This window comes from Macaca fascicularis, chromosome 6, assembly GCF_037993035.2.
Source record: "Macaca fascicularis isolate 582-1 chromosome 6, T2T-MFA8v1.1".
NCBI classification, from domain to species: domain Eukaryota; kingdom Metazoa; phylum Chordata; class Mammalia; order Primates; family Cercopithecidae; genus Macaca; species Macaca fascicularis.
The window spans coordinates 126,264,324-126,408,502 of record NC_088380.1 but is presented as its reverse complement, the minus strand read 5'-3'; the positions used below and the strand labels follow the sequence as shown (position 1 = coordinate 126,408,502).

Below are 144,179 nucleotides of genomic sequence, written 5' to 3'. Positions count from 1 at the left end.
CAGTGAAATAAATGGCTTTCAAATTGAGGGTATTTTTAAGTTTCTCCATTAAATATAAGTAGTTTTTTTGAACATATACTTTTAAATAGGCTACCTAGTTCTAACTGGATATAAAATGAATGGAGAATAACTGAAACGTCCACCCTTTATGCTGAATAAACTACAGTACTTAAATTGGGTGAGTGTGTCCTTGTCTTAAAAAAAACTTTCTATTAAAAATGATGTGCCCTTTCTTCATCTAATGCAATCCAAAGACTCCAAATAACTAGAACATGGAGATTCTTTATTTATTCTTGACAGAAACTGGGAATATCGGGTTTGAAATCATTGTACTTCTGGCCTAGACAACTCACCAACAAATTATGGTTTCAATGGTTACTACCAACAATGGGTTTTAGTCCTCAATTTTGCTAGTGATAAAAAAATCCTGAGCTTAAAAAAGGGTTTTTTTCTTTTCTTTAATTCCAGAAAATTATTGGATAAATATAAACTTCATTACTTTCTTATTGTTTTCAACAGTCAAATGCCACATAACGATGTTTTGGTCAATGACAAACTGCATATACAACAGCGGTCCCATAAAGTTACAACGGTGCTGAAAAACTAGTATAGCTTAGTGATGTCATAGCCATGTGGTGATGCTGGTGTCAACAAACCTACTGAACTGCCAGTCATATAAAAATGTAGCACATACAACTATATATGGTACATAAGGGTTATTACAAAAGGGTCAAATAGTTTTTAAAATGTTAAGTTTAGAAAGTAAAAAGTTTCCAGTAAGCTAAGGTTAATTTATCATTGAAGAAAGAAAAACACTTTTTAATAAATTTAGTTTCGCCTAAGTGTGCAGTGTTTTTAAAGTCTACAGTAGTGGACAGTAATGTCCTAGGCCTTCACACTCACTCACCACTCACTCACTGACTCACCCTGAGCAACTTCCAGTCCTACAGGTCCCATTCGTGGTAAATGATCTATACAGGTGTACCCCTTTCTTACCTTTTATACCACAGTTTTACTGTACCTTTTCTATAGTTAGTATGTTTTCATACACAAATGCTAACGACTGTGTTATAGCCAGGAACAATAAGCTACACCATATAGCATAGGTCTGTATCAGGCTATACCATCTAGGTTAGTGAAAGTGTGCTCTATGATGTTTGCACAGTGAGAAAATTGCCTAATAGTGCATTTCCCAGAATGTAACCCCATCATTAAACAGTGCATGACTGTATTTAGAGCGTCCAAAAGAATCTTTGTCATCATGGTTTTCCTTAATTTATTCCAATGAATGTTCCTACAAGACTCAGATGTACTGAATTATTTGCATGTTTTACCTCTACTATTTAAATTCTTGCCAAATTCCAAATTAATTTTATTCAGCATTATTTCCTATAGTCAAGCAATAAAAGAATATTGTCTAAATGCTAATCTGCTGTTTATTCATTTTCCTCGTGCAGCTCCAGTCCCCCAGAGTTTGACATTTCAATAAATCCTTAAAAGAGATTATAATGCTGCCTTGCTATACCTTGTTTTCTCCAAGAAAATAAATTACGAAACTTTCCCACCTTTGACCCTTTAAAAATGAGAAAGAAGTGTATCTTTCTGCCTATAGAAAATAGGCTTTGAATATGGAATTAATTACGAGCATCTGCCATAAAAAATAGTCCCTGGCTAAAAGAAAATGATTTCAATAGATTCTGGTGAAAGGTTTTCTATAATTTGTTTCCTTCAGAACAATCTGATCAGCCTCATTCTCATACGATGCTAAAGCAGAGAATCCCATATGTGCTTATGCAATATGCAAAAGGTCTTTGGATTTTTTCTGCAGCTTTAACTACAGCCCTTGGGTTTGCCTGTCATTGAAGGCAATCTGTGCATGGTTGATTGAAAATGCAATTCATGATGTGATTCTTCTTAATGTCACAAATTGAGAAGAGTGGTTAAACTTTGAGTCATGATTGGGGGAAAGAAGACTTAATATGCAGGAGCTAATTCATATGAAAACAGCTGATGAATTAACAGTTATACACAGTTGACATGCTAAAATAGAGCAGGTTATGTGAAAGAACCCAATTCAATCTTGTTATTTTCCTCATGCCCTCATTACCAAATATCCACATTGAGCAGGTAGAGGCTGTGTGGTGCACAATTGCCTGTGCTTTAAGGTTTATTCCACTAAGTAGTCTACTCCCTTCACACATACCAGGTTTACTCTACAACTGCCTGAATTCGTAAGAGCCTCACCATTGCCTCAGGTTGCCAGATGTTCGCAAAGCGTGGTCAGTTGTTTTTGTTTAATTTTGTTTTGTTTTGTTTTGTTTTGTTTTGTTGAGACAGCATTTCATTCTTGCTGCCCAGGCTGGAGTGCAATGGCACGATCTCTGCTCACTGTAACCTCTGCCTCCTGGGTTCAAGCGATTCTCCTGCCTCAGCCTCTCGAGTAGCTTGGGATTACAGGTGCCTGCCAGCACGCCTAGCTAATTTTTTTTAATTTTTATTTTTAGTAGAGACATGGTTTCACCATGTGGGCAAGGTTGGTCTCAAACTCCTGACCTCAGGAGATCCCACCCGCCTCGACCTCCCAAAGTGCTGGGATTACAGGCGTGAGCCACCGCACCTGGCCGGTCAGCCTTATCAAGAGAATTAACCCCTACAGCCAAGTCATTTCTACAGTTTGGCATTGTTCCACGCGTGTGGTAAACCCAGCATTTTAATGTGTACATTTAAAATGTAAATATTACATTAGAAACATAGAAACAAATCTAAAAAAAGAAGAAAGAAAGAAAGAGAGAGAGAGAGAGAAAGGGAGAGAAAAAAAGAAAGAAAGATTAAGAAAGAAAGAAATTAAGAAAGAAAGAAAAGAAAGAAAGAAAGAAAGAAAGAAAGAAAGAAAGAAAGAAAGAAAGAAAGAAAGAAAGAAAGAAAGAAAGAAAGAAAGGAAAGAAAGAAAGAAAAAGAAAGAAAGAAAGAAAGAAAGAAAGAAAGAAAGAAAGAAAGAAAGAAAGAAAGAAAGAAAGAAAGAAAGAAAGAAAAGAATCTACAGAAAAAAACTCCCGTAGGACAGCTATTGATTGGCTCAGCAAACAAATATTTCACTACAATCAAATCATGCATGCAAAACCAGTGTAAACCATCCTTTATATGTCAGCCAGTTCAGGGATTCAAACTCCAGAAAAATGTTTAGAGTGGAACTCACTTCCCGTCTCCAGTTTCAGCCCCACCCGTGGAGTGCCTACTGGCTTGACTGAATCCTTTGCTATCACTTCCAGTTCAGTTTGTGTCAGGCCATAACCTAGGGGCATTAGGTGAGGAAGTCAGGAGATGGCAGAAACCACAAGTCTAGCTAGAAAAGACAGTTGTACATGCAGATTTATAGCCATATGTCAATTTGGACAGGAACAGGAGTGCAAGGACTGACCATAGCCTAGGGAAGAAAGAGAACGTATAATAACACTTGAGAGGTTTTCTAATAAATAGGACAGGGATGGCGGGATGTTCTACCAATACTTCATGGCCCCACCTAACCGCAAGGGTGGCTAAGATAGTCTAGCTGTGTGCCAAGGATAAGAAATAAGTGGACTAGGAAATTAGATTTCATGAGTACATGGCAGTCTTTGGATCATCAGTCTAAAAATTAAATAATTTTAAGTCTATCCATCAAGGCTTCACTAAATCTAACCCTATTATGAAAGTTTTCTATTCCACTCATTCAGAGGAACATCAGTCCAACTTCTGAGCACAAACACATGTGTCTTGTTTGGCAAATAACAGCACTTTATGTTTATCCTATTGCTATCTAATTGTCATGTTGTTTTTAACATTCTAAGAATAGAAGTTCTCACTCCCGATGTTGACAATGAGCCACTTAAAGGTGAGCAGTAAGTATCTAGTATTTCTAGATCAGGTACACACGCGCGTGCACACACACACACACGCCCTGACTCTGTACCTTACTCAGATTAGGTATTTGAAAAGAATATAGTGAGTGACAGCATAAGGTTCTGGATTTGTAAAATGAAATCTATCATCTACCAAGATATGCACCTCCACAACAAATAAACAAACAGAATAAATATATATTATTGATAAACACTGTTGGGTTTACAATGCAGAATTTAGTGTTAGGAAAACTAAAGATGCAATAGATGTCAGCCACGGTCTATATTCTTAATGAACTTTGTAAAGAATGAATAGATGCATAAAGTAGTTTTATTTTTAGTTGAGAACTGGAAGTTCTACTTGAAATGGTTTGACTACATAAATTTATTTCCCGAAATACCTTTAGCATAACATAAAGGAATAAAAAACATTATAAACCTTAAAGGACAACAAAACTGGGAAAGGAGACAATAGCAAGCAAGATATTTCCATAAAACTTCAGAAGATGGGAATGAATTGAGAAGTGGTAAATGACTCAATGAATTAAAAAAAGCTGAAACCTAGACAGAAGGATATTGATTAGAGTCAGAATGAGAAAATCTTTAAAACCCTGGAAAGTGCTCAGGAATTGGAAGCACAGGCATTTTGGGAGGCAGAGGATGGGACTGTAAAAGGATTTATTAGATACTAGACACCTCTTCTACGTTGTGCCAGGTGAGTTCTCCCTCCCCTTACCCATCACTTTAAGAGAAGAGAAAATTTAATCTCTAGAGAAATTGAGTCCAGAAAGACTTGGGACTCAAGGATACTAAGCTCGGCAGAGTGAGACAAAGGTGCTGTGTTGAAGAAAGGGGATTAAGAGAATGAGGGACGGGGGTGACAGGGCATAAGTCAAGGGTGAGACATAATAATGACACTGTATTTCTCAGTGGCATGACTAAAAGCTGGAAGATAATGGAGTAATGTCTCCAAAATTATGAAAGAAAAGTATTTTCAAACTAGAATTCTATATCGAGCTAACTCAAAGTGTGAGGGTAGGCTCTTAACATTTTTAGATTCTTCCCAAAAAAATTATTTCCCACATACATTTTTTTAGGAACATATACAGGATGTGCTCCAAGTAAAGCTGTAAGCCCAGAAAAAGACACCATGAGATCCTGTTGCCTCCAGACAATTATTTAACCTTACACAGTTTTAAGGAAATTAAACTACAGTATAGACAATTATTTTGCAAAGGATCTTGGAATAAGAATTACAAATATAGAAGTGGGGATCTCTAAAATGGTAAGAAATAATGTTTCTCTCATGTTGAATTGAGAAAAAAAATTACATTGTATTAAATTTGTTTTGCACCAGCATTCAATATAATTGTATACTTGTGTGAGTTTTTCAGTTTCTGAGTCATGGTAACCTGATGAGCAATTTTTCTTTTATATTTTCATAGAAATACTACATTGTCTTAAAGAGGACATAGGATAGGAGCCACCTTTAACTCAATCATCATATTAGTTAAATACCTTTTGTTGCATAATATATGCATCTTATTCATGCTATTTTGGCAAATAAAGGAATGTATTGATCACACAGATTAAAAATTCATATAAATGAATTTATGAATATAAATCTATATATGATAATATGTATTTATTTATATGAATTTTAAAACCATATATATGGTTATATATATAGTTATATATATGGTTATATATATATAGATGGTTATATATATAGATAGATAGATAGATGGTTTGAGCCCAGGGTTTAAACTATATCAGCAAACCAGGCTCTTTCCTTCTCTCTACTTTGTTCTCTGATATAATGGCTTATTCTCAGGCTCTATAAAGAGGTAAGATAGTCAGTCTATGCCTTCCATGTTCAATTCAGCAGAAAATAAAGAGCATCTCTTGTAGAAAGCATCCTTAAGACTCAAAGAATTCACTTCGATTGGCCCATTTCAGTCAGATCACTTTACCTGAAACAAACATGATATCCTTGGGAATCATTGTCACATTCTTCATGCTCTAGAGCCCCATCTGGATTCTTGGCCAGAGACTATGGAATCTATTGCCCCAGAGGAAAACTGAGGTACTTTTTCTCGTCGAGTGAGGATAAATGTTCAGCAAGCAAAATAGCATATATCCACTGCAGACTTTTAATACATTCACAAATCCATTGTTCCACTGTCTCCAATGAGCAGAATTCCCATAGAAAGAAGGTTTGTTCTAAAACCAACTTCTTAACATTTCTCTTGGTTAAAAAAAAAATGCCAAGTATTGGCTGGGCATGGTGGCACACCTGTAATTCCAGCATGTTGAAAGGCCAAGGCGGGCGATCACTTAAGATCAGGAGTTCGAGACCAGCCTGGGCAACGTGGCAACACCCTGTCTCTACTAAATATACAAAAATTAGCTGGGCATGGTGGTGCACACCTGTAATCCCCACTAGTCAGGAGGCTGAGGCACAAAAATTGCTTGAACCCAGGAGGCAGAGGTTGCAGTGAGCCAAGATCACATGACTGCACTCCGGCCTAGGTAGCAGAGTGAGACTCTGTCTCAAAAAATAAATAAATAAATAAAAATTTAAAAAAGTATTAATGCATCATTTCCTTTTTAATTTATGATCAAATCACATGCAAGTGTACATTTTCAAGTTCCATATAATCATTTGGGATCTTTATACAGTCCTTGCTCAATAGTACAGCTTTGTAGTAGCTTGTAGTTATGACAGAAACTACCTTCAATTGTGCAGAGGATAACTGTAATTTTCTTTTCCTAGACAACACACATTTTCACCTGAAGCTTTCCCTTGAATATCGTCACATTCCAACTTCAGCTTTGCAGATTAAATATAAGGATTTTTCTCTACATCAATGCCTCCTGGACTGTTGGCTATAATCTGCCTTAGCAGGAAGGCAAGTATTTTAGAGAGCTCCATTGTGTATCTCTGAGACCAGAGAAGGAGAGCAGTTCCACCTAGGCCTCCTGCAAGTTCCAGGAAATGGCTAAACTGATGTGGTTTTATCTTTCCAAATAAAGGAATTAATTTTCAAAAATTGACAAGAGTCTCTGGTATTCCTGCATTTGTCTGAGAAAAACCTCTGTCCTGTTACATTCAGCTATACAACTGCCTCCGGAACCTGGGAGAAATTATACCTGTCATTGTCATCCACGAAGGCTTGATGAGGGCTTAGGAGTTTTGTTTCTACAGAAATAATCCATTCTCTACCATCTCATCTGAAGTTCGGAGAAACAAGAATTGCTTCTCTATTTTCAAATCTTACATTTTCTTTACAAATAAAAATACATCAAATTTATTTATTGAGTACCTACTAAAATTACGGAATCTCTGTCCTTAAGGAAATCATGGTCCTGTAGAAATTCTGATGTGTCATACAATGATTTAGAAATGTACTGTGGAATCTTAGAAACTGCATTTGATATGCATAGCTAACCTCCTAAGATAAAACTTTGTCTTTGATAATAAACAACTATTAAAAAAATCATTGCCTTATGTAGTCATGGCAACACTGTGGAAGTGGTTTCAAGGATATATACATATATATCCTTACTTGAAACTTGCTTTTATATCCCGTTGAACAAACCCCTGATCTTTGTTCTCATCAAATAATAATTATAATAATTTGTAAATTTAAAAAATAAAATTCAATTTTAAACTCTCTTTGGGTATAAACAGTTTGATAACTGTACATCTTTTGATGCTATTATCAAGTACTCATAATTTTTTCCTGATAAAAGAGATCATACCCCACCAGGAAGAAAATTATGTTCTGCAGGGTTCAACTTCATCCAGGGTTGAGTGGGAGAAACCATCAGTTTCTTCCATCTGTTTTCATTTAAGAATGAAAATAAATGCAAGTGAGGGTGCAAATTATCTATGTATACATACAACATGGAGAAGTAGCCCTACAGTATCTCAGAGCTGCAAAGAACCTTAAAAGCCACCTAGCCATCTAATTTTACCCACATTCAACAAATGCCCAACTCACATTTATAACGTCCAGCTGCCCATTCAGTCCACTCTGAAGCACGTCTAGAGAATTGTTTACCTCCTGAGGCAGCCCATTTTACCCTGCCATCCATAATAATAGGCTCTTAATTTGTGGCCCCAAATACGTGTAGTGCTGTCCAGGCTCTATTTCCCCTGAGTTGTATTTGATGCTCTTGCTTAAATGGGTCCAAATAGGTGCCTGTAAGATTGAGGACAGAAAGACAGTTTGGTTTATGGCTCCAACTTATTACAATACTCCAAGGTCATGGGTCTTAATTCTAGATAGCTTAGCTAAATAAACTGGGGAAAGACTACAAAGTGTGTTGTTTCCCAGCCCAGCCATTTGCCACTGTGTAATTTTCCCAACTCAGTCACATTCAGTCCTCTTTCCTTCTCGAGTGCCAGAAAGGAAATGGGGAATAATGGTATTTCTGGGTCACTTAATTAGGAAAGAGCCTTCAATGACTTATTCTTCTACTCAAGACCCCCTTCTCTTCCTCAAGTATATCAGACTTCACAGATCAGGACTTATTATGTTCCCTCCTCTGTTAAGCTCACAGTTATATATTTTTCAGGTGAACACCACCAACATGTATGTGCTCTTAGAGAATAAACAAATGCAAAGGGAATAGGCAGTGTGTGTCTGGACTTTAAGAAACCTGTTGGAGAAACTATGTGAGTCTTTGAGGATCTACTCTAAAGATAGAATTTGAAACTTTCACAGAATCCTGAAAGGTTGAGAAAGCCCTGGGCAACAAAATGCTGATGGATGAGGAAGTAGAAATATGCAAGAAAATGCTATCAGTCATATTGGGGGTCTGTGTGACAGAATGAAAAAAAAATGTCCTCAAGCCTAAGACAAGCTTCAAAAGCCTAACAGTAGCCAGGTCCAAAAATGAGACTTAATATTTGGCTTCAAGGGAACTCACTTAATTTTCCTCCCCCAGTTCTGTCCACTGAAAGGGCTGAGAAGCAATTACACCCCAGAAGCAATGAATATACCTCATACTTATATGCTTAAATGTCATTCTCTATTAAAAGGACTCACAGGTGAAATGGCAGATTGAAAGACTGCAGCAGAAAATGCACACAAGAAGAACCTGAAGCATTTTCTTCTAGAAAGCAAGGAGTTGCTAAAAATAAAACAAAATAATAACAATAATTTAAATAATAATAATAATAATGAAGACATGGCAAAAGGATACATGAAGCACCATGAAGGGGTTCCCTCTGGCTAAGCCAGAGACAATTTGAGAAACCAAAATAAATAACAACTATAACACATTATAACCCACTGAATAAAATAAGAATACATGAGTCCATACTGATAAGTAGGATTCTCCAGAAAGACAGAACAAATAGGATATAGACAGATAGATAAGTAAGAGAGACTTTTTCAGGGAATTGGTTCATGTGATTACAGAGGCTGAGAAGTACCATAATAGGTCACCTGCAAGCTGAAGAAACAGGGAGGTTGGTAGCATGGTTCAGTCCAAGTTCAAAGGCCTGAGAATCAAGAAAACTAATGATGTAACTCTCAGTCTGAAGCCAAAGGACTAAAAGCTCCAGGAGTCCCAAAGTCCAAAGACTAAATAACCTGGAGTTCTGATGTCCAAGGGCAGGAGAAGAAAAGTGTCCTGCTCCAGAAGAGAGAGAGAATTCGCCCTTCTGCATTTTTTTCCATCCTAGTCCCCAGCTGATTGGATGATGCCCACCCACATCGAGGGTGGATCTTCCCCACTCAGTCCACCAATTCACATGCCTATCTCCAAAAACACCTTCACAGCACACCCAGAAATAATGCTTTACCAGTTCTCTAGGTATTCTTTAATCCAGTCAAGTCAGCACCTAAAATTAACCATCATAGATAGACAGATCTTTCTAAGTGTAGAATGCTGGCAAATAAATCTAGAAAGTACAATTAGATAACCACCATAAAATCACATGCAACTATTATGATAAAAATTGACTTAGTCAAAACTATTCAATGGATACTAAATCTGGGGCAATAGAGATAAAGGAAGAATCTGGTGAATTATAAAGGAAAAAACTATACAGTGGAGAAAACAGCACCTTATCCAAATCATCAAAATTAACGTTATTGATAAGGTACAACTGGACATGGTGTCCTTTCAGATGTGTTACTCTAAGAAAGACATAAGATCATGTATGCAGTATTTGAGCCAAAAATGTATAGCTTCAATTTGATCTTGAAGAAACATCAGACAAATCCAATATAATCAACATTGCATAAAACAACTGGCCTGTACTCAAGAATATTAAGGTTATGAATGGCAAGGAAAGACATAAGAACTATTTCAGATTGAAAGAGACTAAAGAGACACAGTAATTGCATACAATACATGCTTCTGAACTGAATCCTGTATGGTAGGAGTGGAAAATGTCATAAGGGATATTGTGACAGTTGGCATAGATTAAAGGATTGTGTCAGTGTTTAATTTCCTGGATTTGATGGTATTCTGTAGTTATATAAGGAAATGTCCTTATTCTTAGGAAACATGCACCAAAATATCAAGGGGTAAAAGTACATGCTGAATGTAACCAACTCTCAAATCATTCAGCAACAAGTATTATATATGTATTTAAAGTGAAAGAAAGCTACAACAAGTGTGGTAAAATAGTAAAAATTTGTGAACCTTGGTAAAGAAAATATGAGAGTTCTTGGTATACCCTTGCAACTCTCTGTAGTTTGAAATTATTCAAAACAAAAAGTTAAAAACAAAAAGTTTCCGGTCCACCATAAGTATCCTGCTTACCCTTGCACACCTAGAAAGACTCATCCAGTCTTTACCTTGAGATTACCTTAGAGATAAGATTACCTTAGAGATAAGTGTGTTACTCAAGAGATAGCATATGTGGAAACAGTCCTAAACTAGCAGCCAAAAGAGCAAATATTGCTCTTAATTGGTTAGGAAATGGTGAACAAGCTAAGTCATCTTTCTGTACCTCTGTTCCCAAATCTGTAAGTGAGAAGGCACGGTTTGCTTCAGTTTAAAAAAGACCTTCACCACAATTAGTGCCTTGCTTTTGTCTGATGGTCTCCACAAGTGCAAGTCTTTAAGGATAGGCTTTGCAATCATTCCTTGGGGGTGCCATCTGTAGGGAAGAAGGTTCCAGGCTTCAAAGTGGAACTCGAGAATAATCTATGACACCTCTTCCAAACCTGAGATTATATGAGTTTAAAAGTAAATGTCCTAAAAGAATTGCTCTGTGGGTTCAAGAAGACTCAGCAGAATATTAAATAAATAAAACTATTAGTAAATAGCTTTAACAATAATAAATAAACAAATAAAGCTAATAATGTTTTTCACTTCAGCTCCTTTGGGTTATTTATTCTTAGAATAAATTGACAACTCATGCCCTCATTTTATGGCTTTTAGTACACATGTATAGACTTACCAATAGCATTTTAAGATACAAATGAAAATAGATACACTAAATTTTTTTAATTCAGAAAAGGTAAAGGATTTACTGAACTCCAAGGCCTAAATTTGATTACTTGTCTATAGCAAACTTAATCTAGGCTTTTTCTATCATGTTCCTCAAAATTTTCAGCCTTCACCAACTACATGATCATAAAGCCACTTCCACAATTTTAAGTATTTGTTACAACAGCACCCCACTTCTAGATATCAAATTTTATAATAATTAGGGTTCAACTAGAGGAGCATAACTAGCAGGAGAAGAAGATAATGATAGATAGAAGATAGATAGATAGATAGATAGATAGATAGATAGATAGATAGATAGATGGATGGATAGATAGAACGAACAAGAAATTGAATTACAAAATTGTGGAGGCTGGCTAAACAAATCTGAAGTCTGTAGGGCAGGCTGTCATGAACGGAAGATCACAGTCAGGCTGGAACTCACAGGCAGGGGCTAAAGCTGCTGTCCACAGCATAATGTCTCTCTCTCTCTCTCTCTCTCTCTCTCCGTGTGTGTGTGTGTGTGTGTGTGTGTGTGTGTGTGTGTGTGTATCTCACCCCTCCAGCCCTGCTCTGAAGGCTTTTCAACGATTTATCAGACCCTAGATTATCCAGGATAGTCTCCCATCTCCCATATTTAAAGTCAACTGATTAAGGATTTCAGTTTCATCTGAAAATTCCTTTTACAGCAACACCTAGAATCGTGTTTTGCTGAATAACTGGAAATGTAGTTTAGCAAAGTTGGCATATCAAAAAGAAAAAAAAAAACCCTCACACTATGAAAACCCATTTTGAGAAAAAGAAGGTTAAAAAATTCTTTAAATTTAGAAACTACAACCTTTCATTCAACATCCCTGCCATTGTGGCAAACCTTTAACGATAAAAAGCCAAACCTCAGATTTTCTCTTGTAAAAGAATAAAGATGTTTCAGTAAGCACAAATTATCATCAATATCATTTTTTCTTGAAACAAAAGTAAGAAATGATTTTTAAAAACAGTCAAACTCATAGCCATTTGCAATTTATTGTCTCTGCTTTCAGAAGGAAAGCATTAGCTTCAATATGGCTTCTACGTCAGGTTCATCATGATAAAGAACCAGAAATTGGAAAATGTGAGACATCATAAATGACACGGTCATTGAGAAACCAGAAGTTGTCATATTTTATCATGATTCAAAACAAAAAGAAATTCTCAGTCCTACATCTTGAAGGGCACAGAGGTTAGAAAAAAAATTAGCAGTTGTTTTCTGACCATTTTGGAAAAGAAGTCCCTTAGGACAAGCAACGCCTCTTTTCTCCCACGATTTGAGAACTAACAGCAATTTATCATGGTGCACGAGGCTGATCCTAGTCTTGTGATGATGCATGATGTTGATGTATAAGACAATGCTTCATCAGTGGTATGACCCTTTTCCTCTGTTACCCTGAGCCTATAGTGGCTACCTACCCTTCCCCCTAGTGACCATTCTCTAGAACCCATAGTTCTTTCTTTTTTCTTTTCTTTGTTTTTTTGGACAGTTCACATTGGGAAAGAAAGCTACATAGCAATTTTTGTGACTCTATTACAAGAACAAAAGAAGTAAGGACAAGCATCAATATTCCTTTCATATGGATCATTTTTATAGACTAAATTTTCTCATGAGAAGATAAAAAAAAGTCACTTAGAAATGTATTGTGCAGGGAGAAAATTCCAGATGGCTTTTACCACTATGTAATTGTTTTCCCATTAGATTGCTAAAGTTCCCACTCCTCACATTGGTGTGGACAATGCTTAATAAAGCCCTGTTAGTGATAACACTCTGCTTTCAGATTATCATCAGGTTGACTCTGTACACACTTCTAAGAAATACTGCCCATACTGCCTACACTGAAGAGGCAGAGAACAAGAAAATCTTGCTGAGATGGAGAGATTTCGGGGCGGTCAACTGGTTCACTTACTAACAGGTCTACTCCTACCCACTGGCATCCCTGGTGAGTAGTCCAGACTTAGCTTCAAGGCTTCTGTGTTGAAAGGGAAGAAAGACTCTCATAGAGTTATAGGCTGAACTTCAATTCATCCAAACTAGTCTTCTGTGTGGAGAGGGTGGGTAATCCCATAGAAATAATAGTACTAATGAATTAAGACACCTGCAATACATTCTCCTATCACCACTAAAAGTAAAGAACAGGACACAATAGTGAACACTTCTTTCTTATTCTCCAGATAAAGGAATGAGCATGTAAGATTCATTTATAGGAAATGTGGCAAAAAGCTTGTAGTGTTGGTGTAGAAAGAAGAGTCCACAAGGAGCTTGAGAGGTCAAGAGTGAGTCAATGTCAGTAAAGGAGTAAGCAGAGAAGAGTTCTGGTGACACAGAGGACACTGCAGGTGACAATAATAGGACATATTTTAATAATGTCCTGGAGAGATGACAGAAGCAGAGGCTAGAGCAGATAGAGGCAGAGGCACACACAAGACTTCTACTTGGGGTCTCCCAGAAAGACAAACAAAAGAAGACTAAGATCTTTACAACAGTCAGATAGAAAACGTTACTCACCAGACTTGAAAATAAACTGTTAACAGGATTCCATCACTTGAGATTCTTTTAGTTGCAGGCAACAAGAAACTACTTTTGGCTTAATCAAAAAGGGATTGCTGACATTTTCAACTGTAGGTCCGTGAGTAAGGTCCTGACTTCAAAGTCAGGTGTCACTGGATTCAGTACTCAAACAATAACAACATTCAGCTCTGTCTATCTTCTCACTTTGTGTTCTACTACATGGCCTTCAACCTCAGACATCGGGGCAGAGCAGTTGGCAGCAGAAACTCTTGCACATGCATTCTTTAATTTAGAGTTCAGAGACAAAGAACAAATTTCTCCAGCACAAGAATCATTCATCTTATTTGCTTTAATTGGATCATATGCCAATCTCTGAGCCAATTACAGCTGCCAGAGCAATTCGATACTCTGATCAACTTAGAACCTATGTTCTACTTCTGAGCTTCATGAAAATTCTAAAGATAAGAATGGGAGAAAAAAATTGAGGTCTGGTTATTAGAAAAACGGTTAATGAGCTTGTTGGCAAATCCATACGATGACAAATCTATAAGATCATGCATATATATATAATTGTATATTCAATCATTTTAAATTATATTTGTGGAACAATAAAACTTTTTTAATTTTAGAATTATATATTTTGACAAATAATAATTGTACACATTCATGGGCTACATAGTGATGTTTCCATACATATAATGTTCACGATCAGATCAGAGTAATTAGCATATCCATCATCTCAAATGTTTATCATTTCTCTGTGTTGGGAATATTAAATATCCTCCTTCCAGCTGTTTGAAAGTATATGTATTAATCCATTCTCACAATTCTATAAAGAAATTCCCAAGACCAGATAACTTATAAGGAAAAGAGATTTAATTGGTTCACAATTCCACAGGCTCTACAAGAAGCAGGACAGGATCTGTTTCTGTTGAGACCTCAGCAAACTTACAATTGTGGCAGAAGGCAAAAGGGAAGCAGGCAAGTCTTATATGGCCAGAGCAGGAGGGTAGGCAGGTGCTACACATTTTTAAAGCAACCAGATCTTGTGATAACTCACTAACTAACTCTCAGGAGAACAGCACTGAGGAGATGGAGCTAAAACGTTCATGAGAACATCACCCCATGATCCAATCACCTGTCACCAGGCCCAACCTGCAACACTTGGGATAACAATTTGACATGAGATTTTATGGGGATACATATTCAAACTATATCAGTATATAATATATTATTGTTGACTATAGTCATCCTAAAGTAGTATAGAACACTAGAACTTATTCTTCCTATTTAGCTGTAATTTTCTATCCTTTAACAAGTCTTGCTCTATCCCTCTGTATTAGTCCATTCTCATACTGCTATAAAGATAATACCTGAGACTAGGTAATTTATAAACAAAAGAGGGTTTAATTGACTCACAATTCTGTATGGCTAGGGAGGCCTCAGGAAGCTTACAATCATGGTGAAAGGCAAAGGGGAAGCAAGGCATGTGTTACATGGTGGCAGGAGAAAGAGAGAGCACAGGGGAAACTGCCACTTTTGAATCATCATTCTCCTGAGAACTCCCTCACTATCACTAGAACAGAATGGGGGAAACTGCCCCCATGATCCAGTCACCTCCCACCAGGTCTCTCTCTCAACACAGGGGAATTAAAATTCAATATGAGATTTGGGTGTGGACACGGAGCCAAACGATATCATTCTATCCCTGGCGCCTCCCAAATCTCATGTCCTTTTCACATTTCAAAACCAATCATGTCTTCCCAACAGTATCCCCAAAGTCTTAACACATTCCAGCATTAACCCAAAAGTCTAAGTCCAAAGTCTTGCCTGAGACAAGGCAAGACCCTTCCGCCTATAAGCCTAAATATCAAAAGCAAGTTAGTTACTTCCAAGATACCATAAGGGCCAGGCATTGGGTATTTTTTCCCATTCCAAATAGGAGAAACTGGCCAAAACAAGGGAGCCAAAGGCCCCATGCAAGTCCAACATCCAACAAGGCAGTCATTAAATCTTATAAAACTCCAAAATAATTTCCTTTGATTCCACATCTCACATCCAGAGCACACTGATGCCCTGGTGGGCTCCCAAAGCCTTAAGCAGCTCCACCCCTGTGGCTCTGCAGGGTACAGCCCATGCTTTCATGGGCTGACCTTGAGTGCCTGAAGCTTTTCCAGGTAAACAGTGCAAGCTTTCAGTGGATCTGCTATTCTGGGATCTGGAGGACAGTAGCCCTTTTCTCACAGCTCCACTAGGTGATGTCCCAGTGGGGACCCTGTGTGTGGGTTCCAACCCCACATTTTCCTTTCACACTGCCCTAGCAGAGGTTCTCCATTAGGGCTATGCCCCTGCAGCAGACTTCTGCCTGGATATCCAGGTGTTTCCATACATTCTCTGAAATCAAGGCAGAGGCTCCTAAAGCTCAACTCTTGTCTTCTGTGCACCTGCAGGCCCAACACCACATGGAATCCACCAAGGCTTGGGGCTTGCACCCTCTGAAACAATGACTCAAGTTGTACTTTGGCCTCTTTTAGCTATGGCTGAAGCTGGAGCAACTGGGATGCAGGGCACCAAGTCCCAAAGCTGCACAAAGCAGCAGGGCCCTGGGCCCAATTAAGCCATTTTTCCCTCCTAGAACTCCATGTCTGTAATGGGAGAGGCTACTGTGAAGATCTCTGACATTCCCTGGAGACATTTTCCTCATTGTCTTGGCTATGCACATTCGGTTCCTTATCACTTATGCAAATTTCTGCAGCCAGCTTGAATTCTTCTCCAGAAATCTTTTTTTTTTTTCTAACACATGATCAGGTTGCAAATTTTCCAAACCTGTATGCTCTGCTTCCCTTTTAAACCTAAGTTCCAATTTCAAATGATCTCTTTGTGATCGCGTATAACTGAACACTTTCAGAATAAGCCAGGTCAGCTCTTGAATGCTTTGTTGCTTAGAAATTTCTTCTGCCAAATACCCTAAACCATCTCTGTCAAGTTCAAAGTTCCACAAATCTCTAGGGCAGGGGCAAAATGCCACCAGTCTCTTTGCTAATGCACAGCATGACCTTTACTCCAGTTCCCAATAAGTTCCTCCTCTCCATCTGAGATCACCTCAGCCTGGACTTTATTGTACATATAACTATGAACATTTTGATCAAAATCATTCAACAAGTCCCTAGAAAATTTCACATTTTCCTACATCTTCCTGTCTTCTCGTGAGCCTTTCAAACTGTTCTGACCACTGCCTGTTACCCAGTTCCAAAGTCGCTTCTACATTTTCAGGTTGTCTTTGTAGCTGTACCCCACTTCTGGTACCAATTCTCTGTATTAGTGCATTCTCACATTGCTATAAAGATAATACCTGAGATGGAGTAATTTGTAAACAAAAGAGGTTTAATTGACTCATAGTTTCACATGGCTGGGGAGGCCTCAGGAAAGTTACAATCATGGAGGAAAGAAAAGGGGAACCAAGGCATGTCTTACATGATGGCAGGAGAGAGAGAGCACACAGGGGAAAATGCCACTTTTAAACCATGAGATCTCCTGAAAATTTCCTCACCATCACAAGAACAGCATGGAGGAAACTGCCCCCATGATCCAATCACCTCCCTCCAGGTCCCTTCATCTCTAATTGTGGGGATTATAATTAGAGATAATGAGATTTTGGTGGAGACACAGAGCCAAATGATATTACCCTCCCTGCCCTGTACCCTTCCCTGACTCTGGTATCCTCTGTTCTACTTTTTACTTCTATGAGATCAACTTTTTCTAACTTGCATATATGAGTGAGAACATGTGTTGTTTACCTCCAATTTCATTCATGTTGTTAAAAATGACAGAATCGGATTCTTTTTCTATGACTGAATAATATCCCATTGTATATATGTACCACATTTTCTGTAATATTTATTGAATAACTAAGGTGATTTCACATCTATTGTGAACAGTGCTGCAATAAATATAGGGGTGCAGATGTCTCTTCAATATACTGATTTCCTTTCCTTTAGATAAATTCCAGTAGTGCAATTGCTGGATCATATGGTGGTTCCATTTGCAGTTTTTTGAGGAATGTCCATATTATTCTCTGTAGTGGTGTACTAGTTTACATTAGTTATATAAAAGTTATATAGTTATATAAATAGTTATATAAAAGTTCCCTTTTTTCCACATCTTCACTAATATCTTCACTAATAAAAGTTCCACCAATAGTTATATAAAAGTTCCCTTTTTTCCACATCTTCACTAATATCTTCACTAATAAAAGTTCCACCAATAGTTATATAAAAGTTCCCTTTTTTCCACATCTTCACTAATATCTGTGGGTTTTTTGTTTGTTTTGTTTTTTTGTTTTTTTTTTTGTTTTTTTGAGACTGAGTCTCACTCTGTCACCCAGGCTGGAGTGTGGTTGCCCAATCTCGGCTCATGGCAATGTCTGTCTCCAGGGTTCAAGCAATTCTCCTGCCTCAGCCTCCCAAGTAGCTGGGATTACAGGCACATACCACCAGCCTGGCTAATTTTTGTATTTTTAGTAAAGACAGGGTTTCACTATGTTGGCAAGGCTGGTCTCAAACTCCTGAACTCAAGTGATCTGCCCACCTCAGCCTCCCAAAGTGCTGGGATTACAGGCATGAGCCGTCACGCCCAACCTGTATTATCTTTTCTATAATAACCATCCCAACTGGGGTGAGATGATACCTTATTGTGGTTTTGATTTGCATTTCCCTGATGATTAGTCATGAGCATTTTTTCCCATATTTGTTAGCCATTTGTATGTGTTCTTCTAGTAAATGTCTGTGCAAGTCATTTGACTAATTTTTAATCGAATTGTTTGATTTTTTGCTTTTGAGATGTTTTGATTATTTGTATATTCTGGATCTTAATCCGCTGCTGGATGGGCAGTTTGCAAATATTTTCTACCATTATGTGGCTTGTCTTTTCACTCTGTTTCCTTGGTTGTAAAGAGGCTTTTTAGTTTGATATTATCTCATTTTTTTTTTATTTTGTTGTCTGTGCTTTTGAGTTCTGATTCCTAAAATCTTTTTCCAGAACAATGTCCTAAAGTATTTCCCGTGTTTTCTTCTGGTAGTTTTATAGTTTCAGATCTTACAGTTAGGTCTTTGATCCATATTGAATTGAATTTTGTATAGGGTAAGAGGTAGGAGTCTAGGTTTATTCTTCTGCATATGGATATCCAGTTTTTGCAGCTGCATTTATTCACAGCTGTCCTTTCCCCAGTGAGTGTTCTTGAGTCCTTTTCAAAAAGTCAGTTGGCAGTAGATACATAAATTAATTTCTGGGCTTTCCACCCTGCCCCATTGGTCTACATATCTTTTTGTGCCAGTAACACATTCTTTTGATTACTACACCTTTGTAGTAAGTTTTGAGGTTGGTAGTATAATAACTCAAGCTTTGTTCTTCATGCTTAGGATTACATTGGTATTTGGAGTCTTTTGTGGATCCATACAACTTACTTGTTTACTTATTTCTTTATTTATGTGATTATTTATTTTTGAGACAGAGTCTCACTCTGTAGCCTAGCCTAAAGTGCAGTGGCATGATTTTGGCTCACTACAATCTTTGCCTCCTGGGCTCAACGTGATTCTCCCACCTCAGCCTCCTGAGTAGCTAGCATTGCAGGTGTGTACCACTGCACCCAGCTAATTTTTTTATTTTTCATAGAGACAGGGTTTTGCCCTGTTGCTCAGGCTGGTCTCAAACTCCTGGACTCGAAGGATCCATTTGCTTTGGCCTCCCAAAGTGCTGGGATTACAGGCATGAGTCACCACACCCAGCCTCATATGAATTTGAGGATTTTTGTTTCCTATTTTTGTAAATAATGTCATTAGGATTTTGATATGGATTGCATTGAATCTATAGATTACTTTGGGTAGTAAATTTTTACATTTAACAATATTAATTCTTCCAATCTATAAACATGAAAAGTCTTTCCTTTTGTTTGTATCCTCTTCGATTTCTTTCAGCCATGTCTTGTAGTTTTCCTTATAGTTGTTTTTCACCTCTTTGCTTACAATTATTTATAGATATTTTATTTTTTATAGCTGTTGTAAATGGGGTTTCCTTCTTGATTTTTCAGCTGCTTTGTTGTTCATGTATAGCAATGCTACTGATTTTTGTATGTTAATTTTAGATCTTGCAAACTTACTGAATTCTTTTGTCAGTTCTAAGAGTTTTTGGTTGAGTTTTTAGGTTTTTCTACATATAAGATTATGTCATCTGCAAAGAGGGACAATGTGGCATCCTCCTTTCCAATTTGAACGTCCTTTATTTCTCTCCCTCATAACTGCTCTGACTAGGACTTCCAGAACTATGTTGAATAAGAATCATGAAAGTGGGCATCCTTGTCTTTTCCCAGTTTTTTTTCTTTTGTTTTTTTGTTTTCTCTGTTTTTTTTGTTTGTTTGTTTTGTTTTGTTTTGTTTTGTTTTTTGACAGGGTCTCACTCTCTCATACGGGATGGAGCACAGTGGCATGATCATAGCACACACAGTCTCAAATTCTGAGCTCAAGTGGTCCTCCAACCTCAACCTCCCAGGTAACTGGGACTACAGGAACATGTCACAATGCCAGATCAAGTTTTTTAAAAAATATTTTTGTAGAGATAAGGTCTCATTTTGTTGCCCAGGCTGGTCTTGAACTCCTGGCTTCAAGGGATCCTTCCATTTCAGCTTCCCGAAGTGCTGCAATTACAAGCATGAGCCACCATGCCTGGCTTTGTTTCTGTTCCGAGAGGTAAAGCTTTCAACTTTTTCTCATTCAGTAGGATGTTATCTGTGGGTTTTTCATATAGTGAGTACTGTCACAAAAATGTTCAAAACCATGATAGGAAACAATGGGCATAAGAAACATCAGTGCTCTCTATTTACAATAGCAAAGACTTGGAACCAACTCAAATGCCCATCAGTGATAGACTGGATAAACTGTGGCACATATATACCATGGAACACTACGCAGCCACAACAAAGAATGAGTTCGTGTCCTTCGCAGAGACATGGATAAAGCTGGAAGCCATCATTCTCAGCAAAGTAACACAGTAACAGAAAACCAAACACCACATGTTCTCACTCATAAGTGGGAGTTGAACAACAAGAATACATGGACACAGGGAGGGGAACATCACACACCGGGGCCTGTCAGGAGGTGGGAGGCAAGAGGAGGGAGAGCATTAGGACTAATACCTAATGCATGCGAGGCTGAAAACCTAAAATGACAGGTTGATAGGTGCAGCAAACCACCATGGCACATGTATACCTATGTAACAAACCTGCACGTTCTGTACACGTATCCTAGAACTTAAAGTAAAATTTTTTAAAAAAGGAAAAAGAAAAGAAACATCAGTGCTCTCTGGGAATATAATTACAGAGAATGTTTGGATAAAGGTATTATGGCAGGGTGAGGTGTCATCACAACCTCAGGTAATGAAAAAATCAGAAAAGCAACTGCCAGTAATTTCTGTCAATAATGCATCTCCAGGGACCAGGTGACAAGCCCATTAGGGTATTGCCTCCATTTGCATGCCAGTAGCACTCTTGCTTGCCTCTCCAAATCTATCTTCCCCCTCCTTTGCTGGCAGAGAATAAGGTTTGCTGTAATATTCATCCTCCGTGTGGTCCAGGGAAGACGGGTGGATGTGAAGATGCACCTCCCAGATTATTCTTCAAGGAAAAACTTTGTCCTTCAACTGCTGCATTGCTGTCAGCACACAACCTTCAGCTGTCAGTCCTTTTGAGAGTTTCCTCAACTTAGAGAATCACATCACCAAGGTCACACCCTTCCAGGGGCAATTCACACCTAATGACTGGTCACAGTGGGAATAGGAAGGCCTTGTCACTTTGGCCCAAACATGAGCCCACTCTGATGACCCATTTCCATTCCAGAGCTCCCATGAGGGTTGGTCTGAGGGTGTCAAACCTGCATTACAGATCTTCTCCTTTCCAATTCTGTTTTTCCTCCCACCATCCCTAGGGCGCTATCTAATAAAAATCCTAAAACTTGAACTGTGTTTTAATTATCTTCCTGAAGAACTCAAACTACACTAGCGGGTGGAACTTGACTACTGAGCAATCACAGAGAAACACTATCACTCTACCAGAGATTGGCTCAGGAAGGAACATTTATGGCCCAGTTCTGGCCAATGGAACATGAGCAGAAGTTCACTAGCAATCAGGCAGGAACTTCTGGGGAAAGAGCTGGTTCCTTTTATGTCTCTTGATTCTGGTGTGACAGAATGGGACACCTGGAGCTGTTGTTGTCAACTTACAGGCATAAGGAAGTTGGCCAGCAACCCAAGAATGGCAGAGCTGGAAGACGGAAAGAACACACGCCTTTGGTGATGTTATTGAACCAATCACGTAAGCCTTTTAAAGTTACATTTCTGATATTTCCAAAAGCATCCTAACCAAATGGAAAGGGTAAAAATAGCACTAATAATAATAATAATATACATCTACTACAACACTGATAAGCACACAGATTATTCTTCAGCTTTTTAAACATTCAGATAGCTTCCCTGATAGAGAACCCTGGGACTTGGGCCTCAGCTCCTCAAAGTCCAGATCCCAGCAGGAAAGCTCCGGAGAGCACAGGCTTTTCCGCCAACCTGAGTGCCCCATTTCCTGTCTGAGGGAGCTCTTTGGTTGAATGCAAGAACGTTAGTCCTTCTTTCCAAGACAGATACCTCTGAACACGAGAGTGCCTTTAATGCATGGTTTACAATTTTATCACCCCATCTCAATGCAATGTTAAATAAGAGAGATGTACTTATAATTGGGAAGACCTGGACAATATCTAGTAATGCAGAGTCTCCAATCAGCCAGCAGCAAGGCTAACTGGATAACTAGTTACTTGAGACACTTACTTCCCTATGTTTCTCATGTTCCCCTAAGCAGAAACTGGACTGATGGTCTTTTGGGCCAATTTACCACACATATGAATTCTGTTGACCAGGGCAGCATTTTAAATTTTGATTCAGAATATCTTTCACTTAAGCATACAAACTCCAGTTCTTCAGGGCCCTACCACTCTTGATTGTCTTTTAGCAAGCTCATATTTTCGTGTCTTGGTGGCATTTGCATTTGAAAGCTCCTGCAGTATGAGGCTCAATGGTAAATGGTTTAAGGAAAGGCCACTTAAACTGTTAGGGCAGCACACCTGTTATCCCAGTTAACACATTCAATAAAAAGCAAGGTGAATTATGTTTCATGCTCTTCCAGGCCTGTCATCCAGGATGCCTACCAGAACAATATGTAGTTATGATTGCTTTGTTATAAGACACCAACATTCACAGAATCTTTTCTGTGTGATCCACATAACCACAGCATACATTCATCTGTTTTTCAGTTTATTTGTTTAATACGAGGTATCTTCTTTCTGCATAAATTAATGGATGAAGTACAGTTGACTCTTGGACAAGCAGGGGTATGGGCACCAATGGGCACAGTCGAAAATCCACATGTAACTTTTGACTTTTCCCCAAAAACATACCTGCTAGTTGCCTACTGTCCATCACCTGACACATATTTTGTGTGTGGCATGTATTATATACTGCATTCTTACCATAAGTTATCTAGAGAGATGAAAATGTTATTAAAAAAAACAACAAGAAAGAGACAATATACTATCCATTAAGTGGAAGTGGAATGTCATAAGTTCTTCATCCTCATGTTCACATTGAGTAGGTTGAAGAGGAGGAAGAGGAAGAGTTGGACTTGTTGTCTCAGGGTTGGCAGATGCAAAAGAAAATCTGTCTTTAAGTAGACCCAGAGAGTTCAAACCCATGCTGTCCAAAGTCAACTGTACTTACAAATCCTGACACAAAAGTACTTAATATTCTTTTTCAGCTTAGCAATGTCTAACAAAGGGAAAACATTGAGAGCTGAGTTATTCTGAAATTGGTCACACAGAATTTCCAACTACTTGTCAGAAGATTCTAAGCAATAGATTATGCAAACAATGCATATATTTACATAAATCTGAGAACATTTTTGTAGCCTCCTACAGTTAAAATATAGTGAGCCATAACAAGCCTCTATACAATACTCAGATAAGTTCTATAATTTAAGTCCCTATTTGCAATAACTTCAGAGAATAGCATAAACATCAAAACATCCAATATTTATTGGCAGCAGATTCCATTACTCATTTATTCAGGGATTTTTAGTGGCAAACAAAAGAAACTGTTGTAGCATGTTGAAACAAGAAAACAGATATAAATGTCTGAATCTCTGGGAAAGCCCCAGAAGCCATCTTGAAGGCCATTTTTTCAGGAACAAATCTCCAAAATACAACACATGACTGTGTCAGCACTAGTGCTACAATGAGGCACAACGCCACAGCTTGCACTGATGACTCCAGACACCAAAGATAGCTCCTGAAATCTCCTGGATTGTGCCTCTGGAAGACTAGCTGCCATTGCCACTCACTCAGCAGAATGGCTTCTGCACAGTACCTGCCTTGTCACCTGCCCAGCTCACAAAGCAAGTTTGCACAGAGGCTTTACATCTAACTGGCTGAGCCCAGGTCACATGCTTGCAACTCGCTTCAAGGTATGGTGGCTGGGAAAGTAAGTTTCTGGGTTCTGCCACAAGGCAGGTGGGCTCATAAAATGAATTCCCCATACATAAGAGAAGTGTACAAAGGTATACTTTTTTTTTGCTGAAGACTCCAAATAAGTGACTAATTCCCACAACAAGCAACGAGGCACTAGGTACAATGCAAGGTAATGGTAAGAAAAGATTAAAATGCCATGCTAAGGAACACATTCTTATGAAATTTGCTAGGAAGAACAGGACAGAAGTTAAGCAAATAATCGTATCAATAAATCTGTAATTACGAACTGCATGTGTAATCCAAAGGAGAGAGATCCTGTTCTCGGAGAGCCTACATCAATGGGAAGTGACATAAACTGGGGACCCAGAAAACTTGAGTCAAAGATGTCAGTCCTGAGATCCACAGAAAAAATAAGAGTTACTTTGGTGAAAAGGACTGAAGAACTTTCCAGTCAGCAGAAACACATAAGCACAAGGCCTCTGGTGAGAGAGTACATAGCAAGTTTGAGGAGGTAGAAGGACCTAGGTTTATCTGCTCTAGACGAAGGTGAGGGAGCTGGGAGGTGCGAGGAGTCAGTAGAATAAGGTTCAAAAAGTGTATGGAGCTAGATCAGACACTATCCATGTCTTTATTCTGACAGCAAATGTGGGGTGTGGAGGATAACTCTGATTAATCTTGTTCGATTTTTTATGAGATCACTCTGTTGTGTACCAAATGAGCACTGGGACACAGTGGACACTGTGTGGTTCAGGTGAGAGGTGACAGTGAAGAAAGCTCACAGACCACTTTGCAGTAGATTCTTGTTGCTTTCTTCAGCACATGAGTTCTATTTTAATCGATTTTCTCATATCTGTTATTTTGCAAAATTAAGCTACATACATGTCTAAAAACTTTCTGATTTTGAGAAGTTTAATCCCATGAATGTTTCTTTTGGGGATACTGCATCTAAAATGGCACTGCAGAGTATTCGCAACTCATAGCCTAATGTATTTAGACAAGTTGAAGCTCTCCTCAAAATTCAAAATTTATTATAAAAATGTATCATAGTTTCTAAACAGTAGTGGATAACCAGGGAATTATATGATTTATCACTGCTTTTCAGACTTCCACTAGAAAATTGTCTTTCTCTGGTTGTCATATCTACTGACTCTTTACTAATTAATTCTTAGTTAGTTTCTGCATAAATAGCAACAGAAAGCTCTATGAGAATTTCATTAATTTTTTTCCTTGAAATTCAATTACGACTGAAGGTTTCTTTTTGTTAAAGCAGCCTGAAGCATTGGATTTTAAGAGTAAAGTTTGGAGCCAGAATACCCAATTTTAAGTTCTACTTCAGTCACTCCCCAGATATGACATTTTGAAAGTTGTTTAGTCTCTCTGGGCCCTTGTTTCCTTAATTACAAAAGAAGCATGATAGGGCCTCCAACTGAGTTGTGAAGATGAAATAAGAGGATGTTTCATCAAAGTAATTTGCAAACCAGAAAACGATAGAAGCACGAGTTGTTAGTAAACATGAAGATGGTCTACTAAATAAATAGGGGAGAAATGCAAAAAATCAGGGTGCTTGAAAACAAAGACAATTTCTAAAATTTGTGTAGCATAACAACATGCACAAAAGCAGAGACCAGAACTGTTTTGATTGTGCTTGTGTTCCTTCTTTCTTGGAATTTCTCTTGCTGATCTCTGACTTCAAGCATATGAAAACACTGAATCGGCCCACAGTAGCCTCCCAGATCAGCCATACTCCAGATGGCAATCATAGTGGTAAATTTAAACAGAGGCAAGGATTAAGCAAGGCACACCTCTTCGATAGCCATGAACACTTAGGTTCTTCCAGCATGCTTAGGTTTTGTTTTATTATTTTATTTTATTTTATTTTATTTGTTCATCAGTTACACAAGGATAAATTATAATAGTAATATTTCTCAGTTGGAGGCAATTTATCATTATCGATCCATATGAGGCTCTCTAGTTTTAATCCTTATTCATTCCATTTTATTCTTGTTTCCAAAGTAACCTTTCTGTCGTGTTTATTCCTTGTAAACACCATAAAGTGCATACAAATGTGATTTGTGATTTTGTTGGCATTTATTTAAAGTTCGAAAGTCCTTAAAGATCTCGTTCAGTTTCTTACTTTTTTGGACTAGGCACTATCTTTTTAAGATCCAATCTTATTTCTATGTATGTATCACATGTGTTCCTAATAGCTGCATAATGCCCCATGGTATGTATCATCCAAGTCTTGCCTATCTTCTCCACCCAAACTGCCACCAACTATAAACAACACTGCAAGAAATATCTTTATGTATTTCATGCTATAAACATGTCTGAAAATGTCTTTGGGGTAAATATTCAGGAGAGGTATCGCTGGGTCATAGCATATATGTCTGTTTAATTTGCCTGCATCATGCCAGACTGTTCAGAATGGCTACACCAGCCTACCCCCACATGAAACTTCCTGCATGGCATCTTCCCTGACAACACTCAGCATTATCCAGCTTTCTAGTCTTTGCCAACTTAATATTTTTAATTTAACCTGCATTTCTTTGATTATTATCTTCAGCATGCCTATAAGTACCTATTGGTTATGAGAGTTTTTCTGTAAATTTCTTGTTCATATTCTTTACCTATTTTCTTGCCACAGTGACTGACATTGATTTAGAGAAGGTTCTTAGTAATTATTAATTCCTTGCCACTTTTAGATATTGCCAATACCTTCTCCCATTCAGTTGTCTATTAATTTGGTCAATGGTATCTTCATTGAATGGAAAGGCTAAATTTTCATATAATAATATTTCTCCATCTTTTGCTTTGTGGGGTTTTTTTTTTGAAAAATTTTGAAGTGTTTCTCTATTTCTATAGCATAAAGATTATCTCATACATTCTCTTCTATTAGCTGTATAATTTTTCTTTTCCTACTTATATCTTTAACCTGTCTGGAATCCACCGTTTGTGTGCAACTACATAAAAACCCAATCCATTTCTCTCCATACAATGAACTAATTTTCAAAAAAATACATCAACTAAATTTCCAATTATTTGTGGTAATTTTTTAAAATTTATTACATTTCATCATATAAATGAATCTCTGAGTGCATTATTTTCTTCCACTTTTATCTGCTTACCTGATCTTGCACAAATAGTGCATTGTTTTTGTTACTTTGGTCTTGTAGTATGTTTAATATTTGACACAGCAAGCTCTCCCTCTTTATGACTTCCCTTGAGTAATAGATAGCATGGAATTTTATTTTTCTCTACAAATTTTACTGCAAGTTTAATGAATTTCTCAAAAATGACAAATTTTGATCAAGATTTTATTGCATTTATATACTGAATTGAAGAAAATGTATATCTTTATAATATAAAGTCAGATCATTAAAGAGCATGGAATGTCACTCTTTTTATTTAGATCATCTCTTAAAGTTTTTTACTAAAATTGCAAAGTAAGTCAGGAAAATTATTTAAAACCCAAAAATGATGCAAAAAGATGGGTGGCACATCCTTTAAATATTACATGGGGACAAAGGGTACACAAGGTTTACTGTGGGATATACTTAGTTCATCTCATTGTTTACTATTAACAAATGGTCCCAAACTTACTGAAATTATCTGCTAACTTTTAAAATTTTGTCCACTGGATGCAAATAGCTATGTGTCTGATGGAAAGATAACTAGATTTATGACTTGTTGGACATTAGTTTATAGCTAATAGCAATCTCATCTTAATCACTCTCTGTTTAATTGCCTATAAATCCCTGCCTTCTTAAATTGCTCTTCAAACTGATCATGACATCTTACTGATTCTCTCATTAATTAATGAGTTTTAAACTATCAACATATGTTCAATTTACATTTACATAACAGATTATTTTACCTGTTTGAAAATGACAATTTAGCAAGTTTTTTTATAAAGCTCTTAGAAATTCTAGGTTACTTTAAGTCCTGAGTACTGTATAATTTCATTGCAATTATAAATGAGATATTACTTTTCTGGAGTTTTCTATTGGTTTTTGTTGGTGTAGAGAAATGTTACTGATTTTGGTAGGTTACTCTTGTATGCAACAACTTTCTTAAACTCATATTGGTTCTGATAGTTTGTCTCTGGATTTTACTAGTTCTTTTAGGTAGAAAACCATAATATCGGCAATTAATAAACAATTATATGCTCTACACTAGTAAGTTTGAAAAGTTGGATAAAGTGGACAAATTCCTTTAAAAAATTATCAAATTCCAAAATTAACACTAATTTCACAAATACTTCTTTGGAGTTCAATCCTAGTTTCAACTTCTGATTCTTAATAAAAATTTGTATTTATAGTGTGCTTTCACATGAATTACCTCATTAGATATCAACTGAAACCCTATGAGGTAAGTGTTACACCAATTCTAAATTGAAGAAAATAAATATATAAAGCACCAGTGAAAGCACCGTGCCAAGTCACAACACTAGCTGGAGTGGGGCCTTGTCAGAAACACAGCTCCTGTGTCTTGAAATTGATGCAATTTTTCCTATGTTACACTTTTTACTTCAGAGGCAGGAAATGTTCAGAAGAGAACATCACTTGCCTGGGAGTTGAAGTTCTGGTATCATTAAATCCTGCTGTTTTTCTGCTATTTTTTGAACTTCCATTTTAATTTTTTTGTTCACTCAATATTCTTACTGGTTTGGAGCCACGTAAGCAAATATCAGAAAGAGAATTATACTGGATGAGTGGGATGAAACTCTTTAGCATAAATAACTGAATTTGGTGGGGATTCTCCTAGTTAAATCAAAATCTTAAACATTTTACTTGACAATATAATATTTGAATTCAAGGTGATTGTAGCATCTTTTCCTGATGATTATAAAAACCAGTTGTTTTGTGAAGATTTTATGTGTTGTTTCTTTAACAACATGTAGCAAAACCATAAAAAGCTTTATTTTTAAAAATTAACAGTCTTTCTTTATCCCTACCCATCTCCAAGATAATACATGTTAACATGTTGGTATGTGTTTTCACACATTTTCCCAGCACATTCAAACACACACACACACACACACACACACACACACACACACACACACACACAGAGGTTTTATTGTTGTTGCTGTTGCTATTTGTTGTAACAAAAATTAGATTATGTTGTATGCAGCTAGTTTTTCTATTTCTACCGATAAATTTAAATTATAACTTAAAGAAAGGGTCAGTAAATTATGGCCCATGGGCCATATGTGGTCTGCCTCCTGTTTTTGTAAATGAAGTTTTATTGAAACACAATCATACTCATTCATTTACATGATTTCACACTGCAATAGTAGAGGTAAGTTGCCACTGAGGCTGCATGACTTGCAAAGCTTAAAATATATGCTATCTGTTCATTTACAGAAAAGGTTTGTTTTGACCCTTAATTGGGAGTTTTTTGCCACTATCACATGAAACAATAAAACTAGTTGAACATAAATCTTTATTTTCTAGTGCTTTTACTTTTATACTATTTTACTTCCATATTACCTATTAGATAGCTATCAGAAGATGATATTTGAGGTTAATTGTTTATATATTTTATAGTTTAATATAGAATTCCATACTTCTTTCTGAAAATATTTTAGCAATTTGAATTGTCACTAGCGATTTTATGTGAGTGTTCATTTTCCCATATCTTCATCACCATTGGATACCATCATTATATATTTTTTCCCAACTAGGTGAGCAAAAACATGGCATCATATTGTTTATTCTACACTTCCCTGACAGTCATCAAAGATAGATCTCACATCTGAAAGATAGTTTCCTTTTCTCATACGTGTTGCAAGTACTTTTCCAGTTTACTGTTTGCTTTTTGACTTGATTCATCATGTCTTTTGCTACACATTTCTTTTTAATATGATTGTTTTGAGTAAACTGCAGTTAAAATCTGGAGCAGAAATGTTGTGTATCCCCCTACCCATCTCATCCTGTTGTTTTCTCATCTCCAAGTTCATAAAAAATCAAATTGATTATAACAAAGAACTGTTCATCAGCAAACAAGGTCACCAGTTCACACAGAGTTTTGGTTTTGTCACCCTTGGATGCATAAAGGAAGACCAATTTGTTACTGGAGAAAAGCAGGGAAAGTAAAATGGTATGATGATGCATCATTACAGGCTTGTTTCCTCTTTGGACTCTGGAGGACACACTTACGTTCCTGCAGCTGACTTAAGCAGCTTTTAGAATCTGCTTGAGGTAAAATTGCTAAATGAAGGAAATATATATACAGGCTTCCCAGTTAAATTTCAAATTCAGATAAACAATGAACACTATTTAAGCAAGCCCCATGCAATATCGCAGGCATTCTTATAGTAAAAAAGCATCCATTGTTATCTGAAATTCAGATTTGACTGAGATTCTATATTTTATCTGGCACTCCTAGCTTGTAGAGACTGCTCATTTACTAAGAGTCAAGTGGCCTCATTCACAGAAAATTTTTAGTGTTACCCTATACCTATTTCAAAAGGGGTCAAATCTATACCTTATCTCCTATTGATAAATGTTATTCCAAAAGATTGATAGACGTTGTCTCAAAAGATGTAAAAGAATTAATACTTTTATTTCAAATGTCTTTTACAGCCAATATAATTGGAATGCTTCAATTATTTAATTCTTCAAACAGAAAATTCAGCCCAGTAGAATGTTCTGAAGAGGCATTCTCCTAAATTCACTAAACTTAAACTGACCCCACTAATACATGATTCCAGTAATCACTTTTAAATAATTTATTTACAATTATCAAACCTGCTAATGAAGATTCAATATCACCTCTTGAAGGAACCATCACAAAGATTCCTATCTAGAGCACATAAGTCAAACTAGAAAGTTCCAGTATCACCTCAGAACAGTTTACAATCATGTCTATCTTTTCCTTGGGCCTTGGGATTTCCTATCTCATTTAGAAAGTTTTTCTCTATACCTCCCAATTAATGTTGTTTAATTTTATACATTTAAATATCAATAGAAGGTTAACTCATTATAAATTATATCCACTCTAAGTGATCATCACAATAGAAATGTAATTTTTGGAAAGTATTTTTCCTCTAATTACAATTTATTGCCTAGTTGCAATGTACCAGATACTGGAGATATATATTCATATGTATATATGTAACATTTTATATAGTATGTCTATAATATATATTCTAGTCTTTACAGCAACCCTGAAAATTATTATTATGAACCCCTTAAGACAGATGAGGAAGCTGAGACTCAGAGTCATTAAGTAGATCATTCAAGGTCACCAAGTGGTAACTGGCAAAGCTGATCAAGGTCATTTGAAGTCCGTGCTCTGATATTGCCTCCCTATTTCTTCAAACAACCCCCTGTGGTAGGTATCATTTTTAGTTAACCTCAATCTCAATCCTAACCCTTCCTTCCCTTGCCCTACTCCATGGAAGAGGCTGGGAAAGCTAAACATTCCCTTTCCAACTTCCATGGCAGTGAAAGTAAGTCATCCGACACAGTTCTGCCAGAGATGTACAAGCAGAAGTCCATTGGAACTTCTGGAAAATCCTCTCTTCTCTTTTCCTGGTCAAAAGGACCAACATGACTTACTGCTCTTGCCCTTCTCTTCCTCCCAAAATCACAGATTCAACAATGGTAGATGTAGCCCCTACCTTGTGATTATGCAGAATAGGAAAGACCATCTACAGAGATGCTTCCCAACCCTAAAATTGTTGATTCCACGAACCAAGAAGAGCACTACCTACTTCTAAGCACCCTGTTAGATAAAGGTAAAACTACTTGCTTAGCTACAATTTGGCAAGGTGTGAATTCTCTTTCCATACTAATTATCTGGGTGTTAGTAATTCTCTTGGGAGTTGTTTGAGGAAGTAGGGAGGCAGTATCAGAGCATGGACTTTAGATGACTTTGATCAGCTTTGCCAGTTACCACATGGTGACCCTGAATGATCTACTTAATGACTCTGAGCCTCAGCTTCCTTATCTGTTTTAAGGAGTTCATAATAATCAAATTCAAATAGCATATATTAGATTCAAATTCAACCAGCATATATTAGATGCTTAATACTTCCAGACTCATTGATAGATATCATTATAATTTTGCCCTTACAAGACCCCTACATGGTGGAAATTACCTATTTCACACACCTGTAATTTAGAGAAGCCCGGAAGTCTGTGCAAAGGCTGCACATGTCTGGTGGCAAAGTCAGGATAAAAACCAATGTCCTCTGAATCTGAATTTTAGGCTTCTCTATTGTAAGCATCTGGAAATTCTCAAATAATATTGAGATAACCGTTCGATTTCATTTTTAAAGTATGTATTCAAGAGAATTTTTCTAGTTTTCAGAGATAAATATCCCAAAACTCATATTGCTTAAATTCATGGTGTACATTAAAATGTCTTGTGGGTTTTCATTTTTATGTAGAGCAAGCTATGTTCTCTACCATAGAAAAATGATTTGTTGTAAAATAAAGACTGAAATTCAAGAAGCATTTTTGCAAGCAAACAAGAAATTACACAAAAATGCTATGTAATAAATGTCAACAAACACATAACATCATGGTAATAGCTTCATCTCACATGGGCCAAGGATGGAATACGTAATGCTGGAGCATTCTCTTACAAATGTTTTACCCTAAATTTATAATACTACACTCGGTGGCAATCCCTCTTCATACAGGGAGTCTTCCAGCAAAGGAAAAGAACAATAACTTGTCATCTTTAAAAAAAAAAAGGTACTACAGAAACGGAAAAAGATTTGGCACAGGGCAGTATAACAACTTGCGAAAAGGCTTTACAAAGTCAAACAGAGCTGGATAACTATTCATTTTCCCATAGTCTTAATAAGATAAATTCCTTCAGGCTCTTAAAAGATAATGAGCACACCAATTATTTTCTTGGGGCATGGGAGCAGGACAAAGAATTACTGCTGTTTTCAGATGAAATAACGACAAGCTGAACAACTCAGAAATGTCATCCTCAAGCAGTTGCTCTTATTTGAGCAGAGATGTTAATCACAGGTGAGTCTCGCATATGTCTCTCCAATCATAAAAGTCAGGGTTTGCTTGCAGTTCAAGCATGATGCTCTCAAATCAAATCTGATATTAATGAGATATCACAATAAAGAGTTTGCAGCAACCATAAATCTTTTGATTTCCAAGTCAGTTGTCTATTTATCCTTGTAGGCAGAGAGCATATATTTACTATGTTTTCTGGGCACAGTAATTCAGATAGATGTCAGTGGTAGAAGAATATAACATTGACTAATGAACACAGGTTGTTATGCAGTAGCTCTTTTGACATAATAATAATTGCTCCTTATTTTATACATTAAGAATAATTGCCAGATACAAACACAAGCATTGCATTCTGTTGACATCTATTAAACTTTCAGAGAAAGTAACATAGAAATTTTGGTGCTATCAGCACTCCTCTGTAGTTCATTTGTCATTGTTTCTGTTGCTGCTTATCTTAGGCTTTTAACCATAATTTTTTATTTTTTTAATCTATTAAAAAAAAAAAAGGTTTAAAGACAGAACAATAAACACCTCTCAATGAGGAGGGTACTTCAAGATGGCTGACTAGAAGTACTTTATGCCCATCCCCTGCACTTAGAAGAACCAAAATAATGTATAGACAGTCACACTTTGAATACATTATCCAAGGGGAAACACTGGAATTCAACAGAGAAGTAACAGAAAGCACCAAAAACAGGGAATTAAAAGAGAGAGAGGCAGCCTGCCTGGCCAGGATTGGCTGGGAGCTGGGAAAGCGTAGGTGACAGAGCTCCAGTGGCCAACATCCTCACTGTAGAATTGTGCAAACCTAGCCATGAGAGAACTCTCAACCCTCCCAAACCCTGAAATTAACATATGGAGCTGCCAGGAGAACATGGGATGGAACTACTTCAGGGAGGGAGCTCACACTGGGTCCTCACACCCTTTCTGAGATCTAAGTGGCTTATAGCAAGAAGCCATTTTCAAACCTAGCCTTTGGTAGACTGCATGCTGTCCTAGGACCCAGTAGTGCCAGATCTGAAGCATTAAGGAAACTTGGGCTGTCACTGCTGGAACTGAGGAGGGAGCTGGGAATGCTGCTGCAGCCAAGGAGAAGAAGCAGACGAGGCATGCGCTGCAGCTGCTGGTGCTGAGAAGTGAGCACAGCCAGGATAGAGACTGGGACATGAGTAGGGTGTAAGTTGCCACTGGAACTTGGTCGCCACCTAAGTCGAGGTTCCTGCAGCCAGAGTGGGAACCCAAGCTAGACACAGTCTACCACTGCAAGGGCTGGTGGGTGAGCCCTGCTGGGACTGTGGCATTAGAGAAACGTGTGTTTCCCACCCAACAGACTAGGCTGTGTCCACTGAGGATGACTTCATCCCTTCCAGTGGCAGAGTCTTAGCACAGCTGCTACCACCCCTCACCTGAACACTCTGCCTGCCTGGGAATTGCCCCATCTCCACCCACAACAGCTGATGCATGCTTTCACCATTGCGGACCTGAGCACAAACCCACCCAGCCTAGTTTCACTACCCCTTCCAAGACAGAGCATATAGCCGGGAATGCTGGGGACTGCCCAACCCAATCCAGCACTTTGGGAACCTGAGCACTCCTCCTGAGCACCTGAGGTTGGGCCTAAATACATAGTCACTACCACTTCAGATGGCACCTACCTGCAGGAACCAACTAAAAGGCCTAGACACTGGCCTGCCCAGCTCATCACAGCATGAAATTGTCCCTCCACCATTACTGCCACCACCAATGCTATGCCAGCTTCCCAGGAGCCTAAGAACCCATCCACCCCCCTGGTCCACCACTGCCACTACCAGCATCCAAGCAAGCCACTATGAGACCCAAAACTCAGCCTGCCAGTAACCACCAACATGAGTTCCAGAATACACTTCCCTGGGCAAAATGATAGGCACACTCACCCCACTACTGCAACTGCTGGGACCCAAAGAGTACCTCACTGGGCACCCCGATCCCTGCCTCACTGGCCATCCTGATCCCCAGCACAACTTCACCACAGCCTCCACTAATAACTGCACTCTCACCCAATGAGGAAATCACAGATGCCACCAATGCTATTTATAGACAAAGAAATCATACGGTGATTGCACTACTGTATGCAACCCGAATAAAAGCTAAAATACCCTACCCAACCACACCGTAGCTACAACTTCAGGAAAAAGTCCTCCTCTTTCCAAGTAAACTCAAAAATAGGAAGAAGTGACTGTTACACCAGATACACAGATATCAATGTAAGATCAATGTAAGGACACAAGGAACATGAAAAGGCAAGGAAATATAAACCTCCAAAGTAACACAAAGATTTTCCAGCAATAGATTTTTTGTTTTTTTGTTTTTTTTTTTTGAGATGGAGTCTTACTCTGTCACCCAGGCTGGAGTGCAGTGGCACGATCTCAGCTCACTGCAACCTCCGCCTCCCAAGCAATTCTCCTGCCTCAGCCTCCTGAGTAGCTGGGACTACAGGTGTGTGCCACCATGCCCAGCTAATTTTTTGTAGTTTTAGTAGAGACCGGGTTTCACTGTGTTAGCCAGGATGGTCTTGATCTCCTGACCTTGTGATCCACCCCTCTTGGCCTCCCAAAGTGCTGGGATTACAGGTGTGAGCCATCAAGCCTGGCCAATAGATTTAATCAAAAAGAAATTTTTGAAATCCAGATAAAGAATTCAAAATATTGATTTTAAAGAAACATAGATCAAAGAGAATTCTGAAAACCAATACAAAGAAATAAGAAAAACAATTCAGAATATAAATGAGAAATTTACCAAAAAGAAAGATATTTGAAAAAAGAACCAAATAGAGAATAGCAGGTCATCATGGCAGATGGGAGGCAGGACTAGACTGCAGCTCCGGACAGAACAGCATGTGGAGGCTCACATTGTGAATTTTAGCTCCAGATCGACTGCAAGAACAAACCAGCAATTCTAAAAGGACCCACAGAACCTCTGAAGGAAGAAGACTGCTCCTGCAGGATCCAAAAGACACCCCAAATACTGTGAGTACCCCAACTGTGGAAGTGGGAAACGGAGAGCCTCCTCTCCCAAACACACACCCCCACTGGAGAAGCTCAAGCTCTGTTTATGGGAGAAGGTTCCAACTTTACCTGGAGCTGAGTCAATTTAGAGAGTCGAGTGAAATACAGGGGTAGAGGAAGCAGCAGAAAGGCCCTAGGAGCTCACTGGGTTCCCTAACCGGCCATTTCTGCTTAGCACCACAGGGATCTATCAGGTGGGTGGCCAGAGGAGCAGGGGATAAAACTCCACAGGGTGAAGGAAATCTCTAGCCGAACTTTGTAACAATTTGAGCAGGGTGAGAAGTTACCTGGACAGAACTCAGGGGAGGGCACAAATCCCATGTGCACACTGCACAGGTGGGGAAAGAACCAAGTCCTTTTTTTTCTGCAGCTGGGAGGAGGTTAGCCTGGGGCAAGTTTTCAAGCCCATCTCACCCTCCACCTGGAAATAGACTCAGGGTTACTGGCCGGGGGACGGTGGCCTTTCAGTTTTTATGGGAGCTGGGTGAGGCCTGAGACTGCTGGCTTTCTCCCACTTCCCTGAAAGTTTGCATGACTCAGCAGAGGCAGCCATAATCCTCTTAGGTACACAACTCCAGTGACCTGGGAATCTCACCCCAATTCCACACAGCAGCCACAGCAGGACCTGCCCAAGGAAAATCTGAGCTCAGACATGCATAACCCTGCCCCCACCTGATGGTCCTTACCTACCCATCCTGGTAGCAGAAGAAAAAGGGTATATAATCTTGGGGGTTCTAGGGCTCTGCCCACTTCCATTGCCTCTCCATACTACTACAGCTGATGCTTTCTGGAAAATGCCACCTCCTGTCAGGAGGATAACCAGCACAAAAGTAGAGCATTAAATCACTAATGCTAAGAACCCTCACAGAGTCCATTGCACCCCCCACACCACCTCCACCAGAACAGGTGCAGGTATCCACAGCTGAGAAACCCATAGATGGCTCACATCACAGGACTCTATGCAGACAACCTCCAGTACCAGTCTGAAGCTGAGTAGACACACTGGGTGGCTAGACCCAAAAGAGAGACAACAGTCACTGCTGTTCAGCTCACAGGAAGCCACATCCATAGGAAAGAGTAGAGAGTACTACATCAAGAGAACACCCCATGGAACAAAAGAATCTGAACAATAGCCTTCAGCCCTAAACCTTCCCTCTGACAGAGCCTACCCAAATAAGAAAGAACCAGGAAACCAACCCTGGTAATATGACAAAACCAGGTTCTTCAATACTGCCAGAATAATACACTAGTTCACCAGCAATGGATCCAAACCAAGAAGAAATCCCTGATTTACCTGAAAAAGAATTCAGGAGGTTAGTGGCTTGGGGGGATAATCGAGGAAAACTTCCCCGGCCTTGCTAGTGACCTAGACATCCAAATACAAGCAGCACAAAGAATACCTGGGAAATTCATCACAAAAAGAGTATTGCTGTCTTTAGGAGACTCACCCAACACATAAGAACTCACATAAATTAAAGTAAAGGAGTAGAAAAAGGCATTTCATGCAAAAGGACACCAAAAGCAAGCAGGGGTAGCTATTCTTATATCAGACAAAAGAGACAAAGAGGGACATTACATAATTATAAAAAGCTTTATCCAACAGGAAAATATCACAATCCTAAACACATATGCCCCTAACACTGGAGCTCCCAAATTTATAAAGCAATTACAAGAGACCTAAGAAATGAGTTAGACAGCAACAAAACAATAGTGGGGGACTTCAATACTCCACTGACAGCACTAAACAGGTCATCAAGACAGAAAGTCAACAAAGAAACAATGAATTTAAACTATACCCTGGAGCAAATGGACTTAACAGATATATAAAGAACATTTTATCCAACAACTGCAGAATATATATTCTATTCAACAGTGCATGGAACTTTCTCTGAGATAGACCATATGATAGACCATAAAATAAGCCTCAATAAATTCAAGAAAAGTGAAATTATATCAAGCACTCTCTCAGACCACAGTGGAATAAAACTGGAAATCAATCCTAAAAGAAATTTTCAAAACCATGAAAATACATGGAAATTAAATAACCTCCTCCTGAATGAGCATTGGGTCAAAAATGAAATCAAGATGGAAATTTAAAAATTCTTCAAACTGAATGACAATAATGACACATCCTTCCAAAACCTCTGGGATACAGCAAACGTAGTGCTAAGAGGAAAGTTCATAGCCCTAAACGCCTACATTAAAAAGACTAAAAGAGCACAAACTGACATTCTAAGGTCACAGCTCGAGGAACTAGAGAAATAAGAACAAGCTAAATCCAAACTCAGCAAAAGAAAAAACAACCAAGTTTAGAGCAGAACTAAATGAAATTGAAACTAACAAAAAAAGAAAGATAAATGAAACAAAAATCTTTATTATTTAAAAAATAAATAAATTGACAGACTGTTAGCAAGATTAACCAAGAAAAGAAGAGAAGAAATCCAAATAACCTCACTAAGAAACAAAACACGAGATATTACAACTGACATCACTGAAATACAAAAGATCATTCAAGCCTATTATGAACATCTTTACACATATAAACTAGAAAACCTAGAAGACATGCATAAATTCCTGGAAAAATACAACCCTCCTAGCTTAAATCAGGAAGAATTAGATGCCTTAGATGCCCTGAACAGACCAATAACTAGTGAAATTGAAATGGTAATTTAAAAATTACCAACAAAAATACATCCAGGACAGAAGGATTCACAGCAGAATTCTACCAGACATTCAAAGAAGAATTGGTACCAATTCTTTTGACACTATTCCACAAGATACAAAAAGAAGAGACCCTCCTTAATTCATGTTATGAAGCCAGCATCAGTCTAATACCAAAGCCAGAAAGGATATAACAAAAAAAGAAAACTACAGATTGATATCCCTAATGAACATAGATGCTAAAATCCTTAAGAAAATACTAGCTAACTGAATCCAACAACATATCAAAAAGATAATCCACAATGATCAAGTGGGTTTCATACCAGGGATACAGGGGTGGTTTAACATACACAAGTCAATAAATGTGATATACCACATAGACAGAATTAAAATCAAAAATAACATGATCATCTCAATAGATGCAGAAAAAGCATTCAACAAAATCCAGCATTGCTTTATGATTAAAACTCTCAGCAAAATCAGCATACAAGGGGCATACCTTAATGTAATAAAAGCCATCTCTGACAAACCCACAGCCAACATAATACTGAATGGGGAAAAGGTGAAAGCATTCCCTCTGAGAACTGGAAGAAGACAAGAATGCCCACTCTCATCACTCCTGTTCAACATAGCACTAGAAGTCCTAGCCAAAGCAATCAGACAAGAGAAAGAAATAAGGGGCATCCAAATCCATAAAAAGGAAGTCAGACCGTCACTGTTTGCTGACGATATGATTGTTTACCTTGAAAACCCTAAAGACTTCTCCAGAAAGCTCCTACAACTGATTAAACAATTCAGCAAAGTTTCTGGATACAAGATTAATGTACACAAGTCAGTAGCTCTTCTATACACCAACACTGACTGAGTAGAGAATCAAATCAAAAACTCAACCCCTTTTACAATAGCTGCAAAAAATTAAAATACTTAGGAATACACCTAACCAAGGAGGCAAATAACCTCTGCAAGAAAAACTAAAAAACACTGCTCAAAGAAATAATAGATGACACGAACAAGTGGAAACACATCCCATGCTCATGGATGGGTAGAATCAATATTGTGAAAATGACCACACTGCCAAAAGCAATCTACAAATTCAATGCAATCTCCATCAAAATACCACCATCATTCTTCACAGAATTAGAAAAAATATTCTAAAATTCATATGGAAACAAAAAAGAGCCTGCATAACCAAAGCAAGACTAAGCAAAAAGAATAAATCTAGACACATCACACTACCTGATTTCAAACTATACTATAAGGCCATGGTCACCAAAACAGCATGGTACTGGTGTAAAAATAGGTTCATAGATCAGTGGAATAGAATGGAGAACCCAGAAATAAACCCAAATACTTGCAGCCAACTGATCTTCAACAAAGCAAGCAAAAACATGAAGTGGGGAAAGGACACCCTATTCAACAAATGGTGCTGGGGTAATTGGCTAGCCACATGCAGGAGAATAAAACTGGATCCTCATCTCTCACTTTATGCAAAAATTAAGATGGATTAAGGACTTAAACCTAAGACCTGAAATTACAAAAATTCTAGAAGATAACATTGGAAAAACACTTCTAGATATTAGCTTAGGCAAGGATTTTATGACCAAGAATCCCAAAGCAAATGCAATAAAAACAAAGATAAACTGCTGGAACTAATTAAACTAAAGAGCTTTTGCATGGCAAAAGGAACAGTCAGCAGAGTAAACAGACAACCCACAGAGTGGGAGAAAGTCTTCACAGTCTATACATCTGACAAACGACTAATATCCAGAATCCACAACAAACTCAAACAAATGAGTAAGAAAAAGACAAATAATCCCATCAAAAAGTGGGCTAAGGATATGAATAAACAATTGTCAAAAGAAGATATGCAAATGGCCAACAAACATACAAAAAAATGCTCAACATCACTAATGACCAGGGAAAAGCAAATCAAAACCACAATGCAATAACACCTTACTCCTGCAAGAATGACCACAATCAAAAAAATCAAAAAACAGGAGATGTGGCATGGATGCAGTGATCAGGAAATACTTCTACACTGCTTGTGGGAATGTAAACTAGTACGACCCCTATAGAAAACAGTGTGGAGATTCCTTAAAGAACAAAAAGTGGAACTACCATTGGATCCAACAATCGTACTACTGGGTATCTACCTAGGGAAAAAGAAGTTATTATATGAAAAAGACATATACACACACATGTTTATAGCAGCACAATTCACAATTGCAAAATCGTGGAACCAACCCAAATGCCCATCAATCAGTGGATAAAGAAACTGTGATAGATAGATAGATAGATAGATAGATAGATAGATAGATAATATATATCTCTCACATATATATCTCACATATATATCACATATATATCACATATATATATCACATATATATAACAATAAAGGGATCAATACAGCGAGGTGATATAACAATTCTAAATACATATGCCACCAACACTGGAGCACCCAGATTCATAAAGCACATATTACTAGATCTAAATAGAGAGATAGTCAGCAATACAATAATAGCAGGACTTCAACACCACACTCTCAACATTAGACCAATTATCTAGACAGAAAATAAACAAAGAAGTATTGGAATTAAACTACATAATATATGAAATGGACTTAACAGACATTTGCAGAACATTCTATCCAATAACTTCAAAATAACATTCTTTTCATCAGCACATGGAACATTCTCCAGATAGATCATATGGTAGGCCACAAAACAAGTCTCAATGAATTTTTAAAATTTTAATTATATTCAGTATCTTCTGAGGCCACAAGGGAATACAATTAGAAATCAATGCCTTGAAAACTACAAATATGCAGAAATTAAACAACATTCCCTAAAGTGACCATTGGGTAAACAAAAAAAATTAAGAAGAAAATTAAAACATTTCATGAAACAAATGAAAATTGAAACAACATACCAAAACCTGTGGGATAACAAAAGCCTTGCTAAGAGGGAAGTTTATAACAATGAATACCTACATCAAAAAAAAGTAGAGTACAAATTAATAATCTAACAAAGCACCTAAAGAAACTGGAGAAACAAGAACAACTCAAGCCAAAATTAGCAGAAATAAATAATAAAGATCAGAGCAGAAAGTAATTAAAAGTTCATCCTTTAAAAGATAAACAAAATGTATAAACCACTAGCTAGACTATTCAAGAAAGACCCAAATAAACAAAATCGGAAATGAAAAAAGAGACATTACAACTGATACAGGAATACGAAAGATCATCAGAGACTACTATGAACAACTGTACATTGACAAACTGGAAAACCTAGATGAGATGGATAAATTCTTGAAAACACACAACCTACCAAAATTGAATCAGGAAGAAATAGGAAACCTGAACAGATCAATAATGAGATGTGAGATTGAATAGGTACTACAAAGTCTCCCAACAAAGAAAAGCCCAGGACCAAATGGATCCACAGCCAATTCTACCAAAAGTACAAAGAACTAATTCCAGTCTCCCTAAAACTTTTCCCAAAAACTGAAGATTAGGAAATTTTCCCTAACTTTTTCTGTGAGGCGAACATCTACCTTATTGCCAAACCAGGCAAGGACACAACAAAAAAAGAAAACCACAGGCCAATATCCCTGATGAATATAGAATCAAAAGTGCTTAACAAAATATTAGGAAACTAAATCCAACAGCATATCAAAAATATAACACCTCACAATCAATTTGGATTCTTTCCAGAGATGCAAGGATAGTTTAACATTTGCAAATTTAAAAATGTGATGCATTACATCAACACAAGAAAAGACAAAAACCATATGATCATCTCAATAGACGGAAATAAAGAATTGGATAAAATTTGGCATCCCTTCAAAATAAAAACTCTTAACAAACTAGGCATAGAAGGAACATACCTCAAGGTAATAAAGACCATATACAACAAGCCCACATTTAGCATCATACTGAAAGGGGAAAAGTTGAAAGCCTTTTTGTAAGGCTTTCAACTTTTTTTTTTTAAGAACTGAAACAAGACAAGGATGCACATTTTCACCACTCCTAATTCAACATATTACTAAAACTCTAGCCAAAGCAATCAGGTAAGAGCAAGAAACGAAAGACATCCAAATTGGAAAAGAGGAATTCAAATTGTCCCTCTTTGCTGATAATATGATTTTACATCTAGAAAAACCTAAAGACTCCACCAAAAAACCTCTTAAATTTGATAAATGAATTCAGTGAAGTTGAAAGATACAAATTCAACATACAAAAATCAGTAGCATTTATACACACCAATAATGATCCAGTCAAGAAAGAAATCAAGAAAGCAATCCGATTTATAACAGCTACCAAAAAAAGTAAAATACCTAGGAATAAATGTAACTAAATAGATGAAAGATCTCTACAAGGAAAATTATAAAACACTGGTGAAAGAAATTGAAGATGACACAAACAAATGGAAAAATTCTCATGCTCATGGATCATAAGAATTAATATCATTAAATTGACCATATTCCCCAAAACAACCTACAGATTCAATGCAATTGCTATCAAAACACCAACATCATTCTTAAAGGAAATAGAAAAAAAAAATGGGAAAATAACCAACTGGGCAAATAGCCAAAGCAATTCTAAGCAAAAGGAACAAAGCTGGAAACATCAAATTACCTGACTTCAAAATATATAATAAGGCTACCGAAACCAAAACAGCATAGTACTGCTATAAAAACGGATACATAGAACAATGGAACAGAATACAGAACTTATAAATAAAGCCACATATTTACAGCCAACTGATCTTTGAAAGAGCTGATAAAAATTTATATTGGGAACACCCCTTGTAAAGGGACACCCTTTTCAATAAATGGTACTGGGAAAATATATAACCACGTGCAGAAGAATTAAACTCTACCCCTATCTTTCAATATATACAAAAATCAACTCAGGGTGCATTAAAGACTTAAACATAAGACCCAAAAATATAAATATGCTGGAGAAAACCCTAGAGAATGCTCTCTTGAACTTTGGTCTAGGCAAAGAATGTATGACTAAGACTTAAAAGCACAGGCAACAAAAACAAAAACAGGGAAATGGGACTACAAATTTGAAAGCTTCTGCATAGCAAAGAAAATAATCAACAGAGTAAAGAGACAGTCTGTTGAGTGGAAGAATATATTTAGTTGGAATGCCAAGATTGATGACACATACCATCAGGCTATGAGAAGCTTTCTTAATTACCTGAGGCTTTCTGGGAAGCAGGGCTGGCTTCCCAAGCTGAACTGAAAATGGCTTGCAAGAACAGGGAAAGGAGACTGACATGAGGTTTTTATGGTGGTTAGGGGCTGAGGCTGGCGTGAGGGTTCCTGTGCCCAGGCAGGGGCTTATGTGATTTGAACTTCCCACAGGGGCCAAAGGAGGAAGTATCCAGTCTTTCTTATCAGTGTGCACAAAACTGGGACAGAAGGGAAAGAGGCAGGGGTGAGGCTTAAGATGTCAGCAGTCAATCATCAAAAAAATAAATCAAACTCTTCATTACGTTGGGCTGCACTTACAGTCCTTTATATAAGGCTATGAGACAGAGATCTGTTACATAGATGCTATGTGTGCCCTAATCTCCTTCACAGAGAACATGTGACTCAAATGGAAGAAAAATAAGGGCACATCAAACTATTTGAGGGGAAAACTACTTTTATAAATACACAACATTATCATCAAAATCATTACTCCTCTTCAAGGTACTTGACTTTTTAAGTCTTTTCTAAATCAGTTATGGGCAGCGATATGGTTTGGCTGTGCGTCCCCACCCAAATCTCATGTAGAACTGTAATCCCCACGTGTCAGGGGAGAGACCGGGTGGGAGATGATTGGATCACAGAGGTGGATTTCCACTATACTGTTCTCATGATAGTGAGCGAGTTCTCACAAGCTCTGATAATTTTAAAGTGTGGCGCTTTCCTCTTCACTCTCTCTCTCTTTCCCTTTCTCCTGCCACCATGTAAGATGACATGCCTTGCTTTCCCTTTGCCTTTCACCATGATTGAAAGTTTCCTGAGGCCTGTCCAGCCATGTGGAACTGTGACTCAAACCTCTTTTCTTTTTAAATTAGCCAGTCTCAGGTAGTTCTTTGTAACAGTGCTGAAACAAATACAGGCAGGGATATCACTTTTCTGTTAGAAAATCAACTTTAGAAAGACTAAGTACTTTCCTGATGTCAGAAGGATCATCAAAGGGTCAAAAGATTTTATACTTAATATCTCTCAGTCAGGACATTAAGACAACTCTCAGAGTCTTTTTGTTTTATATAAAATGTTAGATTAGAGAAGCTCATTATTAAATTGAGTTAATAGAAATAACCATTACATTTAAACCCTCAGAAAATAAAGCTGCAGATCTTTGTCAAACAAATGATGATAATAATTGTAATAATAGCAGTTAACCCTTACTGAGTGTCTTTAAGTTCCAAGAACTCTTCCAAAGACATTATAGTTATCCTCATAACAATTCATTGGATTAAATATTAATATTCCAATTTTGCAGTGAGGAACTTGAAGCCCAGAAAGGTTCAACAATATGACCAACATCCCCTAGTGGCTAAGTGAAGAAGTGAGAATTTAAGCATAAAGCAGGAAGACAACGCATTAGATTAAACATTTCAAAGTTGTATTTTAGTTCTGAAAACACAGATTGATTTCCACTAAAGAACAGGAAGTGCCACACTGCCTCTCATTTTAACCTAGTTAGGATAAACTTTTATTCTGTTCTACTTAATTTTTACCTCGGAATATTAGGGGTAGAGCATCCAAGAAAGTAAGTAGCCAAATGAGTAGGCATTAGACAGATTAATTATTTGGACTTTTACAATTCAACGATCACATCAATGTCAATTTGGAATTTAGTCTTGTTGGGTCTTCAAGGCAATTTTCTTGTGCTGAAATCCACATACAGTTATATAGTAAAGTAAGAGGAGGCACTGATTTCACAAGCAACTATAAACTGGTAAGTTTACAAAAAAAGTTCAACCACTGTTTAACCTTCAATTTTGGAGATCTTAATATAAAATGAACAGTACTATACTCTACATGATTTATATTATATTTCAGGGCGCTCTCACACACATCTCATTTAATCTCCTCATTGACATAGTTCTAATAACAGAAAATGTATATCAACACATGTAGAGCAAATAACTTACATAATCCAACTATGTGTATGCTAATGTAAAGGAGTGTGCCAAATACATTTTATAACTCATCTTACATCCCCTTGGCCTGTCACTTTACTCAAGCCATTTATGTGGCAATCGGTGGTGCCTCAGATACAGCTTGATAAAATGACCCTCAAGCTGTACTGCCTCTCATTTGTTTTCTGCCCCAGGCTTCTCTGTCCAATGAGGTTTGGTCTATGCTGAGTCATGAGCAAACCTGGAAGTGTGAGAGCATTAACAACCCTGGAACAACCTTCGATCAACAGAGGATAGTAACTGGTAGATAAATATTTCCATCTTCCCCATGAGAGGTGCACACATCCCCGTGGATGGATGATTGTGAAGCACATTGTATAGAGCAGCTTTGACCTCCATCTCCCCCCAAGACATCTTCTTAAAAATGCATCCTTAGATGGGCTGCCTTCCTTCCCATTTCACTCTTCCCAATTCATCATGCTTATTCTGCTTTATTGGATTGGGTTACAATAGTTGATAATATACATATGTATATATACACTATATACATGGGAACTATTTCTCAAGCCCTTGACATAGGATCTGCTTTATGAAGGAATTCAAGCCAAATCAGAAAATTTAAGTAACTTACAAAAGAGACTGCTAATATTAGCATTAGAATTACAAACCAGGTCTTCCATCTCCTTAGAGTATGATATGTGCCCCCAACCCTCCAAATCTCATCTTATAGTTCCCATAATCCCCACATGTCAGTGGGAGGTAATTGAATCATGGGGGCGGTTTCCCCGATGCTGAATGAGTTCTCACAAGTTCTGATAGTTTTATAAGCATCTGGCATTTCCCCTGCTGTGTCATTCTCTCTCATGCCACCCAGTGAAGAAGGTGGAAGAACTTCCACCATGATTGTAAGTTTTCTGAAGCCTCCCCAGCCATGCGGAACTGTGAGTCAATTAAATCTATTTTCTTTGTAAAACATGCAGTCTTCGGTAATTCTTCATAGCAGCATGATAATGGACTAATATAGTAAATTGGTACACACAGAATAGGGTAATTCTGTAAAGATATCTGAAAATGTGAAAGTGACCTTGCAATTGGGTAACAAGCAGAGACTGGAACAGTTTGGAGGGCTCAGAAGAATAAAGAAAGATGTGGGGATGTTTGGAACTTCCTAGAGACTTGTGGAATGGCCTTGACCAAAATGCTCATAGTAATACGGACAATGAAGTCTAGGCTGAAGTGGCCTCAGAAGGAGGTGGGAAATGTGTTGGGAGCTGGAGTAAAGGTCATTCTTGCTATGCTTCCGCAAAGAGACTGATGGCTTTTTTCCCCTGCCCTAAAGTTCTGTGGAACTTTGAACTTGAGAGAGATGATTTACGGTACCTGGCAGAAGAAATTTCTAAGCAAAGCATTCAAGTGAAGACAGCATAGAAGTTCGGAAAATTTGCAGCCTGACAATACAGAAGAAAAGAAAAACCCATTTTCTGGGGGAAAAATTGAAGTTGGCTGCAGAAATTTGCTTAAGTAAAGAGGAATTAAATGCTAATCACCAAGATAATGGGGAAATGTCTCCAGGGCATCTCAGAGAACTTGGCATCAGCCCCTCCCATCACAGACCCAGAGGCCTAGGAGGGAAAAATGGTTTCCTGGGCCAGGCCCAGGGTCCAGGGTCTCCCTGCTGTGTGCAGCCTCTGGACTTGGTGCCCTGAATCCTAGCTGCTACAGCCATGGCTAAAAGGGGCCCAGATATAGCTCATGGCATTGCTTCAGAAGATGCCAGCCCAGAGCCTTGGCAGTTTCCACATTGTGTTGGTCCTGCAGGTGCACAATAGACAAGAACTGAGGTTTGGGGACCTCCACCTAGATTCAGAGGATGATGGAAATGCCTAGATATCTAGTCAGCAGTCTGCTGCAGGGGCAAAGCCCTCATGGAGAACTTCTGCTAGGGCAGTGCAGAAGGGAAATGTGGGGTCATGGCCCCCACACAGAGTCCTCAGTGGGGCACTGCCTAGTGGAGCTTTGAAAAGAAAGCCACTGTCCTCCAGACCCCAGAATGGTAGATCCACCAACAGCTTGCACTATGCACCTGGAAAAGCCACAGACACTCAGTGCCAGCTATGAAAGCAGGGAGGGGGGATGTACCCTGCAAAACCACAGGGACAGAGCTGCCTAAGGCCATGGAAGCCCACCTCTTGCATCAGTGTGCCCTGAATGTGAGACATGGAGTCAAAGATCATTTTGGAACTTTAAGGTTAAATTACTGCCCTGTTGGATTTTAGACTTGCTTGGGGCTTGTAACTCTTGTTTTGGCCAATTTCTCCCACTTGGAACAGGTGTATTTACCCAGTGCCTGTACCCTCATTGTCTCTTGGAAGGAACTAACCTGTGTTTGATTTTACCAGCACATGGGTGGAAGGAACTTGTTTGTCTCAGGTGAGACTTTGGACTTGAACTTTTGAGTTAATGCCAGAATGAGTTAAGACTTTGGGGAACTGTTGGGAAAGGTATAATTGTGCTTTGAAATGTGAGCACATGAGATTTGGGATGGGCTGGGGCAGAATGCTATGGTTTGACTGGGTCCTCACCCAAATCTCATCTTGAATTATAGTTTCCATAATCCCCATGTGTCATGGGAAGGACTCAGTGAAAGGTAATTGAATCATGGGGCAGTCTCCTGCTGTTCTCATAATAGTGAGTGAGTTCTCACAAGATATGATGGTTGTATAAGAATCTGGCATTTCCCCTGCTAGCTCTCATTCTCTCTCCTGCCGTCCTGTGAAAAGCTGCCTTCCACCATGATTGTAAGTTTCCTGAGGTCTCCCCAGCGATGCAGAACTGTGAGTCAATTAAAACTCTTTTCTTTATAAATTACCAAGTCTCGGGTATTTCTTCATAGTAGCATGAGAACAGACTAATACGGAAAATATGAATTAAAAGCATGGATCTTTAAGACAAATTCACCTGGATTTGACACTTATTAAGACCCCTGAGAATGTGCCTTGACTTTTATAAGCATCAACTATTAAACTGGAATACTAACAAAAATAAAATAATAACAGTGGTCAACTTTCATTGAGTACTTCCGTGTGTAGGCTCTGCTCTAAATGCTCTGTATATTAATCCTCACGCACCTATTAACCCAATTAATCCTCATCAGCCTATTAATCCTCACCATATCCTTATTAAGTATATGCCATTATTATTATTATCACCATTTTACAGATGAAGAAACTGGGATACGGAAAGTTTACTACGCCCAAGATCACAAAGCCAGTAAGTGGCACCTCAGGGATTCCAACCCAGATATTCAAGCTCTAGGGTTCACATATTTAACATTATTAGTCGTCAGACATAGTGACTCATGCCTGTAATCTCAGCACTTTGGGAGGCTGAGGTAGGAGGATTGCTTGAACTCAGGAGTTCCAAACCAGCCGAGGCAACATACAAAGATAAATAAGTTTAAAAGTCAGCCAGGCATGGTGGCACACACTAGTAGATCCAACTACTCAGGAGGCTTAGGTGGGAGGATCACTTGAGCCCAGGAGGTCGAGGCTGCAAAGAGCTATAAACACACCACTGCATTCCAGCTTGGGCAACAAAGCAAGACCCTGTCTCTAAACAAATAATACAATACATAAACAAACACTATTTGCTTCACTGCTTCCTCATATGGTTGTAACAAGAAAATATAATAATAAATTAAAAGACCAAGCATTTAGTACAGTGTCTGGTGCATAGAAAGTGCTCACAATAATCAACAAAAGAAAAAACAAAGTTTGAATCCTGATTTTTTTAATGGCATCAAATATTTCTTTTCTGTCCATTTATCTTTGTTTCTCCAATTTCTCGTTTTCTTGGACTCTCTTCCATTAAATTTTTGTTAGGGCCCTTCCATCACTCTGACTTGTTGATATATTATCTTTTCCTTGTCACTCATCCCCAACTGCCTTCTCCAACTTCTCCCATTGCTTCCTTTCAAATCTCATTTTTCTCAATTTCAAGACCATTGACAGATCAGCATGAGAAACAGCAGACATAGTTTATTTTCATGATATTCCCTTCAGAATCTCACTAGAATAAATGTTTTTGTGGTATTTATGACAAAACGCCTCAACCTACCTGCACATACAAATCAGAGTTTATCAGATCTCTCAATATGTAAACAGAGGCTCTTCAGTGATCAAAAGGGACCAAAAAAAAGACCTCCTCCATGCTGTTCTGTCTTTGTGGCAGTGTGTGTGCTGACTACAGTCTGAGGTACAGGGCAAAACAGCAAGTTAATTAGATAAACTCTTTCTTTGACTCATTGGCAAGATCTTCTATCAGGGAAATCCACCCTGACAGAAGCCATGAAATCTTCACAATTTATGTTCTTCTGCCATGGCTTCAGCCAGTCCCTCCATTCGGGGTCCCTGACTTCCCGCAATAATCTTCTCTTTCTTTTTAATCAATAGTCTAAATGCTAACTTATTCGCCTTAACCTTTCCTCCCAAATGATAATCACTGAGCATAATGTGCGTATGCAAAATAGTCACAAGGAGACGTTCAATCAAGGTGCCTGACAACTACTCTGATTACTACGTTTTTCACAACTGCCAAGAAGTTGGCTAAGTGCAGCCTGGACTTCTTTCCCAGTGTAGAAGAATATTGCTTACAGAAATGTGAATGATTCTGGTGATTACTCGTAAACGTCAGCAGATGGCACAGAGATGGCGCCACGATGGATGCACTTGTCTCCTTAGGCAACCTTGAAGTTACAGAAAAGTTACATCAATGCTGACTTTACACTCTTTGGAACTAAACAGAGTATGAATTAATTTAATTTACTTTAAGTTAGGTATTTTCTAATGATGAAACATTCCCAGGTGTTGTAAGTAAACCTGCAATTTAATATCCTCCAATGAACAATCTTCTCAAGGTGGCGACATTTCCAGAATTTGCAGTAGTTCCATTTCTGTGGCAAGCAGCTGTTTGCTATGATTTGTGGACAGTGGTCAATTAATAAAAAGTTAGTCTACACAACAAGAAACTTTAATATACACATCTTACACTGAAATATAACCCCCAATTAAGAGTTTATACCTTATTTGCTCTTTTAGACATAACTTGTTTCAAGTGTCAAACAAGTAACTTTGCTGTTGTTGTTGTTGTTGTTGTTGTTTGGTTTTTTGTTTGTTTGTTTGTTTGTTTTCTGAGTTAAGCATCCAATCTCCTTTGTTAGGAATTTCTGGTTCAGGAGACTTGTATGAGGCCTCCTACTCTAGAGCCCTCAGAATCCCCCATTAACTGAGAATCCTAGTTTCCCCCCAGCCCTTTGGTTCAGAACCACCAGAGAAATGTTAGCTAGTGGGCACAGCTGTCAGCTGCCTTTCACAGGGCAAGCATGCGAGGGATGCCATTTGTGGGAACAGGTACAGGGGAAGAGGATTTTCCTAGGATGGGAAGTGAGAGTGAGGAAAGTCAGAAGACAGAGAAGTCCCTGAGAATAAATATACAGGAAGGACAACCATGTAAACCACAAAATAGAGAAAGTAGAATGCATTTTGTTTTATCATAAAGCAGTGCTCCCAAACTTTCCATAGCATGGCACACCCCGAGGGTGGAGAACTAACATCTGAGCACACCTGGATGGTGGATGGGACCCACTTCTGGGTAACCTGATGAGGAAGCTCTAGTGTAGACATTCAGGATGCGGTCTTCAGAGCAGAGAGGGCCTGGTTTAAGTCCCTGTTCTGCCACTTACTAACTGCATGACCTTGTGCAAGCTACTTCTCTGCTTCTTCTCTGTGAAATGGGTACAACCTGGTCAGGAATAAAGGAACTAACGCAGGTACAGCGCTCAGCACAAAGCCTGGCACACAGCAGGCTCTCACCAGGTACTATCCTCAGCACGACTGCTTGGTTGAGCTACTGTGGCAGTGGCAGTTTGTGCCCCAAGGGAGTGGGCTCAGAAGCCCTTGCAGCAAGGGGCAGTGACCAAGGAGGCAGGGGGTAATAGCCTTTATCTTTTCAGCCTCTCTGCCTTGGACCTTTGCTCCTATTGGGTCCCGAGTTAGGAAAACTAAGGACAAAACCAGTGACTGACAGCCTCCATTTGAAATGGAATCCTCTGCATCTCCAAGTGACCCTATACCTGATAATATGACTCCCCCAGTGTGGGAGTGATATTGTCCAGTGTTAGTAAAGCCCAGTGACAAACGCACTCCCCCACCCCAAGTTCTTCCACATCTCCCATGGTGGACAGCACAGCCAATCGGACAGTGTATTTATGGGCAGGGCTGGCTAAACAGGCTGGGTAAGAGTCCGGAACAGGGTCAGGATGATCTGGCTTCCCATTGACTGACAAAACAGAATCCTTCTCGTGTTGCTGTCTGATGTACTGGTTCAACAGGGTGGTCAGCTGCAGGGGCTGGTGCTGGAGCAGGGAGTGGGTCTGGGCGGTGAGGCGGATGAGGCCTACTACAAGCTCCCCCCGTGCCAGGGGCAGGCTGGGGAGATTGGAGTAGTTGATAACGCCCTGCCTGCTGAGGATGGTGTCACTGATGCAGCGACCTAGCAGCGGCAGGAATGACACAGTCCTTAAGATCCGGACCATCTCCTTGACCCTGGGTTCTTCACTGACCAGCAGCACGTTGTGCCCCACAGAAAGGGGCAGCAGATTTTGGCACTTGGAATCCTCCAGGAAGGGCTTCGGTACCTGGTTGGGGAAGACCTTCATCAGGATCTTGCGTTTCCGCAGCTGGTGTCGCATAAGAAGCTTGTCCTCTGCGCTCGGAGCCACCTTCTGGCAAACAGTTATCATTTGGTTGTCCTGGGAAACTGCTGCTACCTCCCGGTGGAGAAGCCTGATGAGGCCCGTCTCCTGAAATTGGAAAGCAATAACCAAGGGTACATCAGCTGTCACTTCTCCTGGCAACCTTTCTCCCTCTGTGGTAAGTTCTAGGGCTACCAGTGATGCCTCCTGTTGGGGGCCGGGAGGAGATGGCAGACATGTTGGGTTGACGGCTGGTGTCTGGGGGATATATTCAGTCACAGCAATCAGCTTCTGCTGCCGAAAATGCATCACACGATGGTGACAGGTAACAGCCTTGGAGCCATAGCAGACAGTCTGGAGGGCAGGCAGCTGGCCCGCCTGGGGCAGGAGACCCCCTCGCAGCATCACCACCATAGCCGCAGCCATCTCCACCTCAAGAATGGACAGAACAGTAACTTTTTAAAAAGTAAATATTTAAGGGCCAGTAGGATCCACATATCTTCTATATGGATTTATCTAATGTCAATAATGTACATTTCTTTGCATCTTAGGAAGTAGTATTCTCATGCTGAATCCCAATAAGCCTCCGTGGTAATCACATAAGTTATCAATAATTTCAATTCTATGGGGATTTTTTTTTAGCTTAGTTAACTCAAATGTAAATCCCCATATTAAACATTCTCAAACACTTTGTTCTCTAGCTTTATCACTTGAAGAAGTTGTAACATGCTCTAAATTATAGTGAAATACAATTTGCTAAGAGTGGCATTTTTAGCACGACTTTTATAGAGCACTTGGTGCAGGAATCCAAATTATTAGCAGTGCCTTTTTTGCTTGTTTTAAGAGACTTCTCACTTTTGGCTGATGGCTACATCTCTAAATAGATTTTACACTCCCTGCTCAGAGATGGAAAAGCACATACAGCTCTCTTCACATTCAAATAACAATCTCTTCACTTATCACCACCAAAGTCCAATACCCATCCCAGAACCTATCAAATTAATTACCAAAGCTTTTCTGCTCTCAGGTCCTCACAGATAAAGCATGCCTGTGAGAGCATTTTACACATTTTATCCCACTATTCCACAGTATAGTCTTACATTCCAGAATGTACCTAAATGGACTTAAAAGGTCCTCTCCTGTGATCCTGTGAATTAATCATAATGACTGCCCTGAGGAAAAAAGAGAGTCCTCAATAGGAGAGATCCAAAAAGAACTGCTGCTTGGTAAAAGCTCCAGGTTAGGGATATGTCATCATTTAGCCATGGGGAGTTTAATTTATTAGAGTTCAAAAACAAGAAAGGGGTTATCCACAAAACCCCGTTCAAGATAGCAAAAATTTAAGAAGAAAGTCAGATCAAGGGACACACTGGCACCAAAGTTAAGCAGAGTCTTAGAAAGTAGCCAATATCTGAGGTCAGAAACCAGGTCATAAAGCAAGGGTATCAACAATGGGCACAGTGGAAAATCAGCTCAGAGAACACCTGCTTACCAGGTGTCATTCATTCCCACAGGTTTTTAAAAACCTACCATGGCCACAGTGTCTGGCAGGGAATATTAAGAGACTGTTAACAAAGTAGGCAGAAAACACAATTTTATTTTTTCTGAAGAATTTAAGTATTTACATATATGTGTTAATGGCACATATTAAAGAGAATAGCAAAAGAAAGCTGAGGAAAATTCAAAAGTAAGAACAAACCCATGACCAAATTCATGAATAATAATCAGAGTTGAGAAAACAGTCTGGGCCAAAGTTGAGGTGAAGGAAAACAATACTTAAAACATGTTCTTTATTGTTTAGTTGGCAAAAAGTAGACCCATTTCAGAAGAGGTAGAGAAGGAAAAAAAGTGTATTATTGGGAGGATGTGAAGGCACCGAATGAAAACATAAAATGCTATTTTTGTTGCTAAAACTAGTTGAAAGCAATTCATATGACTATACAGAATATTAAAACCTAACACACTGTAATAGCCTTGATTTTTAAGATTTGTTAGGCAGGCATGTAAAGGTAAATATATATACAAAATAGAAGCCATTGAGCATTGAAAGAATACATAGTCATTGAACCTAGTTCTAAAATCCTAAGGTGAAAAATTGATTTTCACATATACATATCCAAATGTACTTGTTTTTAAACCTGGACTTGCTTTTAAATTATACAAGTAAACACTTTGCCACAAAAAGTCACTTGAAAGTACACAAAATACAGCCCTTTTGTCAGGATTTTTACAACCCACAGCATCGTTACAGAATGAATGTGGATGGATACCATGAAAATAATTTCTATCTTTGATTATTATACTCAGCTATGATTTTTACAAAAATGACTAAGGACTTTGTGTAATAGCTGATTAACTCTACTAAATTAGATAACTTGTTGTATTTACAATAATTTTAAGTCTCTGTGCATATCATAATTTGAATAGTTAACACCAAATCCCAAGATAATAGTCCATTTTCTATAAATAATTACACTAAATAAAATTACAAATTTTGGTAATGGCACTTCTTCTTAATCATAAACTATCTCCCTCATGTCCAGTTAATTCTATATTTCATTTAGTTACAAAACATATTAAGGGACTGTAAAAGAGAGTCTGTTGTGAAGTGCACTGATGATAGAATGTTTCAATAATGCAAAAAATAGAAGCTGAAACAAGTTTTAAGCTACCCTAAAATAAATAAGAAACTGTTTGACACAATTTTGTAAAAGTGCTAAAGACACCTGGCTAGCTTCCATATAAATCTGTACTGGATAAATCTTGAAGCATTCTACAGCTTATCCACAATACCTCTCCCTTTTATCTTAGTGAAAAAATTAGCCCTGCCAACTTGGCTATAAAAGACTAACTGGACTTTAAAGATGCTTCAGAACTCAAATATATTTCTAGTTCTTATAATACATAGTCTTAAAATAAATTCCACTTTCTTACTCTTGTGTGAGAGAATCTCTGGTCTTTTGTTTCAAAAGGCCTTTGAGCTAGCTAGAAGAAATCTTGTATCTAGGGAAAAAAGGATGATAATTACCATAAGGAAAACAACTGAAGGTATAAAACTCACTGCTATAGTAGATACACAAATGAGAAAAAGAAAAGAATCAAACTTTATCAATACAGAAACACACCAAACCACAAAAATAAACAACAAAAAGAAGAATAAAGTAACAAAGAATATTCAAAACAACCAGAAAAAAAAAAAAAAAAAAAAAAACAACTAAAGAAACACTGCCTGCAAAAAACATACACCTGGAATGTCACACACAGACTTAAAGGGATGGGAAAAGATATTCTATGCAAATGTATACCAAAATCAAAGAGAAGTAGCTATATTTATATGAGATAAAATAGAGTCTAAGTCAGAAACTGTAGAAAAGAGACAAGGATCATTATATAATGATAAAAGGATGAATTCATCAAGACACTATAACAATTATAAATATATATGCCCCCAACGATGAAGCACCCAGACACATGAAGCAAATATTGATAGATCTAAAGGGGGAGATAGGCCTTAATATAATAATAGAAAGGGACTTCAACATTGCACTCTCATTATTCGAAAGGCCATCTGGACAGAAAATCAACAAAGAAACCCTAGATTTGAACTCCTCTATAGAACAAATGGACCTAACAGACATTTATAGAACATTTCATTCACTTCGGGCAGAATACACACTCCTCTCATCAGCACATAAAACATTCTCCAGGATAGACTATATGTAAGGCCAAAAGTCTCAACAAGTTTACAAAAATTAAATCATGTTAAGCAGTTTTTCTGGCCTCAAGGGAATAAAACTAAAAATCAATAACAAGAAGACCTTTAGAAACCACAAATACATGGAAATTAAACAACATGCTCCTGTATAGCCAATGTGCCATTTAAACTTTTTGAAACAAATAAAAATATAAATACAACATTCCTATGGGATATAGGAAACGCAGATAAGAGGGAAGTTTATAATACTAAATTTCTGTATCAAAAAAGTAGAAAACTTTTTAAAAACATCTGAATAATGTATCTCAAGGAATTAGAAAAGCAAGAACAAAACAAATCCAAAACTACTAGAAGGATAAAAATAATAAAGATAAGAGGAGAAATAAATAAAATTGAAATTAAATATATAATACAAAAGATCAACAAAATTAAAATTAGTTTTTTGAAAAGATAAGCAAAATTAAAATAGAGACTAAAAAATACTAAATAGGAAATGTAAAGTCAGTTTTGTTTTTAAAATCATTATTAACAATTTATTTTGTATCCCTCCATAAAGAATACATATACAAGCATACATAAGCAATATTTCCTTTCTTGTCTTCATTTTTTGTAAACAAATGATATTATACTGAATATGTTATTCTGTAACTTCCTTTCTTCACTCAATGAACATTGCAATATAGCATCACAAAAATATATACCTAATTATCTTGAATACCTGCATGGTACTACATTACATGGACATTTCAAAATTGATTTTTACCAGAGTAAAGTTAATTTTTTGAAAAATTAAGCAATATTGACAAATCATTCTCTAGACTAAAAAACAAGACAAGAACCAAATAAATAAAATCAGAAACAAAAAAGACATTACAACTGATGACACAATAATACAAAGGATTTTTAGAGACTATTATGAACAACTATACATCAAAAATTGGAAAATCTAGAGAAAATTAATAAATTCCTGGACACATGCAATACATCAAAATTAAATAAGAAAGAACGAGACTCCTGAACAGATCAATAACAAGTAATGAGCTTAAAGCAGTAATGAAGTCTTCCAACAAAGACCACGACTGGATGGCTTCTCTGCTGCTGAATTCTACCATATATTTTTTAAAGAACTAATGCTAATTCTCAAATTATTCCAAAAAATTGGAAGGAAGAGAATTCTTTCAAACTCATTTTAAAATGTCACTTTTACCCTGATACCAAGGCCGGACAAGGACGCTATAAGGAAACAAAATTATAGGACTATATCTTTGATGAACATAGATGCAAAAATCCTCAAAAAAACACTCAAACCAAATCCAACAGCACAATGAAAAGAACATTTACCCTGATAAAATGTGGTTCATCCCAGGGTTTCAAGTATAGTTCATCATAAACAAATCTATAAATATGATATATGCCATTAACAGAATAAAGGACAAAAGCCATATGATTATTTCAATAGCTGCAGAAAAGGATTTGACATAATTCAACATTTTTATAATGAAAATTCTCAAAAAAATAAGTATAGAAGGGCTATACCTCAACCAAATGGACACTATACATGACAAACATCCAATTTATATAGCACTTCATGAGAAAAAGTTGAAACTTTTTCTAATATCTAGAAAAGAGAAGGATGCTAATTCTTGCCTCTTCTATTCAACATACCAGAAGTCCTGACCGGAAGTGTTAGGTAAGAGAAATTAAGAAAAGGCCTACAATTTGGAAAAAAGTGGTTAAATTGTCCCTATGGGCAGATGATATGATCTAATATGTAGAAAACCCCAGAGATGCCACCAAAAACTGTGAGAACTAATAAACAACTTGCAGGATACAAAAGCAACATACAAAAATCAGCAGCATTTTAAAACCATAACAGCAAACTATCTGAAAAAAATAAGGAAAACATCACATTTATAACATTTACAAAAAAAAAAAAAAAAAAACACCTAAGAATGGATTTAACAAAGGACATAAATGGTCTCTACAAGGAAAATTACAAATGTTGATAAGAGGTATTGAAAGGGATGCTAACAAATTGAAAGATATCACTGCTAATAAACAGGCAGAATTAATATTGTTAAAATAGCCATACTACCTAAAGCAATTTACAGATTCGATGCAATTCCTATCAAAAATACCAATGACATTTTTCTTCTTCTTATCTTTTTTTTTTTTTTTTTTTTTGATTTGGAGTCTCTTTCTGTCGCCCAGGCTGGAGTGCAGTAGCACAATCTCAGCTCACTGCAACCTCCACCTCCTGGATTCAAGTGATTCTCTTGTATCAGCCTCCCAAATAGCTGGGATTACAGGCACATGCCACCACACCTGGCTAATTTTTGTATTTTTAGTAGAGATGGGGTTTCACCATTTAGTCAGGCTGGTTTTGAACTTCTGACCTCAGGTGATTCACCCACCTCAGCTTCCAAAAGTGCTGGGATTACAGGTGTGAGCCACCACGCCACGCTCACCAATGACATTTTTCATAGTAATTGAAAAAACAATTCTAAAATTTATATGGAACCAAAAAAGAATCTGAATAGTCAAAGTTATTGTGAGCAAAAGAACAAAGCTGGGAGTATCAACTACTTGAATTACAAGGCTATACTAACTGAAACAGCACAGTACTGCTATAAAAACAACCACATAGACCAATGGAAGAGAATAGAGAACCAAAACATAAATATAGATTTACAGCCAACTGATTTTCATCAAAGACTCCAAGAACATATACTGTGAAAAGAATATCCTCTTTAATAGATGGTGCTGGAAAAGTGAAGATCCCTATACAGAAGAATGAAACTAGATCCCTATCTCTCAGCATATACAAAAACCAACTCAAAATGGATTAAAGACTTAAACATAAGATCTAAAACGGTAAAAATTCTAGAAGAAAACATATGAGAAACACTCCAGGACATTAATATAGGCAAAGATCTTTTGGCTAAGACCTCAAAAGCACAGCAAACGAAAACAAAAAAGAGAAAAATGAGACTATATTAACCTAAAAGGCTTTTACTCAGCAAAGGAAACAATCAACAGAATATAGAAACAACCTATGGAAAGGGAGAAAATATTCACAAAGTACACATCTAATAAAGGATTGATATTAAAAATGTATAAGAAACATAAAAACTTAATACGAAGAGAACAAATAATCTGAATTAAAAATGGGCAAAGAGGCTGTGTAGAGTGACTCAAGTCTATAATTCCAGCTTTTTGGGCCAAGGAGAGAGGATCACTTGAGTCTAGATTTTCAAGACTAGTCAGGGCAAAAGAGTAAGATCTTATCTCTACAAAATTAAAAAATTAGCCAGGTGTGGTGGTGTGTGCCTGTAGTCCCAGCTACTCAGGAGGCTAAGGTGGGAGGATCACTTCAGCTCAGAGCAAGGCATCAGTGAGCCGTGCTTGCACCACTGCACCTCAGCCACAGCAAAAAAAAAACAAAAACAAAAACAAACAAACAAAAAATACTGAAACCCTGTCTTAAAAATACAAAATGAACAAAGAAACAGAATAGACAATTATCAAAAGAAGATATACAAATGGCTGACAGATATATTAAAAAATCCTCAACACTTATCATCAAGAAAATGCAAATGAAAACTACAATGAGATATTACCTTACACCTGTTAGAATGGCTATTAACAGACAAAAGATAACAAGTGCTGATGAACATGTGGATAAAGGGAACCCTTGCAAACTATTGGTAGGAATGTAAATTTGTGTAGCCATTATAGAAAACAGTATGGAGTTTCCTTAAAAAAACAAAAATAGAATCACCATATGATCAAGCAATTCAACTACTGGATATATATCCAAAAAGAGGAAGTCAGTTTGTCAAAGGGATAGCTGCACTCTCATGTTTATTACAGCATTATCCAAAATATTACTTTCAGTGGCAAAAAACACAATTATTTTTGCACCAACCTGACAGCTAAGATATGAAATCAATCTAAGTGTCCATCAACAGATAAATGAATAAAGAAAATATAGTATATATATACACTAGTCAGTGATTAAAAAAAAAAAGGAAATCTTGTCATTTGCAGCAACATGAATGAGCCTAGAGGACATTATGTTAAGTGAAATAAGCCAGGCACAGAAAAGAAATACTGCATGATCTCACTTATACGTGGAATCTAAACGAGTTGATCTAATAAAGTAGAGGGTAGATTGGTGGTTACTAGATGCTGTTGCAATGGTGGAGGTGTGGTGTATGGGAAGTGTTGGTCAAAAGATACAAAATTTCAGTTAGCTATGATGAATAATTTTAAGAGCTCTATTGTAACACATGGTGACTAGTTAATAACAATGTATTGTATTCTTGAAAAATTCTGATACTAGATTATAAGTGCTGTTACCACAAAAAATGGTAACTTTGTGAGGTAATTCATATGTTAATTAGCTAGATTTAGCAATTCCACAATGTATACATCTCAGAACACCATGTTGTACATAATAAATACATACAACTTTATGTCAATTTAAAATAAAATTTAAATTGTTTTAAAAGCATTTGACAAAGTTCAACAATCTTTCATGACAAAAACACTCAACAAAGTAGGGATAAAAGGAAACTACCTTAACATAATAAAAATAAATTTTGAAAAGCCCACAGCTAAGGTCATAGTCAGTGGTGAAAGACTGAAACTTTTCCTCTAAGATCAGGAAGAAAGCAAGAATGTCCATTCTTATTACTGCTGTTCAACATAGTACTAAAAGTCCCAGCCAGAGCAATTGGGAAAAAATATAAAATAAAAAAGAAATAAAATAAAATGCATACAAATTGGAAAGAAAGAAGTAAAATTATCTCTGTTCACTGATGATCTTTTATGGAGAAAACTCTATAAAGATTCCACAAACAAAAAAAGTTAAAACTAACAAATGCTTTCAGCAAATTTGTAGCATACAAAATCAACTTATAAAAATCACTTGCATTTCTATGTATTAATAATGAATACATTGAAAATAAAATTAAGAAAATCCCATTTACTATAGCACCCAAAAGGATAAAATACATAAGAATAAGTTTAACCAAGGAGGTTTAAAACAGACACCAAAAACTACAAAATATTGCTTAAAGAAAATACACACAAATAGAAAGATATCTCATGCTCATAGATTGGAAGACTTAATATTGTTAAAATGTCCATATTACCCAAAGTGATCTACGAATTTAATGCAATTCCTATCAAAATTGCCATGGCATATTTTACAGACGTATTACAGACAAAAAATTCTGAAATTCATGTGGAATCTCAAGGGAACCCAAATAGCCAAAACAATCCTGAGAAAGGAAACAAGATTGGAGGCATCACACTTCCTGATTTCAAAATTATTACAAAGCAACAGTAATCAAAACAGTATGTTATGGCCATAAGAAAGGCATATAAACCAATGAAACAGAACAGAGTCCAGAATAAACCCACATGTAAATGATCCAGTGGTCTTTGACAAGGGTGCCTAGAATATACAATGGAAAAAGGATAATCTCTGCAACAAATGGTATTGAAACAATAGGATAGTGACATGCAAATGAATGAAGTTGGACCCTTACCTTACAGCATATATAAAAATTAACTCAAAATGAATTAAAGACCTAAACATAAGACCTAACACTGTAAAACTCCCAAAAGATAACATAGGGTAAATGCTACAGGATATTGAATTTGGCAACGATTTCTTAGATATGACAGCAAAGCACAGACAAAAAAGCAAAATAGACAAACAGGACTATGTCACAATTTAAAACAACTTCTCATCAAAACAATAATCAACAGATAGAAAAGGAAAGATATGGAATAGGAGAAAATATTCACGAATTGTATTTCTGAAAAGGGGTTAATAACCAGAATATATAAACAACTTCTACAACTCAACAACCAAAAAACCAAATAACCTGATTTAAAAATTGGTAAATAACTTGAATAGACAATTCTCCAAATGGCCAACTAGAATATGAAAAGATCAATAATCGCAAGAGAAATGCACATTAAAACCACAGTGAAATACGCTCACCCGCGATTAGGATGGGTATTATCAAAAGAATGAAAAAAAAAAAGGGTTTGTGAGGATGTGGAGAAATGGAACACCTTTGCAATTTGAGTAGGATTGTAAAACAATGCAGCCACTGTGGCAAGAAGTATGAAGGTACCTCAAAAAATTAAAAATAATTTATAATACAGCAATCCCACATTTGGGTATATATCCAAAAGAAATCAATGCAGGATCTCAAAGAGATCTCTGCACACTTATGTTCATAGCAGCATTATTTACAATAGCTAAGAGGTAGAAGCAATCCAAATGTCCATTAAAAGATGACTGGATCAAGATAATGTGGTATATATACACATAAAATGAACTATTATGCCATTTTTAATAATTTCAACTTTTAGGTTCAGGGTGTGTATGTGCAGGTTTGTTACATGAGTATATTGTGTGATGCTGAGATCTGAGGTATGAATAATTCCATCACTCAGGTAGTGAGCATAGTACAAAATTGTTTTTTGACTCTTTCCCCCTCTCTCCTCTAATAGTTCCCAGTGTCTATTGTGGCCATCTTTATGTCCATGAGTACCCAATGTTTTGCTCCACTTATAAGTGAGAAAACCAAATGTAGTATTTGGTTTTCTGTTCCTGAGTTAATTCACTTAGGATAATGGCCTCCAGCTGCATCCATATTGATGCAAAGACATGATTTCATTCTTTTTAGTGGCTTCGTAGTGTTCAATGGTGTATTTGTGCCAATTTTTCTTTATCCAGTCCACCACTGATGCACATCTGGGCTAATTTTTTGTCTTTGCTACTACAAATTGTGCTTCAGGAACATACAAGTGCATGTGTCTTTTTGGTAGAATAATTTATATTCCTTTGGTATATACCCAGTAATGGGATTTCTGTGTTCAATGGTTGTTCTGTTTTAAGTGCTTTGAAAAATCTCCAAACTGCTTTCCACAGTGGTTGAACTAATTTATCTTCCCACCAACAGTATATAAGCATTCCCTTTTCTCCACAACCTCACCAGCATCTGTTATTTTATGACTTTTTAATAATAGCCATGCTGACTGGTGTGAGATGGTATCTCATTGTGGCTTTGATGTACATTTCTCTGATGATTAGTGATGTTGAGCATTTTACATGTTTGTTGGCCACATGTACATCTTCTTTTGAGAAGTGTCCATTCATGTCTTTTTTCCATTTTTTTAATGGGGTTATTTGGTTTTTTGCTTGCTCAATTGCTTAAGTTCTTTATATATTATCTGAAATGCCTTTGAGGCCTTTCCCCCATTGTCTTAACTACTTGACTCCTTTTTACTCATGCAAATTTTTGCTTGAATGCCTCCCATGAAAATGGGTTTTTCTACCACAGGGCCAGGCTGCAAATTTTTTACACTTTTACATTCTGTGTCCCTTTTAAGTATTAGTTCCAACTTCAGGTCATTTATTTGCTAACACATATAAGAACAGGCTTTTGGAAGTAGCCAGGCTATTTCTGGAATGCTTTGTTGCTTAGAAATTCCTTCCACCAGATAACCTAAATCATCACTATCAAGTTCAAAGTTCCACAGATCCCTAGGACAGAGGCAAAATGCAGCCAAGTTTTTTGCTAAGCATAACAAAAGTAATCTTATTCTAGTTCCCAACAAGTTCCTCATTTCCATCTGAGACTTCATCAGCCTGGACTTCATCGTACATTTGATTATCAGCATTTTGGTTATGAACATTCAGCTAGTCCCTAGAAAGTTTCAAACTTTCCCTCATCTATCTTCTGAGTCCCCAAATTCTTCCAACCTCTGCCCGTTACCCAGTTCCAAAGTCACTTTCACATTTTTAGGTATATCTATAGCAATGCCCCACTTCTGAGTACCAATTTTCTGTATTAGTCTGACCTCAGGTTGCTATAAAAATTCCTATAAAATTTTTCTGTATTAGTCTGTGTTCACATTGCTTCCTGAGATTGGGTAATTTATAAAGAAAATAGGTTTAATTGGCTCCCAATTATGCAGCCTGTACAGGAAGCATGATGCTGGCATTTGCTTGCCTTCTAGGGAGGCCTCAGGAAACTTACAATCATGGTGGAAGGGAAAATGGAGCAGACATTTCACATTTCACATGGCTGGAGCAGAAGGAAGAGAGAGTGAGGAGGGAGTTGCTGCATAGTTTTATAGAACCAGATCTCATGAGAACTCAGTATCATGAGAACAGCATCAAGGGGATGGTGCTAAACTATTCTGTGAAATCCACCCCCATGATCCAACCACCTCCCACCAGACCCCACTTCCAATATTGGAGCCTATAATTCAACATGAGATTTGGTGGGGACACAGATCTAAACCATATCATACGTTCATCAGGAATGTTGGCTTGAAATTTTCTTTTTTGTTGTGTGTTTGCCAGATTTTGATATCAGAATGATACTGGTTTATAGAATGAGTTAGGGAGGAGTCCTTCTTCCTTGATTTTTGGGAATAGTAAGTAGGATTCATATCATCTCCTCTTTGTATGTTTGGTAGAATTGGGCTGTGAATCCATCTTGTCCAGGGCTTTATTTGGTTGGTATAATTTTTATTACTGATTTAATTTCATTACTCATTATTGACATGTTCAGGATTCTTGTTTCTTCCTGGTTTAGTCTTAGGAAGTTGTATGTTTCTAGGAATTTTCTATTTCTGTGGGATCAGTTGTAATACTACCTTTGACATTTCTGATTATGCCTATTTGGATCTTCTCTCTTTTTTTCTTTGTTAACATAGCTAGCAGTCTATCAACCTTGTTTATCCTCTCAAAAACCAACTTTTGGTTTATTGATTCTGTGTGTAGATTTTTGGGTCTCAATTTCATTCAGTTCTCTGATTTTAGTTGTTTTTCTTCTGCTAGCTTTGTGGTTTGTCCTTTTTTCTATTTCTATTAGGTGTGATGTTAGATTCTTAATTTGAGATCTTTGTAAGTTTTTGAGGTAGGCATTTGGTGCAGTAAACTTTTAACACTTCCTTCACAGCATCCCAGAGATTTTGGTATGTTGGGTCTTTATTTTCATTTATTTCAAAGAATTTTTTAAATTTCTGCCTTAATTTCATTGCTTACCCAAAATTAACTCAGGAGCAAGTTGTTTAATTTCCATGCAATAGTGTGGTTTTGAGGGATCTTCTTGGTATTTATTTCTATTTTTATTCCATTGTGATTGGAGAGTATGGTTGGAATGATTTCTTTTTCTTTTTTTTTTTTTAATTTATTGAGACTTGCTTTTGGCCAGCAAAAAAAGTGTTCTAATCTTGGAATATGTACCATATACAGATAAAAAGAATGTATACTCTGTGGTTGATGAGCGGAATATTCTATTAGATCTTTTAGGTCCAATTGGTCAAATGTCAAATTTAAGTCTAGAATTTACTTGCTAGTTTTCTGCATTGATTATCTGTCCAATACTGTCAGTGAGGTGTTGAAGTCTCCTATTGAGTGGCAGTGTAAGTCTTTTGTAGATCTAGAAGTACTTGTTTTATTAATCTGGGTGCTCCAATGTTGGTTGTGTATATATGTAAGATAGTTGTCTTCTTGTTGAATTGAACCCTGCATCATTATGTAATCTCCTTCTTTGTCTTTTTTACTGTTGTTAAAGTATGTTCTATCTGATACAAGAATAGCAACCTCATCTCTTTTTTTTGTTTTTGGTTTCAGCGATAGATCTTTCTCCAACTTTACTTTGAGTCTATGAATGTTGTCAGTGAGATAGGTCTTTTAAAGACAGCAGACAGATGGGTCCTGGTTTTTAATCCAAATTGTCACTTTGAGCCTTTTAAGTAGAACATTTAGACCATTTACATTCAAGGTTTATGTTGATATTAAGGTTTGATCCTATTGCAAAGTTGTTAGGTGGTTGATTTATAGGATCTATGGGCTATTTACTTAAGTGCAACTTTGTGGTAGCAGGTATTATACTTTTGATTCCATGTTTGGAACTCCCTTAAAGATCTCTCATAATGCTGGTGCAGTGGTAACAAATTCCCTTAACATTTGCTTGCCTGGAAAAGATTTTATTTCTCCTTCACTGATGAAGCTTAGTTTGGCAAGACATAAAATTATTGCTTGAAACTTCTTTTCTTTAATAATGTTGAAAGTAGGCCTCTAATCTCCCCTGGCTTGTAATATTTCTGCTGAGAAATCTGCTGTTGGCCTGATGGGCTTCCCATTGTACATGATCTGACTTTTTTCTCTAGCTGCTTTTAAGATTTTTTCTTTAGCATTGACCTTGGATAGGCTAGTGACTATATACTTTTATGATGTTTATATTGCAAATATTACATCATTTTTAAAAAGACAGAAATCTGATCACACGCTACAACATGGATGAATCTCAAGGGTATTATGTTAAGCACAAAGTTTATGGCAGATGATAGATGAACCTGACAGTGATAACTTAAGCGTACCCTGAGAATGCCCACATATGACAGATGTATACATGGGCACTGTGAATTCAGACTTTTGAGCATGACCAACCTGGAGATTAATTCCTTATCTGTAAGAAACATCTGAGGCCCTTGCCCATCCCATGAAACACAGGCTGTACAGGTGATCAAGGCCCTTTGTTTGGATTAAATGAAGATTGTCAGGTGGAGGTAGTTGAGGGAAGGGTGATAAGTGAAAATGCTATATAACCTGCATGCTTTCTGAAAGCTGTGGCAGTTCTGTCCAGCCCCCTCTCACTGGACCAACCCTGTTTGTAAGTTCCAAAAAGCCCTATGTCTCATTTCTTATTTTTTTAATTGCTGGTGACGGATTTTTAAAATGTTATACACACCAACACATCATTTGCAGTTGCTGGGCTAGGTGATCTCTGAGTTCCTTCCAGTTTACAATTTCTAGAATCAAAACTAAGAGTTGTGTGTCTCAGTAACTGGTCTCTTTGCCAGGTGACCCCGATCTGGGTTTTAATCTTCCCTATGTGAGCTACTCACCTGGGTTAGTATCCACATTGGGGTGTCATAGAGCTGTATCATGGTTACAAGTCCTCAGCTCTATATGGGTTGAGGTTTTGCCCTGTGAACTAGATTGGAGGTCTTTGAACAGCTATTTCACACAGAGAACCCTGTTGTTTAAGTTGAATGTTACATGGACTTCTAAATATGTTTAACATATGAAAGCAGAATTGCTTTGATGTAAGTAGGGCTGGGGAAGAAGGAGTGAATGACTGTGTTCCATTTCCTACCTGATTAGCAGGTCTTTCTCTTCTGAGTAAAGCCTCTATCCAAGTTCAGAAGAAAAGCTTTAGGAACTGGAGGAAGGAAAGCAGGAGCCTGAACTTCTTTATCCCTTGCCCCAGAGCAGCTGCTGCTCTTATCAGCTGCACTGAGTTTTCGCTTAAGCTTCTGTTTGAAAAAGGGGTTTAGCTGCTTTAAAAAATATATATTTAAAAAAAAAAAAAAAACCTGCCCTTAGAGCCCCTATGCTCGGGCCTGCTCCCACACTGTGAAGTGTACTTTCATTTTCAATAAATCCCTTCATTCCTTCCTTGCGTTTTATTTGTGCGTTTTGTCCAATTCTTTGTTCAAGATGCCAAGAACCTGGACACCCTTAACATATTTTGGCAAGCCAGCCTGGAGAGTCTTACAGCGGCTGTTTCCTATTCTTATAAACCTCATAGTATGCTTTGGAGGGGAAACCTGCAGGTGGCGACCACCTAAGGTCAGAGACATCTGGAACTCTAAGACTGGACCCCACAGGAGGATGCTCCGTGGGTTCTGTGGACCTCACACTCAAAAGAAGAGGCTCTTGGCAGAGGTTCTGAGGCCTAGTATTAAACCCTCCTTAGAATTTTCTCTCACAGTTGCAATGCTGCTTGGTCCCAAATTTGTTTAAAATCTGAAGTTTACTGTCTAATGGGAAAGTGGGATGGCATTGCATGTATCCAGGCTTTTGTGTTCCTGTTGTAAGTAGGGAGCCTGGTTTATGTGTGATGCTCTCCTTTTGTACTGTTTGACCCCAGTGCTCCTGTAGTCTGGGGAGGTTTAGCCTTTAAAAATCAAATGGCCAGCCAGGCGGAGTGGCTCACGCTTGTAATCCCAGCACTTTGGGAGGCCGAGGCGGGCGGATCACGAGGTCAGGAGATCAAGACCATCCTGGCTAACACGGTGAAACCCCGTCTCTACTAAAAATACAAAAAAATTAGCCGGGGGTGGTGGCGGGCACCTGTAGTCCCAGCTACTCTGAGAGGCTGAGGCAGGAGAATGGCGTGAACCCGGGAGGCGGAACTTGTAGTGAGTCGAGATCAAGCCACTGCACTCCAGCCTGGGCAACAAAGCGAGACTTCCGTCTCAAAAAACAAACAAACAAACAAAAAATCAAACGGCCATGGAGACTGCTTTACCCAAAATTTTGGTTCACAGCCTTCCTTGGATTATCTATTGGGGCAAAGTAAAACCAGCAAGCTTGTATTGCTATCTCATGGCTAAGGTTTCAAGCTGTGGGATCTTTGTTTATGTGTGTATACATGTCTAGATGTGTTTATTTGTACGCACACTTATTGTTATATGTTGTGTCTACCAAATTGGCTTGTAAGTAAAAGACCGCTTATAAATTAAGTAAATAAGTGTTAGCAATTTTCAAGTTCATGTGATTTAAAGTACAATTTTACTAAACAAGCTATCCTTAAAATTATTGGTGGAATAAAAATAGAAATGCCTTCAGAATTGTCAGCATACATTTTGTCTGAATTTTATGTTTGTCTTTGCTAAATATTTTAAAATGTCAGTGTTAATTCAAGCTAGGAGCTGCTTAGGGCAAGTCTGCCTCCCATTCTATTCAGTCTCACTGAGATGAATTCATATCTGATTGCTTCCTTTGGAAAGGCTAATTGGAAACTCAAAAGAATGCAACAATTTGTCTCCAACCTGTGATCTGAAAGCCCCCAAGACTCCTCACCTTGGTGGTCCCGCCTTTCCAGACCAAACCAATGCTTGTTTTACATACGTTAGTTGATGTCTCATGTCTCCTTTGTTAAAAGTAATAAGTACAGTGAATGGGATAAATGTCTTAGGTAAACTTTTTGTGTAAATTAAAATCCTAAAGTTACTTTTAATGCTCATTTAATATCTGGGTCATTTCCAATTAAGAATTGTTGTAATATGAGGAAATATGTTTCTAAAACTGTGAATTGTTCTTACCGGTAAATGCCCACTATTATTCAGGATTTCTTGCTTTTTAGGGTTCCACTAAAGTTTTAGGTTACTAAGGGTATAATTTTAGTTAACACATAATTCTGTATACAAAATGTGCCAGAAAGGGTTATAAGTGAGAAAAAAAGAATAATTTTGTCTAATTGAGAAGTTATCTAAGAGTTAGTTCAAATTACAGATTTGAAAATGTTATTATGAAACAACGTGGTAAGAAATCATTAAGTAGGGGAGAAAGATGTGGAAAAAGTTTAAATAATAAAATATTCAAAAAAAAACCAAACCTGACCTAGATGAGGGTATCAGATATACTCATTAATTTTTCAGATGACACAAACAGGGATTAAACAAACTGCACAAATTGAAATTATAAGCACCAGTGAATGTTGAATAAATAGATTAAAAAGATGGTGGAATTCTGAGGCTACCAAGCCAACCAAATAAAGTGTTACTGTTTAGAGTAGAACTCCAATTTTGAAGAGAACATAAATAGAAGTCAACTTGGCGTGTAAGGTCCCTTGGCCCTATTGCCTGCTTGCTGGCACTCCATAAGGAGCTACAATTCAGGCTGGACGTCAAAATCTACAGGAATGAAAAGCATCTCAGGCAGCGAGGTTAATTAGCGAGGTTAATTAAAGGTCTGTAACATAAAGCTTAAGAAAACAGCAAAGTAACCAAAATTTTTCCATCGTGATAAAAATACTATGAAGAGAGTCAACATTAAAGAAATAATAAAGACTGAAAAGGCAGCAAAGGGAAATACAAAAATTGAATTACGTCAAAATCTAAAACTTTTATATACCAAGGACACTATCAGTAGAGTGAGAAGATAACCCATGGAAAGGAAGAAAATATATATCTGAGGCTAGGATGGTGTGTCATGCCTGTAATCTCAGCAGTTTGGGAGGCCAGGGTCGGAAGATTACTTGAGGTCAGGAGTTCAAGGTTGCAGGGAGCTGTGATTACACAACTGGACTCCAAGCTTGGAAAACAGAGCAAGATCCTGTCTCAAAAATAAAATAAAATATATATACACACTATATATATAATACACTATATATATATAATACAATATATATACACACTATATATATTATATTGTAATCCCAGCACTTTGGGAGGCCGAGGCGGGTGGATCACGAGGTCCGGAGATCAACACCATCCTGGCTAACACGGTGAAACCTGTCTCTACTAAAAACACAAAAAATTAGCCGGGGGTGGTGGTGGGCACCTGTAGTCCCAGCTACTCTGAGAGGCTGAGGCAGGAGAATGGCGTGAGCCACTATATGTATAGTGTGTATATATACGCTATATATAATATATATACACAGTATATATACACACTATATATAATATATATAGTGTGTGTGTGTATATATACATATAGCAGACATGCCCTGCTCCAGAATAGGATGTATTTATCGTATTTGTGTCTCTTTCATCTGTGTTTAGGTGAAAATAATAATCCATTCATATGTTAATCTAGTCTTTTTTACCATTTTTAATCAGTTTTTTTTTCATATAGCATTACAGAATGATAACTTCAAGCAAGTCTTTAAGACTAAGCTAGAGCTGACTAGCAGATAACCAGTGATTAAAGTCAGCAGTCACTATTGAGACCAGAGTTTATTATTTGGACATTAGAAATGTTTGTCATTAGGTGGAGCTTGCAGTGAGCTGAGATCCGGCCACTGCACTCCAGCCTGGGCTACAGAGCGAGACTCCGTCTCAAAAAAAAAAAAAAAAAAAAAAAGAAATGTTTGTCATTAAAATGAAAAGTAGGGTTAGTCAGTTAATGAATCTGGCACAACAACATCTGGGAGGAAGGGAGGACAAAACACTGAATAAGTTCAGAAACCAAGGAGACATTATGAGCCAACAAGGTCAATGCCTACATGTTCCCTTTTCTCTCCGCAAGATTTGAACTTCCTATAAATCCAATCATTTAAGATGGCAGCCTGCTCCAGCTCTGGAAAGCTTGAATGCCTGTGAAATGCCAACATAAATGAAAATTTAATAGCTTTCCACCTGCAGCACCTGTGCAGATAAATTGTACCAGGCTTCAAACAAGTTGAAAAGCCTCAATATGTTATATATGGAGCAGCTGGTCCAGTCAATGTTCATTTGCTGAATGGTTTCTGTAATCCCAGCTTGAGCTGGAAAGGAATCTCTAGAAAAGTAGTTAACTCAGAGTGTCCATGCAAGAAGCATCTGTCATCTAAACCACTTTGTGGGAGATGCCTGCCTTCTCAGCTGTGGCAAATGATGAGAAAGACTGCCATCAGAAAGAGCAACAATGTTCGTCAACACATGCTTTCCAAAGTGACACAGCAAGTCTCCTTTGCCACTAGCTCAGGTTGTTAACTCCTGGCCCCAAATCAGAGTCATTTACCAAACACCCTCCTTGGAATAAAATGAACACTTGGTTATTCATGATACTTTTTGGCCCTGTCCCATCAAAAGGCACTTTAATAACCTGTTTATCTACTAAGAATATATATTCTGTCATTGTTTCTACTCTGCCAAGTTTGTAAGTATTCCTGTCAAAAAGAATGAAGAAAGAAAGTCATGTTTGGGAGCAGAACATTAGAAGCCTTGCAACAACCCAACAAACTGCATTACACTGTCTTACTCCCAGAATTATCCCACTGGGTACGAATACATATTATAGGGATAGTATATTTTTCATATAAAATGTTTCCTTTGGAAAATAAATTGTTCTATTAGAAAGATACATGCATGCCTGTGTTCATTGCAGCACTATTCACAATAGCAAAGACATGGAAACAGCCCAAATGCCCATCAATGATAGGCTGGATAAGGAAAATGTGGTACATATATACCATAGAATACTATGCAGCCATAAAAAGGAACAAGATCATGTCCTTTGCAGGGGCATGGATGGAGCTGGAAGCCATTATCCTCAGCAAACTAACACAGGTACAGAAAACCAAACACCACATGTTCACACTTATAAGTGGGAGCTGAACAGCGAGAATACATGGACACAGGGATGGGAACAACACACACTGAGGCCTGTTGGGAGGGTGGGGGAAGGGAGAGCATCAGGATAAATAGCTAATGCATGCAGGGCTTAATACCTAGGTGATGGGTTAACAGGTGCAGCAAACCACCATGGCACACATTTACTTATGTAACAAGCCTGCATATCCTGCACATGTATTCTGGAACTTAACATTTTTAAAAATGTAACCTCTGTTTGTATGCAATGGCCTAAACCTGCCCTATCTTCTCATGTGATTATTAGTTACTAATGTTCTTTAATTGAACTGGTTTATGAGATCTGTTCCTTTGTTGATTTATATCCACTATCACTGACCCTAATCAGTGATATCAAGGATCTTCAGTAAAAGGAAAAGAATGATTGCATATATATAAACATATGTTTATACGTACCTTCCAAAACTAATAAAATCACATGCTGGAAAATCAATAAAGGTAAGAGACCCTTTTATGCTCCATGTCCACCTGTTTTCACATTGTCTCAATTCCACTATTGACTTTGTCTTCCATTTCTAGATCCTTTTCCATCCTTTCAACTTATCTTTTGAGTGAGCAAACTAAATGGCTTTAATGAATACTCACCCCATGCCTTCCTCCACAACTGAAACCTTGTCATGCATTTCCAACGTGAGCACCTTGCCTGAGCCACCCCTTAAATCCCCATGATAGGGAGAGGGGGTGGCTCAGAATTTTCCATGAGAATGAGATTAGATGCAAATAACCACCCAAACCTTCAGTCTAGACTAGATTGTTCTAAATTTTACTTTGAGGAAAAGGATTTCTTTAAATGATGGTCATGTAAAATGATCATCTACTGGGAATGTGCTTTAGCATTTAGCATTTCTTCAGGAAAAGCAAATGACACTTGGTTTTTTACAAACCCTTTATAATCTATCTGATGGCTCAAAATCTATTAAGAAGATTATTATGGATGATTTTATAGCCAAATACAGTGGCTTACAATTTCTACCAGTACTGGTTCTGTCTTCAAAGCCTAATGATTATTTCTACACATAGCTTTACATTTCAATTATTTATCATTCCCAAGCCATCAGACATGGATTAGGAACAAAGTCAAAGTAACAGGAAATTATATCTTAGTATTATTTTTAAACAATTAATTGTTCCCAATTCAGTGAAATGAATTTTGTTTTACACCAAATTACAATAATTCAGCTCTAATCTGTAACTTCAGTGCTAGGCTCTACTTACTGGAAGTTTAGTTCATTCGATTCCTAGACTTCAGCACAGAAGACCTCAGCTCCACTTCTCATTTCTGCCACTGAGTTCCTGAGTAATCATGACTGGGTCAAATGAAATTCCTTTGACCTTTTTTTTTTTTTTTTTTTTTTTTAGAGGGAGAGGTTTGTTTTTTCTTTCTTCATTTGTAAAATGGCAATAATCCAAATTCAATTTGCAAACAGCCCCCCAAAGTCAGAGACCTCAGTTTAGGATTTATTTTCAAGCTGTTTCTAGAAGCTCTAAAATTCTGCATAGTTGAGCATGTTGCGTACAAATAATTTCACCCAAATTTTTTATTTTAATATATTTTAACACTTTGGGAGTATACTAGAAATTACTAACTCACATGTATTATAGACATGATTTTAACACATTTTGGTGAACATCCTTTCAAGGTATTGCCTTATTAAACCATTCTTGTGTGCAAATCTCAGTATAAAGCTTCTATAGGCCAGGCATGGTGGCTCACGCCTGTAATTCCAACACTTTGGGAGGCTGAAGAGGGCAGATTGCTTGAGCTCAGGAGTTCAAGACCTGCCTGACCAACATGGTGAAACCCCGTCTCTACTAAAAATACAAAAATTAGCCAGGCATGGTAGCGGGCGCCTGTAGTCCCAGCTACTCAGGAGGCTGGTACACAAGAATCGCTTGAACCCAAGAGGCAGAGGTAGTAGTGAGCCTAGATCATGCCACTGTACTCTAGCCTGGATGACAGGATGAAAATCCATCTCAAAAAAAAAAAAAAAAAAAAAAAAAAAAGCTTCTATAAAAATCTGTGTGTATAAATGACCATCTGTTAAGTATTTCTTAGTGAAAATATATATTAGCCCTGGTCTTTTTCTTTTTTAAAGTCAGTGCCTGATTTACTCTCATTCTTCAGATGTATAAGCAAGTCCCCCCATATGTGGATGGCTTTATTGAGGCCTATCTGCTAAGCCAGCCCATAGTGAGCATGCACAACACCTGGTCATTATTACATAATCTGTGGCAGTGTAGCAAGAGGATGCTAGTGGTGAAGTGAAAAAAAAAACTCTGCGACTAAGTTACTACAGGGTTGGTTAATGGGATTTTGCAATCATGTTATGAAATCATCCTGGAGTTTCAGGGTGACAAATTTGAATTATAAAGGGTTAGAAGAGGACTTAATCTGGGTTTCTTGCAACCAGATAGAATTTTGTATAGGGAGAACCAAGGAGAATAGAGAATCCATGATCCTTGAATATCCCTCAGCCTGATATCTCTTGGTATAATTTGCTAAGTGCACATCCTTTGAGCTTATCACAGTAAACTGTATCTTCTATAAGATTTATATAACTCATTTTTCCCATATCAGTAACCCAGTCATGCAATAACATGACCCTCCCACATTTACGCCAGGTAAGATTCAGACTAATCTGCTTGGAACATAGTCTTATCATGTAATAGTCGATTTTCCAATAAGAATTTAATTTCTAGCAGGTCATGTCTTCATTTTGTTGAATTACAAATTTTAGTACTTACCTGTCTGACTTTGATGTTTATGAGAAATACAAGCAGCAGTTAGATATTGTTGGTGATTAAATTTTGAAATGAAAATGTCTTACCGTCTCTTTCATGTTTCTGGATAAATAATGAGTGCAGTGAGAGTATACCGCAGGCTGCTACCATTTTCAGCTACCTGTCTGTTGAATCAGTGTTTTCATATATAATTATGTTTTGGAATTCTACAGAATATTATATCTGAAAAAATTATTCAATTGCTGGGAAAATAAGAGTTTGACAACTGCTCTTTTGAAGATACAACCACTGATATCATTTGCAAACCATCCTGATAGGCAAACACAAAACACTGAATGTATGGTCCCAGGTGTATTTGGAAGGCAGAACCATCCTATGAGTAGGCATCACTAGTGAGAGACTTCTTACCTCTTGCCAACCTGACACACAGAGGGAACAGTTCCCCAAAATCAAATGTGCAGTCAATGCATGAAACTAGAAAAGTAAACCTGGGAAGACATGAAATTTGGACTTTGCCTACCTCAGAAAGAATGAAAAATAGGTGTCATGATGATAAAATGTTATCAACATTTACTATAAATGTGGGGTGCTTCTGACCTTGCTTTTCTATTTATGATAAAGAAGCAGTTGTAAGATATTAAGCTGTGATTAGATATGGTTTCCAGGTGAGCCCTTAACCTTCCTGTCCCCTTCAGTCCCTTCCTATTGGTCTCTATTCATTTGCTTTCTAGAGATGGGCTCCAAATTCAAAATCAAGCTACTCCTATTAAGTTATGCAGGTATAGCCTTCTAATTAAAGTTGTATTGAGAAGATAATCTGCTTTTTACTAAGAAAGAACTTATACGTTGCTTCCATTTTCACTCCTTTTATTCCTCAAATAAGAGAACAAAGTGAGAAAGGTAGAGAGTTGCACTTTTTACTTTGCCTTTTAAATAATAAAGTAGTAAAAGAATATGAACTGACAGCCAATTGCCCTCTCATATCCATTCTTCTCAACTTGGTTAATAGCTATCAATTTAATCTAGTATTCCTATGTCACCAATCACTACTGTTTGCAGACAATTGAATTCAGCAAGATTCCATGACTGTACATGACATTGGAATTAAATGACATTGGAACTGTTTATCTTAGATTATTTACCCCTTAGCATTTCACATAAGTGATACCTACTGTGTTAGTCCGTTTTCACACTGCTGTAAAGAACTGCCCAAGACTGGTAATTTATAAAGGAAGGAGGTTTAATTGACTCACAGTTCCATGTGGCTGGGGAGGCCTCAGGAAACTTACACCATCTTGGTGGGGGAAAGGGGAAGCAAGGCACATCTTCTCACGGTGGCAGGACACAGAAGGAGCAGGGGAAATGGCCACTTTTAAAACCATCAGATCTCATGAGAACTCACTATCATAGGACAGCATGGGGGAAACTATCCCTAGGATCCCATCACTTCCCACCAGATCTCTCTCTTGACATGTGAGGATTATAATTTTGAGATGAGATCTGGGTGGGGACACAGAGCCAAACCATATCCCTACTCTTACATGCTTAAAGTGAACACATTTAATTATAAAATTAATAGAGTCATTATGCTTTTTATACCACTTTTACACTGTATAATTATTTTAAAAATACTGTAAGTAAGTAATGTGTATAGGGAAATGTAAGTTAACCGTAAAGATAACTTTAGCAAGATCACCAGTGCTTGCTTTGAGCCAACCATTCAGCTGATGAAATGTGACCCTTGCCATGGTAAATACATGGCTTGCTGTCTGTTGTACTATGGTGACATGGTTCCCAAAGACGTCATTGCTGCCATTGCCACCATCAAGACCAAGTGTACTATCCAGTTGGTGGAATTTTGCCCCACTGGCTTCAGGGTTGGTATTAACTACCAGCCTCCCACTGTGGTGCCTAGTGGGGACCTAGCCAAAGTACAGAAAGTTGTGTGCATGTTGAACAACACCACAGTTGTCGCTGAGGCCTAGGCTCACCTGGACCACAAGTTTGACCTGATGTATGCAAAGCATGCCTTTGTTCACTGGTATGTGGGTGAGGGGATGGAGGAAGAAGAGTTTTCTGAAGCCCGTGAGGACATGGCTGCCCTTGAAAAGGATTATGAGAAGGTTGGAACAGATAGTGCTGAGGGAGAGGATGAGGGTGAAGAGTATTAACCTGTATGCTATACTTTTATACTCCATTGTCTTGGGACTGTCTCATTTTTGTTCTGTGAAAATGTCCATTATGCCCCTAAATTATCAATAAAAGTAATAATTCCATTTTAACTGTCAAAAAAAACCTCACTAAGCATGTTACTCTTAGTGAAATCAATGCATGGTCTAGCCTCATATAAGAAACAGAAAAACAAAAAACAATCTATTAAAAGATTATTTAATAGATATTAATAGATGAATAGAAAGCAACTTGACAACTTTGTTTCCTCAAGAAAATGTCTTCATATGGTTTCTCCCAGACTCAAACTCAGTAATAAACATCTTAGTTCAAGTAGTTAAATGTGAGAAATGGGGTAGGGGACATCCAACAGGGGAGTAAGATGGTGAGAAAGAGAAGAGAAAAAAAAGCATTAAAGGGTCTGTTATTAACTGGGTAATATTATAGGCAACTGGAGTTAATCCACAGAGAAACTCTGGGAATCAGAAAATTCCACTTGAAGGAGAAGGGAGCTAGGGCATTTGTGTACCCCTCCCATCAGTCCCTGGTTAAGAGCTGTTCCTGGAGAGTTCTTAGCTCCCATCCCTTCCTCCCTGCTGTCTACACAGACAGAGCAGGCATCAATAGCTTATGGAAGCTCTTGGGCCGGAAGATGGCAGATACCATGTGCCAGGTGGAAGTCTGCCAGAGTGCACCAAAGAGCTAAGATCTAAGAGATACTGGAGGGGCACTGAAAGCGTTGCCAATAGAAGACAAATGCCAAGTGCAAATTCAGAGGGGTTCACAAGTCATCTAAGCAATTGAGCAAAGATAGTAAGTCTCTTTTGACAAAAGCCTAAGATGAATTACTCTCTATGATTTTAATAATAATTGCTGGTTACCATTTATTACGCAGCTCCTATGTGCCAGGTATTTCTTTGAGCAACCAATATCCATGATCTCATTTAAAGTTCACAGCAACCCTATTATGATCATCACCAATTTACAGATGGGGAAGTTAGGGTTAGAGGGATTAAGAAATTTCCTGAAGTAACAAACCAGAGTAAGTTCTCTTTCTGCCTCCCATTGCTTTCTTAGGTCCTTAGATTGAGAGAAATCTTTTCCTTAGAATGAGTATACACTAAGCTCTAGAAATTGTATCTAAAGAATATGACCATCCACAACCTTCAGAGAAAGACCTGTGTCTTCATATCTTTGAAACGACAGCCTGTGTACCAAAAATGAAGAAATTTCCCACCTGGTGGCCCTGCCAAATGGGCCAAATTTCTCATAAAACCTTTTATGAGAAGCTCTCATTTCATGCTCTGTACCTGCCTCTTTCAAGTTAGCACTTTTCTTTCTCTGTTTCTTTTTCTTCTTTTTTTTTTTTTTTTTTTTTGAGATAGAGTCTCACTCTGTCACCCAGGCTGGAGTGCACTGGTGTGATCTCAGCTCACTACAACCTCCACCTCCCGAGTTCAAGTGATTCTCCTGCCTCAGCCTCCCAAGTAGCTGGGATAACAGGCTTGTGCCACTGCGCCCAGCTAATTTTTATTGTATTGTTAGTAGAGATGGGGTTTCACCATGTTGGCCAGGCTGGTCTTGAACTCCCAACCTCAAGTGATCTGCCCACGTCAGCCTCCCAAAGTGTTGGGATTACAGGCGTGAGCCACCACACCCAGCCAAGTTTAACATTTTTAAAGAGCTGCAAGCTCCATTAATTACAAGACCATCTCTACATCTGTTTCCTTTCCCATCTGACTTCCATTCACACTGCCTAGTCATTGATGGGGAAGTTTATTTTTTGTAGCATCCTTCCAATCTGACTTTTCTTTTACCTCTTCACATTCTGGCAATTTTATTCTAAATCTCCAGTTAGAACTTTAAAATAGATTTTTAAAGAACATCTGGATGTTAGAACCTCAAAGACCTAATGTGTAACCATCTTCTATAATAAACCTAAATTCAAATCCATTTTAAGTAGCATTTTGGGCAAAATAATATTTTATACTCATGTGCATTTGTTCTCTCTTACTCCTGATTTCCAAATCTTTCTTAAAACTTTCAAACTTTAAGTCCTCTTATGCGATCATACCCAATTTTCAATTACTTGTATCAAAGGAAAAGGATATCATAGGGGGAAACCCTTCTATGCTCTTTTACCAGTCTAATTTCTAGACAAAAGCTTTGAAGTGGTAACAGATAGAAGAAATGTACATTCAAATAAGCTGTAAGTGAGGAAGACAGACCAACAATTAGCAATGAAGGTCAAATCCTAATACAACAAAAGCCATGGAGAATACTGATATCCTTTGTTGGAGTGACATTTCACAGACATTGGTACCTTGTTAAAGATTACATTTCCAAGATCAGAATGTATAATGATGAAACATGCTCAGGAATAGAAAGCAAGAGGGTTTTACTAACACTAACCCTCTAGAATTTATAAATGGTACTGGATGACTGACAGGAAGATAAGTAGCACATTACCTTTAAGGGAATTTTGTTACTTTCAAACCACGCAGGGTGGCAGGGAGGCAGTGGGGGTGTCTGCCGTGATTAGTCTTCCTTCTTGCACCTTGGTTGTGAAACACAATTCAGCGTTAATCTAAATGTAGACATAGGTGTGCATGCATAGGTGTGTGTGCACATACACACGTACACACACACACACGCACACATATGGAGAAAAGGAAACCTTTCCTAAGTCTGTGCTTGACAGAACTGAAGATCTTTTATCAATGTGACTGGAGGCTTCCTTCACATCCTGGAATTCATTCCACAGGAATATTTAACCTTCCTCAAAAGTGAAGCTAAAGAGTCTTCCAGGAGTGGCTCCCTCCCCCAAGGTAGGCCTAAGTCTTCTTCTCTTAAAATAAAAACAAGGTAAATATTTTAGAAAGCCAAGAGACTTAGACCAGTCTATACACGAAAATGTATTGAAATTCATTCATATAGAGAATTCATTTCTTATTTTAACATTACTTCTGAAATGTTTGACTAGATCTGGATCTCTCTCACACACACACACACACACACAGCCTTTGGTGGAGAAGAGAGGGTGTTAAATAAGTGATGTATTCAGCAACTAGTTTGAAGAGGAGAGATGCTTTCTTGCTTTTTGATAACTTCTTCTGAAGCAAAAACTGGTTACCTGTGGCGAGGTCCAATCAAAACTCCATTGCCTCCTTTGAGGTGAGCCCACGAGGCCTGTCCTGCTCTGTTCTAGGGGAGCAGCACTGCATGCTGAGCTGGTGCAGATTTGGACTAGAGAAATTTTTTTGAAGAAATTTACAACTACTCCACATTTGCCACTGCTTACAACATGTGGCATACATTGCCTCAGCCGGTGCAACTCATTTTATCATCACGATCATTAATTAAATCTTTTTCTCATGACAAAGAAAGAAGCTACTGAATGTGTAGGAAGGGCCCATAAAAAGGAATATGATCAAAGGTCATTACCCTTTCATCCTCACAAGCATGTGGGGATAGAAAGAAGGTAAAGAGGACCAGGAGTCATAAAGCTAGAAATTCTGCAAGTGTCTTGGCCCTTACTGCTACAACTTCTAGGTCCCTGCCCCAGAATTCCTTAAATTTCATTTTTTTCCATCAGTTGTTATTTTCACTTGGCTACTGTTGGGAAAAAGCTGAGTGTTGGGAAAAAAGTTGAGGCAGGTCTTGCATGTCTGACATAATGCCCAGGGCTCAGGGCATAAAACCTCTCGTGGTCCCTGGAATGAGTCCAGACTTGCTGGTTCCTTGTTTCTAACTTAAACTAGAAGAACATGCTCCCCATTATCTCCAGTAGCAGAATATGTTCCATGTGCTTCAAAAGAAATGCTAAACCATCACAGCTGTAGATCATGCGCTTGCCCTTTTGACCACCACATTCTCACCACCTGTTTCTTTGTTTGATCACCAATAAATAGTCTGGGCTTCCAGAGCTCGGGGCCTTCACAGCCTTCATACTCGCGTTGGCTGCCTGGACTCACTTTCTCTCTCAAACTCTCTTTGCTCATTCCTTTGACTCCGCCAGACTTCGTCACCCCCACGACCTGGTGTTGGGACCTGATCACCCCAACAGGCTACTACATGTACAAGACCCTTTTTCTTTTTCCTTTTTTTTTTTTGAGACGGAGTCTCACTCTGTCACCCAGGCTGGAGTGCTCACTGCACTGCACTCTCAGCTCACTGCAACCTCTGCCTCCCAGGTTCAAGCGATTCTCCTGCCTCAGCCTCCCAAGTAGCTGGAATTACAGGTGCCTGCCACCACACCTGGCTAATTTTTGTATTTTTAGTAGAGACAGGGTTTCACCATGTTGGCCAGGCTGGTCTTGAACTCCTGACCTCCTGATCCACCTGCTTCGGTCTCCCAAAATGCTGGGATTACAGGCATGAGCCACTGCGCCCAGCCACCAGATCCTTTTTTTATAGTGATTGCCCTTTTGGATCCTAAGGTAATTTAGAATAATGCAAAGAAAGATCTGCCTTGCAGAATTAGGAAATTTACTGAGCATGTTACTCTTAGTGGAATCAATGTGGTGGTGCAGCCTCATGTAAGAAACAGAAAAACAAAAAAACGAAACTCACTGTCCCCTACCCTCCACCTTAGCCCCAGTGACCTACCTAGTCCCGTATGGGACACTGGTCCACACACAGAAGAATTTGAGCTTACTCCATGTTGGCTGATGCTCAGTTAAATCCACTCCATACCCAGGTACCTTAGTGACTTCTCTAAAACACATCTGATGAAGTCACTTTTCTGCTTATTAGCCCATAGAACAAGTCCAAACTTGTTAACACAGTCAACAGAGCTCTGTCTCCCTTCCCAGTCACTCTCTCCCTTGAATTTTATGCCCAACCATACTGAAGAAAGTGCACATTCTCTTCATCTTAGAGATTCTGTACAGACTTTCCTTCTGCCCAAAACTTTTCCATTTCTCCATCTTTGCCTGGGAAAGTCCTGGAAAATTCTTAGTCACCCTGCAGAACTCCAATGTCACTTCTGCTGAGAGTCTTTCCTGGGTCCCCCATTCCCTACCCCAACAACTAGACTTAATTAGCTGATGCTCCTGTTTGCCTCCACAGTTTGCACTTACCTCTTCTATCTCCTACATCGTCATTGCCTATTTATTTATCAGACTCTCTGACTGAACTATAAGCTCCTTAAAGCCTGATAATTCGTTTTCTTCACTGTTGTATCTCAAAACCCAGAATACTACCTAACACATGACAGTAACTCAATAAATACCTAGGAACAGATGAATGAATGACAAGCTGGCCAATCCCTAATGCTATTCCTCACTCCCTAACCTGCAACCCAAATCACAGCCCAGTACCATCCCTCTTCGTGTGCCATTTGTGAATTTCCAGCAACATTCTTCCCATTCCACACATCCCTATTCACATTGTGCCCAGAACTCCTCAAGCAACTTGTGACTATTCAAAAACCAGTTTGTACCTTCCCTTAGCTGCCTCTACTATGGTCCAAATTATCCCTAATAATTTGCTGTCCTTGGCTCCTGTAATACCAATGTTACATAAATATCAGATATTTGTTCCATGAAAGGGAACAAAACAGATGAAAATCCCTTTGCATTGTACCAGGAGCAGCATAACATTTTCAGGGTCTGGGCAGTGCCATTGTCAGCCCAGACAATTCATGTCTTTTCTATAGCCTCAGCCCTGCTTTTTCTCAGAAAGTGAGAATCCAAAGAGTATATCAGAGAATTTCCTGGACCTCCAAAGTTGTAAACAAACTCCGTCTTTGAAACACCATCTAGACAGAACAAAATATAAGAGTCTACATGTGATGAAGCCAAGATCTCCTCTGTGATTTCCCTTCTGGAAACTGTGTAGTTCATTGTTGTTTCCACAGGCCATAAAAGGTGATCTTGAAACTCAGGTCTGTACCTGTTCCCATCTTGAAACTCAGGTCTGTACCTTGTCCCTACAAACATCTAAGCTTGCATCCGTCTGTGTGCTTTGACCCACTAGAGCCTGATCATGCATCTAGATGTATAATAGGACTTTTTCTCTCTATCTAGGGACCTAGAATCTTTCATATCAATCCCATTAAATCTCCTAAGACGGAAAAACCACATAGGTGTCAAAGCTGTGTTCATCCCTGTTTCACAAACCTCATCATCTTTTCTTGGCCACATGCAGCTATATTTAGGAAGATTCCATTTTGAACTGGAAACAAAGTCATGAGGGTGAGAGTCACTTTAGGGCTCCCCCTTAGATACGGGCTTCCAGACTTACTAGAAAGCTCTTAAGAGGAAGGTCAGGAAGGTCACCTTAACTCAGGGAAGCCCAAGGAAGTACTTGCAGCCAAGATTTCACATTGTTGCCAGAACTCAAGCAACTTGTGACTATTTGTACCTTCCCTTAGCTGCCTCTACTGTGGTCCATCAGTAGGCTGCCAGATTTATATGACACCCAGTTAAATTTGAATTTCAGGTAAGCAACAGATAATTATTTTAATATAAGTATATCCTACATAATACTTAGGCATACTTAGACTAAAAATGGACTCATTATTTTTCTGGCACTCAAATTTAACTAAGCAGCCTGTATTTTATGTGTCAACCCTACTCATTGGAAATGGTGGAGGCTCACCAGGATCAGGAATAAGGACCCCAAAGATGCCCCAAATAATCCTTGGCTTTTATTTATAGACTCTGAATTAGTAAGCATGAGCTTTTCATTCCAGTTAACAGACTATAATGAATATCTTCAGTTTTAGGGCTTTATATACTTATCATTATCACTATCTTTCTTATTTGAAAGACATGGTTATTTTTTCCAACCTTAATATCTTATCGAAAAGTATTCAAAAGTTCATTAGACAAAGGAAAAACATGTATCTGAAAAATGAAGGCAAAACCCCTGGTGTTTAGCAAAAAAAAACAAAAAGTACCAGGAAGACGGAAGAAAACTAACTTAATAAGCAAATCTCTGCAGTGATATTTCCACAGTTTGATGTCCTCCCACACCCTGAAACTATTATTGCATCAAGAATGTAGAACTGCTAACTAAATTTAAGGTGTCCTTATGATTCTATCAAATTGTGGATACTACTGTATCAACAAATGGGCCAAGTAGCTGACCCAGGGACCATGGCAGTTGGTGGAGCATATCCAAAGGCCTGAAATGGAACCAGGCAAGCTTTTTCCGTGCATTTCCACCTGGGCCCCGATAATATTATACTCCTAGTACTTGCCAACTTTAAGTACTTTTCTATGTATCTCCATTTTTCCCTGTGTATTTGGACTACATCCTAGACTTGACATTATATGAACTGCATACAAGAAGCTATTTTCTATAAAAAGGGGAGGGGGGTAGTGGGAACCCTGAATCTGTAGCTGTTTTCCTTCATCCAGCTACATGGAGTTTTATAAAATAAAGGGTCAGTTTAGTTAACCTCTTCCATATAACAGTACCATGATTGTCTTAAGAGATGTAAAAATCTAACATGATTTTTAACAGTTTTTGTGGCAAAACCATCATCTCCCAGATGGCGGCAATAGAGCAAAATAATTAAAGTCACGGATTTTGACTTGCTCTTACGTCTTGGAGGAGTCACTTGACCTCTGTGTATTGTCTGTACTTATCTGCACTTATCTGTTACATGGGGTCAATAATTATACCTATTTTATAAGGATGTTGTGAAAATTACATGTGATAATATGTAATATTATCAAATATAAAGTATATATAACATATACAGTATATATAAAGTAGCTAGAAGAGTGCCTGACACACAGCAAGCACTTGGCAGATATTAACTATTAGCTATTGGAATTACTTCTTCATGAAAAGGACTATTTTATCAGTGGATGGCTCAGTGAGAGAGAGCAAATCACAGAATCACAGCATTTTGGAGGTGACCTAGTTCACACTCTATGTGAAGAAAGAAAATTATATGTATGCATAGGAAAATGTCTGAAAGTTAGCATAGTAAATGGTTAATGAGGTTAACATAGAGGACTAAAATAAATTGGGGAAGGAGTATGGAAAAAAATTAAGCTTTAATCAATTTTTAAATCATTTGAGTTTTTACACTGAGACTTTCTATATATTGGTTGTGTGATTTTTTAAAATGTGACAGGATAAATGTTTTGAAATTTTCCTGGTATGTCTGTGTTTTTTGTTTATTTGTTTTTTGGTTTTTCGTTGTTTTTGTTGTTGTTGTTTGTTTTTAATGGCTGATATTTCTTTCATCTTTGGATAGAAAGAAACACCCCATTGAGTTAGCAGGCTGCAGGAAAGAGATGACAGAACAAAAATGAATGGCGAGAAAGGAGTCAAGGATATGGGAAAAACTCACAATGACAACATTTTGGAGAAAGGATATGATAAGGGAAGATAAGGCAAATATCCTACTCTTGTGAAGATAGGGACTCCCTGGGCTGAGGATGGAGGAGGAAGGTCAGAGGTGGCTGAACAAGGGAGCCGGGCAGAAAAGGACACACAAATGAGTGCAGAGCAGCATCCTGAGACACTCTGCTTGCCCCCACGCAAGCATGCATCTCCAGCAGCCAGCACTTCACCCGTGACTCCCCAGCAAGAATGACACTCAGGGGTGTCCCATCCAACTTATTCTGCATCCACTATGCCAGGACACTTATGAGCCCTGAGTTGTGGATGGCTCCAACACCTATAGGGGTGATAATGGTATGAAGGGGGATCCCCTGAACCTAAACTTCATGGGAAGAAACAGAACAAACTCAGAACTCCCCCAGGCCAGAGGTTTTCTGCACATAATTTCTGTCTGAAATCATGTGCCTTATCTGGACCAGGTGCACTTCACTGATCTTAGAATTTTTTCTTAGTAGCTGATGTGACTACAGTGTACGGTAACTTCAGGCGTGAACAAATTCTTCATCCACCCTTTCATATGCTTCAGACTAGTGTGGTCTGGTCTCAGATGAATTCAAGGCTGCAGAAAAAGAACAAAGTTCTCAGATGGTTCCAGGAGTTGTGCCCACATTTCCTTAAACCACTAAGGTGCTCATCCTAAGAGAAAATAGCATCTGCCTCCTAGAGTCATTCTTCAGACTGATTGCATGAGTCAAACAAATGCTTAGAAGAGCGCTTGGTTCATGATCAGTTCTCAGTAATATCTAGCTAATTTTATTATTATATGTCCCTCCTTATTAGAGAGGTTTGAAGACAAACTCCCATGACCTCTAAAAAAGGATAAACTAGTTTACCTATTGACAGTGATTTTAGCCCTAGGTTTAATGAGCCATCAAAACAACTGTTGAAAAATAGGAAGCTTTACAGTTTTGAAGAATAAGTAGAATGCCTCGGAGAGGAAGGGCATGGCCAAGAGACTTGTACAAATATTCCCCAGGAATGAGAAGAGAAGGATCTGGGGACCCAGAGCAGCAGGGTACTCAGATCAGATTCTTGGCAGCACCATGATAAGGCCGGGAAATCCCAGAGTGGCATGTTAACTGAGAGACAGGAAGGGAACCCCAGGCCTCTGCATTCCATCTTGCTCCAAAAAGCCTACCGGGAACAGCAGGAATCTTTAGGTCTGATGTAGCCTTGTAGGCAATGGGGATCTCCCCTGTACCTATCTGGATAAGTAACTAGAGATCAAAGGGCCCTTTCAGCTTCACCTCCACCCTCACTGTACCACAACCACAACCACACACACACACACACACACACACACACACTCCTTGGCCAGATTAAAAATAGGGAAACTTTATCATGTATAGCAGATATTCTTCATAATTTGTGAAATGGGACTATTCCCTAATTTTATTTTAAGTGCAATTTTCTTCCAATTTTGGGATATTTTTGTTGTTCTTATTCTATTTAAGCGGATTTCAGGACACATATAGCCCCATGATTTTTACCTAAATTATCTTAATTGGATGTAAATTCAAAGCTGAGCTTAGGAAGTCGTCCAGGGACTCTAATTTGCTGAGACATATTCTTGGTGTGAGTTTTGTTCTTAGAAGGTTTGGAACTCAACTGCAAGTCTCCATGGGGCCTGCTTCAAAGGATTGCCAGACAGGGAAGCTTCCATACTTGCAAGAACACCCGAGAGGTTATCCCTTTTCAACAACCAAACATCCTTTAATTTGCAAGAAATAAATTCTACATGCTTGTGAGGAAATTAGAGAAGGAGATTGAAAGTTTACTGAAATAGCAAAAAATAAACTTTAAAAAAAAAAAAGAGTCAGGGTAGGAGACAGTCAAGCAAAGGACCTTGAAAGATGGAAAGGGTTTGTCAAAAGAGAGAAAAAGACAAGATTCCTCATGGGTTAACCTGCAGCTGCAGAGTTGGTATAAGTATTCTTGATGTGCAAATACTATGGCATAAAGAAGATAAAATTTATCAGAAATTGCTGAGAATATGTTAAGAAGTATGATCATCAAATTATAAATTCCCTGCAGTGGCATTTTAGGGGAAGACTGGAAAGGGACAATAAATGCTCATAAGACTAGAATAACAAGTAGAAAGTGGTTTCAGGAGAAATTCAGTCTTGCAGAGTGTGTATCAAAAGCAGATAAGCTGGCAGAAGGACAAGCAGGAGCAAGGAATGAAATAAAGGGGGTACCTGGTTCCTTCACTGAGTGAACCCAGCCCCATGGCCAGGAGGTCTCCAGGAAACACTTGCAGCCCAGGAGCTATCGATCATTCATCAGCTTTTGAGAAAATATACCCAGCTCTGAGATCATCTCTTCAACACCATCTTTCCTTCTTGAGTTTAGTTTGACCTCCTCCCTCACCGTCAAGCTATGGACTAATGCTGCCTAGTAAGAAGGGTCATTCATGTGCCCGGTCCTCTAGCTATCATGATTCACATTAGTGAAGTACAAAAGGCAGTGACCAAATAATGGGAAACAAGAGTGTATGAACAAGAAGAGATACTCATAAAGCAGCAGATTTCTGTGACAATGTGGGCCATGTCAGCTGCATGTGTCAGGCACCACCTTAATCACTAGCATTCCTTGGAAAGAAGTTCTCAGTAGGCAGGGCCGGGCCATCTGGTTGTACAGTGCCCTCATACTCCATTCTCAGTAACAGCTTCAGCTCCCAAGATCACTCCCTTTGTCTGCTCATGGTATTTGGATTCTCCTTTTCTCCACATTTGTTTTGAGGAGAGGCAGAAGGACGGAGGTGCAGGCCAGCACAGATTCTCCCTAGAGTGCAACAGGATGCCTAAAATTAACCTGTTACCTTCTGGGCAGTGGCTTAGATCTCCCAATGTGAGAGAATTTTCCTTTCATCTGTGCTTCAAATTCCTGACAAATGTTGTCCATGCTTCAAGTGTCTTACTGGAGGAGGCCTGTGGAAGGGGGCTAAAGGCAAGCAGCAATCCTTCAAACAGCCTGATGCTTTCTGAGTCTCAGGAGAAGTCTACACAATGTTCTATTAAATCCTGTTTGTTCCAGAGAAGTAATGGAAACAATTCAATTGTTCAGTAATATTTGAATGGAAAATAAATTAGTTTACATGCATTTGATGGAATAGTATCAAATTGTTAAATGGATCTTGATCCATATGATGGAACCGGATAAATCTTGAAAACATGTTGATTGAAACAAAATACATTTTATAATGTTATAACAATCATGTAAATAAATATTCACATGAATTATAAATATTGCTATGGATATATACATGCAAGAAAATAATTAAAACATGGACTGGATATATGCAGATCTTTGATATTAGTTACCTCTGTGCAGGGGGGGCAGTCATAAAATTTATGAAAAACAGTTATTATGAGTTTTAAAAGTATATAAGATGCATTATAATGAACTAAAGTTCTTCATGGAATACATTATTTACATTTGATATCATCATTCATCTAGGAAATCCAAAATAATCCACAGGTAAAATAGTAAAAACTAATAATAATATAGTTCACCAAGGCAGAGGGTTACAAGATCAAAAATTTAAAAACCAATCAAGTCCCTCTACAATAGAAATAGCAAATCAGAAAATGTAAGGGAAAATACAATGCTATTTAAAATAGTACCAAGGGCTATATAAAGTATTTAGAGCTAAAAATATATGTAACATAACGTATAACTAAAAAACTATGTATGTTTAAATTCTGCCCAATTCAAGGTTAAAAACAACAATAAATGTTAACTATTATGATGCTCAGGCTTTATGAGAAAACACTCTTTTCTCAAATAGCAGACAATTAAGCGAGGGGGATTCAAAGACACACAGCATTCTAAATGTAAGCTAGCCCAAACCTTTTGATAACACACAAAGCCAAGGCCAGAGAAGTTAAGTTCCTTGATCAAGGGCCCAATGTCCTGACTGCAAGACTAGCATTTTCCAGTAATTCACAAGACACAGTCAAAATTATTACCTTGGAGGGAGAAGGTAATTATATAAATTATGTAATTACTCAACCTTAAGTGAAGAAATAGCTAACAAAATTCCAGATACTGAGAGAGAATTGAAGTGCAGAGTTTAAAATTTTACTAATCCATAGGGAAACTGCAGACCATTTAAAGTATTTTGTTACACAGTAGTGATAACCATTGAATACTTAGGAGAAATGCAATCTGGTTAACAAAGTCGAGAGCCAACTGCAGGAGAAAGGAACACCTTTCTCAAAATGTCCATCAATGACAGGATAGTTAATTATATTATGATTTGTCACTGGAAGTAAATAAATTACACTTGCTTAAAAAATGGGATGAGTCTATATTAAAGATTTCATGTTAAATGTCTACATTAAAGGCATTAAAAGATCTTCAACAAAAATGTTGATTTAGATTACACATAGTATGATAGAATCTATGAATCAAAACTCTTTGTAAAGCTACATATATCATATAAAACGGCTATATATGTAAATACATGGACCTAAGATCTTGAAACCAAACAACTAATAATCAAAATCTCTGCAAAAAGAAGTAGGCTTGGGAGGACAGTAGGGATAATTTGAAGGGGACTTTAATTTTATTTTTATACATTGATTACTTTAATATCATTTGTATTTTATGATGATAATATTTCCATATTGCTCCTAAAATTTAAAAATATATAGCTGGATGATACTTTGAAAAATTAACTGAAAAGTTTTTTATCACTTCTCTTTGCTGCTGGATTTTTCCCCATTCAGTCAGCTAAGCACTTCAAGTTCATTGTGTTAGGAAGATAAAGACCCAGCAGAAACAAAGGAGAAAAAAAGGAAAATTATTGGCTATGGAATGTCAAAAGCAGAAACCACAGGAGAACAGTAAAGACTCCTGTGAACAAACAATAAATCTCACCTCAATTATAGAAAGATTTCCCTGTACCGGAAGGTCAGAGAAAGGGAGAAAAGTGTTGAGGGAGAAAGGTTAGCATGGCCAGGGACAAGAAAAACTACTTTAAAGACTATATGTCCAGGAAGACAATCAGTATCTACAGACTAGCCAGCCTGCACTTGACCTGCACTCCAGCCACCACTCCCAATCACAGACACTTGGAGAAACTTAGAGAACTCTGCCTGCAGCTGGTTTGGAACCCATTCCATTAAGCATTTTATGCCTGCAGAAGAAGCAAGAACTATATTAGATCCTCCCTGTGAACTCTCCACCTTTCAGAAACCGAAATGCTCCTTGTACTCCAGCAAAAAGGAGAAGAGAGAAGACTTGGAAGATTATGTGGAAGATTTGGGTGGCAGGGGACATGCCTGGAAGTGTGGCATTTATCTCTTCTACCATATTCTATCAGAAAGTTCTGCTGCATGGCCCCACCTAACTGTAAAAGAGAATAGGAAATATGCTTTATGTAAATGCTCAGGAGGAAAACAAATACAGATTTTATGGGCATACCGCAGTGCGACAGTCCCAGATGGCACATCAGTATGGTGTGCCCAACTAAAAGCATCTTCAACAATCATGACATCACTGTTTCATAAAGTTCACATTTGAGAGGTAGCTGACTCGATGACTACAGGTCCCTGAGTAGGACTTGCTGTAATTCTTTTGGCTATCCCCTCATGTTTGAAAGACAGTTGTCATACCTGCAGGCATTACACCTTCCAACACCTACCTTCAAAGACAAGAAGGAAGGGGTCAGGGTTTTTCACCGTGAGTCACTCCCTTTTTATCAAAGAGGAAAACCTCTGCCAAATGGTCCCCAGCAAACTTCCCCTTACTACTTATTTGGTAAAAATCAATCACTAGAAAAGTGGAATGAACCAATATGACCAGCTTCAATAAATCAAGATTCATCTCCTGGGGCTGTGCCCAGTAAAGCTCAAAACCTGAACAAAATCAGAGTTCAGCTAGCAGGAAGCAAAGAGTGATATTAGAACATGATCTACCAAAGATGGTAAATGAAAAACACAGATGAAGAGGTAGAAATCATTCCGAACCTCTCAGTCTTTGAAATAAACTCACTTACTAAAAAGCAGATTGAATATTGTAAATACAGCAAAACAGTTCTTAGACAAAAAGCATATTAAAGCAGACTAAATGGAATTTAAAGCAAGAAAGGAATTAATAGAGAAAAAGTGCGGGGAAATATTTGACAATAAGAAAATCCACCAAAAAAAGTACAAAACATTAATTTTCACGCGACTTGTAATATAGTTTCAAAATATATGAGCTAACTCTGTACAAATATAAGGAGAAATTGACAAGTTCACAATCATTGTAAAATATTTCAGGCTATACCAGAAACTGGAAGATCGGACTTGAAAATAGAAAGGATAAAAAATATTTGAATAAAATAAAGGAGACTGATTAACAGATATGCATATGAACTTGAATCCAATAGAGAATACACATTATTTTCAAGTACATATGAAACACTTTTTAAATCGATTATGTACCATGTTACAATAAAACTTTAGCAACTTTAAGATGTATTCCTATGTGATTCACAGATTAAAGACAATATCAGAATAGAAATTATAAAACATTTAGAAATAAACAACAATGAAAGTATAACACAAAACTTGCAGAATACTACTAAAATGGTATTTCAGAAAATTTGCATAGCTTCATATGCATTTATTTAAAAAGAAGAATGATTAAAAATCAGTAAGTTAATTGTTCAATAGATGCTGGAAAAAGAAAACATTGAGTAAACCTATAAAAGAAGGAAAGAAATAACAAAGGCATGATTAGAAAATCTAAAAAAGAAAATAATACAAAATATCAACACTACTAAAAGATTTCATTTTCAATTATTAAAATAACAAATCTCTGGCAACACTAATCAGTTGAACTAGGATAATGCATGCAGGGCTTCATACCTAGGTGATAGGTTGATAGGTGCAGCAAACCACCATGGCACACGTTTACCTATGTAACAAATCTGCACATCCTGCACATGTATCCTGGAACTTAAAATTAAATTTAAAAAAAAGGATTAAGTGAACCCCCATTCCACAGAAGCTCTTTCAGGGATGAGAGGAAAAAAATCATGGCATAGGAGATAGCTAATTTTGTTTTTTTTTTTTAATGGACGAGGATAATGTAAGAAAAAAAATTATACTCTGATTTTATTTTTGTCATAAAAATCCTAAATTTCTTAATAGCAAAGTGAATTCAACAATTCAGTAAAATCAAACAATAATGGTAAAATGAGGTTTATTTCAGAGAGGCCAGGATCGTTCCTCATCCAAAACCCTATGATGCATTACACAAAATTAACAACTAAAGGAACGAAATCATCTGAATAGATGCATCAAACCCACATAAAATTCAACAATCATTCTCACCTTTTTAAAAAAATTAGGTTATTTTTATGGTCACTATTCTTTTATATTATATCAGAGGTCCTAGCCTGTTTAGTAACAGAAGAAAAATAAAAGTGCTGTCTAGAAATAAAAAGGAAAAAACTAATTCTTTTTATTTGTATTTAATATGATTGAATATAGAAAAATACGGAATACTATACAGAAATACACCTAAACAATTTCAAAAAGGTGGCTAGATGTGAAATGAAAATTTAAAATATGCATCAGTAATAACCAATTCTAAACTATAATAGAAAAAATATGCCATCTAAGGAGACTGAAAACAAAAGATACCTTGGACCGCATCGAATAAAAATTGTATATAACATTTGTGGAGAAGAGCATTAATCATTATTGAAGAACAAAGAAAGAAAGAAAGTACTTGAACAAAGGAAGAAATACACAATGACAATTACTACTAAACTGAAATATCTATATACTTCAGCACAGCAATGGATGTCTGGGTATACATCCTAGAGAGAGACTCACACTCTATGGTAATAGAGGAAATTTGGATGCAACTAAAATTTCATCAAAAAGAAAATAAATTAAAAGTTGGCATATTGATAGAATGAACTATAATACAGTAGTAAAAATTAGTTAACTACAGATATGTGTATGACAATGGATAATCTTAAAAACCTGCTTTTTAATAAAAACAAGTTGCAAAGTAATAACGAAGTACAATGGTATGTGAAACTTTCAAGATATTCAAAACATTTTATATATTTATATAATAGTATAAAACACGCACAGAAGTATTAAAAAATACTCCAAATCCATATGAAAGGCAATGGAACAGGGGACTACGGCTGTATTTGTAATCATTTTTACTTCAAAGCCATCTGAAGTAAATGTAGAAAAGTGCTAAGCTTAATAAAGCAGGATGATGGAAACATAGGTGTGTAGTGGAGTTTGTCATGGTCTCATGTGAAATGTGGCATCCAGCCTTGAAAAAACTGTCACACAGAAGCCTAATCAATCCCAGGAGTTTGGGTATTGCTGCCTCTGGAAAAGGCTGGTAGATATCTTTAGTGCTGGTGTAAAACTTCGTTCACAAACCACTAGATAGATAGACGAAAATAATGAATAGGGCTGGGCGCCGTGGCTCACGCCTGCAATCCCAGCACTTTGGGAGGCCCAGGCGGGTGGATCGCTTGAGCCCAGGAGTTCGAGACGAGCCTGACCAACATGGTGAAACTTCGTCTCTACTAAAAAAAATACAAAATTAGCTGTGTGTGTTGGCACGTGCCTGTAATCCCAGCTACTTGGGAGGCTGAGGCAGGAGAATCACTTGAACTCAGGAGGCAGAGGTTGCAGTGAGCCGAGATCATGCCATTGCACTCCAGCCTGGGCAACAAAAGTGAAACTCCATCTCAAAAAAAAAAAAAAAAGAAGAAGAAGAAGAAAAAGAAAAAGAAAAAAAAAAGAAAATGATGAATAGATAGATAGATTAATTTGTTAATTAAATAATATATCCAGGGAAGGTTTGAAACATAACCTTTATTACATATGATGTTTACATGTTAGACTGAGTGCTGGTCCCTCATCTCCTTCATACCTTGGGCAGTCTGTCTGCTACTATCTCCATGGCTCTTTCTTCTCCCTGAAAGTGAAGAAAACAATTGAGGCAGAACAGGAAGAGGCAAGAAACAATATAAGCATCACTAGTCAGTTACCCTTCACCTTTGTTTTAAAGCTCAGAGTCATGCACCCCCACAGTGAGTTCGTTTCCAGATCAAATGCAGCAAAATGAAGGTTCTGAAACATTTCCAGGTCTCTTGGTATCTCATGAGGATGATGTTACCTCTCCAAATTCCCCTTTTCCTCAAGGGCTATATTCATGGGCTGAGGTGAGGTCCCAGCTCAGGCCAAAGGCTCTCAGACTCCACACCTCTGATCTTGCTGGCAGCCTGTCCTTTCAGGCCAATCCTGGCCCTTGAGGTTAAACTGAGTTTTCTCTGCCTTGAAGAGCTGCAGTACTTCCTCTTAGAATTGAGGACAATCATGGAGACATTGAGAAAGTTCCCAGTCAATGCTCTTCACCTTATCGTCTAAGCAAATGGAGGGCAATTCCCCCAGAAGCACCAGGTGCACCACAAGTTGATGCAGCTGCAGAGCCGCCAGGTGACCCAGTGCATCCCTGCAGCTCCTTCCCTTGGATTCCTCTGGGCCCTCATGACACAGCCTCAGAAAACTGCAAATCTCACTCCTTACCTCTTGCAAGAAAAGGCCACACCATCTTCCAGTATCTTCTGGCCCATAAGTCTCAGCTGCTGTGTGAAAATAAAACCAAAGAAAGACACTTCTTAGTTAATGCAACCTTAGAAATTCTCAGAATTTCCTGCAGGAGCTGGAAAGGTCAAGACAAGTCCTGACTTACAATCAAGACTTTATTAGATGCCTAGGCAAGAAGCAGGGATCCCAGTTATGTCCCCTTCCATTGTTCCCTGAGCCAATAAAGCCCCCAAATCTCCCTTACAGAGGGAGCCTGAACTGGGGAGAGAGTACTGGCTCAGGGAAGCCATTGCTCCCTCAACGGTCCCACGACCCAGCCCTTGCTCACTTCCTGTCCTTTGGAAGGTCCTTTGGAGAATGAAACACACAGCCTGGACATTGGCTCCAGGATCTCCTCAGGCCAAGGTCTTCCCCTGTGGGCTGCCCCTCCTCCTCCTTCTTTGCTGCTGGTTTCTCTTCCTCCTCCTCCTCATTTCCATTTTCCTCCTCCTGCTCGTCTTGGGTGCTCCCTGATTCCATGTTGCCTGTCAGCTGAGCCATGGTGAGATGAAAGACGTGGCAGCTGAAGCCCTCTCTGATCCCATATTGCACATGCTCCTGGAGGATTTCCACAGTGGCAAAAACCCGGCAGCAGGCCATGCACCTGAAGCCGTTCTCCATGGTCACCAGCCAATCAGGAGTCTTGGCCCTGGGTGTCTCCTCAACAGTGGGTGAGCCTGGCAGGCTGTCTGATTCTGTCCTTTCCTCATGCTCTTTCTCCTCCCCGCCGGGCTCACTGTCAGACAGGAGGTTTCTGGTGGACACATCAGAGGGGGGAGTACCTACCCTCACAACCTCAGGAAGGGTCACTTCTTCCATCCTTGGCTGCTTTTCTAAGGACTCCGAAGTTTCCTCTGTCTCCCAGGAGACAGCCACACCTTTTTTCATTTGTACCTGCATGTAGTATATTTTCATGCCCCTTTCCTCTTTGTTTACACACAGAGAGGACACACAAGTCTTATAGGACGAATGGGATGACAAGGAGACATGTTGTGAGCAGGGAGGAGTCTCTCCTCGTTCCTGAACCTGGGCCAGGGGTGACTGAGGCTGGGGGCTGTCTCGATGTAGTCTCTGGATTCCTGGAAAAGGAAATTAGAAACATGAGCAGATGCATGGGCCATGCCAGGAACTGGGGGAACATACGCTGAATATGTGTGGTGCAGGAGACTGTGGTGTGATGCAGCTGTGTGGTGAGCTTGGTGTTTGTTGTTCATATTGTGGGATAGTGATTCTAGTGTCATTTGTGTGTAGGGATGTTGCTGGGATGTCTGTATACAGGGGTGTGGAGTATGGTGGTGAGGACTGCAGCTTATGTGGAATGTCGGCAGCATGTGTGTGCTATGAGGATGTGAGTTGGTGCCATCACTGATGTGTTATTTGTGGAATGTGGGAGGTAGTGTGGGAGAATGGCACTGCAGGTCACGCATTTGTCTGGGATGTGTGCAAAGAGTGTACCTGTGGAGCGTGTGGTTGTATGTGTGAGGTGTGTAGGCCTGAGCTAGAGTCTTGCTGCAGTGCTGGAGGCCTGGGCTGAGGAACTCTGTTTTTCTCTTGAAGGCAAAGTCAGAGCCCAAGTAGTTCCGCTGAAGGTGCTTAATCTGGTCCTGTGGCCCTACACCCCAAGAGCAGACTTTCCTGGCCTCTGCACCCTGACTGCCTGACTGCACACCAGGGCTCATGCTCTCCTACACTGAGCTCATATCCATACTCCTCTAACAGCTCTGTATCTTGCCCAGACACCTCTGCAGAGCTCTGATCATATCCAACTGCCCTGGGTTTCCTCTTAGCCTCATCCTTGGATCTATGGGCCTCCTGTCCCCTACCCAAGGAGCCCTGCACCCAAAATGTCCCAGACCTAAGGAGCCCAGCACCCAAAGAGTCTCATACCCACAGTGCCCTGTATCCAGAGTGTCGTGCTCAAGGAACCTCACACCCAGAGAATCTCACATCCAAGGAGCCCCACACCCAAAGAGTGTCACACCGAAGGAGCCCCAAACCCAAAATGTCCCACTCCCAAAGAGACTTACACTCAAGCAGCACTGCAACCAAAAAGTCTCATGCTCAAAGAGCCCTGGACCCAAACAGTCCCAGTCCCAAACAGCCCCACACTCAAAGATTTTCATGCCCAATGAACCCCACAGCCAAGAAGCCACATGCCCAAGGAGCCCTGCACCCTTACCACCGTGGATGAGCTTGCGTGAAGAAGAAACACAGGAGAAGTATTCGGAGGTAGAAGTAACTTCTCCCACCCCTTGGCTCCAGCCTTTGGCCACTCTAGTGGATCCAGGCTGCAGGGCATCCTCTTGGGACTTTGACATTCCTGAGAAAGGTATGAAGGGCACAGAGATATGGTGGATGGGGAATGTTTGTGCATCATTTACCCATCCAACAAATATTTACTGAGTGGCTGACATATGTCAGGTGTGGTGAACACACTTGGTTTGTGAGACAGCCTTCTGGTGGATACTCCAATATTTAATTACAGTCAACAGGTATTTTGATAGTGTATCGTTAGGAACGTAGGCCTGTGTGGTGACTATGAATAGGTCTGAAGTGTAAGAGTGATACATATCAGATAGCCTTTGATATGTGTAGTTTTCTGTGGGTATATTATAGAAACATGTGTCTGTGTCTATGGAGTTTGTGTGCATAGTTTGTGTTTACAACCCTGGAATTATGCAATATGTAACTTTTCCTGATTATATGGTGTGGCTTGTATTTATAATGTACATTAATTCATTCATCTGGCAATATTTCATGAACAGCTACCATGATCAGACACCAGTCCACTCTTCCAGGCTCTAGGAATACTGAACAAAACAGTCCTTCTTCTAAGTGCACTTTCCATTCTAGACAAGGAAGACAGACACTAAGCAGAAATATAAGTATATCATAGGTTAGCTCATTATGAATATATAAGGGTCACCAGATCTAGCAAAAATACAGCTGATGCCAAATTAAATTTGAATTTTAGATAAATTACAAATAATTTTTTACTGTCAGTATGTCCCATGCAATATTTGTCATACTTATCTTTAGTGTCAGTATGTTCCATACCATATTTGGGACACACTCATACTAAAAAATCATTGGTGGTTTATCTGACATTCAAGTTTAACTGGACATCCTGTATTTTATCTGGCAACCCTAATAAGGGGATGGTGGTGAATCTTTGTTTCATCGTGGTCTATGCAAAGCAGGCCTGGCTCTGCTACACAATGTGTTACAGATATGGCATGTATGATGTGTGACTGGCTCTTAAAGAGGTATTTAGAGATAGTTTAAGGTAGCTGTGTTTGTGTGAGAGTTGAGGAGACACACACACACCCCCCCACACACACACGTGAAATCTCTGTAGGAAGAAAAGACTGTCACACACATGGGTTGTGTGAGTATGTAATAGAGGAATGGTATGTGTATCTAACTGTATGTACTGTGTGTGGAGGTGTGTGACTCTTTTTCTGTATCAGAGTACATATGGGCATATGAGTGACTGTCTCCTGGAATACCCTTAACAAAAATTCGGTACACACTGTTATGTGTATTGAGTGTTGCCCAGGCCGAGGCATGGTGACAGAAAGCTCACCCTGCAGAACCCACCACTGTGCTCCCATTATCTCCAGTCCTCCCCCTCCCAACACACACGTGCGCACACACACACACACACAGAGACAGACAAATTCTGAAATGTAAGGGTAGATGAAGGAGAGGAAAACCATTGCCTTCCCCTTCCTGTCCCAGCCCCCTGCTCTCCATGCCTATTCTTCATGCCTCCATTCCCAGGGCTCAACCTACAGGTCTTTATGACCTTGGGCCTCATAGGCGCTGCTGAGCTCTAACTGGGGCAGAAGCCTCGAGGGCCATCTCTGGGGCAGGCTCCTTTCTGCCCTGTCTCCTGCATGTGACCATCCCCCTTTCAGGATAAGCGGCTTCTTTACATTTAATACCTGCCATTATCATGCAGCCTGGGAAGTAAACTGACAGCAATCGAAGACCCTTACCCTGGTGTCATTTCCTCTGGGATGTCCCACACTGTGGATTCACAAATTCTGTTGGATTAATTGGTTAATTCTTCCTGCTGAAAAATCAAACCTCCGTGGTTTCAGTATGATGCCATCCCCAAACAAGTGTTTAATCTACTTTCTAACAAGCATTTCGCTTCTCAAGATATTTTTCAACAAGGCCTTTAATTCATTGGGCTACTCTTTCGTTTCTGCTAAAAGGGGCAGTGCAACTCATAGATTTCTACCAGCACCCTTCACACCTTCCACCTCAGTCACCCCAGGGAAAGAGCAAATAAAGAGAATGAGAGAAAGACGAGACTCAGGCTGCATCACTGGGTCTCTGTAAGTGGGTCCCCGACCTGCCTGGAGACTGACATAGTTCCAGGTACCAGCAGCCCCAGAACAAAAGTTCTCAGCCCAGCAGGGCTGGCTTTCTGTATCGTGCGCCAGTGGCATCTGGACTTCCTGTCCATCTCACATCCGGGTACCCTCAAGATGGATGTGCCGGCATCAGCCAACAGCCAGGTCTCCCCCTCACTACCGCATAGGTAGTACATTCTCCTCAGTTCCTCCTCCCTAAAGAAGGCTCAGGCTGACCGGGTGCGGTGACTCACGCCTTTAATCCCAGCACTTTGGGAGGCCGAGGCGGGTGGATCACGAGGTCAGGAGATCGAAACCATCCTGGCTACCACGATGAAACCCCATCTCTACTAAAAATAAAAAAATTAAAAAAAAAAAAAATTAGCTGGGCATTGTGGTGAGCGCCTGTAGCCCCAGCTACTCGGGAGGCTGAGGCAGGAGAATGGCGAGAACCCAGGAGGTGGAGCTTGCAGTGAACCGAAATCACGCCACTGCACTCCAGCCTGGGCGACAGAGCAAGACTCCATTTCAAAAGAAAAAGAAAAAGAAAAGGAGGCCGAGGCAGGCGGATCAGGAGATCAGGAGATCGAGACCATCCTGGCTAACACGGTGAAACCCCATCTCTACTAAAAATACAAAAAATTAGCCGGGCGTGGTGGCGGGCGCCTGTAGTACCAGCTACTCGGGAGGCTGAGGCAGGAGAATGGCGTGAACCCGGGAGGCGGAGCTTGCAGTGAGCCGAGATCGCGCCACTGCACTCCAGCCTGGGCGACAGAGCGAGGCTCCGTCTCAAAAATAAAATTAAAGAAAAAGGCTCAGGCTGGCCAGTGACGCTTGTGACCCAGAGAGTTTGCCCAGCACATACCTCCTCCCTTCTCAGCGGTTTCCTGGGACTCTTCATTTTCCAAATGTTTCCTCTTTTGTCGTCGTTTCATGGTATCAGCTAGAAGAGTTTCTAGAAGATGCTTAAGGTCCACCTCCCGCTTTTTTCTGTAGATTGGCCCTTCTTGGCTCTCAGGAAATTCATTAAAAAGATTCAGTATGAATAAACGTAGTTGAATCTCCTAAATAGCTGAAGAACTCAAGACGGCTTAGTGAACCAGCAGCACTGCCCAGTGCTCACTACATTGCAGGGCTGTTAAGGTTCAAAGGTCACCAGGCCCACAGCAGATTCTCTGACCTCAATGATGACATCACAGCGTTCTGTGGACCTAGGTCCAACACAGTCTGTGCAACTGCAGAGGCCTCCTTTTCAAGAACAATTCCTTTTTTCCAGTAGAAGTCCTCTAATGAATTCAACTCTCCCGTATTTCAAATGTGGCAGAATATTTTGAGATGTTAACATGTTTCTGTTTAATTTTTTTCTTTTCTCCTTTTTTTTCACCCTTTCCCTTCTGGACTCAAGCAGGTAGCAGGCTTTGTGTTCATTGCTCAGAGGAAGGGTATGGCAGGGCTGAAAGCAGCAGTAGCATGTTAATCATCTTGACTTTTCTTTCTTTGTTTTTTATTTGTTGCTGTTGTTGTTGTTTTTATTTTGTTTTGTTTTGTGAGAGACAGGGTCTCCCTCTGTCACCCAGGCTGGAGTGCAGTGGTGTGATCATAGGTCACTTCAGCCCCTGGGCTCAAGTGATCCTCACACTTCAGCCTCCCAAGTAGCTGGAACAACTGGCACCAGGCATGAACCACCACACCTCCCTAATTTTTTTTTTTTTTTTTTTTTTTTTTTTTAGAAACAGGGTCTCAGTATGTTGCCCAGGTTGGTCTTGAACTCCTAGCCTCAAGCTCCCAAAGTGCTAGGATTACAGGCATGAGCCACCACACCCACCACACCCTACCTGACTTTTATTTCTAAAATCTGAAACTCCATAGGAAAGAGGAAAGTTAGCAGAAACATAATGGAAGCAGGATTTTTTTAATTAGGCATGCCCCCTTCTTACTCTACTACAGTGTTGAGAGGTACTGATTAGGTCAGGGAGAGAGAGAGATCTTCAAACTATGGAGGAGAGGAGCCCTCTGAAATGTGGCTGAAGAGGTACAGGCGGCAAAAACTTCAAGAAGGGCTGGCTGTATTATGCATACAAGCAGAATCATGGCAACCTATCTCACACATGGCATAGGAGCCACACCACCTAAAGATGCCCTGGCAACTAAGCTGATGGGCATCTAAACTTCAGCTGTATGCTCCAATAACCAGAGACTATGCTGTCACCCCACCCTCAAAACCTCAGCCCTGTATGATTTCCAAATAGGGAGAGGTGGAAATCCAAACAGGACATCAACAGAACCAAGGCTTAAATTACAAATTAAATGGAGTTATATAAGAAAATTGCATACTATCTCCTGCACATCTCTGCTCATAGGCTGAAATGTATACCAGTTATAAGTGGCAACTCATCTGGATTTTCCTGATTCCAATCTAAAATTAGAGATACCTCATTTGGGGCAGTGACCCCAATCCAGTGGGACTATTAGTTGACAAGCATGAGGGGGATTCCCAGAAGTCACTGCATTAAAAAAGCAGTAGAAATACCCAGAGGACCAAGGTAGGCCCAAATTTGAAAGGGCACTGCAGACTGTCCCCAGGCAGAGGGAGAATGAAGATAGGGCAAATGTAGCCTTATGAAAAATTGCTGATGAGATTAAATCTCCAGTTTCTCAAAGAATCCCTAAAAAAGAGGGGCCAAGGAGCATTTTTTGTGTGGTAAAAATTTTCAGACTAAAGTAGAGAGAATTGTGTAATAGGAATGCAGCTTCATGTACACATAATCCAGTTTCAACAGTTATCAGTATTCTGCCATTCTTGTTCCATCCACTGCATACACACACTTTTAATCTTTTGTTCATTTCTTTTTATTTAGGTATTTGAGATAGAGGAGTGGGGGATTTGCTGTATTTTAAAGCAAATTCCAGACATTATGTCATTTCTCCTTGAAGGCAGCAGTATGTACCTCCAAAGATATGAACTTTTAAAAAGGATAACAGAAATATCATTATCTCACCAAATGAATTTAACCATAATTATTTTATATAATTTAATAACCAAGCCATACTCAATTTCCTCCAAATATGCTAAAATATCTTTGTATAACTGTGTTGTTGAGATCAAGATCCAAACAAAGTCCACACATTGCGATTGGTCAACATCACATCTTTTAATCTACAACAGTTCCCCCTCCTTTTTAAAGGCATTTACCTGTTGGAAAAAACTAATTTATCTTCCAGAATTTTCCACAGTTTGGAAATGGTTGATTGTGTCCTTGTGATGTTATCTAAGATGTTCCCCTATTAGCTGCATTGCCTTGTAAACAGGTAGTTAGGTCTAGCTAATTGATTAGTTTTAGATTCAGTGACATGGGAAGCTTGGAGAGTTTTGCATGAGAAATTACATTTGAAAAGATCACTCTGGTAACTGTGTTGAGAATAGACTTTTAGAAGGCAAAGGCAGAATCAGAGAGAACAGTGGGCCTTTTGCAATGATCCAGGAGAGAGATGAGACTGGTTTGGATCACAAAGTTAGTTGTGAAAATAATGGATAATGGTCATCTTCTGGATGTATTTTGAAGGAAGAGACAACAGAATTTGCTGAAAGATCAGGTATTTTCCTTCATCTGGTACACCACCAAACAAGCCGATTCTACATCTGCCCCTGAAGTCATAGCCTTCATGTGGGGAACATGTGGGGACACTAGATAGAAGGAGCCTCCTCTTATAGCAGAGAAAGATGGCTGTTTGTTGCTCCCTCTGACCTCCCCCTCTGGCTTTCCTCTTTTCCTCCTTGACTTTCCCCACCACCAGTTTCATCATCAAAGCTCCTTCTGATCCTTGAAGAGTCGGAGAAAAAATGTCCACCAGGTGACCAAATATTACTTAGGGGTAGGAGTCACAGTCCCGGAAGACACACCCCAAACTGTTCACTTTCCTTACCTCTGAGTCAAGAAGGAGGATGAGAGGAACAGGTGCAGAAGATAATGAAAGAGAGCTCTACTCCTTATATTTCATACTCTGGATGGTTAGAATTCTATAACAAAAATGTACCAACATATAACTTGTGTAACTAAAAATATACACATATTAAGAACAAACCAGGGAGCCTGCCACTCCTAGAAAATTGAGAATATTGAGAATGAAGCAGAAGATATAATTACAGACCCTGCAGACGTCGAAAAAATAGCAAGGGAACCCCACAAACAATGCTATGGACATGAATTTGACAACTTAGATGAAATGGACAAATTTCTCAAAAAACACAAACTGCTAAAACTCACCCAATATTAAATAAGTACATTGCATGCCCTATAACTATAAAGGAAATTGAATTTGTAATTGTTAAACTCCCAAAAAAGAAATCTCCATGACTACATAGTTTCACTGGGCAATTCTGTCAAATGTTTAAAGAAGAATTAACATTAATTCTACACAATCTCTTCCAGGAAAAGAGGAAGAGAGATGATTTCTCAATTCATTTTATGAAGTTAGTAAAACCCTGATACCAAATCAGACAAAGATAGTACAAAAAATAAAACTACATACCAATATTCCTAATAAATATAGATGCAAAAATTATTAACAAAATATTAGAAAACAGAATTCAGCAATATGTATAAAGAATTACACACCATGACCAAGTGGGGTCTATTCCAAGGATGCAAGACTGATTCAACATTCAAAATTCAATCGGTATAATCCACTCTATTTATAGGCTAAAAAAGAAAAATCACATAGGCTGAAGAAAAGAAAACCAACTAATGAGAAAATTTTTAAAGCATTTAAAAATATTCATTCTAGTTGGGTTGGTGTGGTACTCCTATAGTCCCAGCTACTGGGGAGGCTGAGGTGAGAAGGTTATTTGAGCCCAGGAGTTTGAGGCCATCCTGACAACATAGAAAGACCCCATATGTTTTTTTAAAAAAGTTGTTCTTATAAAAGTAGGAATAGAGAGGAACTTTCACAATGCAGTAGAGAGAATCTACATAAAGCCTACAGCTAACATCGATGGTAAAACTGAGTGTTAGATCAGGAACATGGCAAAGCCATCTACTCTCAATGTTCTTAATAATAATGCTCTTATCATACAACTAGATGTTCAAGCCAGTGCAAAGGGCACAAAAGGGAAACAAAAGTCACACAAGTGAGAACGAAAGAAATAAAATTTCCTATTTCCAGGTGACATGATTGTGTAGAAAATCTCAGAAAATCTACAGAAAGAAGAGGAGGAGGAGAAAAAGCAGGAGGAGGAGGAAGAGGAGGAAAAAAGGTAAAGAAGGAAGAAAAGGAAAAAAGAAAGAGAAAACTTCTATAAATGAATTCAGCAAAGTTACAGGGCAGAAGATAAAATTACATCAATTGTATTTCTATATATTAGCAACAGACACAAGAACACCAAAATTAAAACAATATCACTGGCCAAGCACAGTGGCTCATGCCTGTAATTCCAGAACTTTGAGAGGTGGAGGTGAGAGAATCCCTTGAGCCCAGGAGTTCCAGACCAACCTGCGCAACATAGCAAGAACCAATCTCTACAAAAAGAAATTTTTAAAAATTAGCTGGGGGTGGTAGCATATGGCTCTGGTCCTAGCTACTCGGAAGCCTAAGCACATGAAATGATATTCAATATCATTAGCCATTAGGAAAATGCAAAGTAAAACCACAGTGTATCATTACACACCTATCAGAATGATTACAATAAAAAATAGTGACAACATCAAATATTGATGAGGATGTTGAATCATTCATACACTGCTGCTAGAAATGTAAAATGTTATAGCCAAAAGTATGGCAGCTGAAACATATAACTACCTTATTACCCCGCAATTATATTATTGGGCATTTATCCCAAAGAAATGAAAAACCTACATACAAAAACCTACATAACAGCTCATTCATAATAGCCAAAAACAAGAAACAACTCAGATATCCTTCAATAGGTAAGTTATTAAACAAACTGTGGTACTTTCTTACTTTGAATACTACTTAGCAATAAAATGATCAAACTTGGATGAATCTTCAGAGAATTACGCAGAGAGGGGAAAAAAAAAGTCAATGCCAAAATGTTATATACTGTGTAATTCCACTTATAAAACGTTCCTGGTATAAGGAAAGTATAAAAATGAAAAATCAATTAATGGTTGCCAGTGGTGAAGGAGGGGGTGAGAGTGAGAGAAAAGAGAGTGTGGCTATAAAAGAGCATCCCACTGCCACTCACACCATGGGGTGTGGCTCCTCTTCCTTTGGAAAGGGGAGGGAAGAGTGGGAAAGACTGCATCTTCTGGTTTGAGTGCCAACTCAGCTGCAGTACAATAGGACACCAGGTAAACTTCTAAGGTTTTTGACTCTAGTCCCTGACTTCTGGATGGCATCTCTGAAAATGCCTAGGGCCTCAGGGAACTCACCACTCTGAAGGGAAGGACACAAGCCTCTCTGGCTTTACCACCTGCTGACAGTAGAGTCACAGGGCCTGAAGTGAACATAAGTGGTAGCCAGGGAGTGGTTATAGTAGGCTTTCAGTGAGACCTGGTGCTGTGCTGCCTTCAGGTCTGACCCAGTACAATCATAGTGGTGGTGGCCTTATGGGAGTTTGCATCACTTCATACCCAGCTCCGGGTGGCTCAGAACAGAGAGACTGTGTTTGTTTGGGAGAAAGTAAGGGAAGAGAACAAAAGTCTCTGCCTGGTAATACAGAGAATTTTTCCAGATCTTGTCCAAGACCATCAAGGTGGTACCTCTAGGAGTCTGCAAGGACCACAGCGTTACTGGGCTTGGGGTGCACCCTGAAGCAGATACAGCTTAGATCACAATACCCAAGTCCTTTCAAAAAAAGTATTCTCAAGGACAAGTGCTAAGTCCTGACTGAGAAGACAACAGTAAATACCTATCTCTTCAATGCCCACACAGACAAACATCCACCAGTATCAAGACCATCCAAGAAAACATAACCTCATCAAATGAATGAAATAAGGCACTACGAATCAATCCTGGAGAAATAGAAATATGAAATCTTTCAGAAAAGGAATTCAAAGTAGCTGTTTTGAGGAAATTCAAATAAATTCAAGATAACGCACAGAAGGAACTCAGAGTTCTATATGTCAAATTTAACAAAGAGATTGAAATAATTTTTTAAAATTAAGCAGAAATTGAGGACCAGAAAAACACAACTGACATATTGAAGAATACACCAGAGTCTTTTAATAGAAGAACTGATCAAGAAGAAGAAAGAATTCATTGAGCTTAAAGACAGGCTGTTTGAAAATATACAGTCAGAGGAGACAAAAGAAAAAAAGATTTAAAAAAAAAACAATGAAGCACATCTGCAGGATCTAGAAAATAGTCTCAAAAGGGCAAAACTAAGAGTTGTTGGCTTTAAAGAGGAGGTGGAGAATGAGATAGGAGCAAAAAGTTTATTCAAATTAATAATAACAGAAAGCTTTCCAAACCTAGAGAAAGATATCAATATCCAAGTATAAGAATGTTATAGAACACCAAGCAGATTTAACCCAAAGAACACAACCTCAAGGCATTTTGTCGTCAAACTCCCAAAGGTCAAGAATTAAAAGAGGATCCTAAAAGCAGCAAGAGAAAAAAAAAACACACACACACACAAATAACATACAATGGAGCTCCAATACATCTGGCACCAGACTTTTCAGTGGAAACCTTACAAACCAGGAGAGAGTGGCATGACATATTTAAAGTGCTGAAGGAAAAAAGTTTACCCTAGAAGTAATATATCCATGAAAATATCCTTCAAACATGAAGGAAAAACAAAGACTTTTTCAGACAAACAAAAACTGAGGGATTTAATCAACACCACACCTATCCTACAAGAAATGCTAAAGGGAGTGCTTCAGTCAGAAAGAAAGGATGCTAATGAGCAATAACAAATCATCTGAAGGTAAAAAAAAAAAAAAAAAAAAAACTCACTGGTAATAGTAAGTACACAGAATATTAAAAACCTGTAGCTGCAGTGTATAAACCATCTTAAGTAGAAAGACTGAATGATGGACCAATCAAACATAATTACTACAATGACTTTTCAAGACATAGATAGTACAATAACATACAAATAGAAATAACAAAAAGTTAAAAATCAGGAGACAAAATTAAGGCATAACATCTTTATTAGCTTTCCTTTGGCTTGCTTGTTTATGCAAACAGTTGTTATCAACTTAAAATAATGGGTTATAAGATACTATTTGCAAGCCACATGGTAACCTCAAACCAAAAAACATATAATGAATACAGAAAAAATGAAAAGCAAGAAACTAAATCATATCACCAAAGAAAAGTACCTTCACTAAAAGGAAAACAGAAAGAGAAGAAAGAAGGGAGAGAAGACCAGAAAACAAATAAGAAAATGGTAGGAGTAAGTCCTTACTTATCAATATTAACAACGAATATAAATGGACTAAATTATTCTATCAAAAGACATGAAATGGCTGCATGGATTTAAAAAAAAAACAGGACCTAGTGATCTGTTGCATACAGGAAATACAGTTCACCTATGAAGACACACATAGAAATAAAAGAAAGGGGAGGAAAAAAGATAATCCATGCCAATAGAAACTGAAAAGGAGCAGGAGTACCTATACTTATATCAGACAAAATAGATTTTAAGACAAAAACTATACAAGGAGACAAAGAAGACCACTATATGATAATAAAAGGGTCAATTCAGCAAGAGGATATAACAATCTTATATATGCACCCAACACTGGAGCACATAGATAGATAAAGGAAATATTATTAGAGCTGAAGAGAGAGACAGACATCAATGTAATAATAGCTGACGACTTCGACACACCACATTCAGCATTGGAAAGATCTTGCAGATGAATAAACAAAGAAACATCACACTTAGTCTGCACTATAGACCAAATTGCCCTAATAGATATTTACAGAACATTTCATCCAGTAGCTACAGAATACAAATTTTTTTCCTCAGAATATGGGTTATTCCCAAGGACAGATCATATGTTAAGTCACCAAGCATGTCTAAAAACATTCAAAAAGATGAAATCATGTCAAGCATCTTCTCTTATCACAATGAAATAAAACTAGAAATCAATAACAAGAGGAATTTTGGAAGCTATACAAATACATGGAAATTAAACATATGCTCCTGAATGACCAGTGGGTCAATGAAGAAATTAAGAAGGAAATTGAAAAAATTTTTGAAGCAAATGATAATGGAAACACAACATACCAAAACCTATGAGGCACAGCAAAAGCAGCTCTGAGAGCAAATGTTATACCTACAAGTACCTACAACATCAAAAAGGAAGAAAAACTTCAAACAAACTAACAATGCACCTTAAAGAACTAGAAAAGCAAGAGCACACCAAATGCAAAATTAATCAAATAAATAATAAAAATCAGAGCAGAACTAAGTGAAATTGAAAGAAGACAATACAAAATATCAATGAAACAAAAAGTTGGATTTTTGAAAAGTTAAACAAAATTGACAAACCTTTAGCCAGACTAAGAAAATAAGAGAAAAGATCCAAATAAATCAGAGATGAAAAAGGAGACATTACAATTTATACCACAGAAAGTCAGATGATCATCAGTGGCTAGTATGAACAACTATATGCCAATAAACTGAAAAACCTAGAAGAAATAGACAAATCCCTAGATACATACAACCTATAAGATTGAACCATGAAGAAGTCCAAAGCCTGAACAGACCAATAACAAGAAACAAGATGAAACCATAATAAAATGTCTCCCAGTAAAGAAAAGGCCAGGACTCAATGACTTCACTGCTGAATTCTACCAAACATTTAAAGAAAAACTAATACCAATCCTACTCGAGCTATTCCAAAAAATAGAGAAGGGACTACTTTCAAACTCATTCTATGAGGCCAGTATTACCCCGGTACCAAAACCTGACAAAGACACATTAAAAAAGAAAACTGCAGGCCAATATCTCTGATGAATATTGATGCAAAAATCCTCAACAAAATACTAGCAAACCAAATTCGATAATGTGTTAAAAAGATCATTCATCATGACCAAGTGGGATTTATCCCAGGGATGCAAGCATGGTTCAACATATGCAGATAAATCAATGCGATACATCATATCAACAGAATGAAGGACAAAAACCATATGATCATTTTAATTGACATTAGAAAAGCATTTGATAAATTTCAACATCCCTTCATGAAAAAAAACCCTAGAAAAACTAGGTATAGAAGGAACATACCTCAACATAATAAAAGCCATATGCAATAGACCCACTGCTCATATCATACTGAATGGGGAAAAACTGAAAGCCTTTCCTCTAAGATTTGGAATATAAGGATGCCCACTTTCAACACTGTGGTTCAACATAGTACAAGAAGTACTAGCTAGAGCAATGAGACAAGAGAAAAAATAATGGGCATCCAAATCAGAGAGGAAGAAGTCAAATTATCCTTATTTGCAGAGGATATGCTCTTACATTCGGAAGAAACCTAAAAACTCTACCAAAAAACTATTACAACTGATAAACAAATTCAGTAAAGTTGCAGGATACAAACTCAACATACAAAAATCAGCAGCATTTCTATATACCAATAGTGAACAATCTGAAAAAAAAAAATTAAGTAATCTCATTTACAACAACCACAAATGAAATTAAATACCTAGGAATTAACCAAAGAAGTGAAATATCTCTATAATGAAAACTATAAAACATGGATTAAAGAATTTGGAGAGGGGTATCAGTTCCAAGATGGCCCAATAGGTACAGCTCCAGGCTACAGCTCCCAGCATGAGCAACACACAAGATGGGTGATTTCTGCATTTCCAACTGAGGTACTGGGTTCATCTCACTGGGGCATGTCAGACAGTGGGTGCAGGACAGTGGGTGCAGCCCACCAAGTGAGAGCCAAAGCACAGCAAGGCATGGCCTCACCCAGGGGGCGAAAGGGGTAAGGGAATTCCCTTTCCTAGCCAAGGGAAACCGTGACACACAGCACCTGGAAAATTGGGTCACTCCAATCTTAATACTGCGCTTTTCCAAGGGTCTTAGCAAACAGCACACCAGGAGATTATATCCTGCGCCTGGTTCAGAGGGTCCCACGCACACAGGGCCTCCCTCATTGCTAGCACAGCAGTCTGAGATCAAACTGCAAGGCAGCAGTGAGGCTTGGGGAGGGGCACCCACCATTGCTGAGGCTTGAGTAGGTAAACAAAGTGGCTGGGAAGCTCAAACTGGGTGGAGCCCACTGCAGCTCAAGGAGGCCTGCCTGCCTCTGTAAACTCCACCTCTGGGGGCAGGGCATAGCCAAACAAAAGGCAGCAGAAACTTCTGCAGATTTAAATATCCCTGTCTGACAGCTTTGAAGAGAGTAGTGGTTCTCCCAGCATGGAGTTTGAGATCTGAGAATGGACAGACTGCCTCCTCAAGTGGGTCCCTGACCCCCGAGTAGCCTAACTGGAAGGCACCCCCCAGTAGGGGCAGACTGAAACCTCACACAACCGGGTGCCCATCTAAGACGAAGCTTCCAAAGGAATGATCAGCAGCAACATTTGCTGTTCAGCAATATTCACTCTTCTACAGGCTTCACTGCTGAAACCCAGGCAAACAGGGTCTGGAGTGGACCTCCAGCAAACTCCAACAGACCTGCAGCTGAGCGTCCTGACTTTTAGAAGGAAAACTAACAAACAGAAAGGACATCGACACCAAAACTCCATCTGTAAGTCACCATCATCAAAGACCAAAGGTAGATAAAACCACAAAGATGGGGAAAAAACAGAGCAGAAAAGCTAAAAATTCTAAAAATCAGAGTGCCTCTCCCCCCTCCAAAGGAACACAGCTCCTCGCCAGCAAGGGAACAAAGCTGTATGGAGAACGACTTTGACGAGTTGAGAGAAGAAGGCTTCAGATGATCAAACTTCTCCGAGCTAAAGAAGGAAGTTCAAACCCATCGCAAAGAAGCTAAAAACCTTGAAAAAAGATTAGACGAATGGCTAACTAGAATAACCAATGTAGAGAAGTCCTTAAATGGCCTGATAGAGCTCAAAACTATGACATGAGAACTACGTGACAAATGCACAAGCTTCAGTAACTGATTTGATTAACTGGAAGAAAGGGTATCAGTGATTGAAGATCAAATGAATGAAATGAAGTGAGAAGAGAAGTTTAGAGAAAAAAAGAGTAAAAAGAAACGAACAAAGCCTCCAAGAAATATGGGACTATGTGAAAAGACCAAATCTATGTCTAATTGGTGTACCTGAAAGTGACGGGGAGAATGGAAGCAAGTTGGAAAACACTCTGCAGGATATTATCCAGGAGAACTTCCCAACCTACCAAGGCAGGCCAACATTCAAATTCAGGAAATACAGAGAATGCCACAAAGACTCCTCGAGAAGAGCAACTCCAAGACACATAATTGTCAGATTCACCAAAGTTGAAATAAAGGAAAAAATGTTAAGGGCAGCCTGAGAGAAAGGTCGGGTTACCCACAAAGGGAAGCCCATCAGACTAACAGCGGATCTTTCAGCAGAAACTCTCCAAGCCAGAAAAGAGTGAGGACCAATATTCAACATTCTTAAAGAAAAGAATTCTCAACCCAGAATCTCATATCCAGCCAAACTAAGTTTCATAAATGAAGGAGAAATAAAATCCTTTACAGACAAGCAAATGCTTAGAGATTTTGTCACTACCAGGCCGGCTCTACGAGAGCTCCTGAAGGAAGCACTAAACATGGAAAGGAACAACTAGTACCAGTCATTGAAAAAATATGCCAAAATGTAAAGACCATTGATACTAGGAAGAAACTGCATCAAATAACAAGCAAAATAACCAGCTAACATCATAATGACAGGATAAAATTCACACAGAACAATATTAACCTTAAATGTAAATAGGCTAAATGCTCTAATTAAAAGACACAGACTGGCAAATTGGGTAAAGAGTCAAGACCCATCAGTGTGCTGTATTCAGGAGACCCATCTCACATGCAGAGACACACATAGGCTCAAAATAAAGGGATGGAGGAAGATCTACCAAGCAAATGGAAGACAAAAAAGGCAGGGGTTGCAATCCTAGTCTCTGATAAAACAGACTTTAAACCGACAAAGATCAAAAGAGACAAAGAAGGCCATTACATAATGGTAAAGGGATCAATTCAACAAGAAGAGTTAACTATCCTAAATATATATGCACCCAATACAGGAGCACCCAGATTCATAAAGCAAGTCCTCAGAGACTTACAAAGAGACTTAGACTCCCACACAATAATAATATAAGACTTTAACACTCCACTGTTAACATTAGACAGATCAACGAGACAGAAAGTTAACAAGGATATCCAGGAATTGAACTCAGCTCTGCACCAAGCAGACCTAATAGATATCTACAAAAATCTCCACCCCAAATCAACAGAATATACATTCTTCTCAGCACTACATCACACTTATTCCAAAATTGACCACATAGTTGGAAGTAAAGCACTCCTCAGCAAATGTAAAAGAACAGAAATTATAACAAACTGTCTCTCAGATCACAGTGCAATCAAACTAGAACTCAGGATTAAGAAATTTACTCAAAACTGCTCAACTACATGGAAACTGAACAACCTGTTCCTGAATGGCTACTGGGTACATAATGACATGAAGGCAGAAATCAAGATGTTCTTTGAAACCAATGAGAACAAAGATACAACATACCAGAATCTCTGGGACACATTTAAAGCAATGTATAGAGGGAAATTTATAGCACTAAACGCCCACAAGAGAAAGCAGGAAAGATCTAAAATTGACACCCTAACATTACAATTAAAAGAACTAGAGAAGCAAGAGCAAGCACATTCAAAAGCTAGTAGAAGGCAAGAAATAACTAAGATCAGAGCAGAACTGAAGGAGATAGAGACACAAAAAACCCTTCAAAAAATCAATGAATCCAGGAGCTGGTTTTTGAAAAGATCAACAAAATTGATAGACCACTAGCAAGACTAATAAAGAAGAAAAGAGAGAAGAATCAAATAGACGCAATAAAAAATGATAAAGGGGATATCACCACCGATCCCACAGAAATACAAACTACCATCAGAGAATACTATAAACACTTCTATGCAAATAAACTAGAAAACCTAGAAGAAATGGATAAGTTCCTGGACACTTACACTCTCCCAAGACTAAACTAGGAAGAAGTTGAATCCCTGAATAGACCAATAGCAGGCTCTGAAATTGAGGCAATAATTAATAGTCTACCAACCAAAAAATGTCCAGGACCAGACGGATTCACAGTCGAATTCTACTAGAGGTACAAGAAGGAGCTGGTACCATTCCTTCTGAAACTATTCCAATCAATAGAAAAAGAGGGAATCCTCTCTAACTCATTTTATGAGGCCAAAATCATCCTGATACCAAAGCTTGGCAGGGACACAACAGAAAAAGAGAAATTTAACCAATATCCCTGATGAATGTCCTCATTTTTTCCTTCATTTCAACTTTGGTGAATCTGACAATTATGTGTCTTAGAGTTGCTCTTCTCAAGGAGTATCTTTGTGGCATTCTCTCTATTTCCTGAATTTGAATGTTGGCCTGCCTTGGTAGGTTGGGGAAGTTCTCCTGGATAATATCCTGCAAAATCCTCAATACAATACTGGCAAACCGAATCCAGCAGCACATCAAAAAGCTTATCCACCATGATCAAGTGGGCTTCATCCCTGGGATGCAAGACTGGTTCAACATACACAAATCAACAAACGTAATCCAGCATATAAACAGAACCAAAGACAAAAACCACATGATTATCTCAATAGATGCAAAAAAGGCCTCTGACAAAATTCAACAGCTGTTCATGCTAATAACTCTCAATAAATTCAGTATTGATGGAACGTATCTCAAAATAATAAAAGCTATTAATGACAAACCCACAGCCAATGTCATACTGAATGGGCAAAAACTGGAAGCATTCCCTTTGAAAACTGGCACAAGACAGTGATGCCCTCTCTCATCACTCCTATTCAACATAGTGTTGGGAGTTCTGGCCAGGGCAATCAGGCAAGAGAAAGAAATAAAGGGTATTCAATTAGGAAAAGAGGAAGTCAAATTGTCCCTATTTGTAGGTAACATGATTGTATATTTAGAAAACCCCATCGTCTCAGTCCAAAATCTCCTTAAGCTGATAAGCAACTTCAGCGAAGTCTCAGGATACAAAATCAATGTGCAAAAATCACAAGCATTCTTATATACCAATAACAGACAAACAGAGAGCCAAATCATGAGTGAACTCCCATTCACAATTGCTTCAAAGAGAATAAAATAACTAGGAATCCAACTTACAAGGAATGTGAAGGACCTCTTCAAAGGAGAACTACAAACCACTGCTCAATGAAATAAAAGAGGACACAAACAAATGGAAGAACATTCCATTCTCATGGATAGGAAGAATCAATATTGCAAAAATGGCCATACTACCCAAGGTAATTTATAGATTCAATGCCATCCCCATCAAGCTACCAATGACTTTCTTCACAGAATTGGAAAAAACTACTTTAAAGTTCATATGGAACCAAAAAGGAGCCTGCATTGCCAAGACAATCCTAAGCCAAAAGAACAAAACTGGAGGCATCATGCTACCTGACTTCAAACTATACAACAAGGCTACAGTAACCAAAATAGCATGGTACTGGTACCAAAACAGAGATATAAACCAATGGAACAGAACAGAGCCCTCAGATATAATGCCACACATCTACAGCCATCTGATCTTTGACAAACCTGACAAAAACAAGAAATGGGGAAAGGATTTCCTATTTAATAAATGGTGCTGGGAAAACTAGCTAGCCATATATAGAAAACTGAAATTGGATCCCTCCCTTACACCTTATACAAAAATTAATTCAAGATGGATTAGAGACTTAAATGTTAGACCTAAAACCATAAAAACCCTAGAAGAAAACCTAGGCAATACCATTCAGGACATAAGCATGGGCAAGGACTTCATGTCTAAAACACCAAAAGCAATGGCAACGAAAGTCAAAATTGACAAATGGGATCTAATTAAACTAAAGAGTTTCTGCACAGCAAAAGAAACTACCATCAGAGTGAACAGGCAACCTACAGAATGGGAGAAAAATTTTGCAATCTACTAATCTGACAAAGGGCTAATATCCAGAACCTACAAAGAACTAGAACAAATTTACAAGGAAAAAACAACCCCATCAAAAAGTTGGCAAAGGATATGAACAGACAGACATTTCTCAAAAGCAGACATTTATGCAGCCAACAGACACATGAAAAAATGCTCATCATAACTCGCCATCAGAGAAATGCAAATCAAAACCACAATGAGATACCATCTCACACCAGTTAGAATGGCGTTCATTAAAAAGTCAGGAAACAACAGGTGCTGGAGAGGATGTGGAGAAATAGGAACACTTTTACACTGTTGGTGGGGATCTAGAACTAGAAATACCATTTGACCCAGCCATCCCATGACTGGGTATATACCCAAAGGATTATAAATCATGCTGCTATAAAGACACATGCACACGTATGTTTACTGCAGCACTATTCGCAATAGCAAAGACTTGGAACCAACCCAAATGTCCATCAATGATAGACTGGATTAAGAAAATGTGGCACATATACACCACAGAATACTATGCAGCCATAAAAAAGGATGAGTTCATGTCCTTTGTAGGGACATGGATGAAGCTGGAAACCATCATTCTCAGCAAACTATCACAAGAACAGAAAACCAAACACCACATGTTCTCACTCACAGGTGGGAATTGAACAATGAGATCACTTGGACACAGGAAGGGGAACATCACACGGGGGCCTGTAGTGTGGTTGGGGGGGAGGGGGAGGGATAGCATTAGGGGATACACCTAATGTAAATGACGAGTTAATGGGTGGAGCACACCAACATGGCACATGTATACATATGTAACAAACCTTCACGTTGTGCACGTGTACCCTAGAACTTAAAGTATAATTTAAAAAATAAAAATTTAAAAAATTTAAAAAAAAAAGAATTTGAAGAGGATACAAAAAAATGGAAAGGTATTCCATGCTAATGGATTGTAAAATCAGTATTATTAAAATATCAATACTACACAGAGCAGTCTATTGATTCAGTCCTATTCTACTAATGACATTCTTGAAAGAAATAGAAAAAACAATCCTAAAATTTATATGGAACCACAAAAGACACAGAATAGCCAAAGCTTTCCTGAGCAAAAAGAACAAAACTAGAGGAATCACATAACCTGATTTCAAATTATACTATGGAGATTCAGTAACCAAAACAGCATGGTACTAACATAAAAACAGGCACATTGACCAATGAAACAGAATAAAGAACCCAGAAACAAATCCACACAACCACAGTGAGCTCATTTTTGACAACAGTGCTAAGAGCTTACACTGGGGAAAAGATGATCCCTCAGTAAGTAGTGCTGGAGAAACTGGATATCCAAATTCAGAAGAATGAAACTAGACTCCTGTCTCTCACCATATACAAAAATCAAATCAAAATTGATTTAAGGCTTAAATTTAAGACCTCAAACTATAAAACTACTAGAAGAAAAGATAGGGGAAACTCTTGAGGCCATTAGTCTGGACAAAAATTTCTTGAGGCAAGCACAGTCAATCAAAGCAAAAATGGACAAATGGGATTACATCAAGTTAAAAAGCTTCTGTACAGCAAAGGAGACAATCAACAAAGTAAAGAGGCAACCCACAGAATGTGGGAAAATATTTGCAAACTACCGATCTGACAAGGGATTAATAACCAGAATATATAGGGAACTCAAAAACTCTATGGGTAAAAAATCTAATAATCTGATTTTACAATGGGCCAAATATTTGAATCGACATTTATGAAAAGAAAACATACAAATGACGAACAGGCATAGGAAAAGGTGGTCAACATCACATCGTTGATCATCAGAGAAATACAAATCAAAACTATAATGAGATATTATCTCTCCCTAGTTATAATGGCTTAAATCTGAAAGATGGACAATAACAAATGCTAGTGAGGATGTAAAGCAAAGGGGACCTTTGTACACTGTTGGTAGGAAGGTAAATTAGTACAACCACTATAGAGAACAGTTTGGCCGTTCCTCAAAAAACTAAAAATAAAGCTACCACATGATCCAGCAATCCCACTACTGCGTATATACCCAAAAGAAAGGAAATCAGTACATCGAAGAGATATCTGCACTCCCATGTTTGTTGCAGCACTGCTCACAATAGCCATAATTTGGAGGCAACCTAAGTGTCCATCAACAGATGAATAGATAAAGAAAATGTGGCACATATACACAATGGAGTACTATTTGGCCATTAAAAAAGAATGATCCTGTTATTTGCAACAACATGATGGAACTAGAGGTAATTATGCTAATTGAAATAAGCCAGGCAGGGAAAGACAAATATCACATATTCTCACTTATTTGGGGGATCTTAAAATCAAAACAATTGAACTCACAGAAAGAGAGAGTAGGAGGATAATTACCAGAGGCTGGGAGGGGTTGTGGGGGGTTGAGGGGGAGGTGGAGATAGTTAATGTGTACAAAAAAAAAATTGCTAGGAAGAACGAATAAGACCTAGTACTTGATAGCACAACAGGTTGACTATAGTCAATAATAATTTATTTGCACATTTTAAAATAACTAACAGAGTGTAATTGGATTGTTTGTAACACAGGGATAATGCTTGAGGGGATGGATATTTCATTTTCCATGATGTGATTATTCCACGTTGTATGCCTGTATCAAAACATCTCAGGTTTTAATATATAAAATATATTAAATATATACACCTATATACTCCATAAATATACACGCCTACTATATACCTACAAAAATTTTTAAAAAAAATTTTAAAGATCGAGGTTGGTCGCTGTGGGATTCAGGTTAGTAATTATCTTGCTTCTCCTACAAAATACATTTTTCTTAATGCCTGTGCAAGTCTCCATGGAAGGCACAGTAGATTAAATTTCTTGCTATTCACAGGACAGCAAATAAGTTGACACTGGAGAAAGCACTTTATAAACCATACCTGCTGCAAAAATGTAAGGTGCAAGAGTTACCCTCAGGAATTGCAAATCTGAATACCTTTAAACTAGAACGAACTTTGAAATTCTTTAACCACCTTTTATTCTTCAATTTCTATAGCAACCTCCATCAAGAGGTTGCCCAGTCCACATTTCACTATTGCCAGTGATAGGAAACTTGCTTCCCCTAAAAGCAGTTTAAACATCTATCTATAGAAAGCTCTGTAAATTTTTAATTTAAGAAAAAAGAAGACCTTTTGTAAGTATGAAACTTTCCCTCATTCATCACCATTACACTCTTTAGAGACTATGTCAATCAAGAATAAGCTTGCTTATTCTATTGTTAACAAATAACCCACAAAAATCTCAGTGGCTTAAAACAACCAAGGTTTCCTGATCCTAGTGCATACTCTCTGTGGGTCAGCTGGGAGTTTGCTCCTCATTGTCCTCATTCTTGCACCCAGGCTTATAAAACCACCACTTTCTGGAAATTTTTCAGGTATTACAGAAGGAAAGAGAATTCTGGGAAGTGTCACTTGGGCATTAAATGTTCTGACCTAGAAGTCACACAGATCACTTTCACTCAAAATCGTTGACCAGGAAATACAATCTTATCATGGGCCACCCCATATTCTAGAGTCCTGAGTCAAAAATACTTGTGAACAGGCACAGAAGCTCATGACTAGAATCCCAGCACTTTGGAGGCAGAGGTGGGAAGTCCCTTGAAACCAGGAGTTCAAGATCAGCCTGGGCAACATAGCAAGACCCTGTCTCTACAAAAAATAAAATAAAAAATTAGCCAGATGTGGTGGTGCACACCTGTTGAATCCTTTAGTTGAAAGGCAGCAGGAAAATCAGTTGAACCCCAGAGTTCAAGGCTGCAGTGAGCTAAGCTATGATTGCACCACTGTACAGAAACCTGGGCAACAGAGCAAGACCCTGTCTCTATTTTTTTTTTTTTTAATGCTTGTGGACAGTACTACTGAATAGCACAGAGACTGTATAAAAAATCCTGATTCCTTATCATTAAATACAAAACTCGACAAACCCATCAAGCTATATTTTCACAAAACTAGGGCTGGAACTCAGATCTCAGAGGTCACAATTTGGAACTTTTTCCATCATGCTGCATTAGGATGTTTACATGAGGACAATGTAGCTGGGATTAAATGGTATTTACTTAGTTTTTTGTTTTGTTTTTCTTATTCATAAATAGCTTCAAGAGGAAGGTTTGGAAGTTCCTAAAGCACATGCCTTAAACTGAAAAGCAACTGCAAAATAATTTTACTCCCTTTTGAAATGTTTAGCCTAGTAAAGATTGGATTTCTGAGACTCTTTTATATTCTGAATATAGGGAATACAAATTATATTCTGAATATAGGGAATACAAAGGAAACAATCTTTCTAAGACTTCAAGAAACAATGGAAAAACTCTTGACTCTGACTTTGCTATTTCAATTATTATTATTATTATTTTTTGACACTTCGGGTATTTGAGTAATTGTGGTAGCAGCAGCCACAGAGTTTTACCCGAGATAAAAGTATATATAATAGCATGGCAGCCTCTGCAGAACCACACAATATAGTAAATGCCTTGGCTCGATCCTATTTGCTCACAGGTCTGTGCAAAATAACAAATGGTTCTGAAAGAATTATTCCAAATATCTTTTGCTCTTATTACTTTAAAGACTTGGCTGCCAAATATTTGCTCCAAGATGAGAAAAGAGCACATATATGGGATAAAGATTATGCATTAAGATATGCTGCTTATTTTGCTTCTATAGATCCATGCACATCTTATGAATTAGAGGTGGTCTTCCAACCTTCCCCAAATGGTGGACAAATGAGTATATCATTCCATCCCTTTAATGCACCCTGGCTGGAGACACTTTTTTAAAGAATATTACTCTCCAGCTCAAATCTTAAATGCCTTCCTAATATGAGGAGAATTAAGTCTAAAATACCCAACCAAACATTCAAAGCCCTGCAGGGGTGGAATCCTTATGGAATTTTCTAGCCTACAGCACAACACTCCCCTTTAGCTTCTATTCAAGTAAGCCAAGTTTCCCTCTTGAAATAGAGTGCAGGTCCTTGCTCAAGTTATTTCTTTCAATAGAACAAATGTTCAAAGTACAATTTGTTTTAAAGTTCCACTTTCTATAAGAAGCCTTTTCAGATATCCCATTGGGAATGGACTACACATTTCTGGGGTTTTTTGTTTGTTTTTGTTTTGTTTTGTTTTGTTTTGAGACGGAGTCTTGCTCTGTCTCCCAGACTAGAGTACAGTGGCACAATCTCAGCTCACTGCAACTCCCACCTCCCAGGTTCAAGCAATTCTCCTGCCTCAGCCTCCCGAGTAGCTGGGATTACAGGCACCAGCCACCACACCCAGCTAATTTTTGTATTTTTAGTAGAGACAAAGTTTCACCATGTTGGCCAGGTTGGTCCTGAACTCCTGACCTCAGGCCCGCCTTAGCCTCCCAAAGTTCTGTGATTACAGGTGTGAGCCACCGCGCCCAGCCTGGACTACACATTTCTATAGCATGTTAGTTGTTCTTCTATGATAGCCCTTTTCATATCCTGCCTTCAGGTCGGTCTATTAATGAACATACCTGATTTCCTCATGACACAGGATATAAATCCTTGGAAAGTAGAGGCTATAATTTCTCATCTCTGGATTCCCCACAACTCCTTGAACTTGGTTTAAGCTCCGCTACCCCGCCACCTGCCCCTCAAAATAAACACAAAAGCCTAAAAAATTGCCAAAGTACTGGATCTTGTTTCTCCCTGGCCCAAACAATGTCCCAACCGGTTTCTCTCTTACTTTTCTTCACACAAGCCCAGAAGTGCAATCTCTGCATTTATCTGTAAAAGGAGGGATTTGTCAGGCCTGTCACCATACCCACGTATCTGAAGCAAAGTGAGAATGCTGCTTGTCTTGTGTAATAAACCCAACTCCCTTTATCTTTACCAAAAACTATTTTTTCCACTGCCTAAAATTTAACCATGGAGAGTCAGCACTTTGAATATTTAACTTTCAAAGTTTCTTATTAAAATAGAAGTACTTTTGTGAGAAGTGATACCTTAATTTAAAGCATTATCAACCAATGTTTTAGCAATGATTAGAGGAAAACAAGTCAGGAATTAAGTCATCTCTTAAAGGAATAAAAGATATGGACACAGCAAAGAGAAGGAATAGTATCTGGTTAGCAGGTAGATGAGGGTGGTGGTGAGAAAACAACAAAAATATTCAACTTCTGCATAAATTTGCAACAGACTAGATCTTCCTGAGATGGTGTGCCTGTATGAAACAATGTATTAAGAACATAAAAAACACTATATATATATATACACCCATAGCCAAATTAATAATGTTAACAGACCTTATTACTGCTGAGTAGAACAGAGATTCACAGAAGTTCAAATAACTACACAGCAATCAAAATTTAATTATAGAAGAGCCCAGAGATTTAGATAAAACCCACAATTGTGAAAGAAACCTTACCATCAGACACTTTGTTGCAGTATATAAATGAGAAGCAAGAGAAGCAATCCTTACAAAGTGAGCTCAGATGATTGCTGGTGCCTAGGAAAACTCCTGGTCCAAAAGGATTACTCTGAACTGAGCAACATCTTCCACTGAACCCGTTTTGTAGAATTTTGAAATCTCTATGGACCTGATACCCTTGACATCAATCCATGAAAGTAAGTGGGATTAACAGGCTCTGGCCAAGGTTTCAGTGTCCCTTCCAAGAGATGGGCAGCGTATCCACAATGAGAGGGGGACTATGAATAGCTAGCAGCTCCCATGCTTACAATGCCTCTTGGTCTATAAATCATGCCTTCCTGCTGTTTATACTTCTATAAAGGGTTAGAGAGAAACTTGTTCCTAGATGTAACAACTGAGGTCACTGCTGCATGAGCTCACAATATCTGCCCCGAGAAAAACAATAAAGTGGTCAACCTCCTACTCCTTTTGCTGGAATACTTGCTGTTTGTCACCAAAGGAGTTTAGCTGTAACCTATAAGCAAAAACCTTCTGTCATTCACGTTCAGTTCTTTAGTGGGTAGAAAGGGGTCAGAGAGGCTTAAGAGCATCTGAACGGTTGAAGATTCCAACCTGACACAGAGCTGGGAGCCGTGCATCTACCATGTGGGTAATTTTTAAGACTACTTGGATGTGTGGAATCTTTTTATTGGTTCTCTGTCTTTCAGGTGTCCCAAAATTTCTATCTCATTGCAATTTTGGAAACAACTCAAGTTCTGTCTTCCTCCAGAGAAAGGAAGTAGCCACAAGTTTTATAAACCTAAAATTAGAGTAGTCAAGTTAGACTGTCATACCATTGGAGCCTGACAATATTTAATAGCTGATAACATGATTGTCAAATAACATTTCTAAGAACCCAATTGCATGAGATATTGAAGTTCTAACTTGAAGATCACAAATTACATTGTTGTAGTCTCTGGGCCTCCTAGTTCCCACAGTCTAAAGCAGGTGTGTGCAGTGTATAGAAAAGTCAAAATAAAAAAATGGCAGACCAGAATTAGAATGGACGAAGCAACTGCTCTGTCACTGTGGATTCTTTCCATCTCCTGCCATCCATCATTCCACCCCCAAAAGTATATCCCAACTCTGGTGACCAGTCCCACCTCCTTGAGGTGGAGGCAAAGCCTGGAAAGATAATCCAGCAGTTGCTGGGATGCTCAGGACTGGGAAGGACTCTGATGTTTGTGAAATCCGTTCCCCATGCTACCCTTGAATTTCCTCTACAATGGCTCCACCAAGTAGTTACCTGGAAAATATTCACACACGTTCAGGGGCGGTAATTCTCCACTTTCTAAAGAAAACTATATCTCTGGGCAAGTATAATAGAAAACTCTTCCTTGTAAGGCCAAATCTACTTCCCAGAGTCTGTTGTTTCTAGTTGCTTCCTTTGGGGCCACAGAGAACAAGTCTACATTCCGCTTCCATTAGACAGCCCTGCTAATATCTCAAGACTATTATCTCAGCCCTTTCAGTCTTTTCATAAGCTGCACAGTCCCATCCTCCAAACATTCAGAGTTTATTTCCCTGTTGCCATCCAAGTTTCCCCTAAATGTGTCCTAGTTGCTTTATATTTGTCTTAATGCACATTTCCCACAACTGTATACAATATTCCAAGTAAGCCCTGACCAAAACAAAATAGAGTTGTGTTCTTACTTTCTCCATCATAAATACTTCATCTAACACTAGTTCTTTGGTATCCACATCACAACATTAACTCTTGCTGACCTGATCCAGGTATTTTGAAGTAGCCAAGTCAAAATTCAAAACCATTATTTATTCCCAAGTAATCTAGCCAAATGATAACTAGGCCTCTTCTATCCCCCACCTGAAGACCATCCATAAGCCTTACCCCAGAAACATAAAAGCACAAGAAATGGGTGAAAGGTTTTGTTGTGTACTTTCCTTTTATTTTTCATAAGTAGAAAAATCTTCTAAAAATCAGCAAAATAAAACATTCATTTATTCAACATTTATTGAGGACCCACTATGTACAGCTCTCAAAATTACTGGGGCCACAGAGATTAATATTTGCAATCAGTGCTGTAGAAACTCTTACCACCTGGTTTCATGGTTATTTCTTTACCCTACTGTTGGGTAGGTGATAGAGTATACCCTTGTGTTTAATGTAATTGCTCCATGCACTGAACAGATTCTAATGTTTTATGCCAGCTTAATCTTAATGCAACATTGACAACAACAATAATACCTAATATTTGTTAAATGTTTATTACATATTTGCTTTGATTTCTATATGATTTGATTCGCTCAAGATTCTTCCAGATCGCCTCAGGTCAAAAATAATTGTCTCAAAATGTCATGCAACTTGGTGAGCTATCTACATAAACCTTTAACTCCCGTGAAGGCATGCCTAATAAGTTAAACCATTAATTGCCAAATGATATTCTGTTTGGTTAATAGTAAAATGTAGGAGAGAGCACAAGTCTGGCATTAGAACCACCTGGGTTTGAATTTCAGCTGCACTAATAAACAAGCCATCAGCCCAGGACAACGCATTCTGAGCCTCAGTTTCCCTCCTCCCTGGAAATGGGGATAATACCCTTTACCTTGCCATGTTCCTGTATAAAGTGCTTGACATAATACTTGTAAATAGGCAGTAAATGGCATGCTTCCCTCACAGCACAGATTATTACAGCTTACATCTCATGTCCCTTAAATAGATTACTCTCTCATAGAGAAGGGACTGAGACTTGCTTTTCTTTATATCCCTCATATTCCCGACACCTAGCATAAGTAGACACCCACATTCCTCTTGAATATAAATGTGAGCATCTGGCTTCAAGTTCAGTTGTATATCATCTAGAAATAATCACATTTCTGTTCTGGTCTCTCATTTTCACAGGGGATGTTTGAAGATTTTCAGGGATTATCTAAGATCAACTTTATAAAAGAAAAGAAAATTGCCCTCCTCAAGTCCCAGGCAGTCGTGTTGAAGTGATGCTCTAGGTTCAATCTATTTGACAAACAGGTTGGCATTGACATTTATTATATTTTTAATGTTGAGCCAATTTTAAGCTCAACTTCTCTCCTAAATTAATGGTGTTCCAAGACATGGCTAAAGCAGGAGGAACAAGAAGTGGTTGATGGGGAAAGCCAACATTTGATATATCCCATTTCTGACCTGTGCCTCAGCAAGCTAAAGGAAAATGTTGTTGGTCTCAAGTGTCTACCCTGAGCAATAAAATTAAGAGGTTCACTCCCACACTGCCTTAACTAGGCTGAGGTAATTGTTACTGTTATGACTTTAGCAGTTTGAGTGGGAGAAGATGAGAATTCTGAAAGAGATTTATTTACTGCAAAACATCCCAAATATCTCATTAATCTGCTTTTCATTTGGCAAACTTTTATTTCATTAAAAGTGCCATGCTGTGTGGTTTAAAACAAAGCAAAAATGCCTCTGGGAAGACAAAGCAGCAAAGGGGAAAGTGGTTGGGATCTGAAATGATTTTGATGTGAGTTTGATTTCCAGGTGTGCTACTTACTTGCTCTGTGACCACAGGCAGTTTTCTACAGTTAGTTAGAACCCCAACTTCCTCATCTATAAACACAGGACAACTGTTCTGTTGTTTGTGAATATTGAGGACAGTTCTAGGACCTTGGGCTCTCTTTTGTTTATCTGTTTATTTCTTCATTTGCAAAATGAAGATCATAATAGTGCCAACTCCATAGAGTTTGTGATGAGGATTTAGACAAGTGAATATATGTAAACTGATTAGAACAGTGTCTAGCACAGAATCTGGGCAATGTTTTTGTCATCATCATCATCATCGCCATCACTACTAAGTGACACATGTAAAGTGTGCCTTGCACAATACCTGATACCTAGGAGGTGCTCTATAAATGTAAGAGAAAACATCTCCCATCACAACTAGAAACTTTCCACTGGGGTCTGAAGAAACTCACTGGGTAGGAAGGCCTATTCCACAATTGTAGACTGTGCATTTTAGAGAACGAGGGATCATGTAGATGAAGCCTGTTTACAAAAGAAAAGACCAAGGGAGGTAGAGAAGGGAATTAACGCTGAAAGGATGGTGGCATAGTCAATAAAAAAGAGAAATTCCAGGTCTCCTGCACCCAGATTACTGCATTATTCTGCCTTCTAAAAGTGTTACTTGGTTGAGTGATCCTTTTGTAGCTCATGAGCATGATGACTGGGTGTTCAAGCACGTGTGGGAGATGTGCCACCCTTGAACCTTGTTACGACATTGGCACATTACCTGTCTGACCTGAAAACAAAACAAAAATAAAAATAAAAGTATTATTTGGTTGAGAAACACCTTCCAACAAATAATTTGCAAACTGTCAGATGGCATCTGATCCTCTGCAATTTTCGTGAGCTTGAGGTAGTTTGAAGAGATGCTCGGAATATAAAGGGAGAGGGTGGCTCCTCAGCAATTTTCTTAGGAGTTCCAATTCAGAAAGGGGACATTCACCTCTCTCCAGACAGTAAAACAAGAACAGGGCTTCTAGATACTTGCCACCCACAAATGCAAATTCAGCAAGCTCTGCCTCCCTGGGTTAATTTTAAACACTGCTTTTTAATCCAAGTTTAGATTTGTTTTGTTGTATATGTACAACATCATTGAGTTTCAGAGTTCTTATTTCTTATCTGTAGGTAATGAGATCCTTTTTTAGCTGATTTGATGTCACTCACCACTAGAAGGAAGTAGAATGTCCCTCTTCTAATTGGAAATAGATAACTGCTTCAGGAGGTTTTCCTTCATTCCTTCCCTTCTGTCAGTGAGATGGATCTGACCTAAGGAGTTTTGGCTTTCAAAGCAGCTTTCACTTCGTGAACCAAGGATAAAAGAAATTCAATTAATCAAAGAATCAGAAGTCAAGAATACAAGAAAGAGAACAGAAAAGAGAAGGGGGAAAAGTCAGCCCTGGGTTGAGCACAAAAAAATGACATTTTTGGTTGCCCAAGCTTGAGTCTAGGTTCTATTTAGTGCTGAGATTCTGCGCCGCTCTGGCTAACTAATGGAATGAGTAAGGCTAAAATCTGTTTTCATCAGGAGCCAAACAGAGGATGAGGTGATGGTCTTAATACAGCATTTAAGCTTTTTTCCAGCTTTGTCCATACCATACCTGCCTTCATGGCCTCAGATCTCAGTACCAAAAAGAGAGAAGGCTGTACATCTAAGAATAAAAATATATATGTGCTAAAAACCTTGCTTTGAGATCCTCGTGTATCCCCAAAGGGAGAAGAAGGCATTATCCCACTTCCACCCAGCTTACATCAAGAACTCCAAGAAAGAAATCAGAGGCATAGGCAAAAATGGTACCAGGAGAGGCTACTGACTGAGAGCAAAGGCTATCACCCCTCCGAAGGCAGCCAGCCTATCAACATGAGGGCAGAAGCAGGGCAGGGGGGAAATAACATCAGAAATTCACAGGTGGTTGATAGAACTAGCCAGCACAGACAGACCACCCCTGGGGACTCCACTCAGGGTGGGTAGAAAGGACATGGAGGTTTATAATAGCCAGAAGGATCAAAAGCCAAAAAATATGGGTTATTGCCATTTATATGACCCCTTTTAAAACTCCAAGTTCATGCAGCCTGAGAAAATGAGCTTATATTAGTAATAGCACTTCCTTTCCTTTTCCTACAATTTAAACTGCATACAGCGTTATAATGAGGATGCCTACTGAGCTGTGCTCATACAAAGGAACTCTTCTGATGCAGGTGTTCCCTGTCAAAGAAATATGATTTTTGATGCTTAGAATTTAATTAGGTGCTGCTCTTTATATATTAAAGTAATTCAAACTATTGTACCACTGGGGTACATGATTTCTGTTACTTGTAAGCACGATGGGCTGGTACTGAATTATCCATTTTCTCATTCAGGTTCCCTTGAAACTAATCACATGTGTTTGAAAAAGAGTAGGTCAGGGTTAGGGACCATCTATGACCATGAGAGCATTTCTCTATAAAGAAGCAATATAATATGGAGAATTAAGCAGCACTCGTTCAAAGGATAACAAAAAATCTAATTCTTATTGTTATCTAGAGCCTTAGCCTGGGCTTCAGTTTCTTCATGAGTGTAAACACATTTTTTTGCAGATAATATCTCCTATGCTTCCCCTAGGAGTTCTTGAGAGTCAGAGGAGATCATCTGAAAGCTTTTTAACCTATAAGGGGTTATGAAAACTAAGGAGCTGCTTAGTCCATTGGAGAAATAGAAACTTGTTTTCAGGTGAGTTAAGATACCTGCTTCCCTAACTGTTGGTATTAAAATTTAGTAATTTATAAAATTTAGCACTCCAGCTCACAATTCTCATGTAATTACATGAAATTCAGAAGGAAAAAAAAATAAAGACCAATCCCCTCCCATCACAGTTGCTGGGCAATTTTAGTTCATATTACACATCTTTGAGCAATGCTGCATTCTAACATCCATTACTAGGCGTTCTTTTGGAGAACAAAGAAAATACGTACCAATACTTAGTTGCTTTTGCCATTGTTATCCTAGATGCACATGGATGTCTTCTTAAGGCATTTTGCAAATCAATATGCCACCAACCTAGTGAAATGTGGCAGCACACAGTAAATGTATGACTAAAAAGAACCATCTTTCCCATGAAAAAACGAATGGCTTTTAGTGGGCAGAATAAAAACAAAATTAAATTGGAGTCTGGGGGTGGTGATACCAGGAGAAGTGGGTCATGCTTATAAACCCCATTCCTTTCAAAAGTTCGTGTTAATAGAAGCCCAATCTCCAAAATATGAGTTTCCATATTACCTAGGGGGGAAATGATGTCAAAGTAATTTGAATATTTTCAAATAACTTTCCTTAATACTTTATGCAACTGTGAAATCCCACAGGCCTGTAAATCTTAGCAAAGCCACTGTTTCCAGCTCAAAACCCTGCCTTTGGGTCTGCCTTTCTCTCTTCTTTTCTGGATGAGTAACCTTTTCCATCAAGTTGTTTTCTTGTTACTCTGGGAACCAGGCTCTTTCTGAATAAACATAATACCCCATTTCAGGCTCACTGGTATTACCTTCTTCTCTTTCTCATATCAGCTAGAACATGAGGATTTATATCCTAGCAACTGTGTGAGTAGACAAGAAATGCTCCAGGGTGGGACAATTCACTTTAGCAATCTTAAGAGTAGGGTCACCTCAGAAAAAAATGCTTTACTTCTCTGAGTTGGATCCCTCAACTGCCAACTGCGGACAACAGTAACACTAGTAAGAATCGAATAGGACTTCACTCTAGACATTTCTAGTAAGAACAGCCCCTACTGCCTGCCTTGTGACCCCACTGTGGTGTGTACAGATGTCAATCACAACATTTTAGTCCACTTACTTGTTTATATTTCTGTCTCCCCTCACTCAACTGAAAGACTTTGGAGAATAAGACCTTTCCCTTATTTATTTTAGGAATCCCCAAATCAAGCTTGTCATGTTTGTTAGTAATGGTTTTAAAGGAATTTCGGTCAAAGGATTCATTTGCTAATTGACTAGTTGATTGGTTTAACGAATTCTGCAGATGAATGCACTTTGTAAACCTCTGAAGGGTAGACAAATGTAAAGCATTATTACATGGAATTCCATAATTAGCTTTGAACTTAAGGTAATTAGATAGTTGCTCAAAGTCAAAAGGTAATGAGCCTTATAAGTGGTCTTATTTCATCGCGTTCTTCGTTTTTGTTTGTTTAATCCAGTTGCCAAAAATTTACACACCCCAAAATAACACACTAAAAAAGCAGTTCATGCAATCAAAATAGTGCAAAGTATTTTGCTAGTTAAATTAGCATTGCCTCGTAAAAACACAGTGATGAAATGACATACTTTAAATTCTTCCTTGGGTATAAAGTGGCGTCCTGGAGAGCCCATTAATGCTAACACCAGCACAACACAAAACACTCAGGGGACTGTCCTCGGATGCCCATTTTGTTTTTACAAATTGTCCTCTATGTGACAGTATTTAAAGAAACCAATTGGGTTTGGGGTTTTTCCCCCTATTCAATTCAATACCACAAATATTAGATGCCAACTGCGTGTCAGCTAAGTACAACAGGACAAATAAGGATTTCAGGGTGGGATGTAGGTCGCAAGAGGGAGTCTTGACAAGAACACAAATACCATAACCAAGGCAGAATGTAAATGCCATAAGACAAATAGATAACTCTCTAGTGCTATGAATCTAGAGACAGAGAAGTAACAGCCAGCTGGCGAAGATCAGAAAAGGCATCATGGAGGAGGAGGTATCTGTAATAAAAGTTAAGCTTTGAGCAATATTGCAAGCCACACAGTTAGGGAGGGCAGTATGGTAGGGTTAAAGGACTGGGTATTCCAGAAAGGCAGAAGATGAACTCCTCCAGCTATCTTTAGTCTGAATTTCCAGAAGTATCTACTTCATCTGTTCCTGGAATATCAGCTTGACTTTGCTAATAACTAGTCTGAGAGTACTCACATTTCATGAAAAATAACACTGATATGATTATTGCCAATATCGCTCCCTTTTAGCAATAGCAACAAATATTATTTTTCAAAAATGGAACAACTGCATTTTTATAATATCCCTGAGAAAGTATTAAAAATGTGAAATACATTCTAGGTGATTTTTAATAATTGTATTTTCTTCCATTTTTATTAGAATTCAGAACATATACTTCTTGGCCTTTTCCAAAAATGATCTGTGCCTAACTTGGTAAACGACAACAGAGTCTGCCTCCCCAAAATACACCACTTTGATGTAAGAATCATTTTGAGTGGAGAGCAATTGAGAAGAAGCAGATACGAAAACAAAATATCTGCCCTCTTTCTAATTGCCTGAAAGCAGGGCATTAAGTAAACAAAAGTGTCCCTTCCTCCCCATTTCTACCAGGAATAACAAAGTTTGATCACCAGAGATGATCCTTATCAGCCTGGAGATGACACCAAAGGAATCCACATTAAAAAATTTACTGATGAGGGGCCAGTCATGGTGGCTCACGTCTGTAATCCCAGCACTTTGGGAGGCCAAAGTGGGAGGATGTTCGAGACCAGTCTGACCAACATGGAGAAACTCCATCTCCATTAAAAATACAAAATTAGTCCGTCGTGGTGGTGGGTGCCTGTAATCTCAGCTACTCTGGAGGCTAAGGCAGGAGAATTGCTTGAACCCGAGAGGTGGAGGTTGCAGTGAGCCAAGATTGCGCCACTGCACTCTAGCCTGGGCAACAAGAGCAAAACTCCAACTCAAAAACAAAACAAACAAACAAAAAATTACGGACTAGCCTCTATCTACCATAAGTTTCCCACAGATTTGCCATCTCACAATTTTCTGCCCCTAGAGACTCATGGTCCTTCCGCTTTATGTTGCCAGTTCTCTAAAAATGTTTTGTTCTTTGTTGAAGACACCACATAAGCCACCATTCTAAGCTACCTCTTTGAGAGTTAGTCTTTCCCTGAGTTTTCTCTCAGATATATATGAAATATACATGTTAGTAAACCTCTGTTTGTTTTTCTCTTGTGTTAAAAGAAAAACTTTAGACAAATTAAATTTAACAGAGTTTAAGTGAGCAAGAAAAAATACAAAAATGACTTGTGAATCAGGCGGCAGCGGGGCTGCCACATGGTGGGATAAGATTTATGAAGAGAAAAAGGAAAGTGACATCCTGAAAACAGAAGTGAGGTTCAGAAACAGCTGGATTGGTTACAGCTTGGTGTTTGCCTTATTTGAACGCCGTTTAAATCATTGACTGACTGTGAGTGGTTGAAGTATGACTGCTGTGATTGGCTGAAAGTCAGCCTCTATTACAGACACATTCTCCTAAGTGAGGTTTTCAGTTTGTATATGTGCTAGGTTAGGTTGTGATTCATACATAAGAACTCAAATATGCAAATATGGAGGCTTTCTCAAGGCAGACTTTGGTTTGATTGAACAATTTCCCTCCTTTTGGTCAGCCTCTCAACTTTGATATATCAACCAAAACTTCAGGCATTGTTGCCACTCTCTGTCACCATCATAAATAACTTATTTGGTCTCGGTATGAAATTCACACATCTTCTTTGGTCTCAGTATGGAATTCACACGTCACAGTGTCATACCAGTTGAATAATTCTTTATGTTCTTGCTGATCTAGTCAAAGTAAAATCATAAGATCATTCAATGCTCAATGGCTAAATACAAAACATTTAAGACTTGAGAGGATACAGTGTTACCAGGGGGACTATTAAAATTACTATCAAGAGTTTAATATCAAAAAACCAAAGTGTACTTCTTAACAAGATTTCTTATGAAATGAACCAAGTCAAATCAAACAAGTCAAAGTTCAGCAATACAGGCAGTTCAACAATATTTGAGTCTAATTGGTCATAGTCTTTGCTCAGGGTGTCATGGTAATTAAGGACCATCATTCACTGTAAAATGTTCTGATTTAAAGAGGTATCCATTTTTGTTGTTATACTGGTCACACAAGTTATAATAACCTGGAGACCTACCAGGAGAAATATAAAGATAAGAAAACTTTGGAAAACCCAAGCTTGCTATCCACCATTTAGGATATCTGCAAACCAACTGTTAGTTGTTCCCATAAACACATTTTATGTTCCTTTCTCTTTAAAGATGTCCTTAATTTGGTGGCAGTGGATAAGGAAAGAATAGTATCTACCATATTTTTAAGTAAGGCTTCTGTAGTAATAAAATCAGAGGAAGATAGGTCCAACATTCAGTTTTGTTCAAAACCAAACATAAGGCCCCAAGTTGAGCTGAAAGGAAATATAAAGCTGCATGATGTGTTTTTGTTGAACACATATGTTATCATTTACCTTTCAGAGAGTGGCTCCTACCCATCTCAAACTGTGGGAGGTCTGACTGGCTATAAACTTCAAGATTTCTCTCAATTTATGAATTAGCTTTAAATTCCATACAACTAGTACCCCACTACCACCAAGAGTGAGTCCCCAGGAACCACGATGGAATCTGTCTTCAATGGAACCTAATTTATCTTTCATCTATTTCAAGAGTGGTGCTAATTTCAGTTTTTGACTGCTTTGGTTTCTGATCATAGGAGCTATTACAGGAACTCTCAGGGGAAGCTACTTAAAAGGCAGGAGTGAGCCCGACCAAATAGCAAGATCCAAACCAGGAAGGAGACAGAACAAAATTCTGTGCAGACCAAATATAGTCCTTAAGGGGTTGGAAAAGAGGGCCATCTAGTTGTATTTGAGCAGGGCTTAATTTTTCACCCTTGTTCTGCCTATCTCCTGAACAAAGTCCAGTGGAAAATTTACTTTTTTGTGGCCCTTTCTTAAAATGTTGTAAAGATGTATAACCACATTTAGTTAAAAAAAAAAAAAAACAAACAAAAAAAAAAAAAAAAAACAGGGGAATGGGGCAGGGAGACCTACTGGATTTAATCTAGTGGCCTTCTGTGAGCACTTGTACCCACATGGATAATACCCAGGTCTTGAGTGTGTGATGCCAGGTAGCACAAAATACATTTTGCAGACATTACTTGGATAGGTTTTCTATATTTGGTAATGATTAGGTTATCAACTATAAAAGATAGAAAGTTGTTTCTAGTAAGTACTGGAAAGCAAGTAGCAGTGATATTTAGAACACCAAAGATAGCTTTCCAGTCTTCTTTTGGCATCTCACAGTGATTGTCATTGAGAATGCAGAGAGGCATTGGCATCAGCGGGACTGTTTCCTGATTTTTTGGCATTATCCCACAAACCCAACAATTGCTCTAGTTTTATGCTAGAACATAATCTTGAGATAAAGCCATCCACTGATTATGGCCTCATGAATTTTCCTGTAGGAAAAAAAAAAGCACTGGGACAGCAGAAAATGAGGGAAAAAGACAAAAACATAACATTTTCATGATGGTACAGAAGTCTTGATCTGTGAACTTGAGAAAGCTGTTAACATTGAAGATGCCATCTACTTCTAGGGAGAAATTTCCATGGTCAGCTTTACCTTAAAGTCTCCAACAGGAGTACTGCTCCAAGAATCTGAAAGGGCTCTTTTGAATTGTAACATGTGGACCTAGGATTCAAGGCCTTCATTACAGTGTGGGTGGTGAGAAAAACTTGATATGGTCCCTTCCAACAGGGGTCAGGGGCAGTCTTACTCTGATCTTATTTCCAAAACACCCAATCTCCAAGTTCTAGACCACGAAGTATTTGATTGTCCTCAGATGGTGGGTCATGTAAAGTTTTTTTTTACCCAGTGAAAATACACTTTGGCATAATCCTTAAAGCCTTGCAGCATTTAATCATATCAGAGTTTAAGAGAGCAAGGAATGTGTGAGCTTTTATTATTAGGGATATAGGTTTTCCAGTGACTATTTCCTAAGGGCTCAACTTACGATTTCTAGTCAGAGTGGATCTGATTGCCATTAAAGCCAATAGCAGTGTCTTAGGCCAAGACAACGCAGTTGACTCAGTTAGCATTGACAATTTCAGTTCTAATATGCCATTTGTTCTTTCAACCTTTCCAGAAGACTGAGGATGATAGAAACAATGATAATGCCATTGTGTTCACAATACATTCTTTAATTGCTTTATAAATTGCCCAGTAAAATGAGTTCCCCTATTGCTAGAGATTTCTCTAGGAATGCCCCTTAAGGAAACATTTTCCAATAATTTCTTAGCTACTGTTACAGCACCAGCTTTCCTACACAGGAAAGCCTCTACCAACCAGGAAACACACAGACTATTACAAGAACATACTAGTACCCCACTGAGAGTGGCAACTGAATAAAATGTATCTTTAAATATTCAAATGGCCCATCTTATGGTAGAAATATGCTATCTGAAGTTTTGATTGTTTTCCCAGAATTATGAGTTTGACAAACCAAAATAGCGGTTATGAACCATTTTAGAAATGTTAGCACAGTAACCCCAACAATATTTTTCCATAACTTGGATCATTTTGTCTGTTCCATGATGAGTTGTGGAGTGCATAGCTTTTAACAACAGAAGCTTCAAAGACTCTGGAAGGACCAGGTGGCCATCTGGGCCCTCTGTGAGTCCATGCTTAACAATGAATTTGTATCCTTTTTAAACAATGAATTTGTGTCCTTTTAGATATCACTTTTGTTTTTCCAAATCAAGTGCATTATACTGTTTTCTAAATAGGTCATCATAAGGAAGTTGACTTGGATCGATCTTAGGAGATTGATTCAGAAAGCATATCCTAACTGTTCCAGCACTAAACGGTTGAGCATAAAAACCTACTAGAGAATTCTCTTTATGTTCAGGTTCAGTTTTATATGCATGAGCATCAACCTTAATAATGACAATCTGTGATGGTAACAGGATAGTAGAAAGGAGTTCATCCACGTGGAGTCTATTTTTGATGGAGGTCCCACTAGAAATGAGAAACCTTTGGTGTTTCCATAACATACCAAAATTATGTGCTGTGCCAAAGGTATATCAGCTATCTGCATAAATATTTACTGACTTGCCCTAAGCTATATGACAAGCTCAGGTGGCAGCAAAAAGCTCCATGGCCTGAGCTGACTTAAATTGAGGAAGAGCTCCCTTCTCTCTCAACTTATTTTGGGTGGCAATGGCATACCCTGCCCAATATTTTCCTTCTGAATTCTTGGCACAGGGCTCATCAACAAATACTCAGGATTATCCAATGGTGTATCTCATAAATCAACACAAGAGACAACTATTTCTGATACTATGCTACAAAATTATAGTCTTCACCATCATCAGACAGGAGTAATAGAATAGCAGAGTTAAGTATGTTGCAGAATTTTAAATGGAGATTAGAAGGAGATTAATTTAACAAGATGGTGGTCTACTTTCTGAAAAATACTGCCTTTGGTTAGCATGTAAAGGACTTCCCACAGTATGTGGGAGTTGCAAATTAAGTTATTCCCTAAAATCAGCTCAGATGAAGCTTCTGTCAACTTGGCTGCCAATGCTTTTAAACAATTAGCATGTACCTTCACTACTAGGTCTAACTGAGGGCTATAATATGCAATGGGCCTATGTTTTCCTCTGTGTTCTTGGATAAGAACTCCTAATGCCTGATGGTTACATTCATGGACAAACAAGGTAAAAGGTTTAGTGTGATTTGGAAGTTCCAAAGCTGGAGGCTGTTGTAAGGCAAAATTCATTTGGTTAAAAGCCTGCTCATGACTGTCTTCCCAAGGTAAAGGCTCTGGTACTGTGTTTCTAGTGAGCTCTTACAATGGTGAGGCCATTCAGAAAAAATGCAAGACTCAGAATTGGCAATATCCTGCAAGGCCAAGAAAACTTCTTAATTGTCTTCTGGTTACACGCTGAGGAAAACTTTGAATAGTTTTATTCCTTCAGGCAAGAGGGAAATCCCTTTAGCAGTCAAGTCATAATGGACTTGCTCTTTTGAAAACTGAAGTTTTTTTCATCGAATCCTTGTGACCCTTATGTGTGAGTTGCTGTAAAAGGTAAATTTAGTCCATTTTATAGCACTCTTAATGGGAGAGCCTAAGAACAGATCATCTATATACTAAGTAACAGCAGAATTTTGAAGAAACTGTAGGGTTATTAAGTCCTGATGCAATACTGGGGAAAAATACAAAGGGCCCTCAGTAAACCCTTGTGACACTACAGTCCAGATGTACTGCTGGTTTTTGTAAGTAAAAGCAAACACGTATTGACTATTTATGGATTGAAGTGCTAAGGAAGGCTGAGCAGAGGTCTCTGACATTCCTGTACCTGAATATTTATATGTTCCGCTAGGCCTTAAAAGGTTTCTATTATTATTTTTTTGAATAAGCTTTCTATTTCTTCCTTTTTCACAACTGTATTGAATTCCAATGACTCTTAGATTGGTTTTTGTTTTGTTTTGTTTGAGGTTATTCTCTATATCTTGTAGGTATTCTTAATTACTTTTCATTATTTTTGTTTTTTCTCCTCTGTGTATTTTCAAATAGCCTGTCTTTGAGGTTACTGATTCTTCATTCTGCTTGATTCGTTCTGTTTTTGAGAATCTCTAATGTATTTTGCAGTTCAACAAATGTATTTCTTGGTTCCAGGATTTCTGTTTGATTTTTTATTACTATTTTGATCTCTTTCTTAAATTTCTTTGATAAATTTCTGAATTGCTTTTCTGTGTTTTCTTGAAGTTCCCTGAGTTCCCTTAGAATTGCTATTTTGAATTATTGATCTGATAGCTCACACATCACCATCTCATTAGGAACAGTCACTGGCTCCTTGCTTTGTCTGTTTGGGAGGTCATTGTTCCCTCCCTGTTTGCTGTTGTTTCTTGTGGACATATAGCTATAGCGGCACATTGCAGGATTAGTTATTTTTTCCAGTTTTCACTGTACAGTTTGTTTCTCTCTTAGAGGGTATGTTTACTTAGGGAATGTTTACTAGAGTATGTTTACTTAGAGGTTCTTTGCAGTTTCTTATTGAGTCTCCTTAATCCTAGACCACTGCTTCCTTTATGGGACTACATGGCACCTTAAGCCTATGTTTGCCTCAGCTCTCCCAAACGTTCAGAGCACTGCCTGTCCCATATGATAAGGGGATCCCAAATGTGATACACCTGTTCTATGTAAGAAGGTTGACTGGAGGTTTGTGCCCATGAGACCTATGGAGTGTGCCTCCTACAGCATGGTGCTGCAGAACAGTTACTCTGAGTTGAAATCTCCTTTGGCTGAGATAAAGAGCAGAATTCACAGGCTGAGATTGCTAGACTCACCTCCCTACTTTGTCTCTAGCTGCTCTTTGGGATTTTTCTACCTATAGGTACTTGCAATGCTTCCTGTGGGTTGAGACAGGAACAGTTTTCTTGTAAGGTACCCAAGATGGTGGGGAAGCTGGCTGTCTGCCTCAATCTCATTTTTCCAGAGTAGAAACCGTAAGTCTGAGAAGAATTTTCCATGTGTAATCCCTGGCAGATTGGGAGAGGGACGTCATGGATACAGACGTCACTTTCTCTTACTCTCTGCTCGGAGTTTTGTACTTCTTTGTGGCCCTGGGGATCATCTCAGCCTCAGAGTTGAGTTCTGGGATATTGCTGGTGATAATCTGGATGCTGGATATTTAGTTCTTTGATGGGAAGAGTGGTGCCAGAATGCTTCTACTCCATTACTTTTGTGACATCACTCTTCCTGAGTAGAGGTCTACTACGGTGAACTGCTTCAAATAAGCAGGAACATTAAGCAATAAAGTATTGGAATTTGCAATTACAGCAAACCTTGGTATTACAATTGTATTAATTAACCATAAATCTTGAACAAATCTTCAGCCTCATTCATTTGGCTTTTTTTTTTTTTTTTTTGACAGAGTTTCACTCATGTTGCCCAGGCTGGAGCAATGGCACAATCTTGGCCCACTGCAACCTCCACCTCCCAGGTTCAAGCAATTCTCCTGCCTCAGCCTCCTGAGTAACTGGGATTACAGGCGCACACCACCACACCTGGCTAGTTTTTTTGTATTTTTAGTAGAGATGGGGTTTCACTATGGCCAGGCTGGTCTTGAACTCCTGGCCTCAGGTGATCCACCTGCCTCAGCCTCCTAGAGTGCTGGGATTACAGGCGTAAGCCACTGCACCTGGCCTCATTTGGCTTTTTAACTGGTAGAATTGGAGCATTACAAGAACTGGTACACAGAATTATGCCTTTTTAAAAGTAAATCTTTTACAGTTGGTGAGGGCCCCTGGATTGCTTCAAGTTTTAGTGGTTATTACAATAACGTAGGCAAAGGTTTAGAATGATCTGCCTGAATTTGTATAGGTTCTATACTTTTAATCCATCCTGTATCAGTTGAGGAAGGGGCCCATGACATTCAGGTGTTTTAGAAAGGTTAGGTATGTAATAGACCTGAGTTTCAATCTTATCAATTTCTGCCTGTAAAGAGCGTAACTCTCCTGGTTCAGGAAAGTCTGGAAACTATGTATCCCTCTGAGTACAATCATATATGCTCTTTTAGTTATGAAAGTGAATCTCACCCTAGCAAGTTTATTGGAGTAGTATCATATGGTGAAAAGGTATAATTTTCTGAAAATGGCCCCCAAAGTAGGTTGAATGAGTTGATACATGAAAATCTCATGAATTTGATTTGAAACCCCCACCACAGAAATGACTTTTTTGCTTCAAGGGATCTGATGGCTTAATAAAGTGGAGTTTATGGTACATAAGGTGGCTACAGTATCCACCAGGATATACAAGATTCCTTATTTATTTTAACTTGTTTCTCCATGTTTATGTAAGCGTATTATGTCAGGGGCAATTTAACAGAGAATCTAATAAATGTTGATTATCATTATTAATGTTAAAATCTCTTGGGCTCATTCTAGGGGTAAAACGATCTAGACTAAAGAAAGGAGGCTTACTGTAGACTGATATAAAATGAAGAAATCTCTTTTCACATGTCCTTGTTGTTTGCAATGAAGGCAAACATCTCAGGATAAAGAATTTCTTGTTCTAGGACCTCTTGGTTGTGATTTAAAATAAAAATGAGAAGGTCCCTTTAGCCTCAGCCCCTGTAACTGTTGTAATTGAAGAGTCATAATTGTTAGCATTTTGGATATTTTTTTTTTGCTCCAGAGTCCTCTCAAAATGTTCAGCTGAAGCTACCAGTTCATATCTGTAACTCTCCATCCAGGTTTGTTTCTTAATTAAACAGGTACATTCAGGATGAAGTCCATTTATAAATAGAAGAGTTAATATCATTTCAGTCCCTGCAGGAAATACTTCTTGCTGTATTTTGAGTCCAGAATATTTTACAAACAGTATTTCTAAGTAAGTTCTGTAATCAAAAAATGATTCATCCTTTTTTTGTCTGCAAGACTGTATGATGAACCAATCAACCTTTGGTGGGAAAATCTTAGGAATTAAATATAAATGGTTTTCAACAATGTTTCTAGCTCCATTTGTCCTTTCTTGTGAGGAAGTTTTGGAGAAGTCTAATACACTTCTCAGATTTGTCTCATCCCACTCCTGCCATTCATTTTTAAGCTTCACCAAACATCAATATTACATGAATATATTAGTAAAGGTAAGGGAGTCATGGATTATAGACTCCTGTGAGGATTCTAAATTCTTCAGTAAATGATTGAGGATTTTTCCCTTGGGTTAGGGAAGTCCTTTACAATGTCTCTAGGATGAGTTTTAGACCATGAAGTAAAAATGGTTACAGCAGGAAAATCTGGCTGATCAGAAGGTTTTACTAAATCCTCTTTTTTCATCACCTTCAGGATGAAAGGATAATGTAGCAAAAAGGTTAGCGGATTCAGAGTATTGAGGTAGAGATGGAAAATGGGAAGGAACAGTTAAAGTTAGTTCAGTAAGACAACAGTCCTCTTTTATCATGTCCTTAGGCTGTTGCTTAAGCTTTTCATTTGCTTTTGCAAAGAATCTTTGAAGGAAGCTATTTTTGATTTGTTTAGCCTCTTAGATGCTTCTGCATCCCATTGTTTTCTGTGGGTTTTTGATCTTCTTTCTAATATGCCTCACAATAAACGATTTTATCCAACTTGAAATGTTACTGGTGTCATCATAATTCTAAGTTGTCTCTTGTAAAATTAACTCATTTTTCTGAAAATGCACACATTCTGGGCCCATACGTTTTATAGAAAAAATTAGCCGCGGTCCCAGAAGGCAGAGTCTTACACTCCTTGGATTGAGATAAACTCATTATCCAAAAGGTATCTACCCAAACTCTTAGGCCTCTCACTGAATCCAATCTTGTTAAAGATTTAATTTAAGTCAATCATGCACCCGGTCCAGGCTAAATATTGTTCAAATAAATTCAGAGAGCTCAAAGCACAAATTTGTGGAGCTCAGAATTCAAAAGAAAATTCACTCATGATCTCCAGTTACAAACAAGAGAATAGGGAACACAGCTGGCTTCATGGATATTTTGCCTGGTTGCCTAGTGTTCCTAGGGGTCACTGGTGTTTTACTTCACATCCTCACTTCTGACATCAAATCCGTTAAAAGAAGGGCTTTAAACAAATTAAATTTAACAGAGTTTAATTGAGCAAGAAAAAAGACAAAATGATTTGCAAATTGGGTAGCCCTCAGAATCAGAAGAGATTCAAAGAGACTCGGGCTGCAACATGGTGTGATAAGATTTATGGACAGAAAAAGAAAAGTGACATACTTAAAACAAGAGTGAGGTACAAAAACAGCTTTGGTTACAGTTTGGTGGTTGCCTTATTTGAAACAGTTTGAACAGTTGGCCACCTTTGAGTAATTAAGGTATGGCTGCTGTGATTGGCTGAGACTCAACTGCTGTTACAGAAGCATTCTCCTAAGATAGAATTTCAGCAGAACTCATATAAGAGTATGGAGGCTTTCTAAGGCCAAATTTTAGTTTGATTTAACACTGGTTAATCTGTCTTTTTGTTACAGGGGTCCCAGTCAAGAATTAAGAAGGATGGAAGGGAAAATTATTTTTTCCACTTGTATATTGAAAAAACTCATTTAATATTTATAGCATTACATCTTGCCAACTTCTTTGTTATTCCATCCTTGCCAAATTCTGATGTCTAGCGTTAGAATTAACTTCCTCAGAATATTTTTAAGAGCTGGAAAATGAAAATGTTTAACTGTATTATATTTCTTGACTTCCTCAAACTCTAGAGCAATCTCTTCAATCTGTGACAGAAATAAATAATTGGTTTAATAGAATGTCTCCCAAACTGGCATTTGCAGGATATTAATAGGTGTTTCATTAAGAAATGGGAAATGTAAATTGACCAAAGTTAATAAACAAGTTTTCATTTTATCTACAAGACTTCTCATAAGTTTATATGTTCTTTAATGTGTTCTCATAAGTTGTGACTCTCCAGAGAAAGGACATATGTCTCCATATTTATTTTACAATGAAACATTTCTTAGCTACAACTATTAATACCCAGAATGTTGTTTCAGGAAATACCATTCTGAGAAACACTTAGCTAATGAATTACTCCAGCTTAAAGATAGTTCCACAAGTCAGCTTTAGGAGTTTAACTGAGCTCCATGGAAATTTTTCCTTCATCCAACAAGAGCATACTTAGCCAAAAAACAAACAAATAGCAATTTTAAAAAAGGATTGTATGGATCATGTAGCAAACATCACTATAGGTAATTCTTTCAAGATGCCAAAAAAGAATATTTACTCATTAGTTTCAAAGAAAGACAGCCACTTTATATAGGTTTCTTCATTTGTTGAACACTTACCATTGGAATATCTACTGTAACAACTTAAAAAAGTGTTCACTCCAAATTTACTATCCAAGTGAAAAATTACTTCAATGAATCTGCATATGCATGCCAGAAAAAACATTTTAGTGTCTCGAAAAAACCTTAGTGAAAAGTGAAAAGCCTTAGTCTCAACTGTTCTCCAGACAGGTTTGGGACATACGCATTTTTTGATTAAAAGTTTTGTGCATTATCACTGTCACCTCCCCTACATCACTAAAAGAAAAAGTTTGTTGAAAGAATAGAAAAGTATAAAAGTCTTTGAATAAAGCAGGTAAGTCTAAGAGATGTGGAAAAACCCATATATAAGAAGAGGTGAATAATGAGGCACATGGAACATAAACGTGTAAAAGACATATGCTTGGCATACATTTGTTTTCATCTGCAAAATCTATGATTTTTTGTAAGTATGAAACATTTTAAAAGATATTTGCAATTGTGGTTGGTTCCAGAAAGTGTTGGTGTGTTTTATATGTACACAGAATGATTTAGTCACTGTTTATGTGGTTTTGGGTGAGTTAGAAATACTTTATAATTTTCCCCATTTAAAATAATGAGATATAGGCTCCCACTATTCAAAAATTTTATATCCAAAGTATTTGCTTAGATTTGGATAAAGAAAGATGCCTGAATATGTATTTCAACTATTCATGGAATAAGCAGATCAATATATGCCAAAAGATCAATCTGTGACCTTACTCTAACAATCCTGACATTACTCAAAATATTTTGAACACCTTTTAAAAAAATCACCTTTAGCTTCTGACATAGACTTTTCAATCTTCTAAGTGGTGAGAAATTTTAATCATTAATAGTTTGATTTTATTTGGAAAATAGACAAAGACATTCAGAGCCAGATCTGGCAAATAAGGTAAACGATCTTTCCAAGAAATGGTATTTTGATCAACTGTGGTTTCCCTATAAAGTAAAGGCACCAAATTTCATATGTGTCTTATAAACTGCTTTGAAATCAGTAGGACAGAAGGAATTCCAAAGTGTTTTAATTAATGGCAGCATCATAAGAAAAGATACATCTTTTTCCAAAATGAATGTGAACGATAAAACTTTTTTGTTATGAACATTTAAATCTGGTTGTTCAAAACCGTTCTCATTATTATTATTATTATTATTTTGCATTTTGTTCAAAAATAACTTGTCAATGCCAGTAACCTGTCAATGGCAATTTAAGGCATTCTTCTAAACAACTGGCTACCTACCTATTTTCATCCAAATGGATTATTTTCTATGCCAGTATTATTTGGGAGGAGAGATGAGGACTTACTCT

General features: G+C 38.3%; 2 protein-coding genes, 1 non-coding gene and 1 pseudogene across 8 annotated transcripts; 2 read left to right on the top strand and 2 right to left on the bottom strand.

Moving 5' to 3' along the window:
* Positions 1 to 50,111: 50,111 nt before the first annotated feature.
* Positions 50,112 to 53,454, bottom strand: LOC102125128 (large ribosomal subunit protein uL10m pseudogene; annotated as a pseudogene).
* A 22,075-nt stretch (positions 53,455 to 75,529) lies between these two features.
* On the top strand, positions 75,530 to 77,900 carry LOC102142382 (tubulin alpha chain-like). The gene is given in 2 exon segments (XM_073993201.1): positions 75,530 to 75,553; positions 77,365 to 77,900. Coding segments are annotated over 2 exon segments (504 nt in total). The 3' UTR covers positions 77,845 to 77,900.
* An 11,557-nt stretch (positions 77,901 to 89,457) lies between these two features.
* On the bottom strand, positions 89,458 to 123,108 carry FAM170A (family with sequence similarity 170 member A). 6 transcript variants are annotated; one of them, XM_065546674.1, is made up of 6 exons: positions 122,702 to 123,108; positions 98,012 to 98,152; positions 96,122 to 96,911; positions 95,773 to 95,831; positions 95,117 to 95,161; positions 89,458 to 92,903 (listed from the first exon to the last, which is right to left on the bottom strand). In XM_065546674.1, exons 2-4 carry the CDS (start codon positions 98,148 to 98,150, stop codon positions 95,825 to 95,827), a joined length of 936 nt encoding a protein of 311 aa, XP_065402746.1. In that variant the 5' UTR covers positions 98,151 to 98,152; positions 122,702 to 123,108; the 3' UTR covers positions 89,458 to 92,903; positions 95,117 to 95,161; positions 95,773 to 95,824. The 6 variants fall into 6 exon arrangements, with proteins under 6 accessions (XP_065402746.1, XP_073850196.1, XP_065402745.1 ...); XM_073994095.1 differs by having other exon boundaries at positions 96,619 to 96,911; XM_065546673.2 differs by lacking the exon at positions 89,458 to 92,903 and having other exon boundaries at positions 95,041 to 95,161.
* Positions 123,109 to 126,884: 3,776 nt separating this feature from the next.
* Positions 126,885 to 126,988, top strand: LOC123574291 (small nucleolar RNA U13). Its single transcript, XR_006699174.1, has one exon. It is a non-coding gene; the product is annotated as a small nucleolar RNA U13 (small nucleolar RNA).
* Positions 126,989 to 144,179: the final 17,191 nt, after the last annotated feature.

Bases quoted from the DNA above. Each gene is read 5' to 3' on its own strand.
- FAM170A (XM_065546676.2), bottom strand. From the start codon at position 101,131: ATGAAACGACGACAAAAGAGGAAACATTTGGAAAATGAAGAGTCCCAG. The intron at 98,153-101,061 runs GTATGTGCTGGG...TACCTTTCTCAG, and splicing joins AACCGCTGAGAAGGGAGGAG to GAATGTCAAAGTCCCAAGAG. The intron at 96,912-98,011 runs GTAAGGGTGCAG...TTCCTTTTCCAG, and splicing joins ACGCAAGCTCATCCACGGTG to GAATCCAGAGACTACATCGA.